Here is a 144,179-nt window from a genome sequence, read left to right on the forward strand (position 1 = left end):
TTATTAATGTCTTACAGCAGTGTTTCCCAAAGTGTGGTACGCGTACCCCCAGGGGTACGGGAACAGTCTAGCGGGGGTACGCGTTCTTATGCGAAATATCTTGCAACAAACGAAATTTTCAAAAAATTTTATTTAAAAACAAAGCTAGCCATGAAAATTTACGATAATGTATTTTTCTTTGGGCTATTTTTTGCAGAGTTAACAGTTGATGATAATGAGGGGCGTCAACAGCCAGTTGTGATTTGTAACTTTTGTGCAATTTTTTTTATAATGCATTCATTTTTTTATTAGTGGTACACAGGGTTACGAAAAATTTAGAAAGGGTACACAAAAGTCATAAGTTTGGGAAACACTGTCTTACAGAGGCAAAAATACCATATAAAAATCCACCAAGATGGTACATTTTTAACGCATTGGTAATGTATTGCTGTTTCATTGACAATAAAACTTAGCCATTTTTATCACGCTTCGCCCGATAACCACGAAACGGAAGCATACCAAATGATTAAATAAATAAATATAAATAAAATAATATAAATAAAATACAAACAAAAAGTAAATAAAAGTAAAAATATGTAAAATAATTTAATAAACGTGCATTTGAAGTTCATTTTTCCGTGGTAAAAACAAACAAATAAAAATATTTGAAACATTTATAATTACAACTTTAAAAATAAATAAATAAGAAAAATAGCATCACGATTAAAACTTCCTAACTATAAATTTTATATCTCCTCAAAAGTTATTAAATTATTTTTGTACAGTCCGCAAAAAAAAAAAGATATCACCCTGAATAACTTTCGTTCTAATGATCCGATTTTCACGAACTAAGTGTCAATCTTAATGGTTCCTGGGGGTGACCTCAAATATGCTAATTAATTAGTGCTAACTATTAATTAACTTACGAAATCAGACACAAAAACGTACTCTCTCTGAATAAACATATATTTTTTTTTACATATTTGGAATCTAGACACTTGAATTAGGGGGGGTAGACAAAATTTTAAAACAATTGGGTCGTAAATTGGGTAGCAGTAAAGGTTTATATATTTGGCGATAGTCCAGAAAACCGCCAAAAAAAGTCGCCTGCGCAAATAAATATTTTAAGATAACCCTTGACTGATTCAAAAGAGAAACGCTTAATTTTACTAGGTTGCTAGGCAACCAATTTCTGACTGTAAAAAAATTGAAATAATGTTTTGTGATTGCTCTGAGAGGTTTAATTAATAGTTTATAGAAAACACCTCGAAGTTTCTAGGCAATAGACAATTTTTAAGTTCATTTATGTCCAAAAAGCAAAAAAAATAAATAAATAAATAAAATAAAAAATTATTTTAATCTCTTTTGAAAAGAAAATTTGAATCGATTTATAAGTTTTCAGAATTTAAATACATGAACTTTTTATCTGATATTATTTAGATTATGCTATTTTTGCTATGTTTATTCGAGGATTTCATACTAAAATCAAATTAACATAACTTATAATAGCTATATACAAAATTTTAGGGATAATGATTTTTACAGCTTTAATCGAGTCTTCTAGGCATGAAAGTTTGAAGGAAAAAAAAGAGCATGAAAAATAAAATGTAGATTGTATAGTAATTCTAATGCACATTCACAAGGTTTTCTGTAATTTGCGATTTCTTTTTTCTATAACTCAATGAATTGCTGAATGTTTAGTGGCATTTTAAAAACATTGAAATATGTTATGTTTAAGAATAAGATATAGAAATAATATGTTGCATATTGTATGGATTCATTGTTTAAAAAATTGCTTCATTTTGCTAGATATTTACGTTACATGGTTTTCTTTGGATAAAGATGATTAGCAAATAGCATCCACATGTTTCGATACATTCTGAAACTTACGTTCGCAAATTCACCATAAAATGTCGCACAGCATATTCTTCAATTACGATAAGCTACATTTACCACCAAATACTGCTACTATGATTATTTTTGTTTTCTTATATATATATATATATATATATAACGTCGTTGCCGAGTGGAAGGATTAAAACAGGTCATAGGTCGGGAAGGAGGGTACAAAATTTATTTATTAATTATTAGACAAGAGCAGTCATGAGAATGAGTGAAAGTGCACATGAAAAGTTGCGCTCCTTGGTTATATGTTAGGGAAAATCTTGCAAAGTAAAATCCGTAATATGTCTTAATTTAGGGAAAGAGGGAACTCATAGTAGTTGCTATTGGTTTATGAAATAGATCGAACGTTTCCCACACAAGAGCAAAGGGAAAAATGTCCTGCTCTTAATTAAATGCATACTTGAGTCAAAAATAGATTTAAGAACAGGATGTGGTTTTTAAAAGTGTGAGAAAGTATTTCGTTTAGAATAATTAATTAGATGAAGTTTTATAGCAAAGAAACTAACATAAAAAGATTAATTGAAGCTTTTTATGTTACATATATATATATATATATATATATATATATATATATATATCTGATATGATACTCTCTTTTTAAACAGAGCTTGTAAGGCCCTTAAGATACTGAAATGGGGGCACGAAAACTTAAAAGATTTTTTTTTTCCTAATGCCCGCCTGTGTTAACATCAGTCAATTCAGGCATCTACAGGCGACAGATATCTGTGTGGCCTAAGGATTCCTAACGAGCATCAAACATTCTCAAAATTAAGTGTTCATTCACTGGAAAATTTAGTGTTTATTCAAGTTAAGAACTGTTCCTTCACTTGGTTATCTTACTACTTATTATTTAAACCACCAAAAGCTTAAAACAATATTATGTAAGTTATCTAAATTTTTTTTACATAATTTGCATTTAATAACAAATATGTCGACATGCATTTAATAACAAATACGTCATTCAGCTAAAATTACAAATTTTGAAATTTTTATGTTTTTTTTTTAAAGACAAGATAAGCTTAAGTATTCCATTACTGGTTAGTTTACCCTATAAGATTTTGAGAAATTTGCGATGTTGTGAGAGATGCTTAAAAATGTTGACTGCGTATTTTTATTAATATTTATAAAATATATATTCAAGAAATTTATGAATATTTTATTCCAAATTTATTCATTCGTATGTATATTATTGAAATTTTATCAGTTATTGAGAAAATAAAAAAATAAAAAAATCACATTAAAGAAGCACAATCTGTTGTATAATCATATTCTATCAGAAGCATGCTTTTATAAAACTCCACATTCTCTGAATAAAATGTATTTTATTCAATAAAATGTTTTATTCAAATTTCTTTACTAAATTGCAAATAGAATTTTAGACGACTAAAGAAGAAACATCGTATTTTATAGCTTAAAAAAATAAAAATGAAAAGATAAGCAAACGATTATTAGCGAAAAAAATATGAATGAAATTTTATGCTAAGCGCGCGAAGTCAAGTTCCTCGCAAGTTTATCACATTTTAATATTATCGCTCCATTTAATCATTTCTTCATTGTCGCCAAATTATTTTTTTAAAAATAATTAATTTTAATTTTTCTCAGCTTCTAATAAATAAAAACAGTTGAAACTTTAGATTTTTCAATTGAAAAATATGTAGATTAATATGGTATAAAAAAATTCATACCTTATAATTCAAAAATTTTTCATCCTTAATTTAATTAAATAATAAAAAATAATTAACAATTATTAAAAATTATTTTTTTCGTGAAATTATCTTTGGGTAAATGAGTTTTATGACTGGGTGAAATTTTCTTCGAATTGCTTTATTAGTTTTTAAAATATGACTAAAAACGTAAAAAGTGAAATTAACATTAAGGGGTACGAACTTTGAATCGCTCTCCTGACCAAACTATGGGGACCATATTTCCCAGATTGCGGCTACCCCCTATATTTTGAAGGTTAAGAATCCAAATATGTAAGAAAAAATATATGTTTATTCAGAGAAAGTACATTTTTGTGTCTGATTTCGTAACTTAATTAATAGTTAGCACTAATTAATTAGCATATTTGAGGTCACCCCCAGGAACCATTAAGATTAACACTTAGTTCGTGAAAATCCGATCATTAGAACGAAAATTATTCAGGGTGATATCTTTTTTTTTTTGCCGACTGTACGTATAAATAACTTTTCTCAACCTAAGTTGTTGCACAGCAACAGAGAGTAAATAAACCATTGAGAAAACGCATTAAACTAGAATAGTTTCTAAAACGCCGACCATTTCGAAATAAAACTTTCCAACTAACTATAGATTCGCGAGAGAAGAGGAAACTTTTCTCGAAATGATTCCAGAATATTTCAAAGAACGGTTAAAAGTTTCCCCCATACTTTCTAAAAGGAATAGTCGGCCATCAAAAACCTTAAGCTGCCTCTTTTCCCGATACTTTCTCGTCTCCAGAGATGGAACAACTCTTCTTGTAAAGTCAACTGAATCGCGCTTTCACCTCATCCTCCATCTCAGAACTTGGAGGAAAATGGTTCTTCTTGATGAATGAATGTCGGAAGAGATTGTGTACTCAGAGGAGTTAATTATTCCAAACAACCAGATTGCGGAAGAGAGTCAAGGTTCTGGACGTTCTCAGGACATGATTCACTTTCATCATCTCCACTCCATTAGATGTGTTCCCACATCCGATATCAGACCACAACAAAGAGATATCGGCTTTGGTGACTCGGCTCAGCGTCTGTTGGGTCATTTCCTCTTTTGATGGACATGACGAAGCGCCTCCGCAAACACCCCTTCTCCACACACTCTCATCCCGTTCACAGTGTCAGGGGGAACTGGCACTCATTGACAAGGGAAAATCAGACTAGCATTAAATTTTGAAACGTGGCCCTAATATTATTAGAATATCTCTAGACATCAGATGCAACGTAGCAGTAAGATTTATGGGGGGAATTTTCATCCACAGAAAGTTATAATTAATTTATCTTTTTCAACTTGCTTTAAGGGAATACATGTTTTAAAAAAACAGGACACAATATATGCATTTTTCAAAAATCAATGAAAAAGTTTAAATTTTTTTAAAAATTATTTTAAAGATTTATTATGCATTATCTTTCTCAAAATCACAGAAAAATACCATAAAAATTTACTTAATTACAACTTTTGTTGTGCAACGAGATAGTCCAGTGGGTAGAGGCACTGATTGTGGGGTTCAAACTACAGTGTAAACCACACCTAACTCAAGTTTGATGGGCACTATATTATCTGGGTAGTGAAAATGACTTTGTCCGCAATGCTTATCCCGTTTCTATTGTTTTACTCTTGGCTGCGAACTTGTGGAGCTTTAATCTCTATGGAAACCCATCTCACAACGAGCTGTTTCGGGAAAGTTTTATACTTTCTTTATATTGAATATTTTTTCTTATATTTGAAACAAAAATTCTCCTTTTTATTCATTTATTAATTTTTTTTAAACATTTTATCCTCCTTTAAAATTTTTACATTTTATCGCTTTATAAGCTACTGAAAGTGCATTCCCGCAACAGCCTATTGTGGTCCAGGTTGTCATCAAGGTAAAAGATCCACAATTTTATGACTAATGGCGTAAATGAGGCTATGTGGTCAACATTGTTATACTCTTGGCTGAAGCTGGGTGGTCCTTATGCCTCTATTAGGGATCAAATCTTCACAATGACGGAGCAGTTCCTTAAACATTGAGTCCTCTTGGACCTTAGTAAATCACTAACTCCATAAATAAATTTGATTTATGCGTGCAATGATTAATTCAATGCACACGAAATGCATTGCAAATTTATACTTATGCAATAACTTATCCATTAGTAGGATGCACAAAACGTGAATGGACTTGTAATTTAAATTTCTAGATTGAAAAACAATATCAAAATTGAAATATCGAGAGATTATTGTGAAACTTCAAGATTATCTAAGCACAATAAATTAGAGCTAAAAATAAAAAATTTTTGTTGTTAACCAAAGACAGCTATTCGTCTATTTTTTTGCCTGGATGACAGTCTAAAGCACCTGCCACAACCATCTCAGCAAGTTATCTTCGGTTTGTTCTATTAGATAATAAGTTTCTCAATCTTTCAATACATATAATTTTTTTTAAAATTATGTATGTAAATGCATTGTATAAATATTTACTTAAAGTTTTAGAAAACAAGTAGCAAAATTTTTAAAATGCTGCTCAAAAATCTTTTGAAGCGCGTTTTCGAAATAAATACTTTTTTGCATTTATCAGGTAATTCAATAATTAATTGACAGTTCTGCACAAAACAATTATCTGATCCATGAGAACTTCAGTTTCGTTAGAGAAAATTTAATTATTTAGGTTGTGCATGATTATGCTATAAATTGGATTCAACACAATTTTTTTTTTATTTAAAAGAAAATTGCTTTCCCAACTATGTTTTGCGTTCATTGTTAGTCTCAACATTTTCAAGTCCATTACCGTAAACTTCATCGAGAGATTTTATACAGCATTTATCTTGCGTTAACCGTAACGTTACCTTCCTGTGTTTTGTAGAGAATTTTTCCACCTGCTACGTAGAAGCTCAAATAGCGTTAACTTTAAAATCATTAAGGTGTGCAAAATCTCTCTAACAATTTTCTCACTCACCTATAAGGATTGACAAATGAAATGTGGACGGGTGTGCTTGTGCCGGACCGGGATTAATTAATCCTTTGAGCTTTATTTTATTTTAATTTTAGCTTTTTACTGATTTAGAGTTCGTTTGCTCTCAGCCACTACAGTTGCACTAAATGCACTTTAGAATTTGGAGACTTATAAGATTTAAAATAAAGTTTTGAAAATTGCGTTTTAATCTAACAGCATTTTTCCTCCGAAAAATAAAATATTTCTTTCTCTCCTGCATATTATATCTCCCCCCTAGCAAAACTTAATTGCGACTAGTAAGACAACTATGTATAAATTTAAATATTCAAAAAGACAATTAAAGCAGGAAAAAATAATAAAAGCAATAAAAGTAAGAGATAGGTGTGTTGGCAAGGCAGTACTTCATCAGGGGACACACTGCCTGCCAACACACATGAGCCTTTCTGTTGTCAGTGGGAAAACCAAAACTGAAAGTGCCCCGAGGCCCCATAATAGACAAACAAATAAGAGAAACTCATTATAAGAATTGAGAAGCACAGAAAAGTAATGAACCAGCAAAAACAACTTAAACGTACACATAGTAAGACTTAAAAATGATACACCCACTTATAAATAAAAATAGTTACAGTTACAGTTAGAATAACCAAATCAAAATAAAATAGAATTGCTTAAAAAATTAAGAAATCTTTTTTTCCAAAAACAGAATTATAACATCCAGTACTGCAAATTAGATTCCTTTTCTGATTAAACTATGTATAAATTTCATACAATCGCAAAGGGCTTAGATAAGAGGAGCACACCTTTTATTACGCATAAATTATCAGCCAGTTCATATGAGAGTATTTAAAATGAATGCAAAGTCATGTGGAAAAGGATGCGTTCAGAACATGCAATTGAAGGATTTTTAGTGTCGCGAGGCGGGTGTAATGCAGACCATCGAATGGTTTTCGTTCACAGTGAACACAATCTAAGATTAAAGGCTATCAACAAATATATAAAGGCTTTTGTGAAGACATGATCTGATCTTATATTAAGATCTTGGTCAAATAAACATCATGGTTTCCAATTAATTCGTGGTGTGAGAACCTTGGTGGCTCAGGGGGTAGTCGTGAACCTAAAAATTAAGTAGGCTGTTCCACGACGGTTATAAGGTTAATTAGGTCCCCGACACCCCCCCCCCAAATATGGGTATGCGGAAAAAATTTTCAACTTGTCGCCGTGACCTCCCGCACAGCCGGAGGTGGACAGAGAGCATCTGGCCACACGCACCGGCCGAGAGGCCCGGTGAAGCCCCTCCTTGGCATTTATTTAAAAACAAGAAAAAGACATAGTACTTTTTTGGCAATAGCCCGGAGGTAATCGGGCAAAAATACAAAAGTAACAAATTAACCTCAAGAATTAAACGTTTTACATGTATAATAGTTGTGATTATTCCGACTATTAACTAACAGGTGAAGTTAAGCATCTAGATTGATGTTTACAATAAAATATATAAAAAATTCAAGAAAAAAAATTTAAATTAAAGTTTATAAATTGGCCAACGGACCCTTATAAATATTTGAAATTTAATAAAATTAACGATATCTACCATGTGAAACCCAGAATTGAGAGCTGTCAAAATATAATGGAATTTGTACAAGCTTCGTGAAAAATATTTTTGGTCAAACCTCATGACCGAAAACTGGTGGTTTAAAAATTTAAAGTTTAAAATACAGGCAAAATAATAAAAAGATTATAAGAGACAATTTGTAAAAGGAAAAAAACATGAAGTTAAAGGCTAAAATTATACTATTGACCAAAAGGGTCTAAAAATTCAACATAAAAATTTGTAAAAGATCTAGCGCACTCTCAAAGTCTATATAATAAGACATACAATTTTTTAAAAGATTAAAAATGAATATAGCACTTAGACTGACATAAAATAGTAAAGACTGACATAAAATAGTCAAAAGACTGACATAAAATAGTCAACATATGAAAAACAGATTAACATAAATAAGAAAAAGTTGTTAAAATTCATTGACTAAAAGACACGAGGTCAATGAAACAATAGTACAATGAAGGATCGTTAAAAATTTGTACTAAAAGAACATTAAAGCCTAAAATAGGCAAGATAAAATCAAAACAATTAAAAATGCAAATGAAGTAAAAAGGTGGTCTAAAATCGTATAAATACACTTTAAAAACTTGGGTCGTGGTCCATAATATAAAAATTTTAAGCTGGTCGGGAAATGGAGACATTAATTAGTTGTTAAAAACCTGTGCCAGCAGATCCTCTGAAGCGGTTTTGATGATGGTTTTGATTATTTCTCTACATCTATTGTTTGCAAAAATTTGTTAATCATCTTTATCATTGAATAAATTTTGTCGGAGTGCTTGGAAATGATTGCAGAAATATGCTAGATGTTCAAGTGTTTGTTTTTCGTTACAGTATTTACCTTTATCGTCTTTGTTAAAAAATTTCCTTTGATAAGTTCCAAACACTCCGTGCCCCGTCAAATATTGATTTAAATAAAAGTTTGCTTGTAGTCTGGTAGTTGACGGGGTTTTAATGAATTTGTAGGTCTGCCGACCTTCACTCGATTCTCTCCATTTCCTTCCCCAGCTCGCCATGATAAGTTCAGTCATCTTAGGAGGGGTCCTCAGACACCGGAGATCTGAGCCGATTACGTTCTTTGCGGCTCTATCTGCCGCCTCATTGCCCTGGATACCAACATGTGCCTTGACCCAATTTAATTTTCTCTCCATTTTCTTTTTGTTTGTTCGATGAGTCTGGAGGAAGGTTCTGGGTTCTTAAACGGTTATAAAATAAAATTCATTTACTGTTGATGAAATGTTAAAAGTAATCAAGGTGTAAGTTCTCGTAACAACGGTGCAGCACTTTAAGCAAAGAAACAGTGCAATCATCTTCTGCTCCTAAAAGTTAACTTCGCAACGTTGTTATGTTCTGAACTCATCCTTCACAGAAAGATTTTACAATCACTTTTAATTCACTCAGGAACTTTCACAGAATTTGATGTGCACTTCTCTTAAATTCTCTTATATTCCTGCATGGTGACACTGTTGTATTTACTGTATTTCCGAATCAATTACACATATTTCTCTTTTGGCAACCCTTATATAAAAAAGGGCACTGGATAAAAAACATATCGACCATTTGCTTGAGTTTTAAGTTTAGCAAATAAAAAAAAAACCTTTTTTACTGTGTTTTATTTTCTCACTGGAAAAATAAAATCGATTTATGCTGAAAAGCAATAAGTTTAAAAAAAGTTTGACATCAAATTATCAGAAATATGAATATAAAAATAAAGTAAATGTTTATAAATAACATTTGTTTCATTTTTTCACTCATTATGATCTTGTATAATCTAAATAAATTACAAATCCATTTCGCTTATAAAAAGAGTAAGGCCAGTATTAATTAAAAAAATTTACAGCAAAATATTTATTTGTAAATAAATAAATGTACACTTTATGGCTTTCAGATAATTGCGAGTAAATACTTTTCGCTGCAAAGGAAACGTCACCTTCGTCTAAGAATTTAGAAGAGGACCTTTGATTAGGCCTCGACATTCGGGAATTACTGGGGGATGGGGTGGAGGTCGAAGGGATGTTGGTAACCATTACCTCTCACGCTCGGACGATGCAAATGGAACAAACATTTAATTAAACTTTCAGTGGACGACAAGTACTTTCACGCCTTTTGCAAATGGATTCTCTAGTGGAGAGGAAAACAGTTAAGACAACTAACTAACTATTTTGAGGAAAATGTGGACCACTTTTATGCCAAAGGGAGGAAAGTGTCCTCTGCTATAGTTCAATGAAATTAGCAGACGACAAATAAATATTTTCTCGGAACATTATATAACAAACAGTAATCAATATTTGCCATTGCTTATATTTACCATTATTTATATTTGTCTTATGTAATACCAAAATCAGAGGTATTTCTCTATTCAAGTTCAAAGCATTTGAGTTATGTTTAATGCTTTGAAGGCGAGATTAATGCTTTGGGTATCGATGTTATTTTCATATATTTTTTTCTGCCGTTTTAATTACAGGCAAAAATATTTATAGGTACTTTTATTTATAAAAAAATCATTCAATAGTTGCTAAAAAATCTGTTGAATTATCGGGATTAAATTTGAACTGAAATATAAAACCAAAAAAAATAGTAGTCGGAAAATAATTTCTTTTATTCATATTTAAAAATTTATAAATAATTGATTTCGTTAATTAAAGAAATTTCAATGATGAATAACTGTTTCTCTAGTAATAACTGTAAATAAGTACAAATTTGAGGAATCATTTTTTGGAAGTGAACCATATTTAAAATATTTCACCTTTAACGCTGAAAAAGACTCCGATGTTTCATGCTTTTTTTCACAAACAAAAACTGTTGAAATGATAAATATAATATTTTTCACTTATTTTGACCTAGTTTAATACAAAATAATGAAAAAAGTAGGAAAAAAATAGTTTTTTTTTTTAAATTCTGCTTCAAAGAGTTAAATGCACGTTAAATCTATTGTTACCATTTAAAAAGTATAAATATGCCACCTACCGAAAAATCTATTGATTTTTAAATAGAAATTTGCTTGCACTTTGAAAATAATTTTTTTTCTAAATTATTTTTTCTTAGTAAATACACTTAATGTTGAATTTTTCTGTTGTAAAATAAATGTAGTTACTATCCTATCTCCTAAGACTAAAAAGAATACATAAATCTTTAAAGAAACTATAATTATCGAACGAATGAATCTCGGAATCGGCGATAGAACGAAATTGAGAATTACTTCATAAATAAATAAACAAGTACATAATCAGATTTACGCAATATCGCTTGCAGCTTAAAAAATGATTTGTCATGAATAAGCACCCTGTAAAACTGTTTCACCACGAGTACGGTTTCACTGCTGCAAAAATTAGTTCACTCTCTGAATGATATGCTTGTGTTTCGGAGATCTCGGAAAATACAACCCTATGCGGTCGTATTAAATTTTTACGCAATTGGAAATCTACAAGCGACGTCATCATGGGTAAATCGTGATATTCGTTTATTCCGCGATTCAGTATTCAATCAGGTTTGACACATAGGTTCACGTGACGTCGCTATCCAATTAAATCTAATCCGAAAATTATCCAGCGTGATAATATAGCAAGCCTAATTGCTACAACGTTAACACGCCTAATTCTTTTTTAGCAAAGAAAAATGCTGTAACATATTATTATGTTATGCAAAATATTATTTTGAATTATTCATACTGTCTAAGCCTACTAAAAGTTATTGTTCAATACAGAATGGTTCCTTGTTGTAGTGGCTAAGAGCAGACATATACACGACTGGAATGATAAAAATATCTTTCCATACTCCATTGCGAGTTAAAAAAAGAGCATTGTGGTGTAGGATTAGAGTAATCAGCAGCGACTGCATATTGTTCCGCTTGATTTCGTTACCAATTATACAAACATTCTTTCAAAACAATTTAAAAGCTTTTAAAAGTTAAACACGTCAAACAAAAATTTAATTCGTGTTATTTTTACGATATATATCACAGAATTACTAAGAACAAGGTTATAGTTTCAAAGTTTTACCGGAATCCTAGACTTGTCGACATATTTCAATAAAAAGGAGAACAATTATTCTTGGAAACGAAATTACTATATGAGGTTGCAATAGCGTTAGATTTAAATGGACTACTAAAAATAGTCCATCTTATTCTGACATGCTTTTAACAAATCAAATGCGAGATAAAGAATTTTTACTCTTGTTTTGCTGTAGCAGAAATTCGTTTGAAGGAAATAATATTTGTTATTCTTTCATCCGTTCCGTTAAATGTGAACAGAAAGAAGAGTATTTGTTACGATTGTAAGATAACATTTTTATTCATTCTTATTACTTACTTGTTAATTGATTATTGTTGTTAACAAAAAAGTAAGAAAAAAATGGCTGCGCAACTTTATTTACAGAGTTGGCAATGTTGATATAAGTTCGCATTGGGATTTAGTCATCAATTTTGGCGCGAACTTAGATGCAAACAGGCTCTTCCCGTAGGGATAATGGTGTCTTATTAACTTGCAACAGAGTATGGTATTTTTTTTTTAATCCGCATAAAAAATTAAATTGAAAAAGGGTATGCAGTAGTGAGGAAGGTAAGATAAAAATTATTTTACACAATTTGATTGCTTCATGAAACAATGAGTGTAATAATCTCCTTTCTGCGTTCTTTTCCGTAGGGAACAAACAGCTATTTTTATCTCTTAGACTTCTACTTTCTCACCTATTTGCTAAATTTCAATAAAATTCTGTCTTCTCCTGACTGAAATATTAATACTTTGCACTTCCTAATGTGTATTCTTTTAAACGGTTTCTAAAAACGCATAATAAATGAAATCAGTAGTAAACATACATACATATATATATATATATATATATATATATATATATATATATATATATATATATATATATATATATATATATATATATATATATATATATATATATATATATATATATATATATATATATATATATATATATATAATTTTCTGGAATTTCCTTAGTAAATACACTTAATGTTGAATTTTTCTGTTGTAAAATAAATGTAGTTACTATCCTATCTCCTAAGACTAAAAAGAATACATAAATCTTTAAAGAAACTATAATTATCGAACGAATGAATCTCGGAATCGGCGATAGAACGAAATTGAGAATTACTTCATAAATAAATAAACAAGTACATAATCAGATTTACGCAATATCGCTTGCAGCTTAAAAAATGATTTGTCATGAATAAGCACCCTGTAAAACTGTTTCACCACGAGTACGGTTTCACTGCTGCAAAAATTAGTTCACTCTCTGAATGATATGCTTGTGTTTCGGAGATCTCGGAAAATACAACCCTATGCGGTCGTATTAAATTTTTACGCAATTGGAAATCTACAAGCGACGTCATCATGGGTAAATCGTGATATTCGTTTATTCCGCGATTCAGTATTCAATCAGGTTTGACACATAGGTTCACGTGACGTCGCTATCCAATTAAATCTAATCCGAAAATTATCCAGCGTGATAATATAGCAAGCCTAATTGCTACAACGTTAACACGCCTAATTCTTTTTTAGCAAAGAAAAATGCTGTAACATATTATTATGTTATGCAAAATATTATTTTGAATTATTCATACTGTCTAAGCCTACTAAAAGTTATTGTTCAATACAGAATGGTTCCTTGTTGTAGTGGCTAAGAGCAGACATATACACGACTGGAATGATAAAAATATCTTTCCATACTCCATTGCGAGTTAAAAAAAGAGCATTGTGGTGTAGGATTAGAGTAATCAGCAGCGACTGCATATTGTTCCGCTTGATTTCGTTACCAATTATACAAACATTCTTTCAAAACAATTTAAAAGCTTTTAAAAGTTAAACACGTCAAACAAAAATTTAATTCGTGTTATTTTTACGATATATATCACAGAATTACTAAGAACAAGGTTATAGTTTCAAAGTTTTACCGGAATCCTAGACTTGTCGACATATTTCAATAAAAAGGAGAACAATTATTCTTGGAAACGAAATTACTATATGAGGTTGCAATAGCGTTAGATTTAAATGGACTACTAAAAATAGTCCATCTTATTCTGACATGCTTTTAACAAATCAAATGCGAGATAAAGAATTTTTACTCTTGTTTTGCTGTAGCAGAAATTCGTTTGAAGGAAATAATATTTGTTATTCTTTCATCCGTTCCGTTAAATGTGAACAGAAAGAAGAGTATTTGTTACGATTGTAAGATAACATTTTTATTCATTCTTATTACTTACTTGTTAATTGATTATTGTTGTTAACAAAAAAGTAAGAAAAAAATGGCTGCGCAACTTTATTTACAGAGTTGGCAATGTTGATATAAGTTCGCATTGGGATTTAGTCATCAATTTTGGCGCGAACTTAGATGCAAACAGGCTCTTCCCGTAGGGATAATGGTGTCTTATTAACTTGCAACAGAGTATGGTATTTTTTTTTTAATCCGCATAAAAAATTAAATTGAAAAAGGGTATGCAGTAGTGAGGAAGGTAAGATAAAAATTATTTTACACAATTTGATTGCTTCATGAAACAATGAGTGTAATAATCTCCTTTCTGCGTTCTTTTCCGTAGGGAACAAACAGCTATTTTTATCTCTTAGACTTCTACTTTCTCACCTATTTGCTAAATTTCAATAAAATTCTGTCTTCTCCTGACTGAAATATTAATACTTTGCACTTCCTAATGTGTATTCTTTTAAACGGTTTCTAAAAACGCATAATAAATGAAATCAGTAGTAAACATACATACATATATATATATATATATATATATATATATATATATATATATATATATATATATATATATATATATATATATAAGTTTCATTTATTGCGCATAAGCTGCAAGTAAACAGAACTCATTAGATAAGTTCAAAATGAAGATAAAACAGAGGAAAATTATAGACATATGGAAAAAAAAGGGAGGGGGGGGGAATAATAAGGAAAAAAAAACAGACAACTGATTTAAAAAAAAACCGTAAAATAAAAGATGTAATCTTTTTATCAGCCCACACGATTATATCCGCAAAAAAGAGTGCTTTCTGATATTGTATCAATGTAGCCAAAGCAAAGTATATTAATACAATGGTGTGAGGAGCTTTCAAAAAAAAAATTTTTACAAAAATTACAACAAATAAAATAGAACACAATAATTAAAAGTAACACGTAAAAACAGAAAATAAAATAAAATAAAAGGAAAAAACAGTATAAAACAAAATCTCTAAAGCGAGTAGCGAAATCAGATGTACTTACATGAACGGGAAATTTTTCAGGAATGATTTAAAAATATTTTTGCTACAAGATTGCCAGATTACAAAATATGAAAACAAAAGCGCAAAATGAGTGGGGTATCCGGATAACGGGTAAATCCGTTACCAAAATTATTTACTAAATAATTTCTTTGTTAATTTTTATAATTTTTCCATGTGCAAATCCATTTCGGACCAATCCGTGGGTAAAATTATTTACTAAAAATTTATTTATTAATTTATACAATTTTTCCATGTACAAATCCATATGAGGCAAATCTGTGTTAAAATTATCTACTAAAATTTTTTTTCTTTGATATTTTATATAATTTTTCCATGTGCAAATCCACTTCGGGAAAATCCGTGACTAAAATTATTTGCAAAACAGGCAATTTATGTTTCTCTTTTCTATTTTATATTTTTTCTTAAATAAATATTTATTTATTTTCTAAAATTATTTATGGTCAACTTTTTAAATTATCCAGTATAATATTACCTTGCGCACATCCATTTCGGGCCCATCCTTGGCAACTAACAAATCAATGCACAGCATAACAAATCACTTCAGCAACGCAGTAAGAACGGCACTTTAAATTCCTCTAGTTACACTCAATTTGCGCTTTTGTTTTCATATTTTGTAATCTGGCAATCTTATTGCAAAAATATTTTTAAATCATTCTTGAAAAATTTCCCATTCATGTAAGTACATCTGATTTCGCTACTCGCTTTGCAGTTTTTGCTTTATACTGTTTTTTCTTTTTCTTTTATTTTATTTTCTGTTTTAACGTGTTACTTTTAATTATTGTGTTCTATTTTATTTGTTGCAATTTTTGTAAAAAAAAATTTTTTTTTTTAATGCTTCTCACTCTATTGTATTAATATATTTTGCTTTGGCTATATTGATGAAATATCAGAAAGCACTCTTTTTTGCGGATATAATCGTGTGGGCTGATGAAAAGATTATATCTTTTATTTTCCGGTTTTTTAAAAAAAAAATTCGTAATTTTTTATTTTTTTAAAAATAAGTTGTTTGTTATTTTTTTTCATTATTCCTCCCCCCTTCTTTTCATATGTCTATAATTTTCTTTTGTTTTATCTTCATTTTGAACTTATATACATATATATACATATACACATAATACCAAAAAAATGATTTCATGCATATAATGCAACAGTGAAAAACAGTTTTACCACAAATAGTTCTCTTTTAGGTAAACACCAAGAAGTACCAACAATAGAAAGGAAACAGAGGTCAATGACAACTGGGGTCAAAAGAATTTGAAAAAGTATCTAAACATAATTCAAAATCATTTTTTAATCGCAATTATCCAACTATTTGATGTAACGCGCTGTTGCATTACCAACCAACCGATATTCGTGTTGTTAGTAAACTTGCTAAACTAATTCTTTCAGAACCAGCCAACTAATGTAGCTGGTCTACCGTCGGTTACGAAATTTGTTAAATTTAAATTAATTCAGCTACCACCAACCAACAACACGTGCAGCGGAATCATTGCAAACCAGACAATAATTGTTAGTACTGCTGGTCAAATATTGTTGCTTTTCTAATGAAAAGAAGTGTTGGTCTCTAAGAAACTTAAACTCGCTTTGCGGGTAGTGTAAACATTTATATCTGATGTAAATATGATATAAATAAATAAATGTAAAAAACAACGTATATTTATGTAAATAATATAATATATAATATAAATAATATATTTATGTATAAACTTCATTTCGTGTATTCGTAGGGTAGAATTATCTTATTAAATATACTTCACTTCTATATTATACTTAATTATATTTATCGTTTTCCTGTTAGTTGATAAAGCATCGGCCAAGAATTATTGTTCCGCTGTATTCCATTTACTGAACTGTAGTGCCTTCCCTAATTCTATATAGCAGCTCGTAACGAAATTCGAGATCGGCAGTGCCTTAGGTTGTTGGGTTCATCGATGAAAATAATAGAACAAAAAAGTTCCACGGAAGATCATTGTTTTCATTGCAGTTCTTTTTCTTCTCAACTCATCTCATTTTTTTCTTCTTTATTTTTTACCTTCTTTACTTGTTCTTCAGCTCAGTTCTTGCCGATTGCCCAATTTTTCTTCCAACTTCCTTTTTATTCTATTCGCGCATGCGTATTACGTAATTGAATGACACCCATTAGTCAATTCAAGTCTGGACTTGCTTTTCTACTATTTGCGGTAGTTTTTCTCCTATTCTCTTCTATAGTTCCTTTTATTTTTTTTATCCTTTTCCAACTTCGAAAAAGTTCTTTTGTTTTCACAGCGTTTTCTCAACTCATCTTTCTTAAGTTTTTTTTCTTTTACTCCTCTCTTACAAGATAATGTTTTCTTTCTGTTTTAAAGAAGTTAATGTCATTGGGGGAAGTTACAGGAAAAAGTAGAAAAAAAAATAATGCAGCGTTTGTCTTTCTTTTTTTTTTCCTTTCCATTTCTTTCTTTTTTCTGTCACGTTCATCTGTCAAATGTCGCTTTACTTGGGATAAACAATCAGTTGTACAATTGCATTATAAAGCAGGTACAATCGTTTGTAATGTTAGATTTTGCTTTATTTGCTATTTATTTTTTTATTAATTCTTTTAAGTGCATTGAAAAAAAACTTATATTGGCTTTAATTTATGCAGTTAATTCTGTTCATAAAATTCATGTTGGAACATTACATTGCAGGAATTTTAAAAGCATCTTAAAATATTCAAATTGAAAAAAGTATACTCCGATTTCTTTATTTGCACTGCCTAAACCAATTTTTAAATATAAAATAAATTTAATTTTTCATTTGTAAAAGCGCTACATATGTCTGAGATTTTAGCATGAAAATGTTTTTATTAAAAGAATATTTTAATCGGTAATTTGCAGCAACTATGTAGAAAACTTTATGGGATATGTCAGTTTTATTCCGCTAAATAAGTTACAGTTATAATTTTTTTTCCTTTCTCTTTTAAGAAACTGTCATATTTTCAAATTATATATATATATATATTTTTCCTTTCAATATAGTACTAATGAATTTCACTTTCTTTTATATTCAATAAATCATACATGGCTTGCAAAATTTCAAAAGCGGATGCATGATTAAAAAAAAAAAAGTTTAACTTTTTGAAAGTTTGTAATTAACTCAATATTCCAATAAATTTAAGTGTATAACATTGATGCAACTTTTAGATTTTAAGATTTTAAATCTAGATAGAAAGATGCAAGGCTATTTCTTTTAAATAATATTAAATTTCTAGGTTATCTACAATGAAATTCATTTTGAAAAGAACACTAGGATGTTTATTTGATGTAATTATGGATACTAATCTTTCCTGTTAATTAGTCATTGTAATATACACAATTTATTTCACAGTAATTACGCAATCAAGGGTAAATCATAAGTATTAAACAAATGAAAATGGATGTTTGAAGAACTATTTTATAAGAGAAAAACAAAAGTTTTGAAAGAGGATTGCTTCTTCTTATTGATTTTTACTTATTATTATTTTACTCAGTTTCTTTATCTTAAAAAGGTCGCAATGGACTGCATCTAAAATGGTCAGAATTAGATTTGAAAAATATAATGACTGTGGAATCAGTTGCCATAATTCGCGAAGTTTCCATCTATTTTCGTTTAATTATTCTGTATTATTATAATTATTTTTGTCACGATACGTTTCCTTTTTGTTTCTTAGCCAGTTAAATAGACTACAGGGAGCCGTGATGGCTCAGGGGATAGAGCGTTCGTCTTCCAATGAGGTGAACCGGGATCGAATCACAGCCATGTCTGGTTGATACGAATTCCTGACCCGGCACGCACCGACCCTAGTGTCTGACGTAAAATATCCTCAGTGGTAGGCTGATCATGGTTTAGAGTTCCCTTGCCTTAAGGCTAACCGTGGGAGGTCTTCGTGGCTTTCTCTCCATGTAACGCAAATACAGTTAGTTCCATCAAAAAGTCCTCCATGAAGGCAACATTTATCTCAATACTTGATCCAGGATTTACCTTGTCTCCTGTATCTTGTTAAAATTACAAGGCTACTGAGTTGAAACATTGGTAGTCGCAAACCAAAAAATTGGGTCAGCTGTTCAATGACGGATATAAAAAAAAAAGACTACCGGACTGCTCTAGATTACAAACCAACATTTGTCAATTCCAAGATTCCTCCCTATGGATAATTTCATATTACTTGGAGAAGGGATGCGTGTCTACACTGTTCCTGAAACACAGAATTTATTCTGATTTTAACATTTAGAAACCAAAAATATAAAGCATTAAATTTTCAACATAAATGTGTTCAAAAACATATCGATGTTTCGAGCTATCAGTGTAAGAAATAGCAGACAATGGCCTTAAAAACATCTGTGCATAAAATACCGGCATTTACCTTAAAATAACCTCAATGTAGGGAATAAGATTTATTTTTTACCTTTCTCAACCTGAAAAAACTCTTTCCCATTGGGAGAGAGTTTGCAATTGAAAGACTAGTGCTGCACTTTTGTTATTTTGCAATATTGCCTCCTGTAACTCTTTCACACATGTTTTTGTGGGTACTTATTTCAAAAATTATAATACTCCTGTGACGCCCAAAATGTTGATGGATTATATTTATATAGCACTTTATATCTGAAATTTAACCACACAATTTAAAAGATGAATAGATGAATTATCTGACTAGCGTTTACGAGAATTTGAGGAATGAAATTTAGAAGTTTTTACTTTGACAAGAGGAAATTAAGATGAAGTCTTGCTTTTATTTTTTACTTGTAGGTTACGAATTGAAGCATAAAATACCATTTATTCAGGTTGATGGCTTCGTGGCATTTGCACAATCTTTAAGTTTCAATTTCCAGTGGAAAAAAACGTTTTCTAAGGCTCTTTGAATATTGTTTATTGTCAAATGCACTTGTAATAAAAAAACTTGCAAAAAGAAACTTGGATCTTTCATCCACTGAGATCTTCGGAGTTAAAAGTGAATGCTGTATGTTAAACAAATTATTATTAAGAAGTAAATATCAAATGAAATAAGAACTTTCCCTGATAAATCTCCATTTTTTAAAAATGTCACATGTATTCTTTATCCACTCAGCTTTGAAATTAGGACAAATCCTGTTTGAAAATTGTCGCAAATACTTTGGAACATTCTCAACTGAAACATATCTACTTTTTAATTTGCATAAAAGTTTTTGGAATGAAAGGAAAAATTACTCGTTTAAGTAGAAGTTCAAATTCTGCTAAATTTCTTGTTATGACACTCTGTAATTTAAGAATTATTTTTCTTTGTAATAATACAATCCCCAATCGAAAAATACTTACAACAAAATAACATTCTAATTTCAGAAGCTTTTGAGGCGGTAAATTATCTGGAGAACTTGTAAAGGTCTTTTGAGCACTTTGTTCTAAACTTCTAATGAATCTGTCCACAACCCTCCGGGCCTGATTCTAATAAATGCAAACTATAGCCTTATAAAGATTTCGAATGCGAAATTCACTTCTATTCCAAACCGCTTTATATTCGAGGCATAATCCTTCAGGAAATATACCATCCGCAGTTTCTGGAAATCCCTAATAATTGTGGTCTCCCGAAACCACTGCTCCAGGACTAATCCAGCGTTGGAACTATTCCATCTGTACCTTGCCCATTCCACCTCAGTCATTATTCTAATCCGAATCCGCGGTTGAGAGAACGCTGGCGTTGACTTCAGCGTCTGTATTTGGAAACACTTAGGGCAAGATGTCGTTTTATCCGCAATCAATGAAAACGTGTCTAATCCTGATTGTGCCATGGCTCCTCTTTTAGCAGTTCTTCTATGGTGACGAATGTTGAGCCAGGAGAGTGGCTTCAGGGTTTCGAAGTTCTAGAAGTACTTGGGTGACGACCCTTTTCAGAATATTTATGATATATTCGCTTCATTTGGAAAATATTATTTAGAAACGAATCGGAGTATGAGAAATGGATTACTGCTCTTATCTGTGACAATTTTATACAAACGGATGAAGTCTTTTCCCTGTTGGATTATGGATTATATATTAATAAGATATTAATAAAAGATGAGTCGAAGAATTTCTGAAAACTCTCTGAAACAAAATATGTTTTTTTAATGAAGGTTTAAAACATAGTTAATTTTAAATGTAGTTTAAATATTCCCTTGATTGAAAGTTAGTTTTTGCCTAATCAATAAGAAGCACGAATGTTGTTTTTTCTTTGCTGACGAAAGTTAATTCAGGAGAGTGGTTTCGGGTTCCAGAAGTATCTGGTGGGAACCTTTTTTTAGAATATTAATTAAATATTCTCTTTATTCGGGAAATATAATTTAGAGCTAATTCGAAACATGTAGTATGAATTGTTGCACTCATCTGAGTCGGAATAGTTTTATAAATAAGAATAATGTCTCTTACGAACTTTGAATTCTGGTGGATTATCGATCAATATTGATAAAACGCATTGCTCATCTATTCTGCAAAACAAAGCTAATATGTATGTATGTGGTCACAAATCCAGTTGAGTTTCTTTTTACTCGTTGGCAATAATGACCTGAAATAAAAGTTAGCTATAAGTTAAGCAGAAATGAGAATTAAAGAGCAAACTGCTCGTATAAACAAACTGTACTTTACTTTCACTTTGAACTTTACTTTCACAATAATGGTACTTTAAACTTTACTTTGACTTTATTTTTACTTTAATTATAGCCATCGACGTAATAGTTTTGGGCAGCGATAATATATTTCTATATAATTTTTAATGTATAGCATTATTTTATTAAAAGGAGTGATATTTACGTTGTTTTAATACATTCACTATATTGCGATGTCTCGTTTTAAAGTCCTTTTCTATTTGAACGACAGAGCTTGTTGCATCAATTGTTTACTGTATATATATATATATATATATATATATATATATATATATATATATATATATATATATATATATATATATATATATATATATATATATATATATATATAAATATATATATATATATATATATATATATATATATATATATATATATATATATATATATATATATATATAAATATATATATATATATATATATATATATATATATATATAAATATATATATATATATATATATATATATATATATATATATATATATATATATATATATATATATATATATATATATATATATATACATATTTTTATATATATATATATATATATATATATATATATATATATATATATATATATATATATATATATATATATATATATATATATATATATATATATATATATATATATATATATATATATATATATATATATATATATATTGAGATATTTGAATAAAACTATAAAATAGAATAAAGAGAGTCAGAAATTCTTCCGAAGGAGAGTTAATTATATTTAGATCTTTTTAGGATGAGATCATTTAATTCTGTTTCTTTTATGTCTCCAAACTCCAAGATATGTGTGTATATTAAGGTTTCAGGAGAGATCTTTTGATCTGCTGCTTTTGTTAAAATATCTTGCTAAATGTTTATTTTATACTATGAATAATTTCTAAAGTTCACTTAATTTCAGAAACATGCTTTTTTTGTTCTAATTTTCAAAAGTTTTCTCTGGTCTATTTATACTTTACGAGTTCATGATAGAATAAACTACATGAAAATGCTTTTCTGCCTAACAATTGAATTTATAACGGAGTATAACTTGAGTATAACTGAGTAAAAATTCCATGATTTGTTTGTTCTAAAATGACTCGATCCAAATTATTTGTTTCAAAAACTTTAGTGTATATAAATTGTATGAAATGTATATAAATTGAAAGTCTCAAAGGATGTATATGTTGTATATTTGTTTTAAGAAGTTAGACGCCCTGCATACAAAGCTAGGCTGAAATACCTAGTGTATTCAATTTGCAAATGAAGAATGCTAGAATTGTGAAGTTATTCGAAAGGAACCACGAAACTAATTACAGAGATCAGAGTGTTCAATAAAGGTGAGGGCGAATACCTCCAGTTCTTAAAATCTCGTAAAGTAAAATTTATCACTCAATGGCATAAAATTAAAAATAAAATAATACTTTTTAAATGAACTGAAAAAGCACATATGTCCATGGGTGTAATTTCAATTCTTTCCGACTGAGGGGATCAATACCCACGTAAAGTTTAGGAAAGAAATCTTTTTTTTTTTAATTTTTTTAATATAATATGAGGAAGCATCTTATCAATTGGAAATCGTCCTAAAATTAATTTATGTAATAAAGATTAGCATGCATTATATGAGCGAAAAAATATTTCAAAGTTTTAAATGGCGTTTTCTTTTAAAAAAAATTTATGCTCAATGATATAATAATTCTTCGGAATTTGTATCCGATATTTTTAGTAAAAGCGCATAGATTAGAATACAGCCGTGGGGACTCAGGGGATACAGCGTTCGTCTCCCAATGACCCAGGTTTGAATCCCAGCGGTGGCTGGTTGGTACGAATTCTCCTTTTGGATCACGCTGACCACGTTGTTGAAGTGAAATATCCTCAGTGGTAGGTGGATCATGGATTAAAATCCCTTTACCGTTGGGTGGGGGACTTTCGTTGTCTTCCTCTCCATGTAATACACACGCAAATTAGTTCCATCAAAAAGTCCTTCTCGAAAGTTAGTTTGTCCAAATGCTTGATACAGAATTGGATCGGCTGTTAAATGACAGTTATAAAATAAAATAAAATAGATCCTAACTAATGATTGCATTTTTTATTTTTTGCACTTATTTTGTTTAAGTTATTTAATTATTTCACTAACAATCCGAATTTAACTTTTGATCAATAAATATCTATAAAAGCAATGAAAAAATATTTAGTGCAAGAGTAAAAACATAGTTACACATATTTTGTCGAATTTTACTGAAAATCGGAACAAAATGGAAATAGTTATTGTGTTCGCGACTACAACTAGAGCTATTTTGTGAAATGCCATTTATAGCATTGGAAGATGTATATCATCTACTCCACGTCAGTGCAATGAATCTTTCTTATTCATAGTGCCGTGCAATTGGAAAAACAGCGATTTACGATTTATTTCAAGTAAAGTTATTTTGCCAACTATTTTCTTTAATAATGCTATGAACGCTAAAATAAAATTTCAGAAAACTGATAAAAATCGATTTTTGAAAATAAAAGCTTTTTTTTTGAAGTAATATTTAGTTCATTATACAAAAATGTTAAATGTATGAAAATAGATATTTATTTTTTATATATTTGGCGCTTATGCTGATTTTTCTATTTCATGGCAGTAAACGAGTTTTAATCCACAGTTTAAGGATAAAAAATATCCATTGTATAAGTTTTTGAATGAAGTTAAAACCAATTAGAGTTTTTTTTATATATTTGGAGTTACGTTGTCTTATATATTTGGGACTTGCGTTGATTTTTCTATTTCAGGGCAGTAAACGAGTTTTAATTTACAGTTTTGAAATAAAAAATACTCCCTTGTAGATATTTTTGAATTAAGTTCGATTTTTAAAATTTTTATAGAAAACTCAACAAGTGATAATCCTTCCTAAAGAATTGAAAGAAGAGTTTTCAATTTAAAATATGCAATTTTTGCTAAATGAAATATGAAATTAAATTTTCAGCAATTAACCCATCCATCTAAATCTTTTCCTACATTTTTAAATTTATTGAAATTGGGGTAAAACAATCAGTTTAAGAAATAATCGTGAATATTGTCTTCATTAGTAATTTCCTTAGTAAAAAGGTCTAATTGTGTTACGTGTGAAACCTTGTATAAAAGAGGGGCTCAATTTTAAACCGGAAAATCTCACGTAATGTTGTGATTTTTTAAGACATTTTTGAGAACCAAACAATACAATTAATGCAAAAAAATAAATAAATATGATAATTGAATTTGTTTTTACGAGTTGCTTTTTCTAGAGTCTTTGTTTTTGAGAAGCATAGATTTAGGACAAAAAATGTAAAAAGTAGTAGAATCTTCTGATTTTATAGTTTTAGTTGCACAGTGTGAAAAAAAATACCCACGAAACTTCACGTTTTTTCATTGGTTCGAAGGGGTTCTCAATCAGCGGTTCTTAATCTTAATCGTTCGAAGGGAGGGACCACAAATTTGCTTAATAATTAGTACAGAGGATATTTTAAGTTACAAAATTCGACACAAAAACGTACTTACTCTGAATAAAGATACATTTTTTTCACAGCAGATTCAGATTACTGACCCCCAACATATATAGACGGTAGCCGCAATCTGGTACTCAGTATCAATCAGCTTCTGACTCCCCGTTAAACTGTTCTACCGTAAACTGCTTGACTTCACGCGTCAGACTACCGAAGCGGGGGAGTCACCCCTTTTGAAGAGGATCCAAAATATGATGGATTGTGTTTCGATCTTCCTCAGAGATGTTTACCAGATCGTCACCAATAGCCCATTGTGCTGCCTTTGAGTGATGTAAATAAAGTAATACTACTTGTAGTGTGTTTAAAATAGAGTTGTATTGAAAATTAGGAATTGTGATTATTTAAATTTAATTCTTGTAATGGAATTACCTTTAATAAAAAGTAATAAATAGAACCAACGTAAAAAAATTACCTGCGTGGACATAGAAAAGTGTTGTGCTGCAAAACTCTAGTAGGAGAAGAAAACTTCTCTCTTAGCTTTATTTTTTCTTCAGAGAATCGATGCAGAAAAAAAGAAAAACTGTGAAGAATGCGGTGTGTGTGTGGAAAGTAAAGATACCGACACTGCCACACAAAGGAAAGAAGTAAAAAGCAATGATAAACTGAGAGAGAGTGCAAAAAGTAAGAAAAAAAAAGCTAGAAACATTCGTAAAGCTTCGAAAGTCTAAGTCGGAAGTAGCGTTGCGCATGGAATTTTTTCTAGCTTTTCAGCATTATCTGGGAAAAGAACATTTTCCCTCCTTTTTTTGTTATTGGTCTGCCCTGACTTCCGTCTATTCGAGATATCAGACGATCAAAAAGAAGTTGTCAAAGAGAAGTAAAAATATCGTTGTAGAATTCCGACTACAGGAAGTTTAACTTGTTAGTGCTTTTCCTTTTTTTAAAAATAATTTTTACACTGATATTGATAAATTAAAACTTTGATCATGCTTCTTTCATTTTTTTATATGCTTGAATAGGGTAAATTATAGAAATGATAAATTATATTTAAAGCTTGGGATTCGGAAAAAATAATAAAAAACTTAAGCAAAATGTCCCTGAACAAAAATGTAGCTATCGTCTGCAAAATGATTTCAACTATTGCAATATTTTATATTTATGAGTGGTTAGTTGCGTTTATTGTTTTTCGAACATTTTTCCAGAATTCTTAAAATTACAAACAGGAATTCAATCTATTAAGATTCCAGAGATCGTGATGAAGATATTTTAAAGCCTGACAGTCGCAGATTAATCACTTAACACTTTTTCTAAGACTGTCGGAACGAAACAAACGTCAACCTTAAAAATAAAAGTTTAGTATTTTTTTTTAAGTGTGAGCTTCTAGCACTTATGCATGGCTGTTAAGTTTCACCCGTCTTTTTCCGTAAAATTCCATGCGAATTATGAAAATTACGTAAAATTTAAATACAGGGGAAGTCACTTTTTTATCACTTTCTTTAAAAAAAAAAAAGAAAGAAGAAAAAGAAAATAGAGCAGAAGACTTTGCTTCTAGCTCATTCTGCCCGTCAACCCCAGGGGTGGTTTCTCATTCTCTTTCGATATTCCCCTTAAAAGTCAATATTTTTTCAAGGAAAAAAATATCATTAATGAAATATTATTCCTTTTATTAATAAAATATTATTTTATTTGAATGTAAGAACATTTTGTTAATATGTTTACAGTAGCCAGAGGAAGATCGCAAAAATATCAATTGTACTTGAAAAAAATATTAAACTTGGGAATATATAATGTGTGACAAATAGAAGTAATAAATGATTTTTCCTGTTAACAACGCTTATTTCCTTATAGGTTGTACGAGACGATGTCCAAATTGGCTAACTTATCGCAAGGTTAGGTTTACATTAAGCATTCATGTCAATGTGCGTGTTCACACTCTTAAATAATTATTTAAAAACATTTTAATCGTTTTAACTGGTTATTTTTAAAAATTTCGATATGAATGTCAAGATCTATAGGTTGAAACATCTTACCCCTCACTTATTTTTTTTATCTATTCATTTCTTTTTTTTTTTACCCTGATGTCTAATCCAGTTAGAGCGATACGATATATGAGTAACAATCACTGATGGGTCGAGAGCAAAAATTTACGGAAGCAAATATTTCCACGTAGATTTAAAAAGGAATCATGGGTATTTTTATCTGGCCGTATCTCAAACTTTTTCAGACTGATAAATTATTATCTCGCCTTTAAAATTATTTTAAATTTTCAAAGTATCGATTATACTCAAACATAATATTGGCTCAGGGGATAGAGCTTTCGTCTTCCAATGAGGTGAGCCGGGTTCGAATCCCAGTGATGGCTGGTCGATACGAAATCCACATCCGGCTTGCACCGACCACAGTGCTGACGTGAAATATCCTCAGTGGCAGAAGGATCACGGGTTAGAGTCCCCTTGCCGTGAGGCCAACCGTGGGAGGGTCTCGTGGTCTTCCTCTCCATGTAACGCAAATGCGAGTTGGTTCCATTAAAAAGTCCTCCACGAAGGCAAATTTCTCCCAATACTTGATCCAGGACTTTTCTTTGTGTTCTGAACTGGATTCAAAATTGCAAGGCTATGTAGATGAACATCAGTAGTCGTAAACCTAAAATTGGGTCGGCTGACAACGGCGTTTTTAAATTAAAGTAAAATATAATGTTAAAAAACCATTTATTTAATGCAATAATGAGATTCTAAAAATTTAGATAGCTCTGCTTGTAAGTTTCATCAAGTTATTTATGTTAAAACTTACAAGTTTTAACATAATATTAAATTCCTAATTAATTGTTAGTTACTTTTTTAATTTTTTTTATGAAAAGTTAGTTTTCTTATGAAAAAATTACTTCTATCAAAAAACTAAATAAAAAACTAAATAAAAAAAGTACACACATATTTTCAGATTTAAAGGATTTAAAAGAGCATATTATATCTTAGCATTAGCAATTTGCTGTACTTGTGTGTAATTTTGTAACTCTTGGCTTGAAAACATATGAAATGAAACATAACTAACAAGGAAATCGTAGTATTTCAGCCTACAGAGCTTAAGAAGATACTTATTGTTTATTCACTGCTTTTAAAAAATTATGCTGATTTAACATCGTTTTTATTGATGCATAGATTTGATTTATGCACATTATTGTTTTTTTTTTTTTCTTTTGAGACGTTTGAGTACTTGAAATATGAAGTATTTTCTCGGTGTCTCTATGTGCAATCTTTTTTCATCAATTTCTTTCTTATTTTTTATGACTGTAATTTTAACTAGGTAATAGATTTTGTGTAGGTAATTTATGCATTATTGGGTATAATACAGCCTACGTCACAGGTTGTGTTGTTCCTACTAAATTTAACCCATGAACGGCATTTTCTGCGAGCCTAACTTCAAGCCACAAATAAACAAACGAAGTGTTCGATCGTTTAAATAGCTGCTCGCCAGATTTTATTGCATTATAAAGAAAAGTTATTGAAACTAAATACAACTAAATAAACAACAACAACTAAAACAAATAACAACAACTACTAATAACAATAACTAAATAAACAACAACTAAATTCCATTCGTTTAGCATTGCGTCATATGTTGTTCCTACTAAATCGAAGTAGTTGTGTTTTTTTCATATTATACCCAATTGAATAGAATGTTGAGGTATGTTAAACTAAAATACTGTAATTATTATATTGTTTTAATTTGGAAACAGACCAGTACTAACTGCTACTTTAGTTTTCAGATATGAAATCCATTTGCGTTCCTCGTTCTAAATTTAAATAAACAGAATAAACAGTGATATAACTTTAAGGTGTTATATTCCGTTGCAAGTTAAGAAAAGACGGTATGGGATTTAAGTAATCATCCGTGATTGCATATAGATTCGTGATTGCATTACTTCGTTATCAAATGATACACATATGCTTTCACAACAATATAAAAACTTTCATTAGTTAAACACGTCAGACAGAAATTTAATTCGTACTATCTTTTACCATGTAAATCACAGAATTATTAAAATATGAGAAAGGTTATAGTTGCGTAGTCTTATTGGAAATCTAGACTTGGCGACACATTTCTATAAGTAAGGAGAACATTCGTTCTTGAAATAAAGAAGCATCTGCATGATATTTATTTCAAATGCACTTTCTGTTTCATTTTTAGAAAAAATACTAATAAAATTTAAATATGAAACAACTCTACGGGAATCAGAAAGCAATAGTTTTCATTCAATAAGTTTTGTTCTCCTCACTTCACATGATTTAAGATAGCAAGCAAAAAGAAGGCTGTTCGGTGTCATTTCAAGAGTTGGCGATATTGGCGATATACGCTCGGACTGGGTGCTTGGCATCCATTTGGCGTGCACTAATATTCAAACGGGCTCTCTCCATATGGATAATGATTTTTTTCTAATTTTCAATAGAGTATTGTTTCAGTATTTAATGCTTGCATAACTCAATTATTTTTGAGATTATATGCCCAGCAAGCTAATTGTTTGAAATTAAAATAATTAGATGATTCAATTTGGCGATAGTTAAGTTGCAATGTTAGGATAAAATAAGCTTATATTTTAAAATCAACAATTAAAAAGAGCTTATTATAACGAATTAAGGAAAAATCGAAGTGAAACCATGAAGTGGAAAAAATAATTGGACAATTTGGAAGTACAGAATTGAATTCATTTTGAGCTCTGGAAGTGATTGAAGGAAAGAGGCACAAGCCAGATCTGCTTGAGTCAACAGCTTCTGAAGCTATAAAAAAGAGGTATAAGAATGATCTCAGAGATTTTAATGAGACAAATAAGTGTTCTGTGACAGTATTAACCAATTCCAAGGCCTGAAGATGCATTACAAAAGGTAATGAGATTCGATGGAGCACGGGAATTTTAGCTGGATTCACGAAATTTTTGAAGTTCTGTGGCATACCTGCAAGTGAAGTGACGTAGTGAGGGTATCTTGATCCTGATTGGTTGTTGAAACGTAGCATTTCTTTACGTTAGCAACTGTTCTTTCCATTCTGTTTCGAGTAAGCCAAGACCATCATGTAGGGGAGAGTGGGGTCAATTGTAACAGGGTACGATTGTAACAGAGCAAAAATTTCGAGTGTCGGGTTCTAAATTTGGTTCCTAGGTGGCGCACGAGGTGTATTTAATAAATCTATATGTATACCCCTGTTGGCAGCCATTTTTATGTACTTTTGAAAGAGTTACATCACAAAAGATATTTTCACGCTACGCAAGTACTTTTTTTGGTATTAGAATATTATATTGCAACAAAGTAATTTTGTTTAAGCAAATAAAAATTATTAACCGAATATGTAAGTGGACACCTTAATTAACATTTCAATAAAAAAAATTGTTTTGTTAATTAACTAGCATTGTTTTTAACAAATGAAGCTGAAATGGCGTCTAGGGGATGATTGTAACAATAAGTAAAGGGACGATTGTAACAGCTGAAAATGAATAATCTTATATTTACAAACCGTTACTTAACTCTTTAAGAACCACCAATAGTTTCCTATATCATTTATATTATGCTGTATATGCATTATTTTATTTGTCACCTTTCACAGCATAAATTAAAATTTTTAATCCCTTAAAGTTAAAAGTTCAACCCTTTAGGTCTCTGCTCATTATTATTTTTACTCCTAAAATATCACTACTATTTTGATCAATAAAAGAATATATCACAACTATGATAATATGTATAATTAATTATGTTTTAGTTGAATTTATGAACTGTTACAATTGACCCCGTAAGTGGGGACAATTGTAACAAGTGCACGACTGTCAAGAAATGTTAGTAACTAATATAATAACATTTAAAATAGGGTATTTTTTTTTCTAGTAGAGGATAGTCTACTTTACTCGTCTGTCAATTAATACTAATAATATATTGGATTTTTTGTTAGTTTAAAATAGTTAAGTGAAAAATGTTACAATTGACCCCTCTCTCCCCTATCAATTCTCTTAAATGATTCATTCTAAATTCGTTCACAAAGATTCTTTCTCAAAGATTTCAATTCTTCCACTATATATTTACACAGAAATTTGACATAAAGACAGGGACGAAGTCATGTAGAGCATAAACAAACTAATTATGCATCGAAGTTGCCAGGTGCACAAACCGAAATGTATCACATAAAATACATAAACACATAATAAATCTAAGTTAAGTAAAAGAAGTTAGACGAGAAAGAATTATATTTCAACTAATTCGATGTGCCATACGGTTCTGCACTTAATTAACTTATCGTAAATTTACATTCTAATGTATGTGGAGAAACTTAGCTCAACTTTAATACGCCATTTTGCTGACAAAGATTAGCTGGTACTGACGTCATTGGTCACATGTGTGGGTATGGGAGGTCCTCTTCTTGAACTGCAAGTACCCAATTGTCAATGCTCAAAAATTTATAGAAAGATTTGAGTGGTGGTCTTTAAAGTAAAATAGTTTGTAGATAATGCTGCTCAGAAGCCTATCGCCAATAAAAGTAAATGTTTCGCAGATTTTGAAGTATTTAAATCCCCGCTTGGGTAAGCAAGTGGTAAGGTACTACCAGCTGTAGGCAAATGTACTTTAAAGAATATTATAAAGTTAGTTAAAGTAGAGAAACAATTTAAAGAACTTGAAGAAGTTTGGTTAGTCCTTGATATTGAATAAAATCTGTTATTACTACTAGCAATACAGAATAGAAACAAAAACTGTAGATCTGCATCAGCAACACAAGAATGCTAGTTAAAAATTAATAACAAGACTGTACTCTATGGTACAAGAAAAGAGGATTTGTATAAGTTATATATGCAAGTCTTAATTCCAAACAATCCAGTGGAAGTGATGGTTCTAAGCTTGTACAGGTTCTAAGGTTGTATAGGCTCTAAGTTCATATGCTTAACTTATTTTAAGACCACTTGAATAATTCCTAATTTAGTCTCCGAAAATTGCTCCATTGGTTACAACAGAAGGAAAAAGATTTCAGCTGCAAAAGTGTTCCTGTAGCAAATTGGGAAAATGCATTAAATAAGATATTTATGGGTAAGCTCACAAACCATTAAGATTGAGGTCAAGTTCGCCAAAATTCTGCAGATGATAAAAAATTCTTTAGAATATTAGCTTTAACTTTTTTTATTTTGCGAACTGTATTCAATAGTGTCACACATTACGCCAAATTTCAGATTTTGCCCTTAACCTCCGGAGCTCGTCGTAGCTCTAGGGATAATAGAGGAAATCTGAAAATTCTCTTAATTTTGAACGCCAATACATCTATGGTTCAGGAGATGTTATGTTCTATTTTCCATTAAATATAAGTAAATAAAACCTCACATATTTTGTAATTGCAGCAAAAGCAAAGAAATTTGATCTCGAACAGTATGTATTTACATTACCAAATCATCACACTTTTCTCGACTAATTTTCTACTGTCAGAAAAAAATATCGTTTTCTTTTTCAACAAAACTGTCGCTTGATTGGAATAAAACATATTCACTAAACGAATGAATGAATGCATTAACGAGAAAATGGCGGATTACATTAATGTCAATGGAACAGAATAAGATTCGTTTTGTGTTCTAAATTCGAATTTATATTCATATCGAACCGTAGCTCGTTACCATCGTAAGCAGGGACACGGTACATTACGCAGCTGCTATAAATGGGCATTGAAAATGGAACGATTGTTCTCACCCAAATGTGTTGAATATGTTATCAGAGGGTAACAGTAGAATTTTCCCATTCCAAATGATACTCACATTAACTAGGCTACAATGAATGATATTAGTTGATTTAAAAGAATGTAATGAATTCAGACTAATACTTTTTATGCTTTTTTACAATAAATGCATAATAAAACAAGATAAATATATTAGTAAAAGCAAAAGGAATAAGTACAATTTAGATTGCTAATAATAATTTCTGTAATAAAACACATTTTTGAACTAAAAGGAAGGAACTAATTTTATCTTTAAATATTATGAATGTGAGGGACAAAGTTTGGCAGCAACATAAATGATATTAGTTGATTTAAAAGAATGTAATGAAATCAGAGTAATACTTTTCTTGCTTTTTTTGAAATAAATACATAATAAAACAAGATAAATATATTAGTAAAAGCAAATGGATTAAGCACGATCTAGATTGCTTATATTAAGTTTTGCAATCAAATTCTAAAAGAAAGAAAATAATTTTATCGTTTCGCACATTATGAAATTATGGGACAAAATTTGGCAGCCACAAAATCTTTGAAAAATTCCGGGACACTTAAGGTAGTAATAGAAGTTTATTGCAAAAAATTATGAGGAAAATGTTTTTAGTTTTGAATGTACGGAATATTAAGTAATTTTCCTTTTTTTCAACTCACTTAAAAAATGAGATTTTTAAAAATTGCTTCCATTAAGAACATTATTTTCTTGATTTTTATTTTAAGATTTTGAAGTTGGTTTACGTCAGAAAGTCGATATTGTTATAGGCAATAAATAACAATCGGTGATAAAATGTTCAAAAATTCAGTTCGTAGTGATCAGGATATGATTAAAAACTATAGTGTTCCTCAGCAAAGAGTTTCAATTAAAATTTGAACACCGTAGATAGTTGTACAACTACTGGAATTTTGATTAATGATAAATACTTATTTTGGAGACAAAAAATAACTGTGTAAGCTAAGAGCTCCAATTAAAAATTAAGAATTTTAGCCCATTGAAGAACGTTCTAAATTTCGATTGCTAGATTTCCTTTTCCCAAAAAGACACAAAAGCTAGTTAATTAAAATATGCTAATAGAATCAAAATTTTCGAAATGATGTTATCGAACAGACTTTTTTTTATTGATTTTTGGTTTCTGAAATCAAGTATGTTGTTTATTTTGAGGACTTGCGAGGACGGAATATGGATTTTTTATGAGGACTTGAAAACCGAGGTGCATTTAAGAACGAGGACATGGATTCAAAACCCATGATATTTTGTTTGCTTTTAAGAACTTTTCACACTTTTTCTACGCTTATTTTTCTTCATTTTTAAATGAAAAGTTGCTTATTTAAATTGATTTTTCTTCTTCGTGTAAATTAGTTTTATAATTTTGTCTAAAATGTTTCCTAGTCATAAAGATATAGCAAAAAAGACCATTAAAAATACATTAATTTCATATTTTATTCATATATCATATTATTTCGCATATCTTTCTCGTATTTTTATTTAATATAGTTAAAAAACATTATTTGTTCAATCGAGTAGATATTTACAATTGAATTTAATGAGAAAGTATTGTATTATTACTTTCAAAATTTTAGTTAATGAAAATATGCTTATACAAAAAAATGACTACTTACTGTATAAAAAAGCTCACAAAATTCAATATTTTCAATTGGTATTTTGTAAATTTTAGTTGAAACTAAACGGAAAAGATTAAAAAAATTTGTTTTTAATTTTTCTTTTCTTTTGTTGATAACAAAGCACTTGTATTTTGTGACGACTATTTTATCTTACTTACATAATACATAATCGCTTATATAATCTAATATAATCATTTGCAACAAAATTAAATAATATGTAGCACATATTTAAAAGCGAATGAATATTACCCAAAACATAATTCATGTAAAGATACTATGTTCTTTATCTTTTTAAATGATAAAAGTTTGTTTCAAAATCTTACCCAATATTAAATAATTTTTTGTCGTCGTTTCGTCTATAAATTTAAATAGTTATCAACGAAAAGATCGTAACAACAAAAAAGAATCTTCCTTAAAAAAGAATTTGTCGTGTTAAGGAGCTTAAGCAAACATTGGCCTGATCTTCCTCCGTTCACTTGATCGTCACTCTAAGTATCTAAATAATCGTCTGCGGCGGCAATAAAAATTCTATCGATTATGTCACAAGGCGGGAAAATGAAGTTAATCTCGTCGACTTTATTTTCTCCGGTTTGGCAAGCGTAAAAGATGAGAAGGGAGGGATGGGGGGAAGAGAGCTAAAACCTGACCACTTCCCAATTTCATCAAAACAGTAATGCGGAAGGGAGTGGGTTTAAGAACCTTTATTATTATTTTTTAACCCATATCCTGGGTAGATTGAACCTTAAGCAAATATTTCCCGAGAGAACATGGAATACACGATCCGCGGAACAAGACAAGATGGAAAGAAAAGGAAAGCAATATATTCCTCAAATCTATCTCAAATACGTGAGGGGGTGTGGATTGAGAAAAGAATGAAGGAAAAAAGAAAAAAAAAAGCAAACACAGTTGGGGAGAAAAGGGCGTTGTGGAATCTTTTCGTTCGCAAAGGGAAATTTTTCTGTTGTTCGAATCAATTTAGGATCTTGTTAGTTGAAGATGGGAACTTTCGCTTTGACAAATCCAGTAAAAGAAATGGCCCCGTGGAATTTCATTTTATTTCTCTCGGACATTCGGGGGATGGCGGAAGGACACTGGTGCGTGCAAAAGAGGATATTTTTTGGCAGCCAGGGATTTTGGAGATCTTTCGCTAAAAGTATACTTTGTAGGAAGATCAATAAAATGTTACTTTTGGGTATTATTCGAATAAACCTGTTGGACTAGGGATTTATTTCTATTTTATTACTGTTATCACACAGCACTGTTCACCTTTTTCTGGAAAATGACAGAAAACTGAAAGTCTTAAATTAATAAATTAAAAAAGTTGTATTTGAACTAAATTAATTTTTTTTAACTTAAAAAAACATTAACGAACTAAAATAGCGTGCTTCAATAATTTTATTCTAAATTTGAATAAAACGGAACACAGGAATTTAGATTAAAAAATAATTATAAAAGCATTAAAATGGTATACAATATTAAATTATAAAGAATTGCGCATGATAGGGCGATGCACAGTATTTTTTCCTAAAGTGATATTCATACACCAAACTAATCCCTAATACTGTTTCTAACTACATACTTTAGAAGTTTCCCAAATTTTCACTTAATAACAAAAATACACAAAAACATACGATTGTCTATTGCGGATTGCGTTTTTTTTTCTCCCACTGCTCAGCAAAACAATTTGAAAATGGAGGTCATTTTTATACTGCACAATCATATTCTACGTTAAAATAGTATTCAAGATACAATACTGCTTTTGGTTATGTTCCATCCAAACTTGCTATATATTTTCGAATTAAGTATTTTGTCATTTTATTTGAGATTTCAAATAATTTTACTGACAAAAAATTTTTAAAAATTAAAAGGTGATTTCAAGATTCTTAACACTTTGGCACCGAATTTTTATTAAACATATTTTTCATACTTTTTTAGAATGTTAGATTAATTTAGGACGAAATAAGAGAAAATTATTATATTTAGCATTTTAATAATTTATGGTCATGAAACACTGGTGTCTTTTTCTGCGTAAAATGTGAAATCTTCCAAACACAACTCAACTTCCAAAGCTTTTTCTTAAAATTTGCACTTATTTGTATTTGTTAAGATCTAGGAAAAACAGTTATTCATTATTGATATTTTTTTAATTTACATAATTAATTATTGATAAATTTTTGAATGTGAATAAAACTTTTGAATATGAATAGAGCTCCGAATACGAATAAAACTACTGTTCTGGGATTTTGATTTTATGTTTCAGTACAAATATCCGATATTCTAACAATTTTTTGAGTAGCTATTTGACAGTTTTTTATAATATATATATATATATATATATAAATACAAGAAAACACGAAGAAAGTTAAGAAAAACAATAAGTTTCATTTAATGCGCTTAAGCTGCAAGTAAACAGAACTCATTAGATATGTTCAAAATGAAGAATAAAACAAAGAAAAATAATAGACAAATGAAAAAAAGGGGGGGGAATAATAAGTAAAAATAACAAACAACAGTTTTAAAAAAAAGGGTTAAATTTTATTTAAAAAACCGGAAAAAAAGATATAATCTTTTCTTCAGCCCACACGATTATGTCCGCAAAACAGAGTGCTTTCTGATATTGTATCAATAAAGCCGAAGCAAAATATAATAATACAATAGTGTGAGGAGCACTAAAAAAATTTTTTTTTATAAAATAACAACAAATGAAATAGATCACATCACAAAAAGTAAAAATAAGTAACATTTTAAAACAGAAAATAAAATAAAAGAAAAAGACATTAAAAAGGGGACTATAAAGCGAGTAGCAAAATCAGATCAACTTACATTGGCAGAAAATTTTTCAAGAATGATTTAAAAATGCTTTCGCAGAAAGATTGCCAGATTACAAAATATGAAAACAAAAGATGAAAACAAAAGCGCAAATTGAGTGTAACAAGAGGGTTTTAAAGTGTCGTTCTTTCTGCTCTGCTGAAGTGATTTGTTATTCTGAACTTTGATTTGTTAGTTACCAAGGATGGGCCCGAAATGGATGTGCGCAAGGTAATATTATACTGGATAATTTTAGAAATTGATCATAATTAGTTTCTGAAGATAGATATTTATTTAAGGAAACATATAAAATAGAAAAGAGAAACATAAATTCCCTGTTTTTGCAAATAATTTTAGCCGCGGATTTGCACGATATGGATTAGTACATAGAAAAATTATTTAAATTATATACATATATATATATATATATATATATATATATATATATATATATATATATATATATATATATATATATATATATATATATATATATATATATATATATATATATATATATATATATATATATATATATGCAGCAAGAAAGTCAATTAGGTTTCTGAAAGTGTTCACTGGGATGTTGAGCCATGCCGACTCCAGTACCGTGGCCAGCTGCGCTAGATTACGCGGTTGAGGATCCATGGCACGAACAACCCGATCGAGGTGATCCCACAGATTCTCGATTGGGTTTAAATCCGGTGAGTTTGCCGGCCAGGGGAGTACGGTAAATTCATCCTGGTGCTCTTCGAACCATGCACATGCACTGCGAGCTGTATGACACCTCGCATTGTCCTGGTGGTAGATGCCATCATTCTGAGGAAAAATCATCTGCATGTAGGGGTGGACATGGTCCGCATTGACAGATATGTACTTGTACTGATCCATCCACAATGATGAGTGCACCCAGTGAATGCCAGGAAAACATTCCCCAAACCATAACGCTCTCTCTTCCAGCCTGCAGCTTTCCGGCAATTGTTGCAGGGTGTTGCTTTCAGACGTTTCACGCCGTATACGCCAACGTCCATCTGTCCCATGGAGCATAAAATGTGATTCATCGGAAAAAGCCACCTGTTGCCACTCTGTGGATGTCCAGTTGCGGTACTGGCGTGCAAATTCCAGCCTTCGTCGCCGATGAACAGCAGTCAGCATGGGTGCATTAACCAGGCGTCTGCTGCGGAGGCCCATGCGCAGCAACGTTCGCTGAACAGTTGTTGAGGACACACTCTTGGTAGCCCCTTGGTTCATCTGGACGGTCAGTTGCTCAACAGTTGCACGTCTATTCGTCTGAACGCATCTCCGTAGCCTTCATTCGCCTCTGCCATCTTTGGCCCGTGGTGCACCACATGTGCCACGACGCTTGTTTTGTATAGTGCCATTTTGCCATGCACGGTATACTTTTACCACGGCGGTACGCGAACAGTTCACAAAATCAGTCGTTTCCGAAATGCTTCCACCCTTGGCCCGATAGCCAATAATCATGCCCTTTTGGACGTCGGATAAATCGTTACATTTCTGCATTGCGCCAAAGACTGAAATGCTTTTCGATGACCTAGGACATCCAATATATACACTACACTGTAATGTGCTGCCACCTTGGTTATTTCACTTTGACGTCGAAAGTAGGTGGTGGTCATATTAATGTGACTGGACTGTGGGTGTGTGTGTGTATATATATATATATATATATATATATATATATATATATATATATATATATATATATATATATATATATATATATATATATATATATATATATATATATATATATATATATATATATATATATATATATATATATATATATATATATAGTGTGGCACTACAATAGCATGCATTGATATTTAGTTAAAAAAAGTTTTTAATTTTGGCAAGTTTAAGACGCGTAGCGGTAAGAAAGGAGAAAATCATATTGGCTGGATTCAACAAAGTTCTATAAGTACAAAAAATTCTCCTCAAGTCAAATTTTTATAAACAAAATCTGTTCTTATTTAAAGAGCATTCTTTGATGTGACATGTCAGTTAGCTCAATAAAAAAAAGATTAAGATGACAAGCTTCGAATCAAACGCCATAAAAGCTCACAAAACAATCTCCTAAGAAACTTTTTTATGAGATTTTATTACCTTCTTTAAGGTGACCAGATTTTTAAACCAAAATTTGAGGAAAAATCAGCAGATCGTCTTCAAACATTTTAAAATTCAAGGAGACCCGCACGTGTATAGAAAATAATTTATGTGTGCAACAATGCTTTCTTTCTTTAAAAAAAATACTAACTAATATCAGATGCATAATCATCTTCAGCAAGTTGATATCATTACTGTTTTGATATATCATGAGATATTCTGTATTTTTTAATATTTGTAAAGTGAAGAAGAAGTTCATGATTATCAGTTTATCTATTGATCAGATTATTTTTAGACGCATTTGGTGTTTTACAAACATTAGTTTTAGCATGTTAATTTTTGCATTTCCATTGTATCCTCTATAAGCCAACATTATCTTATAATAAAACATGATTCTGATAAAATGCTTTTGTTCTTTCTCTGCACATAAAAAACGATGAGATGTTACCAGACAATTCGAGAGCATTGAAGGATTCTTAATGAAGAGATTTGGATTATTGAGATATTAAGATTTGAGAACATTTTCTGTCACCAAAGAGTTTAAACGTTTTTGAGGACTATTTTTGAAAATTGAGGACTGTGCTCAAGTTTTGAGAACGTGTGATATACTTAGCCTTCTTGAATTTATTTGAATCTATTTCAGCTCTTCTTTGTCAGTTGCTTCATCACCCGCCGAAAAGTGTAACTATGTTAAAACTAATAGTAATAAAAAATAACTAATTTCTTACGAATGGATCTCTTCCCGTCTCTCTCTCTCTCCATCTATGGCCTAGAATTCGACTTCTGCCACATCCATACGTCACACCCGCTTATAGGGCGGACATATTCACACATCCATTCATTCATACACAAATCGTAATTTTGACCTGAACCAGAGAACGATCCATCTCCAATTCAGTACCCCCAGAGATATTAACTTGCTATGGGAACATGGAGCATTTTACGACTCGACAGATTTAACGTGCATCAGTCACACGGGTAGTCTTAGGTCGGCGGCGTCCGAACCCACGAACTCTCGGACATGGGTCCAGCGCCCTACCGTCCAGGTTATCTTGGACCTGATTCCCGTTTATTTTTAATTATTATTTTCTTTTAAATTGTAGTCCATTTTTCGTATATCCAGTATTTTGCAGCGTTTTTTTCATTCATTTTCAATCTTAAGCATAGAAGAAAAACGAGATTTTAAAGTACATCAGAAGTGTACACTACAGTGGCACTACAATTGTATAAAACATAAATGAATATTTATTTATTGAGCGAGTTTTATTTTAGTGAAGACTTGTCAGATAAGAAAAGGGGAGTAAGTAGCATGATTTTTACTTTCAAAAATAAAGTTCTAAAAGTAAAAAAGAAAGAACATTTTTATTAAAGATAAACTGTACTGTACACATCAAATCTTAACAAACGAAAACTGTTTTTCTAATCATATATTAAGAAAAACAAAGTATTCGATTGACAAATCCCTTTGTTTGATAAAAAAAAAAGATCAGGATGTCGGTCGAACTACTTCTCAAATATCAGAAAAGCATATAAAATAATCTACCTATAAACTTTCTTTAGGGTGATAAGAGCTCAAAATTGTGATTTGAGGACAAATCAGCGGAAACAGTCTCAAAAAATTCACTATTCGAAGACACCCATGTGTATATATATGGAAAATATTACTTTTTGTGCGTAACAAAGATTTCTTTTTAATAAAAATTAACAGCTGATATCAGATGCAGAACCATCTTTATAAAGCTAATATGATTACTAAACAGTATCGACACATATATATTCTGTAATTTTTTTTAACGCATGTAAAGTGGAGAAGTTCAAAAGTTTTATCATCAGTCATTATTATTTAATTTTTTTCTGAAGTTATTTTCTGATGAGTATGGAGTTCACATACATTAGTTCAAGCATGGTATACACCAGGAGTTGGCACTTGGCTTCGCCTTCATCACATGGTATCCGACGATACTATTTCCCTATTTTTAGGAAAAGGATGTGAGCAATCCTGAGCAAGGTTGCTATTTGGAGATCGTATGACAAAAATATTTATTTGATGATCTCTCTTTTGAGTGAATAGTTTCTCATTTTTAAGACATTTTGGAGGGAAAACAGCAGTTTTTAAATTAAAAATATATTTAATTAGCTAAAGTAAAGAAAGTATAATAGCAGATGGTAAAGTGAAGTAAGTATCTGGAAAAAAAATTCACTGTTTGCGCTTGGCTCGCTTTAAGGGTTGTCTCATTTTCTAGCACGAAGATGTTTCTCCTTTTACTCCCGTGCTGAAATGAACTCTGCGTTCGAGGTGGAGCCAAGTGCCAACTCCTGGTGAAAGAACTATAATTTTTTTTCTTCCGTTTTTTGATTCTATTTTTTATAAACCGAAATTATCTTGTAATATAACGTGCGCATTTCTGCTTTTTTTCTGTTATTTCACTGCATATAAAAAAAAATGATTGAGATATTTTCGAACAATTCGAGAACATTTGAGGATATATATTAAGATTTGAGAACATTTTCTGTTATCAAAGAGTTTGAAAGTTTTTGAGGACAAATATCGAAATTCAAGGAGTGTTCTTAAGATTTGAGGACGTGTGGTCTCCTTAGTCTTCTTAAATCTTTTTCAAATTTTTTTTCAGCTTTTCTTTGTCAGCAGCTCCATCTCCTGACGAAATGTGCAAATAATGTTAAAGCTTAGTGAGAAAAAATAAGTAGTTTAATAATCATTCTCTTCGAACTCTTCCCATTTCCTTCCTTAATTATTATTTTTTCTTTTAAATCGTTGGCCATTTTTTAAATATCCAATATGTTACAGCGTTTTTTTTATATTTTCAATCATAAGCATGTTTGAATGAATGAAAAAGGAGATTTCAAAAAAAGTATGAAGTGGGGCACTTCAATTGCATAAAACATAAATGGATATTTATTTATAGACAGATTTTTATTTTAGTAAAGAAAAGAATTGTAGCAGATAAGAAAGAAGAATTTAAATTGCACGAATTCCACTTACAAAACTAAAGTTTTCTAAAAGTACAAAAGTAGACTTTTTTTCTAAACGATAAACCGTTCTATACATGTCAAATCTTAACAAGCAAAATCTGTTTTAAATCATGTGCTTAAAAAACAAAATCTTCGATTGACAAGTCCCTTTGCTCAATGAAAAAAGATCAGGATGTCGAACTTCATTTCAAATACCAGAAAAGCTTATAAAACAATCTCCTAGAAACTTCTTTTTTTATGAGATTTTATTACTTTCTTGTATGTCTTTTTAAAATACGAATGAATGTTCTGGGAGGAAATATATAGTTGCTTTTTTTTCAATTTTATTCTACTGTTCTTGAATAGAAAATGATGTGAGAAAATATTAGATTCTTCGAATATTTCGAATTTATGAAAGAACGCGTCACACAAGCAGACGTTTTTCTTGCCAGACATTCAAATTCTCAAGACGTTACGTCAAAGGTATAAGTCAAACGTCGAAAAAGATTTTCGCATTTTATTCAAATTTTATTTCAGTCGTCATTGCAAGTTTTCCAATATTTCTTTTTCATCTTTTGTTTCTTCGCTCTCAGTCGAATAAGGGGCATATACTTCGTATTCATTTATTTCATTCTCAAAATATTTAAAAAAGTATATCGTTTTGAATATTTGCTTTTTTATTCAAACATTTGTGTTATTTTAAAAGTTTATTCTTTATAGCAATAACGAATTCTGATCTTTACTTTCATAAATATAAGCACATGAAATATAAAAAGACAAATATTAGGTTCTTATAAGAGCCCTGGAGTCGATAGTTTAAATGTTCGGGTCTAGTTCCAACTCCGGACTTGTAACCTGGAATCATACTCTAGATCATACTCAATTGGAATTCCAAGCGAATTCCAAGAAAGTATTAATATTATTATTAAATGATTATTAATTTCAAATAATGTATTTAATAATGTTTGTACAAAATATTGAAATTGCTCAAAATATATTTGCACAAAGTATTACATTTATCCCTTTTGCATATTCACTAACTAAACTAAATAAGTTTAGATTTGAAATTTATAAAATTATTTTCTCAAATTTTTAACAGTTGCAATGATTTTCTGTGCTTTTTTAACAGTTCAACTAAACATAGTTATTAAAAACATTTAATTGGCCTTAATTAAGTTCGTAATAAGTATTAATTTAACTAATTATTATAATATTTGTTCGAGAAATATTTTTGTTCTCATAATTATAAATCTTTGACTAAATAAGTTTCGTAAGATCAGTTGTTTTCATTTTTAATCTACAGGAGCTAACTATTAACTAACCGGAGTCAAAATTTTTCTGACCCTAACACCTGCCAAAGTTTTTTCGAATCCCACTCCACAGTCTTGATTTTGTAACTTCAACTGCAGATCTAAATTTTGTTCCTTCTTTTTCCTTTCTTTCATTTTAAATCATCAGTCGTTTTTTACCTATCCTGAAAAACGTAAAAATTTCAGTCAGATAAATAACGCTAGTGATATTTGTACCACCAGCAATCTAAATTGTCACATTGTTTTTTGTTTTCAAGCGGCTCACTTTTTGACAATACTAAAATTTTGTAAACAATATACTATAACGATTATAACGGGCGTGTTTGGCCCTGTTTATCCATTTTAGGATCAATAAACCTCTAACTTACCACTTAAAAATGCGTTAATTTTTTAAAAAAAAACTTTATCGAAAAATAATGAATTTTATTTAATAGTCAAGGGTGATCACGTGTTTAGATTGTTGACACATGAATTCCATGACTTCGTGGTATACTTAGTTTAGCGTACTACTTTTAAGGAAAATCTTTACATGTGAGAAATTTTTTGTCATTACAAAAATTTGCGAAAGATACAAAGTATGAGGTGGAAAAATGTTTTTTCTGTCACTATCTGATGTTTGCCGTCGCATATGCAAAAATACATTTTAACCTCATGGCCGGAATAGCTTAGTTGGTAGGGTGTTAGACCCATGTCCAAGAGGTCGTGAGTTCGATCCTCGCCGGCCTATGACTCCTCGTGTAGTAAGTGGTGATTAGTGTACTTTAAAACTGTCGGGTCACAAAGTCCTCCATGTTTCCGTAACAAATCGTATCTCTGGGGGTACTGAATTCTAAGTTAAATGTTTTCTGATTCTGTCAAAATTACGATCTTTGGATGATTGGATGTATGAATGGGTCCACCTTATGAACGGGCTGTGACGCGTGTGCGGCTGAAGTCGTATTCTTGGCCGTAGATGGCCCCACTGAAAAACAATAAATCGTTCCCTCTGCCTTAAATTCGCTTGGTTTAAACAAGCATGCTTGCTGGTATTGGCAAGTGACATTAGAAACAACAACATTTTAAACTGTGTAGATATTAAAATATGTAGGCAAAACACTAAACTATACAAATATATAGAAATTATGCTCCATAGGTACTTTGCGATCTAGAAAAGTTTCTTTCTAATTCTCAAATTTAACTAGTAATAGCTTGTTTGTTTAAACAATTTTCCGCCAAAGGTGCTTACACGCAGCATTTCAATAAGTATTTTTCATTACCACTGTGACTTATATAATAGGTGGACCGGAAAATAATGTTTCGGTGTATTTAATGTTTGTTATCAAGATTTTATTTCTAATCAATAATGTTTACATCCTCGTTAGCCTTTCAATCCCGGATAGAAAATGAATCGAAATGGATGGAAAAAAATAAATTGGTTTTTAAGACTAACGAATATTTAATGCGCCGAAGCGACTTTCCCTTCTTCCTAATATTTTCCCCTAATTTTATTTTTCTGCTATTTTCAATCATCCATAAGTATTAGCAATTCAATTGAACAATTTCAAATACTTTCTGTTCAGAAATTTTCAAACTACGCTACTTTTTTTTCTTCCTTAACTTGAATCGGCTATGGAAAAATTGGACTTTCTGAAAATGTATAATTTATTTCATTTAAATTAATCATGTGTTTTTTTGATGAATTAAAGTTGCAATTCTGTAAATTAAAAAAAAAACGACAAAAAAGTAGTGCTTAACTAAATGATTTATTAATTGATTTATTCAATCATTTTATTTCTTAAACAAAGTATTATTTTTCCGGCATGAAAATTTTTTGTGTGTATCAACGAATGTAATTTGAGCACATTCCAATAAAAATAATGCCACATTTTATAAAATTTCTATAATTGGTCTAAAATGGGGGGTTAATATGTTGGTTAAATATAGTTTTTCAGTAAATCGCATTATTAGACATTTATTTTTTGTTACTCAACAATGTTTGAAGCAATAATTAGGATACACTATACTTAGCGTACTTATTAAAATACAACATTCAAATAAACTGGAAAGCATTGCTTTATGTAACATATTTTATTTTATAACCGTCGCTGAACATCAGAACCAATTTTGGGCTGGCAACTACAAAGGTTCAACTCCGTAGCCCTGTAACCCAATCCAGAAGATAAGGAACACCTGGATCAAGTATAAAGAGAAATTTGTTTTTTGCGGAGAATTTTTTTAAGGAATTGACCTGAATTTGCGCTACATGGAGAGAAAAACCACGAAAACCTTACGTTAGCTAGCTGGCAAGGGGACTCTAACCAATGATCCGTCTATCACTGAGAATATTTTACGTCAGCATAGTGTTCGGTGTGATCCTGTAGCGGAATTCGTATCTACCAGTCAACACTGGGATTCGAACCCGATTCACCTCATTAGAAGGTGACAGCTCTATCCCCTCTGCCACCACTGTTCTACGTAACATATTTAACAAATATTGTTTTCCGTTACAAAGCCCATATAATTGACGCGGCCCATATAATTGATATCTGCTTCTGTTGCCCATATAATTGACGTGGAACAAATCCTTCTCCCATGATCAGGTCCTTAACTTCAGCTATTTTCTCCAATTTCTTGCGGCAAGGAAGTTTTAAACACGAATCTTTTATTCATGGTGTACTAACGGAGAAATCCATTTAATTCTAGTTTGCGAAATAAAATGATCCAGGCTGAGCTGCAAAATGTGTCTTAAAAGCCTTTAACTATGTGTTGAGAACCGTGATGGCTCAGGGATAGAGCCGGGTTCGAATCCCAGCTATGGCTGGTAGCTAAGAATTCCGAATCCGGCTTGCACAGACCACAGGGCTAATGTTAAACATTGTCAGTGTTAGAGGGATAAGGAGATAGAGTCCCCTTGCAGTCAGGCTATCCATGGAAGATATTCGTGGTTTTCCTCCCCATGTAACGCAAATACGGGTTAGTTCTAACAAAAAGATCTCCGCGAAGGCCAATTTCCTTCATATAATACCAATTGATTCATGAGTTCCCTTGTCGTCATTGGAAAAATATTTTTCCAATGACGACAAGGGAAAAAACATCAATGAAAAAAACATCCATGCCTTGTCCAGGATTCAGACCCAGAACCTTTTTGATTCAAGGCCAGTTCCCTGACTACTGCGCAATCCTGTCGGCTGGAATGAAAATACGTGATTTTAAACTTTATCAAGGTTATTAGTTACTTTATTTGATACCATTACAATAAATTTATTTCATTGTCACACTGTAGTTTAAAGGCTCAGATAATATGAAAATCAAGTCTGTAATGCAAGGAATGAGATTCCATCCTTTAATTTTTAAACAAAATAAGACATCTTAAGAAATGTATAATTTAATTCCATACTAAGAAATATTTTATCAACCTTTCATTTGAGAAAACATTTCAAATAGAGAAATTTTTCACGGTGCAGAAGAAGAAGAAAAATTCTTTATAAAGGAATGTAATATCATAATTTGAAACGTAAAATATTGAAGTGTGATTTGGAAATGAACCCCGAAAAAGAAGGTCCGGCTTCAACAATAGCATCTCGTCAGATTTCTCTTGTGCATTCCGTCACCATGGTAACGGAGTTTGTGGATGGGATATGTTGCTTCCGCTCTGAAGTGTGCCGTTAGTTTCCTATTCCCGAATATCACGTGACAACATCCGTAAATGCGTGAAATTTCAACGCGTCTGAAATTCAGTTTTACATATTATTGTTTCCAAACTAGATAAGGGATTTTGAAAATCTCACTCATTAACATAGAAAGAAGTAAACGTACCAGTTACAATATGCTTCTTAACCACTTTTTGGAAACATTGTAGAATATTTTAGAGAATAATGTATGGAGGACATAAACTTTGTGTAAAATATTCTGAATGAAGATGGAGAGAATGGACTTGAAATAATAAAAGACTATTAACATTTTAAACTTTTATTAACATTGTTATTGTCTTTACAATATAACTCTTAAAAACACTTTTTTTTAAAATTCCTTTATCGAAGTCATGATTAGCCATTAACATGCCAATGTTCCAAAAATGAAACGTAAATTCTGAGTTTGAATATAATGAGTAATTAAATTCAGAATAATATTATTTTCCATATTTAATTTATTTTTATGAATTTTAGAAATTTGATATACTTTGTAAATTTTTATCCTGCTGAAATATATTTTACCAAATATCCATTTTTTATAGTACGAATACAGTAATTAAAATTTTTTACAGGATATTCTAACCCTCCGTTAGGTATCATATTAGAAATTTTATTCCAAAAATTTAAATTTAAAATGTCAGTTTAAATAAAAATGCTCCCTTTTCAGAACATTGACATTTCAAGGATTCCATTTTAAAATTTTAAGAGATTCATTGAGGTCATGTTGTGTTCATTTGATTTAATTGTTCTTAGGGCATGTACTCAGGATAAATAATTATATTTGGAGAAGTGGGGAAGAATGTGCTAAGGATTAATTTCATTTTACATGAATTTGCAAGTGGCTGATGATAGTGATTGTGACGAAATACTCAGAGAGCAATGCAAGACATTCACTCTTTCATACTGATTCTCTTTCGTTCATAAGTATTCTAACTATTGAAAACAATTATTTATGATAAGTTGATGTCTTTCGGATGGATGTTATAGGTTTTTACATTTTTTGACCATGATGAAGTTAAAATTTAACTACAAAATCTGTTCTTTACAATGACATTGAATGGATTCTTGTTATTGATTGTTGTAGTGCTGTCGCAGTTTATTTACGTCTCACTAGAGCTGCACAATGGACTATTGGCGACTGTCTGGGATATATCCCTAAGGATAATCCCAAGACACGCCATCACAATTTTGATCCTCTGCAGAGGGGATGACACTACCTCTTCGGTAGTCCGACGACCTGCGTGCAAAGTCGAGCACTTTACGGTAGAACATTTTAACGAGAACCAATACCGCACACCCTCGGTCCCTTCATAGACTGATCCAAGTGGTCACCCAACCTCCCACTGATCTCAGCAAGTGATGCTTGACTTCGGTGTTCCACTGGGAACCGTGTTTTAACGATCAGTCCACTGTGGCACTGTTACTAATGGCTTTTCCTTTCTCACTCTCGTGATTTTTTTTAAATTTTTTTAAACTTTTGTGATACTTTTGTTGTCATCTAGTGAGTTAACAAAAGTATGTCCTTTTTTTAATTTGTCTCATTTACAAATTTCGCTTGCTCGTCCATGTTTAAGAGATGCATAATTGTATAACGTTTAAAATATTTTCTGAATAAAACTTGGAAAAACTTGTCATTTTTCAGCAAGATCCTGATGGATCAAATGTTTTAATTGAATCAGGAAACATCGATAAAAATAACTTAGAGTCTGTTATTCCATTCTTTGTCTGAAGAATATTGTTTTTAAAAGTAATATTGAAGAAGATGAAGTGGGAAATCACGCAAACACTCAAATACTAGATTTAAGAGTAAATTAAAATCAAAATTCGGAAATCGAATAAAAAAGTGAAATTTGACGATCCAAGAGAATTGAAAAAGCCGAAACAATTTCGTTAAATTGTCATGGACTCATGAATTGTGCTCTTCTTGACGTATTTCAAAAACTATTCCTGAATAATATCTCCTCAATATATGACCATTTAAGGTTTTAAGAAACGTTTAAATAATTAATATATTTTCTAAAAGTATTTTTTGCATTTTTATGAACTTCTAAAAGAATACCACTTTGTTCCGACAGACTGGGACATGATTGGAGTGATCTTGACTAGCGTTACTAAAAATGACCAGTGAAACACCAGTATTTCCAAAATGAAACATCGTTAAAATCGAACTTAAACTTTTTTTAACTCAATTTCTTTATTTTATTGTCTTTAGATGCTCTTTAGTAATAAAGTTATCAATTTTCAAGTTATTAGATTTACCATTTCTTAATTCGTCATTTAAACGGTAACACTATACACGTTATTGATCGTCTAATTAATGTAATGGAAACTAAACATACAAATGTAATTTTTAAAAGAAATTAAAGAATTGAAAGTATTTCAAAAGTGTTTTTGGAAGCTATTCACCAAAAAAATATTAAAAAAAAGTTTTTTAAGTGCTTTAAACTAGAGGTAAAGTTATAATTTTAAACTCTTTATACCATCTTTTCGTATCTGAAGTTCAGATAGTACAAATAAATATTTTAATATTTTAAATTTTATATTTATAATATTTCAAATTTTATACTTATAATATTTTAAATTTTATAATTATAATATTTTAAATTTTATTTTAAAAAATCAACAATTTGGAAAAAAATTTTCTCCTAGAGGAAAATTTTCAAACTTTTTGAAACCTTTTGAATACCCAATTAGGTATGAGTTGGAATAACTTTTGAAATATTAAAAAGTTAGATCGTAAATACTTTTCATGTACACAGAACTGCATTTTGTCTTCATATTAACATTTTACGTCATTTTTCTAAAAATTTAAATAATTTTAAATTAATTGGCTAAAGATAGACTGAGCTTGACTTAACAGTTATGAAATAACATTTGACATTTGCAAATTCGCAGCAAATAGTAAAATAAGCATATTATTCTGAAAAAAGCAATAGATAGTGCGACGGTATAGTCTTTAAAAAACTGTCGTAAGTAAGAATTACTTATAAGACCCTGAGGCACAGGGGTCCCACTGTTTGTCAAGTCATCTTCATGGGAAGAATGTGACAAAGGATTCATAATTTTAAGTCGGATATTAATCTTTAGTAGTATCTTATTGTTATTAGCAAAAAGGTTGTGAGAACTCTCAACCTCTCTTTCTTCTTAATGTGTGAGCAAAACTTGTATTTCAGTAAAAATTAGTTCATAAGTTAAGTAAGTTTAATCGAATGATTTCTTTTAAAAGATGTGTAATAACCTATATGAGTTTACTTTTTTCTAACCTGTATTTTTCTAAATAAAAATACCCTTTCTTGCCATTATTTAGAACTTGGATCTCCAACGGCTATTAAGTATCAACGAAATACTACTCCAAAGAGCTTAACAAGTCTTTCATATTTGCTTCGTAAGAGATGCCTTTTTTAAGAAAGTAACAATGGTTAATAATTGCTTATGGACATCTAGTTTTGTATCTTACAAATGAAAATACTTTGAATCGATATAATTACTAAAATAATGTTATTTATATAAATCTTTGAAGTGCTTCTACAACTTGCTTTCGTCGATTTTATTGTAATATCAAACGAAACAATTCATGTTTCCCATGATCGGATGAATCTGATACCTTTATGCTAAGTGCGTTTCACATCAAGAAATCAGCATTACGGTCATCCAAAACTTTCACAACTGACTGCTGAATATCATAAACTTACATTTCATTCATTGAACTCCAGTGTATTGAAATATTCTCTGCGTGACAAAGAGACGATCATTTGGGAGAGTGTCCCAGAATCCATCGTTCATTATTTAGATTTCCTCGCCAAGTTAGCATTCAGATTCTGAACTTTATCGTGAAATGCTGGGTCAAGAGAAGTTTATGAATTATGGATTTGTTTGAGAAATCTCTCTGTATCTCTGTTTGATAGAAATGAGAAAATGTCTGGTGCAAATTCTGAAGGAATCCGGATGCCAGATAAAGACAGCACATTTTGACAAAATTACAATGGATTTGTCGGAATGATTCGAAACAGTATTTTTGCTGATACAAAACCAAATTGCTTTCGTTCTCAATAAAAGAAACCGGTATGCATTGAAGACGTATTCAGCTAATTTTAAATAGCGAAACGAAATAAAACTAAATGTAAGTAAAATAAAAGAAACCGGAATACATTGAAGACGTATTCAACTAATTTTAAATATGCAAAGAAAACTAAATAAAAGCCACATTGTAATAATTTAAGTAGTGTTGAAAAGTTAGTCATACGTTAAATATTTATTTCGATACATTTTCTTCGGTTGTCTTAAGTAATGATTTAAGTAGTGTGTCAAAATTAGCAAATCGTAAGTATTTATTTAGATTGATTTTGCTAGTTTGTTTTAAGTAATAACTTAAACTAGTGCGCTGTGCCCCCAGCTCGCTAGCGCTCGCCAACCCCCAAAAATTGCTACGCAATCTTATATGGTTTGCTTCGCAAACCAAGCTCGCTTCGCTCGCTACTGACTTAGGAACATTGCAAATGCACAAAATTCTAAGAATTCAAAACAATCATTCAAATCCATATAACAACTTTTTTTTTTAAAAAAAATTACATCTTTTTAGTAAATACTAAGTCATTAAAATAAATTTGAATTCAAATAAATGACATGTAATTCGTTGAACCTATTAGAAATGTGCCATAGTATAAAATCTTAAGATAAAATTTCTAAAACTGATATCTCTTTAAAAGGGTTAAAATTTTGGCTATAATTAAGTCTATTAAAAATTGAAATAAGTGAATTGCAATGGAAAAATCTGCATAAACAAAACATTGAATTTCGGAAGAAATCTCATTTGGTGAGAATGCTCTCTCTTGTCAAAAAATACAAAATAAACTGACCTCAAATAAAACTCCAAGGACTTCGAATCAAATAATTAAGGAAACTACTATCACGTTTAATATAAAAGGAAGATTTATTAACTAAACAATAAAATTTCAGCATCGCAGTTCCAAAAAACAAATCTCACACTCAATTAAAAAAGACAATTTACATTCTAATTAGTCACCATAGCAACCACAAAACTCTTCTCGTTACCATCTATAAACTGATATATAATAAAAAAATTATTTAACAAAAAATACGATGCGCATAAGCACATAATATTTTACACTCTGGTTATTTCCGTTTCCGTTTTTTGAAGCGCTATATGTTGAGCCACCAAATCTAGATTTGGCATGTGACATTTTTAGCTGCAATCATTGGTTGATTTTCTAGCGTTGCCATTCGGAGAGTTGTAATGAGGCTTTTTTTTATCGCCGTGTAAGAGAAATATATATATAGATAGTGTTGAAAAATAACTTATACGTTAAGTATCCATTTAGACTCATTTTTTGGGTAGTATTAAGTAATAATTTAGGTAGTGTTAAAAAATTAGCTGTACGTTAAGTAAATGAGTCAGTAAATTTAAAATTATTAATCAGTGACTGAATAAATAAATAAAGTCAGGATACATAATTCTTTCTCCGTTGGTTAACATGGAAAAAGCAAAATAGTAGATTTTTTTAAATTATTGAGTAAAACTTGTAAATGTATTTTGACACATAAAAAATTATACCAAAAATATAAAAAAGGAATTATATATACCTGATTTTTAAAACATTATAATGCATCTTTTTCCTCGTTGCACCCCTTAGATGCAGTTTAAGTGGATAACTTCACTTACGAGGTATCTTATTATAAAGTCTCAAGCAGGTATGTATGAATTTTTCTTCCAGGGAATGATAAGAAACGCACTGAATAGTGAGTTTCCAGAATATTTAAGGGCCAAAAATGGTTAGATTAAAATGTGAGTTTGGAGTAAAAATTATAAATCATTCCTACCATCCATTCCATTGTGTGAAGTCTTGAAATAAATTTATAAATCTTGAGCATTCAATGCATTGGATAACATTTGGTACAATGTGATCACACAAAAGATACTGTTTTCATATATTTTCGGTTTAAATCACTTCATAAAGTAATTGTTTACGTAAATATATTATAATTATATTTACTCTCGTTTGTCGGAGTTTTCCATTAAGAAGAAAATCTAAGAATATGGATTCAAATATCGTTTCAGACAGAATATATTACAGTTGTAGTACATAATGTATTACAATTATATACTAAAAAGCATCCTACAGTATGCAAAAAGTGAGAAAAATTATAACTTATTATTTTTTATAGGATGACTAACTGTAACGAAAAAGGGTCATTTTTAAGTGTAATAAATTGAATTGCTTTTTATAAAAATATTTTATTGCATTTATGACTTTCTTTCTAAGCTATATATTTCTAAGTAAAAATTGCATTTTCAGACATTTAAGGGGTTTTCTGGTCTAGAATTTTCAAAAAAATCAATCTTTCTAATAGCATATTTTGTAGCCTCTTATTTTTCTATATGTGGGCGAAACTGTCTTTCCCTTAAATTATTGTCTGTCTATGGAAAGAGCTCCCCTCCTCATTCGCCTGAAGGTGGTGACGAGTTTTTACTAATTCAATATTCATAGTTGGAACAGTATTTAAGGCAAGTCGGGTCAGCGACAGAATCAGGGGAGATCTCCTCTTTGAAATGCGCTTATTTCTTGTTTCCTTAGCAGCAGGCAGACTTTGGGGCGAGGAGAGCTCTTTCTATAGACCAGCGTTTCTTAACCTTTTTGATACAATGGACCCCTTTTAAAAATTTTAAGAAGTCACGGACCACCCCCCTGAGAAAAAAAATTGCAAAAAACATCAATTTTTAGTATTTTATTTAATTTAGCATTTAATTTTATTATTTCAATAGTATACAAATATTTAAAATTAAAATTTTTAGTCTGAAGGTTGTTGCTGCTTTTCCTTAAATAATAAATTGAATAGAGGGATGGTCTTCGACAAAACAACGCGCATAACATGTTCAACATTCAATCGATAACGATGTTTTTGTTTCTATTGTCGCAACTGTGGAAAGTCCAGCTTCGTTAAGATACACTGTAGCTAACGAAATTATAGCTGAAATCGCTCGCTTTACAAGCAATGGGTAGGCTTCTTTCTTCTTTCACAGAAGACCAAAACTCTCCGAGTGTTTTTGAATCGAAATCCATTTTTAGCAAGGACTTTGTTCTAAGATCTATAAGCTCATCTTTGGCAAGGTTCATATCATCGATACAGTCAATATCACAAAGAAAAGGATGTGGAATCCACAACTCATCTTTTATCTTTATCTCATCCAATTAAAAATATTTTTTCAATGAAACTTGAAGTACTTCCAGGTGCTCACAGATTTCATTTTTAAGTTATTCAGTAACAAATCATCTTGCCAAGATCCATTTTCAGAAAGCACTTCATCCAACATTTAAAAGTTTGCATATATCTCATTTGGAATTCTATTTTTTTTCAACGTGGCATCTTCAATTAGAATGCTTGTAATTTCTCAGTTGCATCCATAATGGTATATCGGATCCTTGGATTAAAAGACTTATATTGTTCATGTGGTTAAAATTATCTGCGAAGTAAGCCAATTTATAGGTAAAATCCTTTTTGTTTAAATATTCGAAGAATGAGTTATCTTTTTCTTCTAGAACAAGTGATAATTCGATCTTCAACATGAAAAATTGTTTCAAAACCTGCCCTCGTGACAGCCAGCGCAATTCCGTGTGGTACAGAAGTACCTCATGCTCTACGTCCAATTCTTGACACAGCGTTTTAAAGAGACGAGGATTAAGAGCTCTACGTCTAATAAAATTTACAGTTTTAATAACTTTTGATAATGCTTCTTTTAAGCTGGCTCATGTTTATGTTAAAAACAATGAGTAACAAGAACATTAGGAGATTTTTTTTTTTACCAACAGGGCAGAACCAGATTTATTGCCAAGCATCACAGGTGCTCCATCTGTACGAAGTGAATGAAGTTTTTCTTTCTAGCCGAAGTCTTGTTTGGTAAAGGAAACAATTAACATTGCTAAAACATCAACTGCCTTTGTAGTTTGCAAAAGAGACTCACAAAATAAGAATTCTTCTTTGATAGTATCAAGAGACACGTAACGAACAAAAACAAGAAGTTGACTATAATTCGAGATATCTGTAGTTTCACCCAGTTGCATACTAAAGGGAAATGGCGATACTTTCAATTCATCGATGATCTTTTTCAAGATATTGCAAGAAATTTCAACTATTCTTGAATGTGTCACATCATTTGAAAATGGAATCGCTTCAAGTTTTTTTTCTCTGTTCCAATCTACAAACTAATTCAACCATCTCCAGCGCACATGGCTTAATTAACGTCTCTCAAATAGTATGCGGTTTCTTGCTTTTAGCAATATGATATGCAGCTTTGAGAGATGCCTCAACCAGAGGTTTTTGTGGAATACCAAATCCAAGTTTGTCTAATGTTCCAGATTTCAAAAACCAGGCTTTCTTCTTAGTAAAAATTCTAGATCTAGTAACCTGAGCAAGGTTTCAAATGTACGTAACTTGATAGGGGATAATAAAAATAGTACAGCGGACGTCATCAGGCGGTTGCCCCTGATGGTGCAAACTGAAAGTGGAGGATGTTAAAAATATGACAGGGATATTTGAGGGCTGTGTGCAGTCCGTACTGAATTTGGGGTATCTCGATCACCTAGTTTCAAATATGTATGTATTTTCACCTTTTAGAAAGAAAAAAAGATCAATGCTATTTAAATATTATTGATCCAAACGTTTTAAAAATTAGGAGTAGTCGGTGGACCCCCAAAATATGACCCATGGACCCCTAAGGGGTCCATGAACCACAGGTTAAGAAACACTGCTATAGACAAACTTAGTATTGAGTTTATGTAGTGATATAGTTGAAAAAGACGATCATCGCGTCGTCGAGGGCACCTGGACGGCGCAATGATGAGTGCTGGCGGCAATTATGCCTGAATATAAATACCTGCTAAATGAAAATTTATTAGAAAGATGCTTAGGCGCGAACAGTTAAACAATAATGAATCCCTAAATCCACTCATCTGGACCTTTTTGTACACCAGCAAAACATATGAGTTCGAGGAAGAAGTGCTGTGTGGCCAGCCATCGCCGATTGATGGTAAATACCAAAACACCGAAAAAAATGTTTAAAAAACTTCAAACGTCAATTCTTCAAACATCATTTTTTTGGTGTTTGGATTGAAAGATAATATTCGAACAGTTTCGACGTTGCATTGGGAATTTGTAGCAAATTGATATAGCCATGGTTGGAACCAACAGAAATTGGACTTCATGCAAAAAGGAATTTTTTTATGCACTTTTAAAAACCCAAAAAGGTACGAAAATTAAATACGAAAAAAATCTAAAAAAAGTGCCTTTTTTGGAAAAAAAAGGCATTTTTTTCAGATTTTTTTCGTTTCAACCATAGCTACACTCATACATAATCCTTAATTTTTGGTCTCGTATGTTTCAGCATGGCTGTCGAGTTATGCCCATCCACTAGTGCTCGGTGTTCTTTGCCATTTTCGCCATAATTTTTACACATCAATTTATAATTATTTTGGGCGAGCAAAAAATTTTAATTAAGCTAAGTTAAAGCTGAGTTAAGGTATAAAAAATGTGAATTCAGATATAGAAAAAGGTGAGTTCAGGTAATCCTAGAGTAAACCATGAAATTTTAAATGTTGATAAAAACGATCTCAAAATATCAAAATGCTAACAAATTATTAGAAGACTTCCCCCCTACAATATACTCCTAAATAATCCATTATTAATTTGTTTGAATTTTGATATTTTAAAATAACGAACTTCATAAAATAATTTAAGAATATTAATCAGATAAATTATCGTTAGTATCAAAATGGTTCAGACATAAAATGGTTTCTGATTTTAGGCTCGTAACTGACTGGCTATGAATGTCTCCCCAAACACTTTACGTCTCCCAAAGCTATACAGAAACAAAATGTTTCCGCACAGTTTCAACAAAGAATGTAGAAAGGAGAAGAAGTCTAGCTTTTCCAAAACGTAACTAACTCTGGGTACGGTTTAATCTTATTTTCTGATTCCAGGATCCATTTTCCATTATGCTCCCATTATTTCCGCAGAAAAAGTGTACAGTGGGGGGATATCACAAATTCCTTCTTTGAGCCTGAAGATCAAATGGGGAAGTGCGATCCGCGGCATGGAAAATACATGGCTTGCTGTCTTCTGTATTCGTACCAAAAGATGTCAATGCTGTTATTTCAGCCATCAAAACAAAGCAGTTTGTAGATTGATGCCCTACCGGTTTTAAGGTATTCATTCTAATTAGATGCATTCATTTTTACATATTTCTGTTTATTACCCATCGGCAAAATAGGTCTTGTTTTGAGTTTGATGGCGTGCGCACTTTATTTGGACGTCATCACACTTTTCAACTGTGTTCAAGAGTAATAGTAAGCAGTGGGCATGCGTTGCTATGGTGACCGCTGCTGTTTGATAATTTTTTTGGAATTCTTTTTTTTCTTTTTATTTTCACCAGCAGTCATTCTTAATGTATTTACATAATAATCATTCAAAGTATTTTTATATTCTTTTTATTATTAACGTATAATGACTGCCTTGACTGTGATTTTAATATAAATATGAATTGACTGAAGAAGGAAAAGTATTTTGTGACGTCTTGAATCACGCATGCAGCCAGGATTTGAAAAATTCATCCGACGACAAATATAAAAGGAGACAGTTTTTGCAAGCCATGATCGGAAATGTTGTGGCGTTTATCGGAGTCAAACCAGGAAAAAAAAGCACGTGACCAATGAAAAATCAGTGATTGTAATAAAGCGATCGCAATTTTGTTTCTTCTTTAACTTTAAAACTTGACTACAGGGCACTTTTCAAAAGATAAGAATAATGTAAGCAGCAGCTCATTCTGAATTCAATTGACATGTGTTATGAGCGCAAAATATGAACTAATGAAATATGCTTTTCTGTTTAAATTTAATACTATCATTTTTCAATGAATCAAAACTGAAGTGAGCTGTGCTTTCCAATATCTTCAGATGAACAAAAGTGCCACAATAGTCACGCACTTTTTGAAAACTTATTTTTCTTTCACTGGGTGGGATAACATGGTTGGTAAGATGCTGGGCTCGTGTCCTAGAGGTCGTGGGTTCGATCTCTGCCGGACTCTCCGTATAGTAATGGTGACTGGTGCTCGTTAAATCTGTCGGGTCACAATGTCCTAAATGTTCTTCTGGAGGTACTGAATTAGAGATCGATCGTTCTCTGGTTCATTTCAAAATTACGATCTGCGAGAGAACGGAATGGGTTCATTCTATAAACTGGTTGTGAGGCTGAAGTCATGGAGGGCACCACTGAAAACAAGAGCCACACCATTTGCCTTAAATTTGCTTGGTTTCGCCAAGAAAGCTTGCTGATATTGGCAAGTGGCATTAGAATCAACATTTTTTTAAAATAAATATAATGTAGTTAGCGTTCAGTACTTTCGTGTATCTCGCCTTCATATCTCTCCTTCTGCAGCATTGAAGCTAGTTTCAAAAGCTACAGTCCCATTTTGAATGTCTTAAACTCTAATATATTAAAACTTTGTTTAAAAATACTATATTGCTTAAAAAACGATTGGGTTTCAGACAAATGATATTTTGAACAAAAACTTTTTACTTCCATAAAATTTTTTAAAATCAAGATTTACATTTTAGTGTACTTTAAGAAACAAAAATACTCATGTGGGTTAACTTTTGGAATATGAAAATATATCACAAACTTAAAATAAAACCACATTGCTGAAAAAAATTCCTCTTACTTGAATTTTGTGCCAATTTTAATTCTCAGCATGAGTGCAAAGTTTTGGCTCACTAAATAGTTATTAAAGAACCTACATGAAACTGCTTTAAAGCTATACCTTAAGTTTTAATACTATGAAACTATTTGCTTTAACTCTAGAGTTTAAAAGTTACTGATATGACGATTATAAATTTTTAGGAATTCAGTAACCATAGACAAGTACTAATTAACATAGACAAACTTTTTCTTCTACAAACGCGGTGATGGCATTGAAAAATTGTATTCGTGTCATTTGGTAGTTTTATTTGAATCGTGGGAAAACTCCAGTTATTAAAATGCTCGCCTCACTTTCATGTTCTTACTTTAGTAACTTTAAAACTATCAGAATTAAAAATCTAAACTACTGTTTAAATAATACCTCTTATTCATTCGCTCTCAAGTAAATTCACAATTTAAGGCCCGGCCGAACCAGTAGAAGTAAAAGGATGTCGCTTGACTTAATGTAAGTTTCTTTCCATGAGTAACCAATACACCAGCCCTTCCTTTCGCATAGTATCTTATAATATCTTGTAATATATTATTCCTAATATCTTATTTTAGTCTAGAATATATTGTTTAATGATCAAAATATGAAGAAATAAGCTAAAATATTATCGGACAGTTAAACTACTCAACCACTAGTAAGGTTCTAATGAGCCATATTCGGCTTAAGAGCCACCACTAGCAGACTGTTGTTAAAGAACTAAAAGTTCTAAACTTTAAAAAGTTGGTCTAAGTCGGTGCTTCGGCAGCTAACCTAATCCAGGAGGTTAACTAAACTGACTCTTTTAAAATTTCAAGTTGGCATAAACTATCAAGCTCCAACAACTATTCCAGACGGTGATCTAGCCAAAGTGCAGAGAGCAGTATACATGATGTCGAACACGACAGCCATCGCTGAAGCCTGGGCTCGCCTTAATCACAAGTTCGATCTGATGTACGCCAAGAGAGCTTTCGTTCACTGGTATGTTGGCGAAGGTATGGAGGAAGGAGAATTTTCAGAAGCCAGAGAAGACCTCGCAGCTTTGGAGAAAGACTACGAAGAAGTCGGTCTCGATAGTCCTACAGAATCAATATCAGACGTTGATGAAGAAGATGAGTTATAGTAATTTCTGTTATTTGATTGTTCGAAGTTTTATTTAGTTCTGTTCTTGAATAAAAAATAAAAAAAACTTGCACAAATTTTGGTTGTGTTTAGTCTTGCCCTTACTATTTTTTTTATTTATTTTTTCATAAAGTTTGTTTTTTGAAGTTCTCCGCTGACAAAAAATAGTAATCATACATTTGAAATTTTCAGCCTAGGAGAAAATAGTTAAAAGTGGATATGTTTAATACTCTAAAATATGGAGTGACTATTTATTCGAAAATTTAAAAATTAGAAAGCTTGCAATTTTCATTTTTACATGTGCTTTCTTTCATGTTTATTTTGCGCAATATTAAAGTGCATATTTAAACAGCGCATAAAGTGGAAAAGTTATTTTCAAGTTTGAGTGCAACTTTAAAATTTTGAAATCTCTTTATCAAGTTTTTATTAATTTGCTTTCGAGAGTGTAAAAATTTTTCAATTAAAATTCAGATAATTTTCAACTAATTAGAGCACTTTAATCTGTAGACTTCCGTACTTAATGACAATGATAGTTTCAATAGTCTAGATATCACAAGCAAAATTCATACAGAAATTATCGTCAACGAAACATAAATTAAAATTTTCTTTAGGTCTAAAGCACTAACACTGTGGAGTTGAAGACTGTTAATAGTACAAAGTTTCTTGACAAGCAGAATGCAACTGCCCGAAATTATTTAAATTCTGCAATCAATTTCAATTCTTTCCTTTCTCGGCACAAAACTTAAGAGGAAAACAGTTTAAAAGTATTTAAAGTGTATTTTAATTTATAACCGTAGTTAAACAGTCAACCAAATGTTTTGTTTACGACTACCAATGTTAAGCTCCGTAGCCTTGTAATTTTTAACAGTAAAAGGAATTCCTGGAGAATTCGGGGAATGGAAGAAATTTGCTTCGTGGAGGATGTAATTGCACTTTTGGTATTATGGTAGTTGGTACAACTTTAATACATAAAATGTGCAAAATTGATTTTTTTTAGAGTCCCTTGAGATGGCAAAGTACAAGAGAATATTGTTTGATTGTGGTAAATACTGATTGTCACAAAATTGTCCTTTTATACACTGAGTGGCCAAATTATTATGACCACCTCAGAGTTTTATGTAAATGAGTTATTGCGTCACAGCGTTGCCGCTAGAGGGCAAGATAACCATAACACGGGAATGCTGGACAAGTGAGTCATCCATTGTGTTGCTGTGTTGCTTGCATTATACTGTGTTGCATTATACTGTGTTGCTTGCTCAGATATGGGAAAGAAAAGTGATTTAACTGAATTTCAACGTGGAATGATTGTGGGTGCGAGATGTGTTGGAGCGAGCATCAGCAAAACGGCTGCACTTGTGAAGTGTTCTAGAGCAGCAGTTGTTAATGTGTACAAAGAATGGGCAATCAAGCAAAAAACCGGATTTCAACGTCAGACTTGTGGTCGTCACAGGGTACTGAATGCTCGATCAGAGAGAAGGCTGCCCAGGGTTGTGCAGCGCAACAGGAGAGCAACAGTGCGACAAATTGCAAGTGATCTTAATCAAGGAGCAACTGTGAACGTCTCTGAAAGTACTGTTCGACGCACATTGCGCCGTATAGGGTATGGAAGCAGACGACTGAAGGGGTGGTCATAATAATTTGGCCACTCAGAGAATATATATATATATACTAGAGGGCTCCACCCCCTGCTCACTACTGCTCGCCTACCCCCGATAATTGCTACGCAATTACATTTCTGTTCGCTTCAAGAACAAAATTAAAGTCGTTTTCATGGACATTAGCTGGCAATTTTTCTGCACCAACATCACATAGATAGAATATGATAGGATTGTAATATGTCAGAGATCCTTGTTATCAGCATTATAAACTTATATAAAGCAATTTTAATACAAACAATATTCTAAACTTATATAAAGCGAGGAAGCAATATTATTTAACACATTACTATAGGGCATTAGCCGGAGATTAATCTCCGTATTCGAAACACACGTGGCAGAGCCTAACTCGGGTTGACTATATTTGAGGGTGCCCTTTGATTCTCACCAAGTTGTGATCGCGGTTGATCACCAAGCTGGGCGATGTTGAAACCCAATCGTGATTCTGAATGGTTTAGATTTTAGCGTTATTTTTAAATGCTCAATGGTATATGTGATTTCAGAGGTCCGTTAGATCTAAGTTGGATACCGGCTGGTAAGGTTACTTTTTCTTCTGGTCAATAAGATCGAAGGTATGTGGGCAGACATAAAAAGGTACTTCAGAAAAAAATGTCACCGCTTGTCCGGTACCACAGACGCCATTTTCGATTCGTATTTCACCGAATTTATGTGGCGATGGAGATACACAGATTCTATTCATGATACATTTAGACAGTATCTAACTGCTATTAGAGAATTCGGTGCACCTAAATCTGAGGATATTCAAGCTTAACGAAGAAGCGAGTTTTTTTCCTTTTCCTTCTGTGCTTACTCCATTAATTTTTGTTTCGATTCAAAATGCATTTTATTGGGTTTATTAATTTTGCTCATATCGAGTTCATTGTAATTTGATAAAGTCTTGGCCGATGTTTTGTTGAAATTTTGCAATGTTTTATTGAAATATCATTATATTTCGGCAGCCATTCCTGTTACCACGGTGTTCCACGCAAACAGGAATGGCGCCAAATATAAGCCGCCAATTTCGCCGAGTGGCAACCTCAAGTATATTTTTACCACTCACTCAAATCATTGTTGATCTTATAGGATGCCGGACGCTCCCTATATGGTGCTTCATCTCACACATGCACACACATGCGTTCTCAATTTTGATTGGTTGTTTTGTGCGTTACTAACCAGAAGTCTTCTGCGATAGGCTATGTATTATCATTCCACTCTCTTCTTATATATAAAGATATATATACATATCAGGGGATAATACAGCGTTCGTCTTCCAATTAGGTGCACCGTGTTCGAATCCCAGTGATGGTCGTTACGAGTTCTACATTGCACCGACCACAGTGCCGACTTAAGCCAGTACTTGATCCAAATATTTCATCTAGGAATTCCCTTGTCATCTGGATTGGGTCCAAAATTACAAGGCTATGGATTTTAACATTAGTAGTGCCAAAAATTAGTAGTGCTGTTCAACGACATTCTTAAGATAAAATAAAATCAGTACTTTTGAAAAAAATTAAGCTTTAGTGACATCAATCAAAATTAGACTATTTTTTACCCGCTCTTAGACGAAATAGTATAATTTCTCCACTAATTTTGCCTTTTAGTACATAACTTATTATATTACTTCAATTATCTATCCATTACACAAATTAATTATCATTGGCATAAATTATAATATTGGTATTTTTTAATGTATATCCTTTACGAAATAGTTCCATTTTTCTGGTAATTTTGCTTTTCACTACAGAACTATAATTTTTTTATTCCAATTACCGTTTATTTTAAATTATTTTGTTTCACAGTAACACGTTTTAAAAGCATAACTATAAGCAAAATAAACGCGTGGTTTTTCGACAACCTTAGAAATACTAATTTGGAGACGTATATAGCTTTTGCAACTATGATCAGGTTGATCTCTCAAATAACCTAGCATAATGAAGAAAAAACAATTAAGTACTGCAGAAAGCGCCATAAACAACACTTTTGATTACAGCTATGAGCTAGCAAATATCATTGATGTTATCTTTAAAAGATTTGATGAACCAGAATCGTCTATAATTTATTTAAAAACAGTAGCCACCAAGTCAATGAGAAAATTCATTTCTTCATTGCCTTTTGGCAATAAGAGTATAATTATGAAATCAGAAATCTGGCATCTGTTTACTATTGTACTCATTTAAATTCATGTTGAATGTCGTATTTTTAAAGCTTACTCTTAATCCAACGCACAAATTCCTTATTTGATTATATTTGCCACTTTCAACTATCATGTCGGGATCTCAAACGACTAATAAATGTCAATGAAATACTACCGCAAAGTGTTTCATATTTGCTTTATGAAAGACACCTTTTATAAGACAATAACAATGGTATATACTATTTGTTTATGGATATATAGTTTTGTACCTAACATATATATTGAATGGATATATTTATCAAAATATCCTTATTTATATAAATCTCTGACACGGTTCCACAACTTGTTTTCAGACACAAAGTCGTTTCTCAAACGAAACAATTCATGTTTCCCATGATCGAATGAATCTGATACCTTTATGCTAAGTGCGCTTCACATCGAGAAATCAGCATTACGGCCATCCAAAACTTTAACAACTTACTGCTGAATATCATAAACTTACATTTCATTCATTGAACTCCAGTGTATTGAAATATTTTCTGCGTGACAATCATTTGGGAGAGTGTCCCAGAATCCATCGTTCATTATTTAGATTTCCTCGCCAAGTTAGCATTCATATTCTGAACTTTATCGTGAAATGCTGGGTCAAGAGAAGTTTATGAATTATGGATTTGTTTGAGAAATCTCTCTGTATCTCTGTTTAATAGAAATGAGAAAATGTCTGGTGCAAATTCTGAAGGAATCCGGATGCCAGATAAAAGACAGCACATTTTGACAAAACTACAATGGATTTGTCGGAATGATTCGAAACAGTATTTTTGCTGATACAAAACCAAATTGTTTTTGTTCTCAATAAAAGAAACCGTTATGCATTGAAGACGTATTCAGCTAATTTTAAATAGCGAAATAAAACTAAAGAAAGAATCTTATAATGAGTAAATACGCCTTAATGAGACAACCATAAATGAGCGTATTACTTCTTGATGGACGCGTGAGAAACAGTTTTATAACAAAGTTGCTATAGAGTATATAAGTAATTTAAAGTTTAGACAAAAGGGAGTTCAGATAAATCTAGAAACTATGAAGTTTTAAACTCTGAAAAAATTATTTTAAAATATCAAAATGCAAACAAATTAAGGCAGGATAACTTCAGGGCTAAAGAATAAATAAAAGGGTTAGATCACTCCTTTGAGGAGACTCGTGCCGCTCCTGGGAGATTCCGGAGGAGAGTCAAATAAAAGAACTCGTTTGAGGAGACTCCGCCGTGACATCACTCATCTCAGTGAGTGACGTCACGGCGGCTCAAAACAAACTTCGTGCTTTAAAAAAAATTGTTTCGCTTGTAACTAGCATTTTTTTAAAACTTTTTTTCAATACATTCAATGTTTCTCATATTTTTTTATTTATTTTCAGGGGATTTTCTTCTCATCTGATTCCAAAAATGTAACAGTAGTAGTCAAATATCAGTTAGCGTCGGTCAAGAATTATTATAAAACACAAAATGAGAAAGCAAAATTTTCCGATGTCTCACTTCAGAAAATATAAAAGGACATCGAATGAAATATTAAATGTACTAGTTAGTGTGCAAGCAGCATTATGCTCTATGTTTTTCGTTTACACATTTAGAAACTTTCAATTTCGCTATTGAAATCTATTCCGTCTCATGATTTTAATTAGAAAAGAAGTAAAAAAATGTACAAGGTAAAATAAAATAAAATCCTGAACTTCAAAAATGAAAGTTATTAATGCTTAAAAATTCCTCTAATTTTGTATTGTATTTTTTAATGTCATTATTCAATGTATTTATGTGTTTTAATTATGACGCCTTCATTTTAAATATTTATGAGCAAGTGTAATAATTCCATTATTATTTGCCCAAATATTATTTTTTTAGTAATTAGCATTTAAGATTTTTGTTTCCTAGTGATAATATATAAAAAAATTGCTATTATAATTACATATAGGAAAATATATTAAAATGAGGTATCCCAATTAATAAACTATAAGGACACTTTTATAGTATTTATTGTTATCAGACGATATTTTACTATAAAAGTGCTCTTATACGCTTTCTTTTATTTAACAGTCACCATTAAAAACTAAAATAAGAAAATAATAATTAAACGACAACCAGTGAGACATTTTTCCAATTTCAAAATGTTTTTTTTTTATTAATACTATTAGGAATACCAAGAAAATGCATGAATATTATATTTTCGAACAGAAATAAATTGTCAGTAGCGTTAAGTTTGACAGCTATTATCAAAAAAGTGTCGAACATTCAACTCATTTCTCACAGAAAGTATGAACAGAAAAGTTTTCATATCCTCTAGATGTGATTTTTGAAATCTGTGTGCCACGTGACGTCATGAGGTTGGGAATCGTAGCTTCAGCTTTGAGTAAGGAATGAACCAGCTCTTCTCTATCTTTTCTTTAGCCCTGGGATAACTCAGGATTAAGCATTGGTGAAATAGTCTTGCAATGACTCTTTTTCATTTGGAAAGTTCGAAAAAATTTTCATTTAAATCTCCAGGTTTACCTGAACTTATGTACTGGAAAGGAAACTTGCCATGAAGTGTTTCTCCATCGATATAGAGTCCTTTCAACACAACTAATTATTTCTCGATAAAAGACGCCTTAGATATCGATATAGCGTCCTTTTAAAACAAATAATTATTTCTCGATAAAGGATGTCTTAGATATCGATATAGCGTCCTTTTAGGGCGTCTTAGATATCGATATAGCGTCCTTTTAAAAATCAATCTTTCTATCAATCTCGGTCATGTGCTGTAAGAAATTAATGAGACAATTGAATCAATGAATTCGAAAACAGGTCATCTCCACCGAAACTAATTTTACAGAAGCGACATAAAACTGAATAGTTAAGTATCAGTTTGACATATATAGAGCTTTTTTATTTTTTGATATTAAAATGTGGCTAGTTACAAAATATTCTATTGCTATAGTGCCATACATCATTTAATTTTGCAATTTAAAATTAGATTAGATTTTGGAGGGGACAAAACCTTAAAACGAATACTATACGTTATTTTTAACAAGCAAAAATATTAACAATTTGTCATTTAGAAATGAAATTAAGACTTAATTTAAGTCTTAGACTACATATTGATGGATATTTGTGTCGATTCAGAATGTTTTTGCATTATGACTCTCTGCCCTGGGCCACTTACAAATTTCTTCATAGAAAGACAGAAACTCTTTCTATTTATATTGTAAAATATTTTTTGATTTATGCAATTTTTTGAGATTGTGGACATTTTTCCAAAACAGGCTTCCTTAACTGGTTATGGTACCAATTTTGGGGTACTTTGATTTTGAACAAAGTAAATATTAATCTGCATAAGTCACAAATGACTGCACGTTAAAAAATCTCGGCAAATGTTTAACCAATACTTGGTGAAAAGTTTTTGATTGCACCAAAAATTGGGTAAGTGAAAAATTGATTTATTTAGGTGCGCCATAAATATGCAAATATTTCGATTGCACCAAACTTTCGTACAATGAGATTCACAAGCTTCAACTGAACATATTTTTTAATCGTTGACTGATGGACGATTTTGTTGTCAAGGTTGTTATCATCTCATGCAAGTTGTCTTTGAAATTGTCTATTTCTTTTGCAGGTAAGTAAACTTTTTTTTATTTATTTGCATTAATTACAGTTCATTTCTTTCACAACATCTTTAAAAATTTTGTGGTCTGTTCTGAAAGAGTTAGTTTCAAATCTCTTCTAGGAAAGAATTCGTTGTATGAATAATTAAATATTTTAATATTTATATTAGCTCTTTTTCAATAAATAAGGAGATACATCCATTTTATGCGCACAGAAAGTGCAATACCAGTGCCACATAAACGGTAAATAAGGTAATCTTAAGAGGAATAGTTTCCGTCAAATTTACTACCGGTGAAAATCTTCTAGGTCCGTGTTTTAATTGCATTCGACCTGACAAAAAAAATCGTAAGTACTTTCTGTTAGAATTAGAACTAATTTTCATAATCTGTGCTTCTGTTTCGATTTTCATGTTCTATATTGCTCATTTTCGTTTGTTATGTCCCATAATTGCAGGAATTTTTGTCTATGCATTCTTAAATGCCTTAGTTGTAAAATTTTCAAAGCGAATTATACTCCTCAACCCAAATTGGCACTAGAGAGAAAGGCAGCCGTTGTCATGGAAACTGGGTTTCTCTTTAAATTGGTTGGATGCACAAGGTAAGAAAAAAACAAAGAAAGTGGCCAATATTGGCGTTAAAGAAAAAAAAAGCACTAAATTTGTTTATTCACCAAGAATCTAACTGAAATTTTGAACAAAATATCGACAAGAATAAGATTTGTTTTAGAGCATTTAGAAATAAGCTAATTTCTTATTATGATATTTTAAAAAATGAATTTTGCTTTCAATATTTTTTAACTAAGCGGAACAAATTTTAAATGAAACAAAATATTGTATTTAAAAAGTTAAAAAGTATATTTTTTTATTAAATCTAAATAAAAAAAATACTTAGATGCTCTTTTTTCCTAGACTTTCTTACACTTTGCTTTAGATACTTATTTTTTTATGAATTTTTTTCCCTCGAAATATTTTTTCAGATGGGGTAATGTTTTAACATTTTCTTTAATCAATTTTGCAACAATTTCTCAATTTTTAAGATTGTATTTCAAAAATAGTGATTAAAATATGACTTGCTTCGATTGATCTTTCTATGTTTTAAAAAAAAGTAAGGATTCAAATTTTGTCTTCTGTGAAATTATTTCAATTCCTATGCATTTTATTAGCATAAATTACATTATTTATAATCTTCTTTCAATAGCACAAAGACACCGGCAACTTCAATGCTTTTAGTCAAGAAAGAGGCTTAGGAGAAAATATTGTTAAAACTAGTGCAAAGCCTATAGATAGAACTATTTATTCTGCCGAATTTACCAGAATTCTGAGAGATTATAAACAGTTTTTTTTTTAACTTCAGAAGTACTAGTTTCAAGAATAGCTTACAAACAAGGAATGTGCATAGTTTCAAGTTCTGAGAATGAAGAACCTGTGATTAGAAAAATAATCATTATTTTGTGGAAAGACTCCAAAATTTAATTTGTGCGTAATTTTTTTTAACTCTTGTTGTGCTTTTCAACTGAAAGAAATTTGATTGTAGTTAAAATATTAACTCCAGAAAATCTTTTAGATTATTATCATCTGTTAGAGTATAAATATGGAAAGACACTTTTGCCACTTTCAAGCATCTTATTATTTAATCATGAATAAATATTGAAATAGGAATCATAAATTTTTTTTGTGAAAAGTATTATAGTTAGAATCTTTTATTTTTTATTTTCTCTTCATTAAAATATTAGGGGTTAGGGGTACTAACTCTATAGCATGCATCTGTTGGTGCTTTAACGAATGAAATGTAAAGAAGAATTTTAATTTTATGTTTGTCAACTTGAAGAAAGAAAAAAATTTAGATATAAATATTACATTACACATCTAAAATAAAAATAGTTTTTTTTAATAGATTTAAATAATTAAATTACAACTCGATGATATAAATTTGGTGCTCCACTTGTATTACTCAATAATAAGGAAAAGTTACACTATAGTGTAACTGATCCATATTTGGTTTAATTAAATAACCCACTTACGATAACACCTTTTCTCGTAACTTAAGATTTATAAATTATCAATTTATGATACAATCTTCTCTTCTTTTTTTTATAAATTCGTATTAATGATTACTTTCAATAAAGAATTTCTCTGCTTTTTTGGCGCTTTAAAAATGCTTAATAATGGTGCATCCTTCCTTGCTTTTAGTTTCCTTCAAAAATACCAAATCATAGTGCAACCTTCCTTCACTTTTAGTTCCCTTCCTTCAAAACACGCATTTTTGGTGCAACTTTTCCCTACTTTCAGGTCCTTTCAAAATACCCATTTTTGGAGCAATCTTCTCTTGATATTTGCAACTAGTGACAGCACGAATGTATATTAAAACTGAGCGCCATTTTATGTAGCCAGCAAATTAATACAAATATTTTCGGTCTCAACGATTTAATTATGTATTTTGTAAGTAAGGGAAACAGGGAAGAATATTTTTCTAAAGAGATTTTTGTTAATATGTATAGTAAAATTTTCAAATTGACAGTATTTGTCAGCTTATGACATTTTCCACAATTTCACAATTTTATTTTACGTTGTTAATAATTTTCAAGATTGAATAAACTGGGATAAACCTCTCTATTTATTTAAGACTTGAGTCATTAAGAGGGACCTTTGACCCACGAGCAATAAATGTCTCTAAATAAATACAAAATATTCATATATCGATGAAAAATAACAAACTTGAACTACATTTTTAATCGAATTTAGTTATAATCATTGAACTGAACTATCTTAAAATAACTCTCTTATTCAGTTTTCGATTTTTTTTCTTATCCTTTTCATAATATTCTAACACTTAAATTTTTATCTTTATATCTTGTTCTTATTTGATTTTCTCAGCGATAGAGATATTTGTCTGAATCCCTAATTTGGTCTGAAGTGTCTAACCTGCATTGTCAGCCTCTTTAAAAAAAATTAGAATTAAAAGTAAACAATAACTATACTGACTTTCAGTAGATAGCTCGAAGTACTTAAATAAGTGCCGATCATATCCTGGACAGTCTTGGCCTTCTCTGGGAAGACTCTACTCCTCTTTTGATCTTCGATTTCATTCAGATCAAGGGGTTCACAGATCTGGTCTGACTTCGTCAGGCCAGAAGAGGAAAATCAACAACAACAACATAAATAAGTCTGTACATCGGGGGCTAAACCCTCTGCTTGCTCCCCTCCCCAACCGGTGGGATTGATTTGCCTTCATTGTTGTTTATTTCTCTATATTCTCCACAAAATCCTCGTCATATATATATATATATATATATATATATATATATATATACGATTATTATTCAACAAGAATAAGCTAATGAATGTCTGGGAAATTTTTCGATAGAGTTATAATGGTAAAGCGCAAGAAATGTGAGCGTATTTCTTTTGGTGGAAATTCCAATACTAACATACCATTCCAATTCTCAAATTCGCTACTATAAAAAGCTATATAAGATAGATTTTTTAATCATTTCTATTCTACACAACACCAAAAAAGGTGCCTATATTCACATTCCTCTGGTTCTCTTTGGCTTCGAATTTATTTGCCCTCTTTTACAATACGCGGAAATAAACTCAACCTGTTCGCTTTATTCTCATTTTTCTCCCACCATCTTCTGATGTGAGACTTATTGAATTGAAAAAAAATATACATTACATTGAAAAAAATATATCAATACATTTAAAAAATATATAAACTTAAGAATAAAGATTTTGCGACTCATAAAGAAATAATAAATGAAAAGTAATTTTACTTGTAATTGAGACTTATAAAATTATTGCAATTCGAATATGAAACGCTTTTAAATCTGCTTTAAATTGCTTTTTTTTATTTTTAAAAATTTCAATATGAAGAATAAGATTTATATCCTGACAGCAAATAATATAGTTCTTCCTCTCTCATTACTTTCAACAACAGCTCTCGCGCGAGCTCGTAAAGTAAAGATCACAAGGAAAATAAATTCTCCTACCACGATACATAAAAAGTCATCTACGCTAAGCAAAATAAGAGAGAAAAAAATTTAAAAAAAAAACACTTAAAATTGTAATTACACCCTTGTGCAAATTAATTGAAACAAACTCAATAAATTCAGAAAACTAAGAGAAAATGCTATTTTATTTAAATTTATGCAAACTCAAAAATTTTTAGTACATAATATGATCTCCACGACACTTTATTAACATTTGGACACGATTCGGCATGCATTCCACTAATTTTTTACAGTCATTTATAATATTTGTGTCCTTGTACCACACATGAATTAACGCCGTGATTAGCTTCTCCATAGTTGTACAGTCCATATTTAATAGGCGATTCTTGCATATGGCCCAGAGATTCTCAATTGGGTTGATATCCGGAGAGTTCCCTGGCCATTCCAATGTCTCAATTTGATTCTCAGACATTAATTTCTTGAGAATTTTGGACGTATGGCAAGGAGCTAAATCCTGTTGAAAAATCCCTGTTCCATCAGGGTATCGTTTCTTCAACTCTGAAACAACTTTTTTACCCAGAATAGTAATGTACTGCACAGAACGCATCATACCGTCAATAGGCTGCAAAGGTCCAACCCCATTGTAACCGAAACAACCCCAAAACATCTTCTTTAAAAAACACGGAAAAAAAAGTTTGTTTAAATTAATTTGCACAAGGGTGTATGCTAGAAAAATACCGAGTAAATTCGCAAATAACAACGGCTTTATCAAAACTATAGTTATGTTACAGTAAATGACCGAAATTCGTGATTGTTGACTTCCACCGGTGAATGTTGACAATCCCATAGTCACTTCCGAAATATATATTAGGTCCAGTTAAGTGCCACTGCCCAGTATACAATTGTCCGGTATGCTCTACATCAATTTTTTGAGGTCAAGTGTCACTTCCCAGTATGCATTTAACCGGTACTCCGAAAACTAATGTTTCTCCAAATCTATCCTCAGAAGATAATTATAGTATCGAATAAATATAATAATATCAACGAATAAACTAATATCAAATCGGATGAAACAAATATTTCGGAAAATCACCAAATCGACTACGTGATTGTTGACATTCACCAGTGAAAGTCGACATTCTCTTGATATCGATCATTCACACTAACAGTCAAATTCCTGATCGATCCCATTTCGGTTCTATTTAAACTTTTATTATTCTCGAACTAATTATTGAATGGTAAACTTTTTCATTTTATTCTACTCCCTAAAAGTTTTGCCCTTTCCTAAACGTTAACTCCCTTTTAAAGTTTTAAGTCTTATGTGTTTTGTGCAGGAAAGCAAAATTATTATACACTATCAACCAATAAGTATTTGGACACCTATGCAAATGACTATATCTGCGGTCCTGAGATGCGTCACGCCCCCTCCACCGGTATATATCGTATAGGGAACAACATCGGCATTAATCCCATGCAAGATGCCTACTCCACTATTTCGGATGGCAATGTGGCTTTCTACGCTGTGGCGATTTTACAGGGTGGATCCCTGTTACTTCCAGGACGGCAATGCCAGCTGTCATGTTGCGAGGGTCACCAAGGCTTGGTATGGTGCCAATGGGGTTAGTCGAATGAACTGGCCTGCTCAGAGCGCAGACCTGAACACTATCAAGAACTTCTGAGTTGGATCGACAAATTAAAGGGTGTACTATCTGTCCAAAATCGGTGAAGGAACTTACACGTCTTCTCCATGCCGAGTGGAAGAAAATATCACTAGCCGTCACTTGTGGAAAGTATGCCCCGGAAGGTTCACACTGTAATTGCCTCTCGTGGAGGCTCTACCAACTATTGATTATGAATAAAGTTTTTCCTTCAATCACACGTGTCCAAATACTTATTGGTAGATAGTGTATAGTTGAACAACTGAAACAGTGGCAGCTTCACTTACGATTTCTTATTATACAGAAAAGAAGTACAAATATAAACCAATAAATTATTTTTCTGGATGAATATTATATATCATATGAGGTTTAGCTTTTAAATTTACTTCTAAATGTCTGACGAACTGAAACAACTGATCTGATTTTTTTGATGACAAACAGCAGGCTATTTTTTTTCACCCAAACTAATGAAGTGAAAAAGAAGAAAAGAAAGGGATGTCAAATTTTTATTTTCCTTCTAACTTTATTTTAATTTTTTGAAATAGTTCAGAAACAATTATCATATATGAAAATCTACCTTGAAAAAAACTTACATACAAACTTTTGCAATGATAAAATGTTTCAAATATATAAAATCTTTTATGATTGAAAAACTATTTAGGAATAAAATGTAATTTTGTGGAACTGTTTTGAAACAACTCTAAGTATTGCTTCTAAAAAATCTATTACGTCTTAGGATTACTTCAAAAATATATATTATTTCGTAATAAACTGCAATACACCTCAAACTGTATCAAAACAAACATGTTCCTGCTTTGATATACGAACAAACATCTTTCGAAACAACAATTGTTGTATGCAATCTTGATTATTTTTTAACCTGGTCAAATACTTTTCGCCATCAATTTTGAAAATATACAATTCAATCAAAATAATCTACACATTAAAGGTTGCAAATAAAAAAATAAGCATTTAAGCAATTTAAAAGGCAAAAAAAAATATCAATCACTCTCAAGAGATTCACTATCGAGAAACCCCTTACCATCTGACTAACTGTGAGGAGTTTTCGTGGTTTTTACTTCCATGTAACGCAAATGCGAGAATCAAAAAGTTCTTCTCGTAAACTAGTTTGTCTCACTGCTTGATCCATCCATTAGCTTTTCTTCTGGGTTGGGATCAAAATTACAGGACTTGGAGTTGAACATGGGTGGACTCAAAACCCTACAATAGATCAACTTTGTAATCAACGTCAATGTAAAGTTCTACTTTGGTAATAATTTAATAAGCAAGTATTGCAGCAAGAAAATCAACACTTTAAAATAAATATTATCGGGTTTCCTTGTCTCTTACTTAAAATATCCCTCCCATATTTTCCGAATTGAAATTACCTTTCTATTTTCAGGTGCTTTCAATATAAATTTATTGAAAGTAAGTTTATCCATAGTTTGGAAAACCTAAATCTATATTTAGTTTTGAAACTGTAATAAATTTTAGAAATTTCACATCAGTCTTTAACGCCGATTTATACCCTGTAAAGCTTTAAATAGTTTTATCATTGGTTATATTTTGATGCGTACACATTCGCCACTTTTTCCTAATAATATGCAATACGATGTCATTAATTATTCACCTCTTCTCGATCAAATTCAACCAGACTTTTGATGCGTAATCTTAGGGACATCCCTGAGAGACTTCATTCTTGGAAGAGACTTTCCATAGCTGAGACTTCCTTATTCGATAGGAAGTGACAGAAAGTGTTCTAAAAGCTGCCAAGTGTCCGTAAACTAAATGGAGAGAGAATTTGCTGATGTCAAATCAATTGACCGTATTTGAAAAGAGATCTTGACACACATCGGGGGGGGGGGGTGGAATAAGCTGTGCGATTTGATAACAAAGCGAGAGAAAACTAGAACTTTGATCATTGATCGGAGGAATGAAATTCTCCGATGCGGGGTTTAAAGAAAATGTGTGTGGGGGGTACTTTCCAATCCCCGATATTTCAGTTTCGCTCCTGAGTGTTTGTTTATTGGAAAGGCTTTCTCGTTTTATAGTTTGGCATAGAGTAATTTGAAATTCCTTTATGAAGATTTTGAGAAAAATTGGTAATGGAGAATGAATGATTTATGCGTCGTAATTCTTTCCACGTGCATCTATGTAAACTTGAGATTTTTGTATATAAGGTGTATATTCAAACAAAACAGGCCGCTTCGGTCCCGTCTAACGCTTCTTCTCTTGCCATTTCCGTTTTTTTTTTTCATTTACATATTGAAATTTTTTTTTAAAAAATTACAAAATATGCAGAACATTCCAATGTTTTTTTTTTAATGGCGGGCACTCGGGATGTATTGTCCCATTGGTCTCATATGCCAGGCCTGCTACTCTCTTCTCGTTACCCAGTGGGCGCCTGTGGCGAGGCCACGGCGGTGGAGCAGCGTCGCCCACGTCACACAACGACAAACCCGTTTATAGGGCGGGTCACATTCACACAATCACACACACACAAAGGAGAAAGGACATAGAACACAGAGAGAGAGAAAGAAACATCCATGCCCTAAGCGGGATTCGAACCCGCAACCGTCGGCTCCACAGTCAGGCACGCTAACCACTCGGCCACCTGGTCGGCGAACATTCCAATGTAATAGTAATGATTCGTCTTTCTATATTATTAATTTTTAGCAACTAATATTTAGTTTCCCTTCAAAAAGTTTTTAAGGTAGGAATCATTTGAAAAGAGTTGCCAGAGCTATTTAGCACAGCAATTCTAATTTATGTATTTAGTTGTCTACCAAAGTTTACATTCGTAATGATTAACCTTACATTATGTAATGGTGGTATTATTCAACGTTACTGTATCTTTTACAAATTTATTCACTTTCAATCCAAGGAAATATTCTTAGAGAAAAAAAATGTTTCAGACTTCAAAAAGAAATCGAATGTCCTGCAATATTTTTATTAAATAAAACAAAAACCAATCAGATGTTTCAAAAAAGGAAACAAAAGCAGTGAGTGAGAATAAGGGTTACGGGAAACATGTTTCTGGAAGGCATCGTCTTCCACAGTGAGAGGTTATCCATGTTTCGCCCAGTGTGTCTAAAGTTATATAATTTGTAATAAAAATACCCGATGGACACCTGGGAATCTGACTCAGTTGAATTGAGCATCATTATCCATTGTCGACTGATACAAACATCCATTTTCAATTGTGCTACTCGGTAGGCACTTGTGAATCTGAGTCATGGAGGTGAGCATCATTATCCATTGCCGACTGCTAAAAACATCCATTTTCAATTGTGCTACTCGGTAGGCACTTGTGAATCTGAGTCATGGAGGTGAGCATCATTATCCATTGCCGACTGCTAAAAACATCCATTTTCAATTGTGCTACTCGGTAGGCACTTGTGAATCTGAGTCATGGAGGTGAGCATCATTATCCATTGCCGACTGCTAAAAACATCCATTTTCAATTGTGCTACTCGGTAGGCACTTGTGAATCTGAGTCATGGAGGTGAGCATCATTATCCATTGCCGACTGCTACAAACATCCATTTTCAATTGTGCTACTCGGTAGGCACTTGTGAATCTGAGTCATGGAGGTGAGCATCATTATCCATTGCCGACTGCTTCAAACACTCATTTTCAATTGTGCTACTCGGTAGGCACTTGTGAATCTGAGTCATGGAGGTGAGCATCATTATCCATTGCCGACTGCTTCAAACACTCATTTTCAATTGTGCTACTCGGTAGGCACTTGTGAATCTGAGTCATGGAGGTGAGCATCATTATCCATTGCCGACTGCTTAAAACATCCATTTTCAATTGTGCTACTCGGTAGGCACTTGTGAATCTGAGTCATGGAGGTGAGCATCATTATCCATTGCCGACTGCTAAAAACATCCATTTTCAATTGTGCTACTCGGTAGGCACTTGTGAATCTGAGTCATGGAGGTGAGCATCATTATCCATTGCCGACTGCTACAAACATCCATTTTCAATTGTGCTACTCGGTAGGCACTTGTGAATCTGAGTCATGGAGGTGAGCATCATTATCCATTGCCGACTGCTACAAACATCCATTTTCAATTGTGCTACTCGGTAGGCACTTGTGAATCTGAGTCATGGAGGTGAGCATCATTATCCATTGCCGACTGCTACAAACACCCATTTTCAATTGTGCTACTCGGTAGGCACTTGTGAATCTGAGTCATGGAGGTGAGCATCATTATCCATTGCCGACTGCTTCAAACACTCATTTTCAATTGTGCTACTCGGTAGGCACTTGTGAATCTGAGTCATGGAGGTGAGCATGATTATCCATTGCCGACTGCTTCAAACACCCATTTTCAATTGTGCTACTCGGTAGGCACTTGTGAATTTGAGTCATGGAGGTGAGCATCATTATCCATTGCCGACTGCTTCAAACACCCATTTTCAATTGTGCTACTCGGTAGGCACTTGTGAATCTGAGTCATGGAGGTGAGCATCATTATCCATTGCCGACTGCTTCAAACACCCATTTTCAATTGTGCTACTCGGTAGGCACTTGTGAATCTGAGTCATGGAGGTGAGCATCATTATCGATTGTCGACTGCTTCAAACACCCATTTTCAATTGTGCTACTCGGTAGGCACTTGTGAATCTGAGTCATGAAGGTGAGCATCATTATCCATTGTCGACTGCTTCAAACACTCATTTTCAATTATGCTACTCGGTAGGCACTTGTGAATCTGAGTCATGGAGGTGAGCATCATTATCCATTGCCGACTACTACGTTTAGGATGGGGCATATTCACACATGACACCTAAAAAAATATTCCCAAACGTTTATGAACAGAGAAAATATTTAAATGCATGAATTTCGAACTGCAATTCTATTTATCACAGTTCACTTGTGTGTGTTTCGAAATATTTAAAAACTAATTTCAAGACGTGATATTTTTCAAGGTACCCAAATAAAAAATTATAAGGAATTTTCATTGAATGACTCCAAATTTGAACTCAATATTTCAAAATACATTCTTTACTTAAATTAAGTAGGATTATTTCATTTCAGTGCTTTGTTTTTCCTTATCATTCTTATCCTTTTCATCGTTCATATTTTAGGAGATTTTTCTTGGAAATTTTAAAATTATGAATTCTTGCAAAAAGTGATATATTAAGAAAAAGGGTTCTTCATTGACTATTTTCATGCTTAATCTGAAATAAATTGTCTTTTCATTTTGATTTATTACTTATGAGGCTTCCTGTCTAACCGTATACCTATAAGAAAAAGTAAGGCTATCTCCAAAAAAAGAACTTGTGCAGTCACTATTTTGTTTACGAAGCTTTGAAAAATGTAACTTTTGTTGTTATCAAGTTACGTACACATTTTCACAAAATATGACTATTTTTGTCCTTGTTGGAGCAACTAACTCCTTCATCAATATCTGCAAAACAAAATAATATATTTAGAACTTACTGCTATTTCAACTTGATATCTCTTTCATTTAAAGTAAAGCACGTCAAATATATTTACGACATTTTTAAATATTTATATTGTCTTCAAAATGAAATTTCTTTGTATTCAAAGAATATTATTTTCATTTTTAAATTATTTTTAATTTTAATATGATTTTGAAGCCATTACAATCTCTTTTTATTTTTTTATAAAAAAGCTCTTTTCCAAAGTAGAATTTAAACTCGCATTTCTCATTTTAGCTATAAAAACAATTTGCCTCATGAAATGAATTATAATTTTTTTTTCTTCACAAAAATTCTCCTTCTTCTTAGAATCACTTTTTTTTTCAATTTGCAGAAGTTAAGTGAAAACTTAAAACACTTTAAAAAAATTAAGGTTTCGGCTCTGCGTAAACAATTGTTGACAGGTAGTTTTCAGTTTGGACATTCTGAATCCTATAACAAAGTGCTTTTTAGTTGTTTTCCTTTTCAAAAAAATTTTGTTTTGAAGGAGTTTGTGACAGTGTTTTTTTAAAACTGTTTTATACGCAAAAAATCATTTTTATTGATAATAATTTTCTGGTTTACTATCGTTTACCTCTTAGGAATTTTTTTCTGTACAATATATTCCTAAACAAAAGACAATTTATCCGCTTTTAGTTTACTATTAATGCTAACAAAAACATATTATACTAAAAATAACTGTATTTGTTTGTAATTAAACTAAGACAACTCAGAATCATATGTAATTTTAACATTGGAACTACTCGAAATGTGCTAAAAAGTCTAAAAAAAATTTCAGGATAGAAATATTCCATAGAAAACAATTCTAGTTTCACAACTTGCCATGAGAGGGAAATATTGTGCTGTTTTCTAAAAGAGGCTGTAAAAATGAAATATGCAAAATTATAAAAATTGAAAAGGTTAGTGTATGAAAAAAAAGGCAAATGAATAAAACTGAAAACTTTATGGAAATTTGGGATAAAATTAATGCTGTCTGAAAATATTTTTACTTAAGGGGAGTCAGTACCCACCACGATTTTGAGATTTTTACATTTTTGAAATCTCCTAATCAAGAGCTTTCCAATGATGTATAGTTTTATGTATTTACTCAAATTTAAAGCTGTTGAATTTCAATTTCAAAATGTAAACAAACGCTCCTCTATCTGTGCCACATTTGACAGATGAAAACGTAAACACAAGATTCAAAGCTGTGACGTTTAAGAGTATCTTTTTATTATTTTATTATCTAAGCAAGCTAAAAGTTAAAATTTTATTTTTACTGTAAAAGCTATAAGCTAAATATTTATGCAACTGCTTTTACAATTAATATAGGCAATACTCTAGTATTATTTTCATATTTTATTTGATTTTCAATTAATAATCACGTGCAAATATAGCTATCTTGATCTTTACAGGCAATTTCATAGTTTTTTATTAGATTTATTTTGTTTTTGTTAGATAAGTTTTGTTTTTTTGTTAGATTAGTTTTGTTTTTTATTAGATTTGTTTTGTTTTTTGATAGATTTGTTTGATTTTTTGTTAGGTTTGTTTTGCTCTTGGAGTTAATTTTTTTCACGACTTTTTGTTGAGGTGAAAAATTAAAGTTTTGTTATTTGTTTTTGATTAAAATGCCTAGATCTGCAAAAGCCTTTAAGAAACGCAAAGGCGTTTACTATGAAAGAAAGACTGTTTCTGATAATGCTGGTAGTAGTGAAAATTTATCAGCTAAAGAAAAAAAAATTCCAGATTTGGATGCATCTTTTCTTCAATTTAAAGAAAACAGTGGACTTTTCAATGTGATTATGGACCTTAACTTGCTGGCTAACGACTTTAAAACTGCTGTTAGATGCAAGTCCTGTGATTCTGGTCTGAATCTGCATGTTTTAGAGCTCAATGCTGGTCTGGTTGTATCGTTTCGCTTGACTTGCTCTAACTGTGAATATGATCATCTCTTCAGCTCATCTGGATGCCATGACAATAGCCGAATTGCTACTGTAAGCACCAGATATGTTTATGCCATGCGCTCTATCGGTAAAGGTGCTGAAGCTGGCAGAATGTTTTGCGGAGTAATGAATCTTCCCCAACCTCCTACAAGATTTGCGGGATATAACAATAGACTCTTGTCAGCGACTAGGAAAATAGCTAGTACTTCCATGAAAGAAGCTGCGGTTGAATGTAAATTAGAAAACGACGGTGCAGAAAACATTGCTGTTGCTGTCGATGGAACCTGGCAGAAGCGAGGTTTCAGTTCATTAAATGGTGTTGTCACGGTGACGAGTGTTGACACTGGCAAAGTGTTGGACGCTGAGGTTCTTACAAAGCATTGCCGATGCAGTAATAAAAAAGTGCATAATGATAAATGCAAACAAAACTTCAGTGGTTCGAGTGGACTTATGGAAACGGAAGGTGCTACATGAATATTTCAACGTTCAATGTCTTTGAACAACTTACGCTACACAACATATTTAGGCGATGGAGATTCAAAAGCCTTTGAGTCTATACGAAATAAAAATGTGTATGGGGATGAATACCCTGTAACAAAGATAGAATGCATCGGCCATGTAATGAAAAGGATGGGTACAAGACTTCGTCGTCTTAAAACCAGCTTGAAGGGCCAAAAACTATCCGACGGTAAAGGTATTTCTGGTAAAAATCGACTGACGGATAGTGCAATTGACCAAATTCAAACTTACTATGGCCTTGCGATACGAAGAAACGTAGAAAGCTTAAAAGACATGAGACAAGCAGTTTGGGCCATATTTTTGCATAAACTCTCTACGGATGAGAAGCCCCAACATGGTTTTTGCCCTATAGGTGAAGAAACGTGGTGTGGCTACAGAAAAGCTGAGGCCACGAAAGAATCTTATCGGCACAAAGCAAGTCTTCCTCCTGCAGTTGTGGAGGCAATGCGTCCCATCTTCAGGGACTTGTCAAATCCTGATTTGCTAAGAAAGTGCCTACATGGCAAAACGCAAAATCCCAACGAAAGTGTCAATAATGTTATCTGGTCACGGGTCCCTAAATCCACCTTTGTGCATATTGAGGCACTTTCGCTTGGGGTGTTTGATGCAGTGTGCACATTTAACGATGGAAATGTCTCTAGGTTACAGATTCTCGAGGCTCTGGGAATCGAACCTGGAGATTATGCAGTGGCTGCAATGAAACTCTTAGGCCGAGAGAAGCTTACCCGATCTAAGTATGCGTTCTCTGTGCAAACTAAAGAAAAAAGGAAGGAAAAGAGGCAGAAGAGGAAGCGTGAGGAAGAGAGTGCTCAAAAACATCCTCTCAAATCCGGCTATGGTGCTGGATTGTTTTAGAATTTTGTGTGTGAATTATATCAGATATTTTTTTCATAATTTCAATATCTGCCATGTGTTACTTGTTTCTTCTAGACTGGAAATTATTGTGCTAATTGAGAACGTTTATAAGTATCAAATCATTGAAAGCAATAGTAATACATAGTAGAATGTTCTCGGATGTAGGTAGCAATATTTCAAATATTTTTGTAGTAAACTATTTTTATTGTTTGTAATTTTTTGATACAGTAATAGTATTAAAGTAATATATGAAATTTATTTTCAAGAATTTAAGCAACTTAAATGTGAATTTATTTATAATTGAGTACATTTAACAGTGTATTTTTTCAAATGTTTTGCAAATTATGAATCGTGAAATTGTTGTGTTTATCTTACTCGGTTGTTAATAAATGAAAGATTAATAATAATAATTTAAAGAATAATTTTGTACTTAAACTTATATTAAACATATTCATGAATTTTCTATAATAGATTATGTCTTATGAGGAATTATTTGTAATGCATAGTTAAAAACTTGAAATTTTAACATTGTCGACTTAATGTGTAACATACTTGGTATAATGCAATTTATGCTTTTTTTGATAAAATTTAGGAACTAAATAAAAACAAATGTCCTAAATATAAAGAAGTCAATTGTACAAATGAAAAAAATGTGAAAGGTTTGTACTTAGTGCCAGAATTTTTTAGTAGTAACTAATTTTAACTTTAAATTGGCTTTTTCTCAAAATGTGTTTTTTTTTAGCTGCGTGTACCTTTTTCTCAGAAACTACTAAAGATAAAACCCTAAAATTTTTACAGCTTATTATTAAGGGCTTAATACATATACTGAGGTGAACCTTTTATGATTATTCATAAAAATAAATGTGTAGCTGTTAAAAACATAATGCAAAATGACATTTTTTCAGTAGTACTCAGCTTTTATTTTTTTTTAAAAAAATAACAATGTGTATGGATAAACTTTTCACCTCTGTTTATGTATAAGTGTTCATATAATCACCATAAAAATTTCAAAGCTCTATGTTTGATACTTTCTCAGAAAAAGGTACGAAGTTTGCCATTTTAACATTGTCGGTATAGAGGGTACCGACTCCCCTTAAAATTGCTTTGGTAGAAGAAAGATGCCAATTTTGCACAAAAAAAGTATGGTCAAATCTACCGGAATGTGGTAAAGTTTACTGTGTTTTTGAAGACCAAAAACCCGTGTGTGAACCTGTTTTTAGGAACGCCAAAAACTCGGTATTTTTTACCGAAGTGCTATGATTTGGTATCTAGCAAATTTTTTTTAATGGTGGGCACTTGGAACTATCGTCCATTGGCCACAGAAAGTGCCAGAACTGCTAACTCTCTTTTCGTTATCCAGTGGGCACCTGTGGCGAAGCCACGGCGGTGGAGCAGCGTTGCCCACGTCGCACGACCACAACCCGTTTATAGGGCGGGTCACATTCACACACAAAGGAGAAAGGACGTAGAACACAGATAGAGAGAAAGAAACATCCATGCCTTGCCCGGGATTTGAACCCAGAACCTTTCTGATGCAAAGAAAGTTCCCTGCCCCCCACACAGGCCGGTCGGCGCATCTAGCACATAAAATTAACTATAAATATGGTTTTATAATACGTGATGAAATTTGGTATTTTTATCATGGTAACTTTAAGCATAGTTTTAAACTATTTATATGATTAAATTTAATTTTCGATATTGTATCTTTTAATAAATGTGTGATAGTTATGACCATAATTTTGAAAATTTAAATTTTCCGTAAGCCGTTACAATGTGAAGGGAAAAAATAACGAATGAATGGTTTAAACACCCTATATTTTGGTTTTATCAATCAGAATCGTTTTTTTCTTTTACAAGAAATGTCATTAAAATACAGGACGGTAGTTTTACCAGAATTATCTTTTTCTCTGCGACAAATGAATTAATTAGAAAACTTAAGGGAAATTTCAAATAAAAATTATTGATGTCAAAGAAATGTTTTATACTTAAAATTCGTTTGGTATAGGAACGAGCAATAATTGTCTAATATGCGACACATCTATATTGGACGTAGAACATTGCGGACTCAATTAAAAACAATCTACTATTAGACGTAGAACGTGGTGGACTAAACTAAAAACAATTTAAAACTACCCAAGTGCAGGTGGTTTGCAGGTAACAATGAGAAAAAAGAAGTTTTTTTTATCATGTATAGAGTAAGAATGGCTTGTGTTTGGAAAACTTTCATTATTCTAGTTTTAAAGTTCCATTTTGAACACATTATTTTTAACTAACTGAGGGCGAATATTCTGTTGTTTTTTCATATATTTGTTTATAAATAATCATAGTTCAAATTTAACTTTGAAACGTTTTATTTCTTATGCAAGATTGATAGTTCCTGATACGCGATACCAAACGTTGCTTAATTTGAGACGCTATTTTACATTAAGAAACAATTCATACAACGTGAAACGTTATTTTTTTATGTTAACAACGATGAACGTTATACGAAGGAGAATTTTCTTCGTGGAATGCGACCCATAGTTCTGGCAGAAGCAGTTGCAACTTAAATCAAAGGCACCTTTCAAATAATTGGAACAATAACTAATTTTTTATTCCATTGATATTTATGTTATATGCACCAAACAATCACTACTTAGATATTTTTCTATTCAAATTAAATTAATAAAATAATAGTTTTTTCCTGGCATTTTAGGATATCAGATTATCGCAAATAATTTATTTATTTGAAGAACTACTGCGGTGATTCACATGATTTGAAAATACTATACTTCGCGTATAAGAAAATAGTGTTTAAATGTGTAAACATTTCCTTGGAATAAAAGAAAATATTCAAAACATTACTTTAAAAATAGATGAATAAGTTAGAAGTGCAAACTTTTATCTATTTTTTAAAAACTAATATCGCCTACCTGCATAATTTTCCTGCATAACTTCTATCCAACATAATTTTCGGTTTGTCGATCCTATATAACTTCTATGGACATCTATAAAAATATTAAATTGCATTTTTTTTTAAAATTTCGCACTGTAAAGTATAACTTAAGTGTATATATAACACAATAAATAATAATATTATTATTATAATTAATATAGCATAATAAGTAAATACGAAAAAGAGCAAAAATAAAAAAGAGAAAAACGTAGAAAATTAAGAAGCTCAATAAGTTTTATTTACTGCGAATAAGCTGCAAGTACATAGGACTCGTAAAATAGGTTTAAAATGTAGAGAAAACATGGAAAAAACTACAGAATAACGGAAAAAAGGAAGAAAATTATTTAAAAAAAAATTCTTTACGAATCCGGGGGGCAAAAAGATATAATCTCTTCAACAGCTCATCCGACTATATCAGAGAAAAGGAGTGCTTTCTAATATTGTATCAATATAGCCAAAGCAAAATATATCAAAATGATAGGTCCTTTTGGTCAGAAAAAAATATTTAAAGTATTTATATAAGGTGATTTTAGCAATAACTTATACTATTTTCTGCAACATTTTTACTGTGAAATAAATTTCAGCTTCATTGTTTTCGGAGCTTTAAGTTCTGTGATATGTTCACACCTTGCCCTAAAACATTCAACTAAATATTATCAGCACTTATGTTTAAATTGCCTCCATGACATGTTCAAACAATACATGACATGACTCGAAATTGCTTCACTAATTGTTAGGCATTAATTGGTGTTGTAGAAATTGAATAGACAGAACATGAATAATTCAACTCGTGGCTGTGACAGTGTCTATAGTTCATTGTACCTGAAATTGATATGGAGTGAATTGATATAGCCTCCACCCCTTTACCCTCAGACTATATTATTATATAATTATATATCATTATAACAAACTTAACACATATTGCATGTTCTTAATACAGATTTCCAAGGAACTAATATTTCAGCTGATCCTAATGTTAGATAGAACATGTAGACTAATAAAATTTTTGATTACACTTCCCCTAGATGTCTTGAGAATATTTGCTTTTCAGAAATGTCATATTGATCTTAAAGTTCAATGCAGATTAATTTGTGTCAGATAGATTGTGATATTAGCCAGATTGCTTAATATTTTCATGTAAATTAATGAAATTTGTCATTAAATTTTTGCAGACATCTTGAGAATACTTATTTGCGTTGCAACTATAATTTTATCTATTAGGGTAAAATCGATTATTAAGTTCTATTATGGTTAATTCATGTTAGATAGAATATTATCTTAGACAGAATTAATATGAAACAGATTTAATATTAGACAGAATGCTTAATAATTTTGAGTAAATTAATGAGATTTTTTATTTAAAAAAATTTCAGATGTCTTGAGAATACTTATTTGTGTTGCAGAATGCTTATTGAATTTTAGTTTCCATTGGGATTAATTTAAGTTAAGACGGAATTTTATATTAAACAGAATTAATGTTAGGCATAAGGCTAAATAATTTCGTGTAATTACTTTATAATGAACTTTATGAGGGTAATTTTTGCAGATATCTTCAGATGACTTATTTGTTTTGCAGAAATATCCATTAATCTTAAGGTCCTATCGGAATTGATTTTTTTTTTTTTTGATGGAATGCTTTGTTAGATATGTTAGACAGAATGCCTCTTAATTTCGTTTAAATTAATGAAATTTTTAATGACAGTTTTTACAGTTATCTGAGAATAGGGGAGAGTGGGGTGAATTATAACATTTCTTACTTAACTATTTTAACTAACAAAAAATCCAATATATTATTAGTATTAATTGACATACGAGTAAAGTGGACTATCCTCTACTAGAAAAAAAATACCTTATTTTAAATGTTATTATACTAGTTATTAAGAATTTTTGACAGTCGTGCATTTGTTACAATTGTCCCCACTTACGGGGTCAATTGTAACAGTTCATAAATTCAACCAAAACATAGTTAATTATACATATTATCATAGTTGTGATATATTTTTTTATTGATCAAAATAGTAGTGATATTTTAGGAGTAAAAATAATAATAAGCAGAGACCTAAAGGGTTAAACTTTTAACTTTAAGGGGTTAAAAATTTTAATTTATGCTGTGATAGGTGACAAATAAAATAATGCACATGCAACATAATATAAATGTAGGAAACTATTGGTGGTTCTTAAAGAGTTAAGTAATGGTTTGTAAACATAAGATTATTTATTTTCAGCTGTTACAATCATCCCTTTACTTATTGTTACAATCGTCCCCAAGACGCCATTTCAGCTTCATTTGTGAAAAACAATGCTAGTTAATTAACAAAACAAATCTTCTTTTTTTTTGAAATGTTAATTAAGGTGTCCACTTACATATTCGGTTAATAATTTTTACTTGTTTAAACAAAATTACTTTGTAACAATATAATATTCTAATACCAAAAATAAGTACTTACGTAGCGTGAAAATATCTTTTGTGATGTAACTCTTTCAGAAGTACATAAAAATGGTCGCAAGCAGGGGTGTACATGTAGATTTATTAAATACACCTTGTGCGCCACCTAGGAACCAAATCTAGAACCCGACACTCGAAATTTTTGCTCTGTTACAATCGTACCCTGTTACAGTTGACCCCACTCTCCCCTACTTATTTGTTTTGAAGAAATATCCATGGATCTTAAAATTCAAATTGGCTTTTCTTTTCTTTTTGCATGATATCACACAATTCAAAAGTAAAATTTTATAAAATCAGCATTTGAAATCAGTACATTCTGTACTGCGTATTGCGTAATTTTGCAAGCAACAATAACTAATTTTTGTCTACATTGCTTATTTAATATCTGCATAGATTACTTTATCTACATTATTATATTAAGATCGCATTCGATCATTAGATCAAAAGTTATCTGGGAGCTTCGTATTTTGTCTTGTGCACGGTACAATCAGTCGAAATGCGCAATTTCGCAAGCTACATTAATTAGTTTTTATCTACATTACTTATTTTAGATCTACATGGATTATATAGTCTTCATTATTATATTAAGATTGCATTCAATCATTAGATCAAAAGTTATTTGGCTGCTTCGTTTTTTTATTTTGTGCTCTGCACATTTTATTGAATTGCATAAAACTCGAATTTTATGAATCTGTGGTGGCATTGTTAAATTATTAATTAGAATATTTAATGTAAACTTTCGAGATAATTAATGCTTTGAAAACTCTAATCGTTTAAAGTGTATTTATTTAAGCTGACACAATATTTTTCACAAAAAAAATGGTTTTCTGTGTGCGTCAATTTATTAGTACATTTTGCATTGTTTCCAAATATTTAACTGTATTGTTGATTTAAAACAGTAAATTTAGGAACTGATTAACTCCTTGCATCATATGTAAAGAACGAAATGAAGTATCTTAAGTAAATAATCATCACGGGATAATATTTTATTTAACACTGTAAATGCTAAATTTATCTTCAGAAAAATTCTTCGAGTGAAATAAGGACTCATTAAACGTAATTCTATTTCATTCAACCTTCATATTGTTCGAAATTCTCCAAATACACTTTAATTCCAGAAACAGACTCCCTTAATTAAGTTTAAAGAAAGAAAGAATTTCGTGAGAAGGCTTTAATTTTCTCTTTTTCTTCCTCCAAACAAGAGAAAACTTTTAATTTGGGAACGCGGTTACTTTTAAGTCGTATGTCTTGTGCTCACTGTTTTTCCCATTTGAAACTATGTTCAGAATAGAATTATTTCTTGAAGGTATGTGAATGCTTTATTTAAAAAAAAATTATCTTTGACATTTGCATAAATGAATTGTAATTTAGATTGTTTCTTTTATAAATACTTATTTTGTCATTAGTTATATGAAGTCGACATTTTCAAAATACTGCACATGGAAAACAGTTACTGTACAGTAATTTAAACGGGCATATGTTTAATATCAGACTGTTAAAAACTTCGAATGACGAAAGAAAGCAAAAAAAAAAATCGTAACGTGACTTAATCTTAAATAGTCTGTCAAAGTTTTAGTGCATCTGAACAGAAATTTTCTTAGCTGACAAAATTTTGAATTCCCTGTAAACAATTTTAGTGTATCCGAACACCATCAGATATTTTCTTAAATAGACTAAATCGTAAATATCCTGTAAAAAGGTTCTGTGTATCCGAACACCAACAAAAATTATCTGATTTGACAAAATCTTGAACACCCTGAAAAAATTTTTAGTGCATCCGAATATCAACAAATATTTTCTTAAACTGACAAAATCTTAAATAATCTGTCAAAGTTTTAGTGCATCTGAGCACCAACAGAAATTTTCTTAGCTGACAAAATTTTGAATTCCCTGTAAATAATTTTAGTGTTTCCGAACACCATCAGATATTTTCTTAAATAGACTAAATCTTAAATATCCTGTAAAAAGGTTCTGTGTATCCGAACACCAACAAAAATTATCTGATTTGACAAAATCTTAAATACACTGTCAAAAGTTTCAGTGTATCTAAACTGGTGACATCCATTTTAATCCAAAACGGTGTAATGAAACAATTAGGTTGACACTAAGGATAGTTCTTACTTAACACTTAATTGACACATTCGTAAAGAGAAAAATTTTAGATGGGAGTGTTTATTTAAAAAAAAATGAAAAGTACACGCTCTACTTTCTTAAATTGACAAAATCAGACATAGAAAAATTGAAAATGGAACATATTTATTTAGGAGCGTAACCTGTTGAAAGTAGCGAATAAAAATACAAGTATTACTTAATTCCCAAATTGACAAAATCGTGAATAGAAATACAAGAACTTGGGAAATTGATAGAGGAAAAGGCTACTGTGGAGCTAACGTGAATAGATAGCAGAACACCTAAATGGAGCCAAGGACATCTGATATGGATAATTAGCAGTTGGCAGGGACAATTGATAGACTCCAAATATAAATACCTAGAAGAAGATGAGGACAGCTACCAGATCTGAGAATCTAGTACATATAACCTCCCTGACATGGATAAATGGTAGATGACATTGACAATTGATAGCAACCAGACATGAATACCTAGCAGAAGACGAGGACAGCTTCCTGATGTGAGATCCTAGCAGATACCAGGTACCAAATGGGAGCATCTAGCGCATGTGAGATACCTGATATGGATAATTAGCAAATGGCAGGAACAATTGATCGAGATAGCTACTTTGAGATAGCTACAAGATATGAAAACCTAGCAGAAGATGTGGAAAGCTATCAGATGAAAGAACCTAGAAGATGTCTGCTATCGTATATGAGCATCCAGCAGATGTCAGCTATCAAATAGGAATATCTGGCAGAAGGTAGGGACAATTGACAAGGAATACCTAGCACAAAATACGAACAGCTACAAGACGTAAGCATCCTAGCAGATGTGAGCTACCAGATGTGAACAGCTAGCAGAAGACATTTCATTAATACAGGACTGGTATTATCAAAGTTACAGACAAATAATCAATATGGGAAAAGCTTGAACTAAACCAGTTCCTTAAACTCTCTCTTTTTTGCTTATACAGATAAGAGCTAATAAAATAACTTCAAGTTTTACTTGACTGATAAAGTAACCTTTTATTTCCAAGAATATATCATATTTATTGTGATAGGGCAAATAAATTATTTTTAGAGGCGTGCCAGTTCCCGATTTAATCTAACCTGATGATATAAAACTGGATATTTATTCAAATAAGGATATGGACGCTTTTTCAAACTGAAATATTTATTTACAAAATTTAATTAATGCAATTAGATTTTTTACACTAATAAATCCACAGGAATATAAAAACCAAGGAACATAAGTAATTTTGAATTTAATTTATTTTGAATTTTATCTCCGGAACTTTCACAAATTGAGTTAGGTGATCAGATTTAAGAATAAAAATCAAAAATAAAACTTTAATTATGCTCCTCTTAGTGTTACAGGCTTCATATGCCCGTACTATGCAGTTGGAATAACGTATAAAACCTACTTTGAATTTTGACTTATAGCTTAGCCGTACTACCCGGTGATGACATGGTTACTGTTTTGCCCAACAATGACATTTAACATTAAAAGAAAATTGTTTGAACTATTAAAAATAATAGTCAAAGGATATGTTGTCAAATATTGAACTTACAGAAAATAAATTTTCAAGAAATTAGAAAATAATAAGTTAGTGAGTGGAGTAAAAATAAAAACTTTTGGAACTAATTTTTTTTAAACATTGTCGTTAATAAATACTATCTTTCATTCATCACCAAAAAACATGAGATATTTCTTCAACTAGTTTTATGTGATTTTTTTAGCTATTATCTAGTAAAAACACTGAATACCAGTTCTGTCCAACTCTCCTTCACAATAATTTTAAAAAAAGCATGTAATTAAAAATATTTATAAAGATTTTGGTAAAAAAATAAAAGGACATTTTTAAAATTGAAATTTTTTGATGAAAATTGAAATGAAACTTTTAAAATTAAAAATGAAATGAAATTTTTAAAATAAAAAAATATGTTCTATGCGAATTTTTATTTTAAATAATGGTATCTAATAAAGGAAGCAACAAAAAAATAATAATAATACGACTTTGTGTACGCAAGAGCATCAAAATGAGTTTTTCTGAACATTGGATTTCTCTTGTTTACATTTCTTGAAAGCTTTACAAGCGCAAAATCAAGCCTTATAATGATTTTCCACAATTGAAACTTTTGAAGGAATTGCAGCAAATTAACACCAAGTCACATAAAAAGTAGTGTCATTTCAAGATCCGCAGCGCCATTTTCAAGAAAAACTTTTTATATCTCCAGACTTCAAGTAATTTTAACTACAAATAGGGAAATTCCAAATAACATTTTCAAGAATTCAAATGAATGTACTTTAAACAAATGAAGAAGTTAATGTTTCAACACTCAGAAATTAATATTTTGAAAATAATGCCTGAGTAATACCCTTTTAATAGGCCAGATACATTTAAACTGCTTTGCTCGAGACTTCGTTGCCTGTTATTTAACTGTAACTAAGCCATCTTTTAGTTAAAATAATTTTAACTTATCTAGTAGTTAAATGTGCGTTATATGCTATATATAGCACAGCTTATTTAATATGTTGTTTTGAAAGAACTTTTTAGTAAAAATCGAACATATTAATGATGTCCCAAAAATTTTTTCAATCTCTTACCATAATAATTGTATGCGTTACATGTGCTCTGAATGTAGTACTTTGAATTAAAGTTGTCATTTAAAAATGGTCAATATATTTCGGGTATTAAAAGAAGATTAGGCATTAACAAGATGAGACTGTTTTATTTGCATTCTCTTTTGCTACCAGCAGAGTTGCTAAATATATTATTATTTAAATGTTTATTTGATTTTTTGCGATAAGATCAAAATACGCTTTCTAGTTTTGTGTAAACTTTTCTTATTTTCAGTGGAATAAGTGACTTGCAATTTCTTTTTTTTCGCCTCTCATACTTTTCCATCGTGTTATCATGCTCATGGTAACAGAATGTAAAAAAAAATTAGCAGAAGAGGCACAATTATTTAAAAGTCATTTTTTAATAATTATTTTCTATTTATTAAACAGGTATAAACATGTGCATTTTAAGTGGGTATTATTTAAGAAGCATTAAAAAGTCTATACTCAGTATACTAACTAGACTATATATTTTTGCATTTAATAAAACTAATTAAGAGAAATATAGGAAGGTATCAATAACTAAACACAATAACACGACTAAAATTTTGTAATTTGCAATGCAATCAAATTTAAAATTTAGTTTTATTGTTAGGCTTCTCCTCTCTGTTATCTACCATTTATTAAAGTTTGCATAACAATTTATCAAAAAGCAATTTTAGTGATTTACAGGGTAAATTTGACTATAGTGTAATATTTTAATAAGTTCTGCAACATTTTTTTATGAATTAACTTAAAATATAAGAAAAATAGATTTAATAAAAACCTACAATTTTTCCTTAAATATTACCTCTTTGACACACATGCACTGTTATGAATTTATCGGAAAAGATTGTTAAGCAACAAGTTATCTGATTGTTATTTTACCATATTCAAATGAAACAGTCAAGGATGCATAAGAGTGATGGTATTCAAAATGTTAATTGTGAGAAAAATCGTTTTTAAATTGCTTTTATACTGTTTAACATACTTTTATACATTTATGCGGAATTACCTGAATTTAATCACACCAACTAGGCTCATCCAATGAAGCTTCCTGTCAGTCTCATGACCGATAAAATAGGAGTTCGAGTCCAGAAGTTGACACCATAATATTTACCGTAAAGGGGATAGACAGCCGGATATTTTACCATAATTTTAGAATGAAAATTATAACAATGTGGGAAACCCTTTTATCTATTTTGTCTGATTCTCTAATTACAAGCAAAAATATATTTTAGCATTTTCTAATTATAAAAAATATCCAATGATTTCTAAAAAAATTTATAGATTATCGGAATTATACGTATTGTACTGAAATGTAAAGTTCAAAAAAACTAGTTTGAAGTTTTATTACTCAATGCTCAAAAATTTATCAATAATTGATTTTGCAAATTAAAGAAGTTTTAAGGATAAATACTTGTTTTTCTTAGATCTAAATAACTGCAAATAAGTGAAAGATAAAGAGAAAAAAATATTCCTTGAAAGATTTCACCCTGAACGTTGATAAAGGAAGTGGTGTTTCCTGTGGCATTTCATAACCATAACTTATTAAAATGCTAACTATAATATTCCTCACTTATTTTGACCAAAATTAATACAAAATAATGGAAAAAGTATGAAAAATACGTTCAATAAAAATTCTGGGTCAAAAAGATACTTGTCACGAAAATTTACACGAAAATTACCATGAAAGAGTAAAAGATTATAACTACCTGTATTTTCGTAATTATAAGAGATAAAAATATTTTAATATTTCATAATAACAAAAATAATAATATATCAAAATAATTTATACTATCTGTTGGTGATATTAGTGTAGATGCTAAGAATGTAAAGTTTGCTGTTTCAGAGGTTATTTATATTTTTATTTAAACATTTCTGGACATTGGTACAGTAACAGTTGGAATCATAATTCATATTCAACTTAATGTTTTATTTTTTAATTATGTGTTAAATACCAAAAAGTGCACTGTTGTTTTAAGTTTTAAGTTGCAACAACTATTCCAATTTAAGTTGAAATTTTTGTAAGTAATATTTTTAATATGTAATTTTTTCAGAGAAATTTTTCTCAATGCCTCTCCATTTTGAAAATGACCCCATACAATGTTAGTTTTCTTGGAAAGAATCGTTTCATATCTCGGTTCTCCGGGTCCTCAGAAACTTTTCGTCTGATTTCTTCTTTCTTTTGATGAACTCACAAAATGAAGAATCGGTTTGTTTTCAAAATTTTAACTATATAATAAGCATTATTAACATATTGTAGGATACTTTATAGCATTATTTTTAACATTTTGTTCATGAAAAAATTACCAAAATCAAATAATGAAATGTTTAATGGTTATATGCCATAAAACTGTCCTAAAAGTGACTTGAATCATATTTTTTTACTTGAATCCTATTGTATAAATTTTCTTTATAATTCTAAGTTCCGTTATCAACGCAGGTTAAACAAATTGTATTTTTACACATACAATCACTTTGTAAAGTCATACGTATTATATAACATTTTTACACAGACAATCAGTTTATAAAGTCATACATACGGATAAGAAGCAAAATATTATTTCTTTAGTGATTATATTATACCCAATGTTACCCAATATATAGAACAATAGATCCGAGGTGATTAAACTCGAAATAAACTAAAGTAATGCATGCACGTAACTCATATTAAGTGTGACGAAAACTGCTTACAAAAGAATTCTTATATAAATTTATTAAGGAGCCAATGGCAACCGAGAAAATGTAATGACGTCATCAAGACGTCTGTGTAGGCAAGATGACCATAAGCTAGCTACCCATAAAGGCAACTCGCAGAACAAAGATCACATCAAAGACTTCAACGTCTCTAAGGATTGCTCCGATCTTCCCCCTCTTCTCTTGACAAGGAAGGGGGGGAGGAATAAAAGTATGGTAGGGGGGGCGGAGAAAGGAGAAAAGGCAAATATGGCGGGGCCCACTAATGCATGTTTAAGCGGGCATTACGCAACCGGAGCGGCAATTATTTCCCTCACAATCAATAAACATTAACGAGGTCGGAGCAAATGAGTTCTGCATCGTCGGTAATTGGAGGGTCGGTAAAAGGGTGGTGCAATGAGATTGTCACTCCGTAACAATCTAACCCCCCCCTCCCCCTTTTCCACTAGGTTGAAAAGGGTGCACTGCACCAACCTGATTGCCGGTCATAAACAGGAGTTTCTTTTTTTTTTCAGATATAATTTTTCCATATCTATTCCATTGGAAAGGCAGTGATCCGGTAGGTGTTTAGTTGCGAGCGATTAAGTGAGAATAGAGTTTTCCTGGAAAATACGTGATGAGATTTCAGGATTCCAGATAAACGGCCTTCAGGATTTGAATTCGTTGCATTCCAAAAGAATGGAATGGAATGATTGCTCTTGGTGATATTCTGAATATTGCTATTATGCCCAAAGTGTTTGTTTCGATGTTCGTTTCTGTAGCTGTTGTTTCTTATGGTGTTTTATACAGTCATTCGTTACCTTAATTATTTTTAAAAATCTATCAAAAATAGGATATACTTTGTGCTGCCCTTCAATAAAGCTAAACAATGGAGATAAAGCTCAAATGAAGATCCATTAAGATAAGTTAATTTAACTGAAACCAACCGAAGATAGGGTATGCTGTCTGCTTTGTTTGAATAAACCTTAACTATTTGAAGAAATAAAATACAGATGCAAATCCATCACGCTTAGTTAACTTTAAACAATCTGAATGGAAATAGGATATACTTTGAATAAAGCTAAGGAACGTGAGCACTCTTAGAAACAAAATTTTCCCTTCCGACGATTCACAAATATTTGAGCTCCATTTTGCTAATTTTGCGAATCATTTCATGACAAAATCACGTGATTTGTAACGACACGCGAACTTTCAAATGTATGATAAAAATGTTTCGTCAACTCGAAACCTTATAGTGGAGTATTGTGGGAGATTGTTCACTCGAATGACGAATCTAGAATGAAGACTAGACGATCAAAAATAAAGCGACGAAACGAGCCTCCCGTATGTATGGTGGTCATGGAGTTGGCCTCATACCTAACAGATCCCCGGTTCAAAACCCACTTCGGGCATGGATGTAATTTATATCTCCGTCCTATCTGTCTTTCTCCTGTTGTTAAGGCGACATTGGTCCAGTTATATGATACCGCGATAAAGTGATTATTAGGAAAGCTAGATACATGGGCACAAGGAGTTTTTTTTTTTTTTTTCCCCACAGAAAAAGTAGAATGACGAAATTCGTTTCCTCCAACAAATGACTATAGTTATTTCGTCACTTAAAATCGCTTGATGCATATACCGGGAAACGGTTTCGTCGAAAACGAAAGAAGCTTCGCAAAACTTGTGTATTCCTTTTTTCGCTGAAGTTGGGCTCAAAATTACAAAACAATTAATAAATAAACGCAATTGTGCCATAAAAAATGATAAAATAAAGTAAACTTTGTTTTTCCCAAGATATTTTTTTCACAACGAGAAGCAAAAATGAATTATATAGACTGAGAGATAATAAGAGCAAAAACAAAGATTAAAAAATAAGTACGGAAAAAATAATACTTCTGTTAATCGTTAACAAGATCTTTAACAGTCATTCAAAAAAAACTATTGTTACTTTAAAATGTTTTAAATTTTGATGGAAATATCGATTTTATAGCTCCCAGTTCTTAAGACTTTTAATTTCTCAAATCTTAACTCTTACTAAGTTACGCGCTAATAAATCAAGAGTGGAAAAAGTATGCGTATGAAAGTAAACTCTCAGCATGGGAAAACGTAGCTGTACTAGTAGTCTTATAGGATTGGAGGAAGTGCTGTAACAGTATCGTAACATATTTTATTCGAAAACTACCAATAAATCAGACTTTAGCAAAACTAATAAAATATGACAAATATGGCACTGCAGAGGAAAAGGAAAATACCTATGTTTCTGAAACTGTACTGAATTTCTGAAAATAAATCAATTTTTGTATTGTAATAAATCTACGATTTTTCTAGGAGCAATTAGTTTTTGATTTTAAGTATAATAAATTTAAGAAAAAGTTTCATGGTGCATCTTATACGACAATAAATGAGAATGTAATTATATACAGAAGTATTATTTTTTCCCGTACTTATTTTTTAATCTTTGTTTCCTGCTCTCTTTGTCTCTAAAGCTCCATCATTCATTTTTGTTTCGAGTTGTGAAACAAATGTCTTGGGAAAGCAAGGTTTATTTTATTTTATAATTTTCATCGCACAATTGCGTTTATCTCTAATTTTTTTTGCAATTTTGAGTCCAACTTTACTAAAATAATGAATATACAAATTTCGCGAACACTTTTCTTTTTCGACAAAACCGTTTCTTGGTATATGCTCCAAGCGACTATTTCGTTAAAGTGACGAAATAACTATAGTCACTTGTTAGAGAAAATGAATTTCGAGAAATGAAAGAAATATTTCGTCATTCTTTTTTATCAAAAAAAGAAAACCTCATAATGGTTAATGTAATGTAACTTTTCTAATAATCACTTGAACGTGGGCATCATATATCTAAATCAATGTTGCTTTAATAACACAAGAAAGACAGAGAGAGCAGATAGATTATACTATGCCCGAAGCGGGATACGAATCCGGATTCTTCTTGGTAAACGGCCAACTACTTGACCTCCATACCGATTGGATAACTTTTTCCTGATTTTATATACGATCGTCTAGTCTTCATCCTAGATTTGTCATTCTAATTAACAATCTCTCACAATGCTCTGCAATGAGGTTTCGAGTTGAGGAAACATTTTCGTCACAGATTTGAGAGTTCGCGTTTTGTCACAAATTACGTGATTTCGCGAGGAAATGATTTTCAAAATAAATGAAATACAGCTCAAAGATTGCTGAATCGCCAAAAGTGGGAGTTTTATTTCTGTGAGTGTCATAACACTGCAATAAATTTTTTTTTTCAACATTGAGAAAAAATGAGCCAAAATTGTTCCAAAACAAATAATAGTCGAATTAGAAAACCCCATATATTCAAAATTGAAGAAACATATACTCATTTTTAAACAAAACGAAAAAGTCTCAAGAGCGATGTGTAGGATGAAATGCGTAAAAAAGATGTAAAACATTCCTTCCTCCCACACAACTTTTGAGACTACATTTTGTACAAAAATGAGTATATACTATAGCTATTTTGAATACATGGAGTCTTCAAATTAATATTTTTTTACAGTTTTTTAAAACAAATAATTTCATTATTTGTTTTAAAGCTGCTTTGGTATGCTTTTGCTCAAATTTTTACAGTTTTTTTTCTTTCTCTTTTTTGCAGCGGAAAATATTTAATAATTCAGAAGAATTGCTTAAGTTAAAAAAGCACCACTTGACGTTAAATATGCAGAATAGAAAATCACAGGAATTTTTTCAAATTTTCCTAATTCAAATTTTTTAACCAATTATTGATGGCAAGAGTTTTCATCGGCATCCTGGGTTTGTACATTTTTAAAGTATTTTTTGCTTACTCTTCTCATCTATCTTCGTCTATGTTTTCCAAAATTTTTTTCGATACAGAATATAAATTTCCTCTAAAAATCACACACTATTTACCTTGTTTTATAACATTACTTTCGATAAATAACTTATCCTAATACTTAGAGTTCATTCCTAGACAATAGAGTTCACTCCTTGATTCCAGAAATACTAAATCCAATTTAAAATATAATTCCCACCTTTTTAGTCTATAAGGAATTAATTTTGGAAATAAATAAATAAATATGCTACTAAAAAGAGTAAGTTTTATTATAAAGATATAAATTATCAATTTTTGGGGGGGAAATTGATATAGGAAAAACACTCCTTTTTTTAAAAAATCAAATTTGTAAAAAAAAATCCTTTATTGAATGAAGAAAATTTTAAAATATTGAAGAAAAATTCCGTTTCATAAAAATAAATTTTTTAAATTGGAAATCAATTGACTAGGAAAAAGAATTAGAGAAAAAATCTATTTGATAAAGTAAAAAAAAGAAATTTGCTTTAAAAAAACAAATCGAATTGATTTGTTGAAAAAAAAGCAATTTATTAAAGATAAGTGAATTATTTAAAGAAAAAACAAATTGTTGTAGGAATAATTAAACCTTAAAAGGAAAATTTTTTGTTTATTTAAAAAAAAAAATAGAAAATTCTGTTTTAATTTATTTAAATGCTACTTCAAATGAGCTAATATCTGATCAATACAACTAATTCGTTGAACGAAAATATTTTCTGAATCGAATCAAACATACAATTAGACAATTTACAATTTCAATTTGCTATTATAAATTATTTTTAATTCCAATATTTGAACATAATTTATAAAGAATAAAAGAAATAAAAAGTAAATAAGATTTATATATATTCGATTAAAAGTATTATAGTGAACTTTTAATTAGTTTCTTTCAAGATTCGAAAGAATAATTTCATTATGTTCTATACACCAAAGCGAAGGAACTAATTACCTAAGCTAACTAGAACTAAGCTAAGCACAAAAATTTAAACAAAAAATTCTGAGAAGAATCAATATTTCTTTTGCAATAAAAGTGGCTGTTAGTATGCGATTTTCACAAAAGAAGTTAACCTAATTATATATACTTTCAAAACCAACACTCTAATGTTTATTTTAGGTTCAAAGATAATTACATTCACAATAGACTTTAGAGTAAAACAAAATATTTCAGTGATGTTAGAGAAAAATAAGACAGTAAAGATAAATAAATTTCCGAGATGCGTTTCAAGCAAAAGGTTATATATTTTTGTTAATTTATTAAAAACATTTTAGGCAGAGTAACTATGTATTAAACTTTAATTATTTGTAAGTTTTTTCGTTCTTTCATTTGTCATTAGCCTACGGGCAAATATCTGCAAATAGGCTCCATTTACTTACAAACTTTTCTCGAATTAACTTTTAACTTAATAAGCAGATGTTTTGATGTTGAAGAAACTGTTTTTGAGTTCTAAAAGGCGATATCACTGCATTTTCATGGATTACTTAATAATAATGATAAAATAAAAATTTTAAACCTTACATTTTTCAAGTACAATGAAGTTCGTTATGAAAACAATTCAAAATAGCAAAAGGAATTGTCTTTAGAGAGAGCCTTTTGTTAATAGCAATTACAGATATTTAATGCTAAAATAATAATAAAATTGCTCGAGTGTGTGCAAATAACTATGATTATTGATTTAATAGTAAGTGTCAAGAAGAGAAAATAGGGGACATATCTAGTAAAAAAGTAGCATAAAACCTTTTTTTCTCGTAAGGACAAAAACAACTTGACCTTATTTTTTGTTAGAAAAAATAAGGTGAAATGATGTTAGTTTTTCCCTTTTTTTGAATTGATACCAGAAGTAAATAAATAAAAAAATTCTGATTTGACCTTTTTTGTATAATATTGCTCACTTAAAATATGGCTCGTGTAATATTACTCTCTTAAACAACCGAAAAATGTATTTTCCTGAAAAACACCCATGTAGCAATATTGTGTGCTTACTAATTGTTAGCTCGTTTTAAACATACAGTTTTTTTCTTATCTTTAATATTAAGCTTTTAAAAATGACTCGAAAATTCGTCGCAATAATCGAGTTCCCGTAAAGACATAACAAATTTTAAAAAAAAATTAGAAATTTCAATACTAATGTTTAATCTGTTCGACTATATGGGTCTGAGACTCCAATAAAAATAACATGAAAAAACTTCAAGTATTTATTAACAACTGCTTAAGAAGAATATAGAGTATCAAGTGGTTCCATAAAATTTGTATTGCAGAAATCCTTAGAAAAGCAAAACGGAAACCGAGTGATCTGGAAATTAAAAAACGTAAATGTAAATGGATTTGTTATGCTCTACGTAATTTTAAAAATTTTCTGAAATTTTTAAAATAAAACAAGTTTTTGATAGAACCCTTAGGGTCAATAAAAAAAGATGAAGACCTAAGAATACTTGGCGCAGGAGGATTGTAAACAATTTAAAAACAATAGAGAAGCCATGGGGAGAGGCAAAATATCTGGCCACAAATAGAGTGAGATGAAAAACTATGATAGAAGCCAATCAGGAGTGAAAAGGAATAAGAGATATGGGGAATGATGTTCCTATAATATGCCGTCCTCGTTACATAGAACTTTTACTGTAGATTAAAGAGGAGAAAATAGTTTTTGTTTTCCATACTTATAACGTAAAGCACATTCGAAAGATGTTAGATGGGTTTTAACGGGTACGCGCTAGAAGTATTTAACAGTGTTTTTTGAAGTTCTGTCGCCAAGGAAAATATAAAAGCCATAGTTTAAGTGCCTTACACTTGATGCAATGCGATGATTTTAATTAAATATTTTGAAAGCTAAGAAACATTTTTAAGAAACGTCAATTTGGCTGCATTTTCCCACCTTGGTTAAAATTATCATAATCACTGCCTGATTCTCAGTTTTTGCAAATATTTATGAGCCCAAGTAATGCAGCAGTGGAGTAAGTTTTTAAGTATTAAGAAATTAGACCACAAACGCTTTTCAAAACTGTGGCTTTTTTCCCCATTTTAAAAATAGCGGTAGATATCTCTGGCTTTAGATAAACTAAACTTAATCTAACTGTCATGAGTAACTGTTGCAAACTCACAGCAGTTATAAAAGTAGCATCATAATTTCCTATTACAAAGGAGCCTTCGAAAAACAGCCTTAACTAAATTTTACTCTTTTTGTTTTTTGGATTTTTGGAGTGTGGTAGTACTTTCAATTCAACTATTTTCAAGAGATATACTCGATCTTGCTAAAATTCTTTGTATATTGAACTTCAGCAACAATTTAAAATTCGTCCAGGCTGCCATTATATCACACGAATCACCGTTAGAATGAATTTAATGTATATATTTAATCACAGAAGTCAGCAGAAATATTAAAATTATTTTCATCTCTGTCATGAGATTAAGATTGAAAACTCCTCCCAATGCTCCATTACTTCTTCATGCACCCCTCGAGCCCTAACTTAAGTATCGCATAGTTTATATATGATATTACTCGAAAAGGGCAAGATCCGTCACCAGTAATTGGTAAGACAGTATGCGACGTCATAGCACCGTTTATGCTTGAAGTTTATATATCAATTTTAGAAAGGAATAAAAATAAATCTAAATAATTACGTCTTAATTAATTTTCTATACCTATAAAAATACAAAATCATTCTAAATAAATACTTAACGAATAACTAACTATTAAACACTGCCTAAATTGTTGATTGAGACAACAAAACAAAACTTAAAAAAATTATTCTAAATAAATACTTAAACTCTAAATAAAAACTATCCAATCGATTTCACTCGAATTTTATATTTTGTCCTCTAAAATTACCTAGTTTGAAATGATGTAAAAATGTGTATACCTTACAATTCAAAATTTTTTTAAAAGTAATAAAAAAAGCTACAAAAATTATTAAAAATTATCTTTACAAGTAATTATCGAGTATAACTGAACTTAAAATTGTGTAAAAAACATCTTTATTAGCTTAAAATATTCTTGAGTAATATTCTTCGATAATATAATGCAAAACGTAAAATCGACAAGAGGTCTAAAGTCTCAACCACACTCCTGACCAAACTATTAGAACCGTATTTCCTAGATTGCAGCTACTTCCCATATTTTGTGGAACAGGAAATCCAAATTCCTTGCGGGAAAAAAGGCATGTTTATTCAGAGAAAGTGCATCTTTCTATCTGTTTCTGTAAATTAAGTAATAGTTAGGACTAATTTATTGACGTAATTGAAGTCACCCTTTTGAACCATTAAAAGTGGCACTAAACTTGTGAAATCCTGATCATTCGAACAAAAGTTATTTAAGGTGATATCTTTTTTATTTATTTCTTACAAAGTACACCTCCTATTATTCAACTCTTAGTACTCGAATTCACTCTCATTAACTTACATTGAATATGCCTCAATATTGACACGGTTGACAGTTACTAGATTTAAGAGATTCAGGGAAGCTAAAAATGCTCACTTCGAAAAATAAGTCGTTAGTTATTTTATTTTATTTTATTTTATTTTATTTTATTTTATTTTATTTTATTTTATTTTATTTTATTTTATTTTATTTTATTTTATTACCACCATTGCACAGTCGTCGCAATTTTCAGTTTATAACTATAGATGGTGAACACTCTGACCTCGTAATTTTGAATTCGATCTAGAAAACAAGGGGACTCCTAGATCAATTATCGAGAGAAATTTGCCTTTGTGGAGGAATTTTGAATTTGTAATAGATTTTTAAAAGCGAATCACTTAAAAAAAATACTTAACTGATGCCAAATATAAAAGTCAATGTTGCTTTTAAAAGTATAAATGCTGGGTTTCCTTGAAAAATAGGAATATTTCTACTTTTGAGAACAGAGGAAACTGAGAAAATATTTGAACTGAATATTTAACTGTTAACTTTTTAACCTCGTCTTTGTTAAATAACTATATAATGTATATAACTATTTGATATTGTCTTTTTAATAAATATTTCAATAGCAAATCACATAAAGATAATATTTAACGGATGCCAAATTTGCAGGTAAGTTTTGAGTATAAAATTATGAATGCTGAGTTTTCCCATATTTTTACTTGTAAGGAACTGAGAAAACTAAAAAAAAATTGCATTTAATTTTGAACTCTAAACATTTTAACCTCGACAATATTTATCCATCAGTCCCTGAATTTTTTATATGCCGTGACGCAATAAATGCTTTTATTAAAAAAGTGGTTATTTTTTAACGAAATGATATTTTCTTCTTTTCGCTACTACTGGCTTTATGAAAAGAATGAAAAAAAACCTTTGCTTGGTGTGAAAACAATCCTGTTATAGATAGAAAAGCATTCTCGTTAAATTCTCGCAATTCATGTGACGCACAATATCACGCTAGGTCATCATAGGTTAAATAACTATTGGATGTATCATCAACTTAATAGATCTATTAGCAGCGAATAACTTTAAAATAATACTTAACATATGCCAAATTTACAGGCAAATTTTATGCATAAAATTATGAATGTTGAGTTTTCCTGTATTTTTGCTTTTGAGAACAGAGAAAACTGAGAAATATGTTTAAACTGGATATTAAACTGTTAACTATTTTACTTCTGTGATGCTAAATAACTATTTAATGTCCAAAACTGCTATCATAATACAATTTTCTTGAAATGTGTTAAACAATAACACTAAATGATGTTCTTATCCAAAAAAGATACCGAATTACTCTCTAAAATGATTACGCTCGGTTTAATCACTAATCCAATATAGATATTACTTGGTAAAAGAACAACCAAATTGAGCTAATTGGTCCAACATGGAATCATTTTTACCAGATATAATTCCATTAGGAGTAGGAAATTTTGGAAAAAAACAACTTGAGTTAAGCGAAAGAGCTCTTTCGTAAAATTGTGGTCATAAAAACACAATCTATGGATTTTACGATTAATTGCACTTGCAGAAATTATCATATTTTCCGGAGTCTGAAGTTATTGAATTAATCAGCAGGATGCGGTCGCGTGAGTTAAAAAAAAAAGTTGGAGTTTATATTCCATTTGCATTTTGGAATAACAGTGTGATTCGATTAGAATGTTTTTTTTCTCTTATTAATGTAGAAAATATGCGGTATTTTTTTAAAAAAAAAACTGAACTGACTACTTCATTTTATAAATGAACGAAATTTTGTAATTATGTAGAATCACGGAAACACTTCAAATTGTTTTTTTTTTTTTAATGCGAATTTAAACGACAGAAAAATATCTTACTACTTTCTTATTTATGGTATATATTTACATGCTTTTATGAAAAAAATACGATTGAAAAACCACAGATTAAGATGAGCAAAAAGAGGGAAACAAAAACAAAATGATTAAATTTTTATAATTTGGCAAAACTGTTTTACGCTTCCATGAGCCGTTACATGACAGCACACTTGGTTGTTATATTGAAAAATTATAAAACGAATTTTTATGGTGGGAACGTAAATCATTAAACTCTTTCTAATTACTACTTTAGACAATTTTTATTCCTTATTTTAAATAATAGAATATACGAAGTTATTCAGGAGTATGCATGCATATTACAAATTTAATTTATTCATTGATATTTAAGCTTGCTAATCCAAAAAAATAATGCATTTGAAAACGAATTTGGAGGAAAATGATATTATATACATTATTTTTACTAGTTGACTTTAATAACTTTTCAACAACCTCACAACTTCCTTGTTGTAGTTTTTCTAGTCATTTTAAATGCTTGTTTTAACTCAGTAATGATGACCACCTCAGTTTTCTTTACCTCGGACTCTAGGGTGCAGGAGCAGATGTTCCGGTTGGGTAGTCAGCCGAACGCGGAACCCCCGGTGTTTAGTCCCCAAGCAAGCTTGGTGCTCATTTTATGGATCCACTAAAGGAATAAAAGGCTGAGTCAACTTTGCCCGATCCAAGAATAGAATCCCGGACTTTCAACATAGGAGCGAAAAGCACAACCGCTCAGCCACCGGTTTTCACTTATTTACAATTTTTTCCAATTATTTACACTTTTTAAACTGGTCACTTGTTTATTAGGATGAACATATTTTTTTCAATATGTTTTCTTTAGCCGTTGTGGATCAGAAGATCTTGCCTCCCAATGATTTGACCCGGGTTCGAATTCCTGGTCGATATGAAGTTTGCACCCGGCTCGCATTGACTACAATGCAGATGTAAAAATATATTCAGTGGTAGATGCCTTATAGTCCCCTGGTTGTCGAGATAATTGTGGGAGGTTTTCATGGTTTTCCTACCCATGTAACGCAAATGTGGGTTAGTGTCATAAAAAAATTCTCCACAAAGGCAATATTTCTTCCAATACTTGATCCAAGAGTTCCCCTGTCTTCTGGATTGGGTTCAAAATTACAAGTCTGCGGAGTTGTGCATTGATAGTCATAAACTCAAAATTGGGTCGGCTGTTCAACGACGGTAAAAAAATAAAATAAAATGAAATGAAATAATTTTTTTTTTAAGTGGCAGAGGCTCAGGCTCGTTTACTTCCCAATGTGGTGAACCGGGTTCAAATCCCAGCAGTTTTAAAGTCACACGAATTTAAAACTTAAATTTATTCAAATATACGTTTACTCTCCAACTATACTAAATTCTTAACTAAATTTCACCCTACCTATTTCTGATATTAGTATCTGGGGCATTTATCAGATTTCGTGTCAATGCTTATATTTTATTTTATAACAGCCGACATTGAACAGTCGACAAAGTTTAGGGTTTACGTCAACTCCATAGCCTTGTAATTTTGAACAAAATCCAGAAGACAAAGGAACTTCTGGATCAAGTATTGGGAGAAATTTGCCTTCGTAAAGGACTTTTTGATATAACTCACCCACGTTTGTGTTTCAGGGAGTGGAAAATCAAGAGAGGCTCCCACAGTTAGACTGACTGCAAGGGGAATCTACCTCATGATCCTTCTGCCACTGAGGATATTTTACGTCAGTACTGTGGTCGGTGCGAGTTGGATGTTGCACTCGTATTGACCAGCTATTGCTGGGATTCGAACCCAGTTCATCTCATGGGGAGATGAGCTCTCTATCCCCTAAGCCACAACGGCTCTTTTGCGTATATTCTATAATCATCGTTGAACAGTTGACCCAAATCTGAGTTTACGACTACCAATGTTCAACTCCCTAGCCTTGTAATTTTGAACCCCATCCAAAAGACAAGGAAACATCTGGATCAGTACCCCCAGAGGTATTGATTTTATGAGAATTTGGAGAACTTTGGGACCCTCACAGGTTTAACGTGCACCAGTCGACATTTAATACACGGGGATTTTTCAGCTATCTGGATTTAAACTCCCGTTCTCAGGAACGCGAGTCCAATGCCCTACCAACCAGGCAATCCCAACGCTATCTTACGTATATTAGTCAAACTAAACGCACCCTTAAACGTCGACTGAAAGAACACTAAAAATATGTCCAAAATCAGGACATTTATCAATCTTCTATAGCCTTACATAGTTGGAATTCTAATTACAAGTTAGAGTTTTCTTCTATCAAAATCATTCAACAGTGCCTTTCATCTCCCGAACTTAATTTCTATGAATTGTTCCATATTTCCAAAAAGTTCTAATAATTTAGTTAATGATCTTTCTAGTATCCACTTTTTCCTAATCTTTGGAAATCTATTCTAATTTAAACTTTTTTACTCTGTGGTTTACGCCTAATCAACTCCCTGTTTCTCATATTTTATAATTTTAATCAACCTTGTTCTCTTGTACATACCTATTGGTTAAAATAATTTGCCCATGCTTGTGTCCTTTCTTCTCCACTATAAATAGGTGTGTAGATAATGAAACTTAAACACTTTTTTTTAAATCAAACAGAGTTGGCCAAAAATGTAATCGATTACATTTTTTGATTACAGTAATCAATTACTTGCAATCATGATTACAATTTTCAAAAATTTTGATTACAGCTGTAATCATGATTACAATATTAATTACAGTAATCAATTACTTGTAATCCTGATTAAAAAGAGTGATTACAGCTGTAATCATGATTACATAGTCGATTACAGTAATCAATTACTTGTAATCGTGATTACAACTTTCAAAAAATTTTGATTACAGCTGTAATCATGATTACAATTTTGATTACAGTAATCAATTACTTGTAATCATGATTCCAAGTAATTGCGATTACAAGTAATCACAACGAAAACGATTACGGGTAATTATGATTACAAGGAATCAAAATATATGATTATATGTAATCATGATTACATGTAATTTGATTACATGTAATTATGATTACATGTTATGATTACTTGTAATCTAAATACACGATTACAAGACTATTGCATTCTTATAAATGATTATATTTTACAATGGATAGTATAATGTATTTTATAATGATACATTTTGCACGTATTTACATGTACTGCGTTTTGTACGTATTTGTATACGTACAAATGAATGTAACTAAAATGTATGTACACATGATTTTATCTAGTGCATATGTTCAGACATTTTAGTTTCACACACATGTACATACACTTATATTGTAAGCATAAAATATATATACGTATGTATATAGCTAATAATTACGTATGTATGTGCAAACAATGTAGACATGTACATTTATACACAATGAATATATGCATTTTATGCAAATATTTGTGTATGTAAAATGTATATCTATGTTCATGTACGCATGTATATACAAGTGCTTGGTGTTTGTACAAACATACATACTTTGTCTGTACGATGTATGTCCCATGCATGCATGTGCAATATATTTATGAACAGTATAATATATGTATGCATGTACAATATAGGTATATATGTAGTATGTACAATATAGGTATATATGTATCATGTACAATTTATATAATATGTGCAATATATGTAAGTATACATGTACATGATATGCATGTCCAATGTATGGATGTACATATACACAATATGTTCATGTTCAATGTATGTATCCAAATATGCATAATACATTTGTGTACGATTGTACGTACGTTGGGCAATTTATATTTTACATATATTCATGCATACATTCGACATGCATAACGTATGTACATGCACACATTTGAGATGTATATATTGTACAGATGTATATACATATAGCGTACAGATGCATATTCATATAATGTACATATGATGAAATGAACATATAATGTTCATATAATGTACATATGTGTGTACATATACAGCGCATATGTGCATAAATATATTGGGCATAATTCTTTCGTACAAATTTTACATGTGTACATGCATGCTGTCCCTATCTACGCATATGGTGCAATGTATATATGTCCAATGAATGTATCGACGCATGTACAATGCACGTAGGTTCCATGTATGCATATCCATATGTGCTATATATGCATGTACAATGCATGGATGTATGGGCATACATTGTACATGCGTACATACATTACACGTATACATATGTACATTACATTTACGTCTAAATATCTGTACAATGCAATAAATAAAATGCATGTAAGTTAACTTATAATGACTCAAGCAAGTTAAATGACAAAATCAAACGATATTTAAACTTAGTTTTCAGCTTTGATTGTTCTAATGTCATTTTGAAATTCATTGGATAAAGAATTATTTTCAGGTATTTTCATGAAATGTTTCACAATACAGATTTATTTTTTATAACATAATGCATGGTTCATAGAAATTTTTTAAATGGCAAGAAAAACGGTAAATTTAATGTGTGGAAATAATATTTAGAAATTTAAAATAAAATTATCGTTTGCTTTCTAAAAAATATGAGGTCGAGTTTTATATGCCTTAGAATAAATTTTAAAACAAACTTTTATAACTTATATAAAGGTTTTTAATGTATGCACAATGTATGTGTATATTGTAATTACATATATTTAAATGTACGTATGTATTTATACATTACTTGTAATTATGTACATGTATACGTTGTATGTACATACGTACATTGTGCATATAACTATTTTTTTGTACATCCATGCATTACATGCACATAAGTATTAACAAAGTATGTAGTTATACAAGTACATTTGTACGTTGTACATAAGTATCTACTTTGATATACATATATCGATGTACATGTAAATGCACATGTATGCATTTTATTTACACAACTATGCACATATACTGTACCTTTAAATAACATTCTTACATATTGTACGTAAATGCGTACAATTTTATATACATACGTATACGTGCTATAATCGTAAATTTATACAATGTATGCACTTCAGTACATAAAATCATGCAAACGTACAAACATTATTTTCATATACGTTCATACATATATTTTCTATGTATACAAGGATACAAAACATTGTCTTTTCGTACAAACTAACATACATGCGTACATGTATCATAAATGCATGATTATATGCACTAAGCATATACGTATAGCATAATATATAGCAATATAATTAAGAATATTGTACGTACAAACGTTTGTGCATACATTGTATATATAGGAATCACAAATTGTACATTGCTGCGTGCGTACATTCTACGTACATAAAAATGTATGCACAATTACATTCTTACATAATGAATTTGCATATAGTATACAAGTGTAATAACTTGTAATCGTATAGTTTGATTACAAGTAATCACAATTACACGCAATCAAATTACATGTAATCATGATTACAAGTAATCATGTATTTTGATTACTTTTAATCATAATTACCCGTAATCGTTTTCGTTGTGATTACTTAGAATCACGATTACAAGTAATTGATTACTGTAATCAAAATTGTAATCGTGATTACAGCTGTAATCAAAATTTTTTTAAAGTTGTAATCAGGATTACAAGTAATTGATTACTGTAATCCACTATGTAATCATGATTACAGCTGTAATCACACTTTGTAATCATGATTACAAGTAATTGATTACTGTAATTGAAAAATGTAATCGATTACATTTTCGCTCTACTCTGATGCAATCAAAAATTTTGATTACTTGTAATCGTGATTACAAGTAATTAATTACATAGCTGTAATTATCTGTAATCAATTACAGTTGTAATCGATTACTGTAATCGACGGCCAACTCTGATTCAAAACGTGTCATAAGTTCAATCGTTGCATGAAGTATTTCTCAATCTATCGCCGCAACATGATCTGTCATGCTTTCTATCAATTCTGTTTTGTTTGAAAAGCAATACCATCTAATTTTCGCCGAATTGTGCAGTGTTTTCAAATTTAGTTAACATTCTCATTTGTTATTTATTCATTAATGATACGATGCAGAATTATTTTACGTCATTGACTATAACCTGTTAGAACTGAAATTACACTAACATTCTTCCTCGTGCATGAAAAGGAATATTTGTCATTTGAAATGAAATTTGTTTTATTGCAGTTTTTTTGTCCTGTGATCAATATACTCTACATAGAGTGATACCTCTCGGGAGTGACCACTCTCTGTTCCACAGTAAAATGGTCCCTAATGGAGGTTGGTCATTCTTAGGAGTTACCTCCATTGACTTCAAAATGTTATTGAAGGCTCATGATTTTTCAAACAAATATAATTTTAGTCATTTTCTTGAAGCGGAAATGTGTTGACATCATGAAAACCGGATCCATGAATAAACTTCAGCGTCAATAAAAATGATCCACCAGAACGGATACTATATTGATCTAAACTAAGTAACTTTAACTATTGTTTATCTATGTACTCTCTTTGTGAGAAAAATGGACCGAACTTCAAAGTGGACAAATACTATCAAATTTAAAAATTATTTGTTAATTAATTTATTTTTTAAATGTTAATCGGGCAAAATTGTCATATTTAGAGCGAAATCAGTAAATAAATGAATAATTCTAAACTTTTGCACAATTTTATGAGACCATATAGTCCAGTTAGGGAGTAACTTTTTCAAATAATGAAAATATTAGATCATAAACACTTACCAGTCTCAAAAACCCGTCGCTTATTTTTGGTTTAACAAGGTGCACCATTTTTATAATCACCATAAAATGCGCTGGCTGGAGAAGAACATATCTTAATCTAAAAGTCCCGAACAGTTATAAAAACAGCATATTGTTCGCTAAAAATCGTTATTACATATGATAAATCAGTCTTATTAATAATAATCGCTTTAGATTTTAAATATATATATATATATATATGCCGGTTATAACATAAAACAAAATAATTTTCCAATAAAATGCGTACGAAATAAATCGTCTGCCGAATGCATTAAGAGTTTCACAGGTGAAAAGAAGACATGCTTTGTTAAAAATACGATTTAAGGAACTATGGACATTCTTTTACAAAACCTGATCTCTTCAGTTTCCTCAACGGCCTGAGTGGGTTGACTTGTGAAAGTGATTTGTCACATCCAATTTCCCTTCTCTATCTCCGCGCTATAATAGAGAGAGACGGTTACGTTGGCGGCCATAATAAAAGTTGAGACTTCCAGCAGTAAGTTAAAAGAACTGTCGGAAAAGTCGTCTGCGAATATTGGCTCGCCTAATAGCACGAAAAGGTTCGACATTTTAGGAAGAGAAAGAATTTTAAAATGATTTTTACACCTAATTTTAGTACTTCTAAAACAAAATTCTTGAAGTTCTTTTCAGTTCACTTTCTTTGATTTTAGATTGTACAAAAGATTTTCAGTGAAAAATAAAAAGTCGGTGCTTTTTGAAAAATTATTATCACTTACTAACAGGAATCTCTATTCACCTACGAGACATGATTTTTAAGATATTTTTGAAGGGTTCATCGTCACAAATAAAACTTTTTTTTTTAAATTATGCGAATGACTTGCTATTTTCATTACAATTGGAGTTCGCAACTACTATTCGTGATTGTTAGGTCAAGTTTACCTTTTCTTCAACCAGCGCCTTTTACGGTAATTGTCAAAAATCAACAACATGTTAAAAAAAACGTCAATATAAAGGAAAGTCGTGGTTTTGTGAAAATAAAAAACATATGTGATCTAATTTTTAAATATTTTTAAAAAATTATATATGTGATGCCACAATTGGCATTACATATTTATTTCCTACCTTTTAAAATATCTTTAATTACTTAAGCTCATTTTAGTAATCGAATTATATTTAAAATAAATCAAAGAGTTAATCTTTTATAGCGAACATAAAATGTTAATTCTTTTTTTATCGATCAATGTAATGGATACTTTTTATTTCATTACTAATGCTGACTCATTAATTCACTGCCGCGCCTAATCAAAAACAAAAATCTATTTATAACTTCTTGATTCTTAAATTTCTTACCGCAAATATGTTTCAGTTGCATGGTTGTAATAATTCCCATAAATTAGTTGGCGACTCGTGATGGAAAAGGTACTTTTAAATCCAATATTAATTATGCGGGGTTGGTTTTGCTTTGGCTATGTTATATTTTGATAATTCGCCAATTTTGGATCTCCTATCCATGCTTCTCCTGTGTCCGTTGGGAACATTTGCATTCACTTTTAATTTCAAATTTGTGGCGACTGGAACCAGTCGCCACAAAGTTGCCACATTTTTTTAACAGTCTTAACCGTTAAAAAAATGGCATTTATGCTGTATCTCTCGATGTGGGAGAGTGTCTGATTTGATACCTTTAAGGGATTTCTCTATTTTATGATTTGTACTTTGTATATAGCCATTATTACATCATATTATGCTTCATTAATAAATCAAATTTTACTTAAACGATTTTTATTAATTCCTGGAGATAATCATTTTACTACATCCATAATTAAGATGATTTAATAACGGTCAAGAAAATCCATGATGAGTTTTTTGAACTACCACTATATGCTAATAATGGCGATCACCACCATAATTGCAAAGCTGCATTATCTGGGCTCAGAACAATTTTCAAAAATTCAATTTGATAATATTTATGTAGGTGAAACAATCTCGCCATGCATGCGATTTTTTAAAAAAAAGTTTCATAACTTTTAAAATATTTAAGTTATTTGTCCACTCTAAGGCCCGGGTAATTCTTAATGGCAAGATGATATGTATATTCTAAAAATATATCTTTGTCTCAAACGTAAAGCACTTAAACGGCTGATTTTTTATTTTTTTTATTTTCCCTTTCAAAAGAGTTAAGAAAAATCTGTTAATTTATTGGTAGGAATTTAGGTCAAATAATCATAGTTGTGTAGACCTATTATTTGGTGTCAGAAGGTTAACTGAAAACTATCTACATTAAGTAAATGCTTTAAATTTTACAAAACGGACGATGCTTTTAAGAACAATTAATTTACGAGACAGACATTAATATTTCTCTTGACTATAAATTTAAATGATAATTACATCATTTAAATATCGAGAAACAATTAAAAAGAGATTATTTACTTAAGTGTGGCACTTCAAAAAAGTATTATTAATTACTTATTGGAAATGCGTTATCAGAACGGCAACTGCAAATGCCAATGTAACGTCCTTCAAAATTAAATGCGATTTATTTGAAATAAGACATAATACATCAATGGGTATTATATAAGAACAGATGGGTGTAAATAATATTTTTAAATTTTTATTTAGAGAAAAAAGTCACTTTTACTTATCAGGATAAATTGTTTTGATGTTGTCATTTAAATTGAAACTATTACATCCCATATTTGAAAACAATTATTGTATTATATACTAAGAAAAAGAATGGTAATGAACGTTCATATAATATATCCACTAATGCGTTCTTTTCAAACTAGAGATCCGAAACTTAAACTAAATAATTGAAAAATCTCCTCGTTTTCCACTAAGAGATGAATTTTCAACTTTCACTTCATATTTAATGTTGGAGTCAAGCTAACTTAAAACAATTTTATTTTCAAAACTGCTAATTTCAATTTAAAAAATTACATTTTCCCTGAAATGCTGAATTTGTGCATCCGTGTTAAATCAACCAGTGAAGGAACACTTCATATATATAGATTAAAAATAAGAATTTGAAAGTTTTTCTTTAGATTGATTGGTAACAATGGCTTACTGACAAACAATAGGAAGTCATCTAGCAATGTTTTGGGATTACCTGGTCAAATAGACTTCTCTGGAAAAATTTTTGAATGTGTTATTATCTCTGCAACACCTTGTTTCTTTGAAAAAATTATAAGGTGAGTGTTTGTATTTATGTGTTTGAAGTGGAATTAATTGCATGTTATAGTTTTATTTTTCGCTCTGGGAAAAAGAGAATTCAAAATATAGTTATAATCAAAAATATATGTTTTTTATTATATGTATCAAAATATAGGTTTTTTTTCTATGTTGATGAAAATAAAAGATAAACTTTAATTTTCTTGTACCTTTAGTGATGTTCCGCATCAAAAGTATGTTAAAAATATGAAAAACAACTTCTAACCAGTGAAGGAACAGGCATGTTCCTTTACTGGGCATAGAATGAACAGTGTGTGTTAATATGTTGACACTTTAATTTTCAATTCATGATTACAAAAAAAGTTACCATTTTCCAAGTATTTATATGTTATAATTTCAAGAATAGGCTTGTTTTTAAATATTTGTATGGCTTATAAATTCATAAAGAGCATTAAAAAAATAACCAAAATTAAGTGTTCCTTTACTGGGTGTTCATTCGCTGGTAAGAGTTGTTCCTTCACTTGGTCTTCTTACTACTTGTTATTTGAATCTCCAAAATTTTAAAACAATATCATGTAAGTTTTCTACAATTTTTTTACACAATTTGCAATTAGTAACAAATATGTTGACACTGTCATTTAACTAAAATTGCGAATATGATTTCTTAAAAGGCAAGCAAAGTTTAAGTGTTCCTTCACTGGTTAATTTACTCTATTCCTAATATTATTTAGGTTAGGGCTTGATTGGCAGAAGAGGCACTTGCCTAAGGATGCCAAATTTTAGGCACACCAAAATCTTAATGTTTAAAAGATTTGAATTTAAGAGTGAGTTTTGTGGCGATGTGTACTTTCATTCTTTTAAAAAGTAGTTGCTATATATTTCCATTCAATCAAAAATCTAAGGCTGGATTTACGTCGATGCATAAAGTATAGTTAGGGCTATCTACATCATGTTCATAGAAGGAAAGTATTAATTACATTCTCAATCATTGGGGGCTAACCACCGCAATTTAAAATTGAAGCAGTATCAAGACGTATGATGCCTAAAGTATAAATTGTACTGTGAGGCAGGGATAACCTGGTTGGTAGGACGTTGGAGGGGGGGGGGTTCGAATATTTCCGGGCCAAGAATCTCCTTGTATTCAATGGTGACTGTTGTAATTTAAATCTGTCGGGGTCACAAAGGCCTCCAAGTTCCTATAACAATTCAATACCTCTGGGGATACTGAATTGGCGATTGATCTTTCTCTGGTTCAGGTAAAAAGTACGATGGAGTATGATTGGGTCTCCCCTGTAAAACAGGCTGTGCGTGCGTGTGGTTGAAGTCGCATTCTTGACCATAGATGACGTCACTGATAAAAAATTGACGCATCCTCTACCTTAAAAATTCGCTTAATTTCAAGCATTCTGTCGTGTCTTGGCTGGCAAGTGGCAGGCATAATCTACAACATACATCATACAGTACGATGAAAGTTCTATGGTCAATGAAAATGTTGCAGAACCTTTATTAGCATTTTTCACAGGGCGTCAGGGCATCGAATATAAATCGGGCCCTGATTTAGATTCGATGGAAAATAAAACTGAAAATATTTGCTTTTCTAAAGCAACTGTTCTAGTAAATTCCTGATTCGATTTCTAAGAAAATGCTTCACAATAACATTCTGAATTTGCAAATGAAATCAATGCAAAAATTGGTATCTATTTTCTTAAATATGAAGTGGTGAAAGGAAGCGGATTGATTACAGTTGATAGAAATGAAAAGAAAGATAATAAAATTTTCAAACGCGAAAATTCAAGACTACAAAAGAAACTGGTTGGAGCAACATTATTCATCAAGTCAAGGTCCATTTTAGATAAAGCAATAATTATTTTTTGGAATGTAAACTTAGAAAACAAATTTGCGTTTTTTATTATTATTATTTTTTATTTAAGAAATTTAAAATTATTCGAGAGAATTGCTTGGAGCTGAAAAAAACTATGAAATGAGATTGAGATTAAACAATCCTAAATTTAGACTAAGAGTCAATTTTTTTTTAAAACTCAATTAAAAAAAACTGGCCGAGTTTTTTAAAAAAAAAAACTCGGGGAAATTTGACAAGGTTGGAAACTTTACATTTTTGATTATGCTGAAATTTTCAAAATAGGTAAATCTATTTAACTCATTTTTTTTCTTTTTTGCGAAAATTCTAGATATTTTAAAGGTGTCAAGATTGATCATCTGCAGTTTTGAGAAGAAGAAAAAAACATCATTTCCATGTCGCAATACCTTTCATGAAAGAAGTGAAACATGACACTAACCATTATTTTGATTTTTACAACTTCCATAATAACTATTATGACACTTATACTTACAGTGGACCTTGGCATTGAAGGTCAAAGGTTGAAATAGAGTTATTTCTTAAACTTTGACCGTCGAAATCTACTCACAACATGTACACTCTAAAAACTGTACCTCTGATTTCAGAGGCACAAGCTAAATGTACCGTGTATTTTCTCGCGTAAGAGGCACATAACTAATGTGCCTTTAAAAATGAGAGGCACCACGAGAAATTGAAGGCACCAAAGCAAACGCCAGTCAATGCGCGGTACGAAAAGACTTTTGTGCCTTTCATTTCTTTTTCTTCGGTACGATCATGTAACGGAGAACAAGCGCATGCGCACATCAGTGAAAAATTTTATGACGAAATACGTTTTCTGTCCCTTCCCATCCACGCTACCGATGGAAGAAGTTTGTCTACAAATGTGTTCTATCGATGTTATAAAAATGCTTGAATTTGGTAAGTTTAATACTTATATCTTATTTTTATATTTATTCCTAAGTAACGACGGCATCTTTTTTATTAATACATTTCAATTTTTATTACTGAATTATTAATGCTACAAATCTTATAAAAATGTTTAAGCGAGAGAGCTAACCCTAGTTATGTTTACATTTCTGTTGTAGTTGTATTATTTATGTTTTATCATTATAATATTAAGAGGAATGTTTTTAAAGTGCCCTATATTTGTTCTGTAGTGTTTGATTATAATTTTGTATGAGGTTTTCAATGTGGCGATAGCTATGAATAAGAAATCATTTTTATTTGAAATACCAATTTGCTTTTTTGTTTATCTTAGTTTACATTCGAGAGCTATCACAGAAATTCTCTCACAGAATGATTGAATAATTTAAAAAACAACGAAGAATGTTTTCGAATTTTTATTATAATTATGAAAAGTATACTTTCAATTATTAGCTATTTTAGAAAACAATTGACATTGATATCTAATTATAATTATTTCAAACTGTTACTAAACTTACAGTTGACATAAACCTGAAGAAAAAAATAAGATTATGCTTTATTTATATTTTAAATATGGTGTAAGCATGGGAGAAAAAGGCAATCTTCTAATGATTTATAAATTTTTAATTAGTTATTATTTTTTTTGAAAAAGTAATGTTTAAAAATGTTTTATTCTAACATCACAGCTTTCAGTGTATAATTTCAAATTTTAGTTTTGAATTTATGACTCAAAATAGATAACATGGGATATATAATTATTTACGACTGTGAAACTCCTTTTAAAAATTGTAACATTTCAAATTGAAATTTAATTTATTTGATTTTTAAAAAGGATTAATAGCTTGCTCCAGGGTGCTCTTGTGTCACAGCTGGTTAAATTATCTTTCACACTGCTTATTAGAGAACTAGGGTAATGAGTTAGATCCTGGCAATGTATAAAACAACTGGCGTGTATACTTTGCATATAAATTCCGCCACAACTGAAAGTTCTCTCATTGGTTATCGTGCAGAAGATTCAAACGAGCTAGCTCAAGCGGAGTCCACTTTATCTGACCAGTATCAAAATTACATGGCATTTTAACCATGGCCGTTAAAAAGTAAAGCCCTAGAAATAGGATTTTTGGTCATGGTTGAGTGATGGGCGGTGATGAGTACCTTGCTCTTTGTTTAAAATAATATAATGCCAAGTACTTAACAGCTTGAACTTTTTGAAAAATATTAAAGTATTGCTAACTAGAGCAGTTTAATTTACATAATTTTGATATCAATAACTATATATAAAAAATAAAAAAATTATTTGCATAACATTCATTGGATCACAAATGGATTAGATATGCAGAATCGCTGTTGTGTCACTGGCATTTTCCAAGATAAATTCTTAATGCTTTATCGATATATACTGAATACTTTATTTAAAAAATATTTGGTACTTCATATTCAATGCTCAACACTTTATACTCCATGTTTTCTTGCTACGAAAAGCTACCTAGTAAAACTTTCTAATTCAGCATCAGTGATAATAATTTTTAAGAAACTTTAATTTTTTTTTTATTGTTATTGCTACCTTACCTGTGTTACTTAGAATAACATTATCAAAAAACTTTTATTAATCTATAACTAATGCTTTTCCTGAACTGTAGTAAAAAAAATATGAAGCGAAGCAATTTTGATAACAATATTTAGAAAGAAAATATATTGATTGTAAGGATTGATATGTGTATAAACTTGATACAGTGAAAAAAATTTTTTTTTTTGCTCTCTGAAAGACAATTTAATGTTTGTGTAATCTAAATTTATATTATTAGTATAACTAAATGATTAATAGTTTTTTTTGCTGTTACTTTTTGTCTCGACTGTGTTCCAGTAAATGCAAAAAAATGTTTTTAATTATTAAATATTTTTATAAATAATAAATAATTACTTTTCGATTTACATTTGAATTTTCTTTGTTGACTCCAATTTTGTTTTGTGTTAAGAACAATCCTTGCACTTTCTTATGTATTTAAGCTTAGATAGATTTACATTTTTTTTTCTTTAACATGTTGAATGCCACACTAATTTTACATGGCTTGTCCGTCTGGCCAAAATGATTTTTTCAGTATATATTACAATTATTTCTTCAAACCATTTTAGTAATAATAATATAAAAAAAAATTAGAGCATTAAAAATTTATTCGAGTTATGTGTTTCGAATAATCTAGGCACCAGTCACCGGTGACCCCTATGGCATTCAACGTGTTAAATTAGTTCAATAATATTATATATAAAAATTATTTTAGCTAAACCTATTCTTAATGTAATAAAATCTTCATGAATGTATTTGTGTACATTGTGATAGAAACTTTTAACAACTTATTCAAATAAAATACTCTTACATTGATAAGTCCTGTTTTAAATGTTCTAGCCGAGATGAATGCATGACAAAACACTGACATGGAGAGGAAAACCACTAAGCCTGCTACAGTTAGTCTGGCGTCCAGGGGACTCAAACCCATGATCCAACTACCTCGGAGGGTATTTTACATCAGCACTGTGGTCAATGCTAAACTATAAATAATGTGGATGCTGTGGGAAGGATTTGATCAGGCCTCCTCTGCAAATGCTTTGCCCATGTACCTCCCCCGGCGAAGTGTTGAGCATTTTTTCTTCCGGATACAACCTTTAAATGTCCGTTGCTATTTCTCTGAATTATTGTGATTCTGTATTAATAACTAGTGAAAACTAAAAGAAAGAAAAATGTGTGTCATTTGATTTTTTTCAAAATTTGGAAAATGTTTTAATAAAAGTTCTCTGCGAAACGTGTGGACTTTTTTTATAAGGGTCTGCATTAAACGAATCTTACCATTTCCAAGTAAAATTGACTTACAGTTGTTCCACTCTGTAAAGCAAATTTATCTATATGTTATCACCTTTTACTATGATATTTTATTTTCTCATTATAGTGCTAATTTTTTTAATTTTGTTTTATTTTAAATTATTATAATTTTTGTAAATTTGGTTTTGGCTATTCTCACTGGTTAAATTACTCATTGTATTAAGTGTGTTTACCATTATAATTTTGCTTCCGGTGTTGTTTTTTCTTTTTTTACCTGCACTTTTTCTTTATTGACCTTTAATTATGATATTACTATATATATATACATAGCCTATACTAAGTATTTCAAATTATTTGCCAGATTTTAAAATTCTTAGCCAAAGGAAAATGTTAGAAATTTTTTATGATAGATTTTTTCTGTAGGAAACTTTTAAACATAATACAAATTTATTATAAATTAATTATTTTATAAAAATGCAAATAGAAATTTAGAGTCATTTTGCTGTTGGGGAGGAGTAAACGTGCAATGAATGGGGGAGAGATTGAAAAATGCAGATGTTTTATCGTGTTTGAGGGGAGGAAATAAACATAGATTAAGGTTTATTTTTGGCAACGTATTAGATTAGTGTAGTAATATAAAGATAAACCTGAATCGACGCTATGTTCTGCGTTATTAAATTAGTGCATATATTATTGTCATGAAAAAATATTTTTTCTGCTAAAATAATCTGCATCTTGTTTTTCGTTTGAAAACAGCTTTCGCCAATACTTTCCCTCAAAAGGGAACAAGGTCTTTTTTCTTCAATTGTAAACTAACCATTGTACATTTTCTCTATGGGCTAGTTTTATTTAGTACATTAGATTGTTGTAATCAAGTTTAAGTTAAAATAATTTTTATTTTAATAATATTTATAAAACAAATGCATGTTTAATGATTGGGGATAAAAATGCGGAATTTCACAATTTTTAAAATACTATAAAAATAAAAATTCTGAAACAAGCTTTCAAAAAAAATTGCAAAATTCTTTTCATATATTCAGAGCTCAAATAAAATTGTCAATTAAGTAATATTAAGTACAGTTAGTTCTAAAAAAATTGAAAGCTAATGTTCCCAAAATGGGAATGATGGCGCCTAATGGGTTAATATGCTTCGCCAAAATCAGGCTTTTAAAAAAAAATTCATTTCAATAGAAAGAAATCTTTGATTTTACACTTGTAAAGTCATTTGATTAAACATATTTGATGTTATAAAACATACAAATTGTTCAAAATCTACATCTATAATTTTAAAATATTGTGAAAGTTCTATATTTTTCCATATTTGTGTGCAACTGTTACTAAATTATGTAATATTGTTCTTTATGTGTGAAAATAAAAGATATTAGATTTCATGATATTTAGTGTTTAATTTTGATTCTTATAAAGCTATTTTATTGAATCTCTAAATATTTAAAAAATATCTAAATTTATAAGAAATTTCCATTTTGAGGATACTTTTTGAAAAAAAAATCCATGAATTATATTGACTTGGTTTAACAGAAATAAATATTTTTTATACCTATATCTGATTAGAAAAACATCATTGTAATTGTTGAAGTATCATTAAACGCTACATAATTAAAGAAATTGTATAAATTTACATATTTTATAATTGCCTATGAAAAAGCATTAGATGGAATCCCTTGAGATGATCACCTCAAGTGGCCAATATTCAAAGAATTGGGAAATATTTTTCATTAAGAATTATTATAATTAATATCTTGGTAATAGTGTAAACCCCTTTTTATATGAAGTGCAAGCAAATTACGAATGGGTAAAAAAAAAAGTGTGTTCAAATCTGGTAAATAACAGGTTTTGGTTCCACTAAATGCTTATTTCAATGAGTGGTTCATAAAAGCAAAATCTAAGGTACAATGTACCTTTCAAGCTAAGAGGTACATCTGATTTTGCCTCTGAAATCAGAGGTACATTGTGCCTTTCATTTTTAAAGGTACGTTGTGCCCTTAAAATTCAGAGGCACAAACGATCCAAATGTGCCTCTGAAATCAGAGGTACATTGTGCCTTTCATTTTTAAAGGCACGTTGTGCCCTTAAAATTCAGAGGCACAAGCGATCCAAATGTGCCTCTGAAATCAGAGGTACATTGTGCCTTTCATTTTTAAAGGCACGTTGTGCCCTTAAAATTCAGAGGCACAAACGATCCAAATGTGCCTCTGAAATCAGCGGTACAGTTTTTAGAGTGTATGGATACATATTGATGAATAGTATCTAAAAAATCAACATCTGATGTAGTGTATATGTGACGTGACCTATAAATATCATGAAACTGAAATTTTATACAAATATGAGGGTCATTAACTGCTTTCTTGAAATTTTGACAAACACGAAACTTGATGAAAAAGAAACCTTAAGTACTGCTCAAACAAAATCAATTAACTGATCTATGGTTACTGATTCAGCTTTTGCAAAATAATGCCCAAAACTTTGACACCCGTTCCTAAGTAATTGAATACAGAAATAGTTTTAAACTATAAATTGCTTTAAAAAATGTGGTTTATACCCAATATGAATACCTGTAGTTAATGTCATCCCCCGAAGGGAGCTTCATCTAAATCGAACTTTCTGAGGGGGAGGAGGGGGCAAAATATACTCGTTGCTATCTAGGCAAGTGATACAATGTTTCCGATGTAATATTGTACCCTGGATCGAAATAAATCACTCAAAAATCAACGTATCTAATAGTGAAGAAGTTATTTAAGTTTTATATAGAAACGGAGCAAATTCTAACTCATAAATATTTATACGTCTGATATTGTTATCCTGGCAAGTGAGGTATATATTGATGGCAAAGTAATCAATAGGAACACTCTTGCTCCCTGATAAATTAGAAATTAGAACAATTTTAAGAACGTAAGGCAATGCGAAGTGTTTTATGCGAAGTACTTAACCGTATTTCTTATACGCAAATCTTTTAAAAAAATTTTAACTATTTGTTAACTGAAGTGTTTCGATCAATTGTTTAAAGTATATGTTGTGATCTATACCTCACTTGCCTAATTAGAAATGTTAGACTCATAAATATGTTTGAGTTGGAATTTGCTCTGCTTCCTTATAAAACTTTAACTTCTTAACAATGGATTTATCGACTTGGGTGTGACTTCATTCGATTCTTCCTAAAAAACGCATTAGAAACGTTATGGCACTTGCCTAGATGACAACGAGAATGTTTTGTCTGGGCTTCAAAACATAGGACAAAGCTTTTATGAAAGTTGAATCAGTATCCGTATGTCAGTGAATTGATTTACTTGTCACATTTGGCGAAGGCAGTTAATAACCTTGAAAGTTGATTAAAATTTCAGTTTTTTTTTTGCTACGTCAAGGTCAATTTTAAGGTCTCGCCAAATAAACATCCACACATTCTTGCGTGTTGATACTTCTCATAAGTATATATTCGCAAAATAATTTAATTTTGTGGTTCACTGCAGATTATGATGGACAAAGTATAAGAAAATATCCTTATTTCGAAGATTTTTGAGAAATCTCTGAACTCAGATGTTAAGATCCACAGGAAGCATTTTTGTCTTAATAGTTAGTGTAGATGTCGTTAAACGCAAAAAATTTGAGAGTATCATGGTTCCTACAAAAAGTATTGCCGTGTGAAAATAAATGGTTTATTTCTAAATTCAAGAGGATTTTCTCCTTTGACCCCGAAGAAATGTTTTCGCAAAAAGAAAAAAAAACATCTTCACTAGTTTTAGAGAAAGAACATGTTCAGGAAATTTCAGAACAATTAAAAATGTTAAATATCCAGCACTGCCTAACTCTTAAAATCTATCGGTGAAAATGTGTTCGAGTTATGAATCTGGAATGTATGAAAAATACAATTTTGATGAATACACTTGTGAATTTCACTAAAAGCATGCGATGGACCGGAAAGAAATGCGCAAAAATTCACATTCGAGTTTTTAGAAAAAATTTTCTACTTAGAAACTTTGAGAGTGCAATTTTAAAGTATTAAGGCACCTTTGAAGCAAAATAATAAATATATACGGATTTTTTCAAAATCATAGGGTGTCCTAATATTTTTAATTAACTTTATTGGTCTTGATAAGCTTAAAAATTAGATAGTTTTACAAAGAAATAATAACGATATACAATTAATTTAACAATTATATTTCTTTTCGACTGTGATAGAAATGAATAAAACGTGAAATTTTCAAGCTGTTTATTTTATAATTGAATAAATTATAAATTTAAATACTCTTCCTTTCTCAAATGGGAAATATTCAGACCAAGCACTAAAATTTCGTAAGTTTAAACTCTTCATCTTTACCAGCCGACTAATAGAAAATTTTTCAAGTCCATCGAACTTTGTAGAAAAAGCTTTAGTTTCGTTATTAATCTCAGCGCATTTCAAAGTAATGAAAAGAACTACTTAAACTGAGAGGATGGTTTTTACTTTTCCTCCGAAATACATTAAAAACGATAAAATAAAAAAAAAATCTCTTTCACTGTCCTATTCCACCTATTCCATACGTTTTTCTTTTTCGTTTAGATTCTTCAAAAAGAAAAAGAAAAAAATCAGTTCAAAGAGAAGGAAACCTATACAAACATTCAAATTACCTTGGAAAAGCATTTTTTTTTCTCCTTGCACAGCTAAAAAGGATTTATAAAATTAAAAAAAAAAAGAACCTGAAAACTAATTTCATACTGAATGCGAAGAAGAAGAAGAAAAAAAAATTAGTAACAGGAATAAAACAACTCGAATATTCTCTTCGCGTTAGTTGAATTAAAACAAATGAAAAAGGATTTCTTTTAAAAGCTCTCGCTCGGCTGATCTTTGATTTGCGGCCCCCAACTGAGAATTAAAGTTTTTATTTCTTTTTTAGTTTATCTAGTTTTTTCAGTTCTTTATTGTTGGCGAGGTCTTTCCAAACATGTAGATAGATAACGTTCCAATTCAATGCATGTTAGAACAAAAATACTTTTGTTCTTTGTGGTAAACAAGACATGCGGGTATCGCTGTCAAGCTATTTTATAGTTTTTTTTTAAACTAAAAACAATTTAAAATGATAAAAAATTGGGTCTTAAAGCAGTTTAATGCGGAATCAAAAAGCGTTTCTGCAAATAATATTTTTATTTCTTATTTACAAAAAAAATTGTAAAGTTAAACTTGAATATATTTTGAATTTCTATTATTAAACCTTCCATTGTTATTAAAACAAAAGATTGATAATTTTTTTGCATTTAAAATTAAAGTAGTTTTGTTTTAAAACAAATTTATCGATGTTTTAAAAAGGACACACAAAAAAATAAAATAAACACTTTAGAAAATCCAGGATTTGCAAAATCTTTTAAGTTCCTTTTTTTAAAATCTTTAAGTTAATTCTCATTATAAATATTAGTTTTATAATTAATTTCTAAAATAAATTTGTAAAATTAAGCTATATAAATATAATTACTATGATAGATAATTTTTGTCAGCATTGTGATTTGGGAAGAAAAACTTGCTGTTAATTTTTGACATTTTAAGGCCTCACTCGTTGTTCGTTCTACTCGCCAATTCGCGTCTTCGTTTCATAGCGATTTCTACTTCTCTTATCGCCAAATAGATTTTCCCTTCAATATATTATTACAAAGCATGTAAATTTATTGATTGAAGGATATGTAAAATCTCAGATTTAAAAAAATTATTCAATTCTTGACAATAATGCGCTTTTTTATCATTTAAACATTTCTGGAATTTTTATTCACGATATCTTCGTTTTTAAAAACAAACAACTTTAACCCTATCTTTTAAAATAATGTGATTTGGATAACAATAACTATTTAAAGTAATTTCCTTTCTTTACAAAGTAAATTTACCTGTTGATATTATGACGACTAGTTTTTCCTTTTTTTTTTCACTTCACCATTTTCAAAAAACAAGTGCCGTTATAAATTAAAATTTCGAATAAGATAAATAAATATTCCTGCATTTGCTTCAAAGGATATATGTTCATAGTTTAAAGTAAAATGTGAGAAAAAATGGATGGAAAAAGACTTTAAAAAGGTACTAACTTGCGAGTCAATTTCGAAAAATTATTTTTGAAAAAATTTAGTGTTAGTTTTGCTAACAAAAATGACTCTTTAAATCAATTCTGTTTAAGCATTGCAGCTACATTTATCTGGATTGTTGATCTACCTTATAAAATGTTTTACAATAATTTTTAATCTTTTGATTTATAATCTTTTCAATGTATAAACTGTGAAGCTTATTTACTGAAATTTACTAAAATGTCGCTTAAAATGTTTATCTACACAGCCCTCTTCATCTACAATTTTGGAATGAAGTAATTATTAAAGCTATTACAAACTAATGTTTTCCATTCTTTTTTATCCTAATCATAATAAACTAAATTCAACTTTTGCAGGGGAAAAGTATGCCATTTTTTATTCATTACCTTTTCAAACATTAATTATCGAGAGTAACACTTTATTGGGAAACATTCGTCATTCTAACGCCATAAGGAAAGAAGACGAAGAAAAAATGCTTACTATTTGTGGGCAATTTTTCTTACACACTGTTTTACATCATATAAAAAATTTTGAAAATTTAAAATTTAAAATAAGATTTATGCACTTGTATACTATATTTCTTATTTTTGTTTACATTCACGAAAGACAGACATAAATAAAATACGGAATTAAAAAATTATTCATTTTTATATAAAATAACAAGTAAAACTGTTACTTTTTGTTCTAAGGAGTTGAATTCAAATGAATGACCGAGTCTAGATTTTATAAATCGATAATATACAGAAATATCGATGAACTAAACTATACTAAAACGGATTATCTGTACCCCAATCAGATCTACTACAGTTAAATAAAATATTCTAAAAATATTTGAGTATGTGCCATGAACATTGTTCTAGAATGAAAATATGTTTAAATCGCCTCAGAAAAAGATAAATATTCTCAAAAGGTCAGATATGATTTTTCAAAAATAAATCTCGAGTGCTTTGATAGGGGAATCAATCAAGGAAGAAGTGTGAAAAATAGATTGAGAAAGAGAGAAATTCAAATATTTCTTCATCCTTTATTTCGCTTTTTCTGTTCTCCCACGTTTCATAATATTTCTATTTATATGTTTTTATACGAATATTTCTATAGATTTGATTTATTATGTTTAGGATGCATTTCAGTATTTTGTTTAATGTTATTTATGACCATTTTTCAAAGTGTTATTTCTATTTTTAAAGAGAAAAATTGCCAAAACTTTTGCAAAAAGTAACTTTCTGTCATTTTTTTAAGCGAAGCAGTATATTTTTCAATAATTTATTGAAAGTATGAATATAATATAATTTATTGAAAGTAGAATAATATTATATAATTGAATTATATTGAATTATATTATATTGAATTATATTATATAATTTATTGAAATTAGAATAATTTATGAAAACACATTTAAATTGATGTATCTGATTCACACGACAAATTTGCAGCCTCCATATTTTTGTAATATTTAATATTCTTGTCAAAAATTAAATAAAGATGTGTTCATATTAAGATCCTCAAATTATTATCCAACCAAAAAGAAGAAAAACCGCTATTTAAATCTGCCGAATAACTAATGAAAAAGGTGATAAAGAAAAAACATTAAAATAGTTTGATTGCCAGATAAAGCTTGGACGTGTTTATAGAAATTATCTTAAAACTCTTCTCTGTTTCCCTCGTCAATCAAAGAGGTTTTGATATTTTCAATCCCGTCTTGTTCAGGAATAATTCGTTAGATTTCGATGGCTTTTTTATTTGGGCTTGAAATTTAATTTACGAATCCTAACGCATATGCATTTTTTTAAAATTATTTTTATAAGGATTATAAAAATGAACATTAAGAGTGGTGGCGCTTATATTATAAAATAATACGCTTTGCATTGTACGTCACATTTTTTTTTCTAATTCCCATATTTTTTTAATTAAACTGTTCTACCATAAAGTGGACGACTTCACGCCCAGGTCGTCGGGCTACCAAAGCAGGGAAGCCATTCCTTCTGCAGAGGATCAAAATTAAGATGGCATGTTTTCAGATAATCCTCAGAGATGTTTCCCAGACTATCGCCAACAGCACATTGTGCAGCCTCTAGTGTGACGTGTACATAAAGTACCTACCTACCAACAAAAAATACAACTTTTAGTAAAATTTCGATCCTGTACGTCTTATTAAATAAATTGAGCTAAAAAGAGAAAAATCTTTTAAAAGTTTGAAATTCCCTTGTTTAATTAATCGAGTACAAAGAAAGAAAAACTATCAAATTAATTAAGTTGCACTCATAGAAAATAATATTGTAAAATAAGTTGTGCTCGAAGAAAGAAATCCTTAAAAAATTTGAAAATGTGCTGAAAAAATTAAAGAAAGGACTGCCAGAATTAGTAAGATATGTATCAAAATCATTCACTCACTGAAATGACATGCATGCATATATTTGAAGGCTGTGTTCATAATTTAGGTTAATAAGCCTTTGGCTTTGAGGAAGGACAGATAGTACAATGCAGGGAAGGACAGCAAGAAGAAACATCCAGGGTAACAACGGGACTTGAACTAGCTACCTCAACGCTTTGCACAGTGTTTGGCAGGCAATACCACTCGGTCTGGGAGGCCCCCCACACTCACTGTCGAAAGTAGATAGGTAGGTCTTTTATTTGCGTCTCACTAGAGCTGCACAATGGGCTATTGGCGACGGTCTGGGAAACATCCCTGAGGATGATCAGAACACATGCCATCGCAATTTTGATCCTCTGCAGAGGGGATGGCTCCCCTGCTGCCATCCCCTGGTATCCCGAGGACCTTCTAGCACTTTAGGGGTGATACTACGCACCCTTGGTCCCTACGCAAGCTGATCAAATTGATCTCTCGCACACTGACCGCAGCCAGTGGTACTCGACTTCGATGTTCGACTGGAAACCGTATCTTTACAATCAGTCCACTGCGGGACCACTGTTGTGGGTATTGGTGAAGTTAAAAGCAAATTTTCGCTAGGATTTCAAATAACTCTTAAAATGTCCTCTTTGTTTCTGAAATAAATTTTGAACTCATTTCTGTGAAAAATATCGAAGTAGTAGGCTTCAGTATTGTTTTCAATTGTGCAAAGGTGCTTATTTTTATTTAAATTTGTAGCTGTCGTTGCATAGCCGACCCATTTTTTATGGTTTACGGCTACTTATGATGAGCTCCGTAGCCTTGTAATTTTAAACCCAATCCAGAAGACAAGGGAGCTCCTGGACCAAGTACTGGGAGGAATTTGCCTTCGTGGAAGACTTTTTGGTGCAGCTAACCTGCCTTTGCGTTACATTTAGAGGGAAACCATGAAAGTCTCCCTCGGGTTAGCTTGACGTCAAGGGGACTCTAACCCATGATCTGTCTACCACTGAGGATATTTTACATCAGCACTGTGGTCGGTGCAAGACGGATGCGGAATTCGAATCAACCAGTCAACGCTGGGATTTGAATCCGGTTCACCTCATAGGAAGGCGAATGCTCTATTCCCTAAGCCGTCACTCAAGGCTCCCCCAGAGGTATTAATTTGCTATGGGAACTTGGAGGACTTTGTGACCCCGACAGATTTAGCGGCGTGTACCAGTCATCATTTAATGCACGGGAATTCTGTGACCGGCTGGATTCGAACTCCCGTTCTCACGAACACTAGCCGAACGTCCTCCCAACCAGGCTATCCTGTCCCTAAAAGTGTTAATTGAATCATTTGGAAAAAGTATTATTATTCGATATCGTTATGAAAATGGACAATATATTAGCGTACTTGTGCTGTAATATGAAATCGACCTGTAAATCACGGCTTTAGAAAGTGACCTCTGTCCAGACGTCTTGGTCATCCTTCAACTAGAGTTCTGAAAAAGTAGGGATCACCTGCGCTAACGTCTTTCTGTGAAATCCGGATCAAACAGAGTACTAATCCGATGGGGAAAAAGTCCAAGAAAAAGGAAGGATAAACCAATGTTTATGAATCATTCAGATGTTTGTTGATCCGAAACACGTGAACGTGGGCGATATTTTACATCTCTCATTGATGATAAGTTAGATTTTACGGACTGCTTAACCTCTTCACTACTGAAGTATAAAGGAATACAGGGAAAAAAATATTTACAGTTTCGAATTTCTATTTTACTGTCGTAAATCATAATTAGATAAGCAATATACGAATTATTCAGCCGAGGGGCTAATAATTTTAGGTCCACATGCGTTGACATCAGGTTTCAACTAAGTAAAATAATATAATATTACACTTAAAGTTGGAACAAGCGTGTATATTGTTACATTATGGTCTATTTAAATACAATGATGAATAGATTTTATAAAAAAATTTTTTTAAATGTAAAAAGTCTTTTTTACAAAAAAAGGAAATACTAAATGCAATATCAATGCTTACTGCATAAAATCTCAGTTTCAAAACTATTTTAATTATACAAAGCACGTCAAATAAATAATTATTGAAAAGAATCTAACATTAACAATAAGAAAAATATTTAATTCTAAGGGGTAAAATTTCAAATTTTGGAAAAAAACACAAAATTAAAGTTATTATATGTACATAATATAAAACAATGAATTAAAATAAACATAAAAATATTACTAAATAGATGTAAAAGTGATTACTCATAATACTATGAGATTTCACTTGACTACTAAGCAGTCATAAATGTCACCATACGTACCCTGCATGTTCTTGACTGTATTATTTTTAAATATAAAGTAAATACTATTTTAAAAGCTTTATGCGGATTGCAGAATTACTGAGTTCAAAGAAAAAATACTATTTTCTGAATAGCTAAATTATATAATATTTAAAATTAGTTACATTTTCGAGCACTTGGTTTTAGAGTCATTTTTCGAAACTCACTTCCGGTTGTGTTGATTTCTATACAAATAAATTATATGTTCTGCATCTATTGCGGAATCCCCAGAAAGCTTAAATACCCACAAATTTTTCAGTGAAGGTAAAACTATAGATTTTCTTATAGCGTGTTTTTAGAAGTTGAGAAGCGAAGGTTCACGTGTGTGGACCGAGGTAATGAAGAGTTTAAAAGAAAAAGTGACGTAAATCAGGATCTTAAATGTATTCTCAAATCTAACCTTTCTGTGAGTATGTCACGATGTGATAATGGAACATTTAACTAACGATACAGTGAATTTTGAAGCAGAAAATGGAAGTTTAATTGATCCCGTGCCTCTTTAAATACATTCTTTGGTGATGGCAAACGGGCGAATAGAACTCTAATAGATAAAGGACGGGAAATGTTAAAGGAATCTTATTTTCCAAAGCAGTCGTGGAGCTAAGCAATTAGTGCAGCAACTTAAGTGAAGCATTAGTCGCCGAATTGTTCTATTTACAGCAGTGTGCTTTTTAATTTTAAATATGGATGTCGTCTAGATGTATTCAACATAAAAATGCTTCATTGCGACGTCTTAATGCTTATGCTATCATCACAAAAAAAAAATTAAAATTGGATGATAAATTCCATAAAATGATCTTTATAAGATATTCTACTATGAGATGTCGGTTAATGAATAAAATCGATTACACTGACACGAAATGTAAAAGTCAGCGAAGGTAAAGTGATTTGAGATAAATGTGTACATAACAAATCCGATTCTACTAGTATTTTTCAGAAAAAGAAAGTTGTCATTCTGAATTCGATTAACCTTCCCCTCGGATAACGAAGAAGATGACACTCCTAAACAAGAAACTAATCGTAAATCCAACAGGAAACATTCGCCCTTCTTCGCGACACACTGAACTATGGTGACCTCTCACATTCCTTCTCCCCAAAAGAACCATAATTGTGACAGAGGGCGATTTATGAGGAAATAGAAAGTAATAAAATAAATAAACTTTTTGGGACTTAACAGAACTTCCACCCGGTAGAAAAACTAAAACAATCACCACCTCAGTTGTTAAAACAAATTCTTGATTTTATTATAGAAATAGATTTCAAACAATTTGTTAATGAGCCGTGCATATTTTAAAGAAATTTTATTCATGAGAAAATTTTAACGACTTTAAATGCAGACGATCTTTTATTTGCAAGATCAAATGATGAAGTAAACTTTATTATTCCTTTAAAGCCAAATAATTTTAGAATGTCTAAATCGGAAAAATTGTCAGAATTCTTAGGTATCCATATTGAACCCTCCCGTAATGGGTTTCTGTGAAAACAAGAGTGCATAACAAAATTACTAGACACATTTATCATGTACGAATAAAAATCTTGATTTCTGCCAATTGAACTAAAATCTTCTCCTAGTTTTATGAAAAGAAAATTTTTTGTAGGTTTATCATATATTAATTGCTTCTTTATTATATTTAGCGTATGTTTCTAGACCTGATATTTTATTTGCAGTTGATTAACTTTGCTAAATCCGTAAAAATCCAATTGATGTAGCTTGGTGTGCTTTGAAGAAAGTCTAGATACATTTAAAGAGAATTCAAGCTCTTGAAATTGAGCATAAAAGAAACATTACACAATAATCAAATTTGTCCGTGTATGTTAATGTAGATTGGGGTTCAATTCCAAATGATAAAGAAACCCTATAACGGGTTATGTAATTATTCATTGTAATAATCCTATTTTGTGGAATTGTGGTAAATAAAATTGTTTATCACTTTCTTTCACAGAGTCAGTAGTACTTGCTTTATGGAAAGGTGTTGAAGATTCGTTGTTATTTACAGACTCTTTAAATAAAATTTCTGAGGTTAATGATATCATCATTTTCGAAAATAATAAATATTGTATAAAATGTGTAACCAATGAAAATTCTGTTGGCAGGCTAAAACGTATTGTTGTCGGATTCAGATACATTCGAATTGCAATCACTGTAAATGATATTAAAGTTATATCAACTGAGCAATATTCTAACTAATTTTCAGGTTGTTGACATGTTGACAAAATCTTTGTCTTGAGGGAGACTTTCAAACATTTTGTCTCCTTATAATTGTATATATTAATTATGTTTGTGTATTGTTATGGGACTGAGGGAGAGAGTTCAAGGGCTGTAATCACATTTATCTGACGCCGTTTTCTTCTAAGGTCCGCATACAATCACAATGATCTGATTAGAGGTTGAGTTTAAGTCCAAAAGAAATATAAATACTATTGCCGTTGAAAAAGAAAGATAGATCCTTATGCAACTGGCGATGAACAGAATTTGTCCGTTAGAATAGTTTTTGTCATTCGTAAATTCGGTCCAATCAACTAATATTAAATTTTTCTTATTTTTTAGAAAGAGTGGGCTTAGTTCGGGACTATCTCCGCATCAGTATCTAAGCCGAAATATTCGCCCAACAGTGACCTGCAAAGTCTAAAAAAATATTCTAGTAGGGGACATACTCAGAGCAACTCCTGAGAAAACTTCAATATATATACGAGGGTTGTAAATTAAATAGTGGCAACTTAACCTTGAAACTCACAGAAGGGCGGGCATGCGTAAATAGGGTATGGGTTCGGTGAGGTGGCGCTGTTGTCGATGTGTAGAGTGCAAAAAACAGTCGATTTACTTAGAAGGGTAGTTGCTGTGTGGCGTTAAAGTGAGGAGTTTCGTTTCCATCGCTCTAAAGCATGTTGTGAAAAGGCTTAATGAAGAAAAAAGACGAGATGCTCAAACCCATCGTGCTACTGTCCTATACGGTAAAACATTTGCTCCACAGGCTTCCACTAATCCTCAATACCATTCTGTTGCATTTTTGCCACGGGCAACCTCGATTGTAAGCCACGACCGCTGATCACCTTTTGAAAACATGCTTTAGGGTAATGGAAACGAAACTCCTCACTTTAACGCCACACAACAACTACCCTTCTAAGCAAATCGACTGTTTTTTGCACTCTACACATCGACAACAGCGCCACCTCACCGAACCCATATCCAATTTGCGCATGCCCGCCCTTCTGTGAGTTTCAAGGTTAAGTTGCCACTATTTAATTTACAACCCTCGTATGTTTTTAAATTTTTACAAATTTTAAATCCTCTTAGCGCATTAGTGATTTTAGTTATCGTGGACAGATACCGATACTTAAATATCCTCCTTAGTTTTAATCTGTAATAGTTATATAAGTATAGCAGTTAAATTCTGCATAATATAGTATAATAGTATAAATAGTGTATAATGGTAATAGTCAATATTATTACTTTTATAAAATAGGAAATAAATTGTAGTAAATAATTTTTTTCAATTTTGCACTGTTATATAGTACTATATTCATTTTATTCCATATATTTCAAGAGTTTTTTTTTTTATTCTAATCGAAAAGGCATGTACCACCAATCAATAATGCTTGCAAATATGCATAAGAAACTCGTTCTCTCTCTTCTTTCTTTCTTTCAAGGAAACTTCTGATAAATAGATGACGTCTATATTTTTTAGCCGACAGCCACCATGTACGCCTTCATTTTTGTCTGAATTCAAATGGAAGCTTTTACCGCAAAAATGTGTAGAACATTTTTTTTGATGAAAAATGTCGTTTGCTATTGAGTGTATGAAGAAAGGAAAATGTTTACTTATGCAGCTGGCGATGTAAGTGCATATATCATCTCGCCAAAAAGCGCCGACAATCCTTAGAAATGCAAAATAACTATATTATTTTAGCACGACACGGTGTAAGATACTTTTTTCCCCTTTCAATAATTTTGAAACACGAAAACACTTTTTTTTAAAGAAAAAAATACAACTACTGAAATGTTTTCGCAGAAATCTCATCTAATTTTGCAGTCTTGATTCTTAAAAAAAAATGCGAAAGGTTTTCCGATGCACGTGACGATCGTGATACTTCAAAGGTTTTACTAAATTATAAAGTAAAAAAAATTACGTTACACTGCATGATGATGACCACGCAAGTGGTTCAGAAAAAATATCTTTCAGCTTTTCTTCACGTATGGAACCAAAATGAAAACAAAATTCTTTCAGATAATTTCGAGAATATCAGAAATGCAAAATAGCGTGATTTGAGAAAATTTTTTAACAAAATGAATATTTAAAGTTAGCGTTTTTTATGTAACGTATGTATATTTTTATTTTATTTAAGTGTCTTAATAGAGAACTTGAACATTAATTTTTATATTCAATTTCCTAGCACAATTTTAAAATACGAAATTACTTAAGCAAACGTAAAAGATTTTACATTATTTGGATAATAATTATTATGTTGTATCATGAAAAAATTTTATCTGAAATTAAAATTTTTAAATTACTTTTATGGTGTGTATTTCAAAAAGTTTTTACTTCGGTCATATATTTAATGCAATTTTTTTAATTCAAAATAAAAAATATTTAGATCTCTTGTAACGAGTTAAAAGTTTATTATTTTGCTTCAAAAATTTCAATTTAGTTTTTTTTAAAAACTCCAACATTTTTATTTTAAAAGCAGGATAATTATTTTAAACTTTTGAATAGAGCAGACGCTTTCCCGCTATCATAATTGAAAAAGTTTTTTTTTTAAATCTAGATCATTATGCATTTGAGTACTTGCAACTCGAGAAGAAGACAATCACTGATACACAGACACGTGACCTATGACCTCAACACCAGCTGATCGCTCATAAAGAAGATGACTTGTTAAAGTCGTGTTAAGTTTTCACCACGTAAGTTAGAATGCTAATTAACGTGAAGTAAATAAAACACAACTCCGTATCAGGAATCGAATTCTTTTTCATCTGCGTCTTATAGCTATGCGAAGATAGCCCCCGAAAATGAGGAAAATAAAAAATTCAAACTGCATTCGTTTGACCATTTTTTGACCACAAATGACCACCCTTTAAATTTTTTTGACCACCCTTATTTTGGACATAATCCTGAAAATTAAATTCGGGGGCTAACTTCGCATTTTCACGCCAAATGAATAAAAATCAAATTTTTATATTGTATTCGTTTGACCACTTTTTGACCACAAATGACCACCCTTTAATTTTTTTTGACCACCCTTATTTTGGACACAATCCCAAAAATTAAATTCGGAGGCTAACTACGCATTTTTTCGAAAAATATATAAAAATCCAATTTCTGTATTGTATTCGTTTGACCACTTTTTGACCACAAATGACCACCCTTTAAATTTTTTTGACCACCCTTATTTTGGACATAATCCTGAAAATTAAATTCGGGGGCTAACTTCGCATTTTCACGCCAAATGAATAAAAATCAAATTTTTATATTGTATTCGTTTGACCACTTTTTGACCACAAATGACCACCCTTTAATTTTTTTTGACCACCCTTATTTTGGACACAATCCCAAAAATTAAATTCGGAGGCTAACTTCGCATTTTTTCGAAAAATATATAAAAATCCAATTTTTATATTGTATTCGTTTGACCACTTTTTGACCACAAATGACCACCCATTAATTTTTTTTGACCACCCTTATTTTGGACATAATCCTGAAAATTAAATTCGGGGGCTAACTTCGCATTTTCACGCCAAATGAATAAAAATCAAATTTTTATATTGTATTCGTTTGACCACAAATGACCATCCTTTAATTTTTTTTGACCACCCTTATTTTGGACACAATCCCAAAAATTAAATTCGGGGGCTAACTTCGCATTTTTTCAAAAAATAGATAAAAATCCAATTTTTATATTGTTTTTGTTTGACCACCTTTTGACCACAAATGACCACCCTTTAATTTTTTTTGACCACCCTTATTTTGGACATATTCCTAAAAATTAAATTCGTTGGCTAACTTCGCATTTTCATGAAAATAAATAAAAATCAAATTTTTATATTGTATTCGTTTGACCACTTTTTGACCACAAATGACCACCCTTTAAAATTTTTTTTGACCACCCTTATTTTGGACACAATCCCAAAAATTAAATTCGGGTTCTAACTTCGCATTTTTTCGAAAAATATATAAAAATCCAATTTTTATATTGTACTCGTTTGACCACAAATGACCACCCTTTAATTTTTTTTGTCCACCCTTATTTTGGACATATTCCTAAAGATAAAACTGGCGTGAAGTTAGTCCTCAAAATTCAGGAAAATAACAAATTTCAACTGCACAACATTTTTGACTACAAATGACGACCTTGAAGTTTTTCCGACAATTCTTATTTCAGTCTTTCTTTTAGCGATATCAATATAATATATTTTAATTATAGCTGACATCTAAACGTAGTAATGATCAAAAACTTTTTCTTGCAATATAAAAATTTTAAAAATAAATTCCAAAATGACTATGTACTTCAAATGCAATGATTATAATCCATAAAAACGAGGAATGCTAAAAACTATATGTATTAGTTTTGTTCACTTTAATCGTATCTTTATTTTCTGCAATGTTATTTCAAAATTGTTTTACAAGTAGAAAAATAAAAGTTTAATAAGATGTAGTAAATCTAAAACATTTCTAAAACAATTATTAAGTAGTTATACTGTTTAAAATCATTTTTCCCAATAATGATATATAAAATTCCAATAATTCCAATAATACGAATGCAGATGAAGAAAACTTAAAAATTTCACTAAAGCAAAATAATAAAAAAAGAGGGAAATACCTAACACCTTGTCCAGAAATATCTTTCATACATAATCGACCCATCAGAAAAAACAAAATTCTATTATAAGGAATGGTAACATTCAGTCTGCTCTATATATTGGGACAAGATTAATGGAAATTCGAAATACATGTGCATTTGATTCCATAGTGGAAATAATGTCTACAGCTTACATGGATAACAGGCATTATTTTTTAAAATTAAATGATATCAATAATGATGAGCAAATATTTTCATTCATAAAAAATTATGCAACAGCTGGTTTTACAAGAAATTTCTACAAAGATAGAGCTCTAATTTTAATGAATATAATAAATAGCGATAACTGCAGTATTTTAAACTGCGCAATTAATATTGGATCAATTATAAATCAGTTGTTTAAAGTAACTCCATCAGCAATCGAAACTGGCATGTGTCCTCACTGTGGAATTTTGAAGAAAGATTATACTTTGATTGAAATTCCTTATGATGAAATTATTGAGCTATGTTTGAAAGAGTACATTGAAACCTTTGTGGAACAATATTTCTTGGATAAAAAACTGAAATGTCAGAAATTGTTCAACAGTTTCGCCAACATCACAATGAACAGACGGTACTTCAAGATATACCAGAAAAAATATTGATTCAGAAACAGCAGTATATATTAGCTGGATTCGTACAGTATATGGGACCAATCGAACACAATTCAATAGGACATTATATTTCCTTTTGCAGACGAATACGGAATTCCTGGGAAATACGAGATGATATGCTAGGTGAACGTAAACTTTTAAATGATTCATTAAATAAAAAAATTAATCCACATATTTTGGTCTATGCAAATTATGAAGATTAGTCGAATTAATCTTTTTAAATACTGTTCGAATTTTTCATAAGTAGTTGTTTAATGTAGTGCACAGAAAGAAAACATATTTTCTTAATAGCTAATGATCATTTGATCGGATTTTCAATTTGATCATAAGATCAAAAGATTTCAAGGTGTTCGCTTTCTTTGGGACTCTTAACAATTTAAAATTAATTAAATTGTAAAATACGAAAAAGAAAGTTTTGATATTAAATTATAAATATTAAAATATTTGTCTTTTCTGAAACTTAAATTTCAATGGGTCTACGAGACTTCGAATTGTTCAATTGTTAAAATAGTAACGAAATGATTCATGAAAGAATACCTTTTGAAAAATGTGTTAATACACGATTGGATTTACTTCTATTTTATGTTTTTTTAGTGCTTTTAACAATCTGTCTTTATCTCATTTCATTTGTACATACTTTACATATGTTCTTACTTGTATTAGAGTAATTATTTAACACATTTATTTGGTTACAACATTGTGAAAAAAATACCTTTCTATTTGTAATTGCTAAAATTCTAATAATGATTAAGACCCGATTGTAAATAGTATTGGTAAGTTTTGTGCAGTTTGTTTGAAATTGTTTTCTCCATTGTTTTTGCATAAATTAAAGTTATGTCAGTTTGAGAATGTAATTTAATATAGTGATAAGATATGTGTTTCTATTTTGTATATAATTATTTCTATATTTTACAAAAATCAATGTTTTTAAAAATAAAATGCCTAAATGCTAATGAAGAATTCTTAGCTACTCTTAGATTTGAGAATGTAATTTAATATAGTGATTAGATATGTGTTTCTATTTTGTATATAATTATTTCTATATTTTTCAAAAATCAATGTTTTTTAAAATAAAATGCCTAAATGCTAATGAAGAATTCTTAGATAGTAAAGCTAAATAATACTTGTTATTGTATGCTAATTTAATATATAACTAATTTTATGTACCATGGCTAAAGAAGAATAACTATTTACTATCTATATATATATATATAATATTGATGAGAGCTAATACACTACTGGAGAAAAAGGTGTTATGGTTGGTTTCTAAAATAACTTTATTGCTATGAAACTATTTCTACTCTTTTATAGAGGAAATATGTTAAATTTTATATATCATTATTGAGAAAAATGTTTTTAAACAGTATAACTACTTAATAATTGTTTTAGAAATGTTTTAGATTTACTACATCTTATTAAACTTTTATTTTTCTACTTGTAAAACAATTTTAAAATAACATTGCAGAAAATAAAGATACGATTAATGTGAACAAAACTAATACATATAGTTTTTAGCATTCCTCGTTTTTATGGATTATAATCATTGCATTTGAAGTACATAGTCATTTTGGAATTTATTTTTAAAATTTTTATATTGCAAGAAAAAGTTTTTGATCATTACTACGTTTAGATGTCAGCTATAATTAAAATATATTATATTGATATCGCTAAAAGAAAGACTGAAATAAGAATTGTCGGAAAAACTTCAAGGTCGTCATTTGTAGTCAAAAATGTTGTGCAGTTGAACGAGTTGAACGAGTGCAGTTGAAATTTGTTATTTTCCTGAATTTTGAGGACTAACTTCACGTCAGTTTTATCTTTAGGAATATGTCCAAAATAAGGGTGGTCAAAAAAAATTAAAGGGTGGTCATTTGTGGTCAAACGAGTACAATATAAAAATTGGATTTTTATATATTTTTCGAAAAAATGCGAAGTTAGCCCCCGAATTTAATTTTTGGGATTGTGTCCAAAATAAGGGTGGTCAAAAAAATTAAAGGGTGGTCATTTGTGGTCAAAAAGTGGTCAAACGAATACAATATAAAAATTTGATTTATATTTATTTTCATGAAAATGCGAAGTTAGCCCCCGAATTTAATTTTTAGGAATATGTCCAAAATAAGGGTGGTCAAAAAAAATTAAAGGATGGTCATTTGTGGTCAAAAAGTGGTCAAACGAATACAATATAAAAATTTGATTTTTATTCATTTGGCGTGAAAATGCGAAGTTAGCCCCCGAATTTAATTTTCAGGATTATGTCCAAAATAAGGGTGGTCAAAAAAATTTAAAGGGTGGTCATTTGTGGTCAAAAAGTGGTCAAACGAATACAATATAAAAATTGGATTTTTATATATTTTTCGAAAAAATGTGAAGTTAGCCTCCGAATTTAATTTTTGGGATTGTGTCCAAAATAAGGGTGGTCAAAAAAAATTAAAGGGTGGTCATTTGTGGTCAAAAAGTGGTCAAACGAATACAATATAAAAATTTGATTTTTATTCATTTGGCGTGAAAATGCGAAGTTAGCCCCCGAATTTAATTTTCAGGATTATGTCCAAAATAAGGGTGGTCAAAAAAATTTAAAAGGTGGTCATTTGTGGTCAAAAAATGGTCAAACGAATGCAGTTTGAATTTTTGAATTTCCTCATTTTCGGGGGCTATCTTCGCATAGCTGCGTCTTTTACTTATCCTAGATTTTCTATTTATTGTTGTATTTTACTGTAACCGTGATGCATTTCTGTTTTTGTGTACCTGGAAACTTTGATGCAAAATTAGTTTCTTTATGTTCTACTTGGCTGTCTTCGTGTTAAGTAAGAAATAAATAATGAAGGAATTTAAATCTTTGTGAAAGAATATAGAATGTGTCCCTAAAGAGAATTAATACTTTATGGACTTGGATTAAAAAAATAATAAATATTTATTAAAATTTATTTTTTTACGGGGAATTATTTTTGAATAAACAAATTTTATAATTGTCTGCAAAATTTTCCAATTTGCTTGCAAAGTTCTCGAGATATGGCGAGATACACAAAAAGTAAAATTAACATTAGGGGTCCAAACTTTAGACCATTCTCATGATAAAACACTATTGGTATTATATTATTCACACTGCGGCTAACCCTTATATTTTTGGGGTCAGACATCAGAATCTGTCGAAAAAAGGGTATGTTTATTCAGAGAAAGTACGTTTTTGTGTCTGATTTCGTAATTTAAAATATAGTCTACACCAATTAATAAGTATATTTGAGGTCGTCCCTTTTTACCATTATGGAATCACAGAACGTGAAGATCCGATCATTAGATCAAAAGTTAATCAGAATGGTCCGTTTACTCTTGGTGTACGATACATTTTTTTTATTTTTGCTTTCATAACATAATTATTAATTTTAGATATCTATGGATTTTGTTGCTTCTCCTCTTTCGCATAAATAATCAACAGTTGAACCGAAAGAACTTTTTTCAGAGATTATTTTTATATGGGTTCTTCGCAATACTAAATATGAGTAATGGACTAAATCTCCTTTAAAATGCTTCTCTGCATAGCATTTCGATTGTTTCAATTTCACCCGTTAATTTTAGTCGTTATGTCGACTCCTCTTCTTCTCTTCTCTATGTTTCAAGGTCAAAAATGTAGAGTAGAAGTAAAATAGTGATAATAATAATAATTATGAAAGAAAAGTAACAGATCTCCCGAAATCTACATAATGAAGTAAACTAAAGATTGGATTGAAAACTCAAAATATTGGAATATGTTAATGAAAATTCAGATTTTCACGCCGATTCCTGGAATATCTAAATCTGACATTTCATACATATCTTTTTTGCTGGTTAATTTTATGTTATGGACCCGAAAGTGAAACTTGAGATTTGTTCCCGAAAATTTTTAGATTTTTTAATTTGACTTAAAATGCTTTGATGTATTTTTTGACGGCAGTGGGAATTTTTGTTATCGATTTTGAAAATATTAAAGTAAAAAATTTTTTACATGATATACTTGATTGTTTATCAGGTATAAACAAGGGGGAAGTTAATGATTTTTTTTTCAAATTATTTAATTTTTAAAACCATTCGTAAAATAACAGAAAGGGAGACAGTTTTTGTATAGAGCTGCAGTTTGTCCTGATTGTAAGTTTATGTTTTATTGATTAGGAAGATTTTCTGGACATAAAAGTCAATCGAGTTCAGTTTAAATTTAAATAAGATTAAAAGTTTATAACCAATTAAATAAATTAAAAGTTTAATTAATTAAGAAATTTCTTACATTTTCCATAATAATTCATTAGCCTTATAATTAAAAGTACCTTACATTTTTCTTATTAACCAGTTAAGTAGAAAAGTTGTGCTTAAAAAGAAAGTTGTGCTTCCGTTGTGCTTAAAATTAATCTTTTTCATGTCTCTAAAGTGCATTTGACTCTGAATATGCACCCCAAATAAATTTGAAACCTAATTTAATTCATCTGTAACTGAAGCAAAGAAATTAGATATTAACTAAATGAGTTGTGTTGTGAAATGCTCTTAAATTTGTTTGATGTTTTAAAATGAAAATTGACTTAAACAACCCAGGATGATGGTACACAGTGTACGTTTTTCCATACTAATTTCTATTCTGCATGATTTTGGAGTATTTCAAAACATGAGAAATTATAAAAGGGTCTCAATTTTTTTAAAATAAAAATAGTAAAACAGAACCCTAATATCGCAAACTTTCTGCCTAATACAAATGAAACGCTTTTCTAAATGCCAATTGACTAAGTGATTTACAAAACATAAGGAAAATCATGAAACATAGGGAAACTTCTCAGGGGAAAATCGGCTTATTTCTCTAATTTCATTCCTCTCTTTATAAATCATAGAGGAGTGTTTCTTTAGATAAGAGCTTATAAATCCATCCTCTGTCAGGAAAAGGAATCTTTATCTCTTTCTTAATTAGTTCTCTTTCGATCCCAGAAAGTAACTTTCCGACTGCAAGCAAAACGTATTTGATACAATGTTTCTTAATAGTGTTGCGTGGAAATCACGTGGCTATGGTAAAATCATTAGTTAAATATTTTTCTTAAAAACATCTTTGAGACAGTCTTTGAAATGATTTGTTTTGTTTATTTCCCGTTAGGAATTACACAATAAATACATTTTAGTTGTAAGTGATAGAAAGGGGTTTAAATGCTGAAAGTGAGAAAACTGGTAAAACAAGCTCCGTCAAATTTACTACTTTGGTTTAGAGCATAAAAATCCTGTTTCAAAAATAAAAGATTAAGAATAGTTTAATATTTTTATAGTCAGGGTGAAAAACGATGCTGTAGGGTCAATTTTAGGGTAAAATAGGCAAATTTGAATAGTGACACGACCCACCCTATTTGTTTAGGGTTTACGTCAAGATTACATCAAGATCATACAACTGGATAGATACATGATTA

General features: G+C 30.7%; 2 protein-coding genes and 1 long non-coding RNA gene across 3 annotated transcripts; all 3 read left to right on the plus strand.

Moving 5' to 3' along the window:
* The first annotated feature begins 4,438 nt into the window (after positions 1–4,438).
* LOC147807430 (tubulin alpha chain-like) lies at positions 4,439–60,549 on the plus strand. The gene is made up of 2 exons (XM_087166543.1): positions 4,439–4,634; positions 60,245–60,549. The coding sequence occupies exons 1-2, from the start codon at positions 4,439–4,441 to the stop codon at positions 60,547–60,549; spliced, it is 501 nt and encodes a 166-aa protein (XP_087022669.1).
* Positions 60,550–81,432: 20,883 nt separating this feature from the next.
* LOC147807431 (uncharacterized) lies at positions 81,433–82,327 on the plus strand. Its single transcript, XM_087166603.1, has one exon. The coding sequence runs from the start codon at positions 81,443–81,445 to the stop codon at positions 82,325–82,327; it is 885 nt and encodes a 294-aa protein (XP_087022729.1). The 5' UTR covers positions 81,433–81,442.
* A 35,304-nt stretch (positions 82,328–117,631) lies between these two features.
* Positions 117,632–121,983, plus strand: LOC147807432 (uncharacterized). Its single transcript, XR_015434481.1, has 2 exons — positions 117,632–117,768; positions 120,179–121,983. It is a non-coding gene; the product is annotated as an uncharacterized LOC147807432 (long non-coding RNA).
* The last annotated feature ends 22,196 nt before the right edge of the window (positions 121,984–144,179 follow it).

Source organism: Parasteatoda tepidariorum, chromosome 6 (genome assembly GCF_982258835.1).
Source record: "Parasteatoda tepidariorum strain Cologne lab strain chromosome 6, Ptep-v5.0, whole genome shotgun sequence".
NCBI lineage: Eukaryota > Metazoa > Arthropoda > Arachnida > Araneae > Theridiidae > Parasteatoda > Parasteatoda tepidariorum.

Excerpts from the sequence above, each read along its gene's own strand:
- LOC147807430 (XM_087166543.1), top strand. The coding sequence starts at position 4,439 with ATGTCGGAAGAGATTGTGTACTCAGAGGAGTTAATTATTCCAAACAAC. Across the intron at positions 4,635-60,244 it reads CTCGGCTCAGCGTCTGTTGG|TTGGCATAAACTATCAAGCT; the intron begins GTCATTTCCTCT and ends TAAAATTTCAAG.
- LOC147807431 (XM_087166603.1), top strand. The coding sequence starts at position 81,443 with ATGTCTTTGAACAACTTACGCTACACAACATATTTAGGCGATGGAGAT.